General features: G+C 47.7%; 2 protein-coding genes across 7 annotated transcripts; both read right to left on the minus strand.

The window, feature by feature from the left end:
- Window positions 1-382: 382 nt before the first annotated feature.
- On the minus strand, window positions 383-18,932 carry IGSF22 (immunoglobulin superfamily member 22). Its single transcript, XM_088832109.1, is given in 31 exon segments — window positions 383-704; window positions 2,475-2,810; window positions 3,728-3,872; window positions 3,875-4,026; window positions 5,136-5,304; window positions 5,497-5,587; window positions 6,077-6,158; window positions 6,161-6,222; window positions 6,224-6,369; window positions 6,721-6,723; window positions 7,005-7,039; window positions 7,042-7,128; window positions 7,347-7,418; window positions 7,421-7,500; window positions 8,264-8,567; window positions 9,621-9,917; window positions 10,051-10,185; window positions 10,249-10,298; window positions 10,300-10,375; window positions 11,085-11,369; window positions 12,327-12,606; window positions 13,070-13,074; window positions 13,252-13,414; window positions 13,943-14,056; window positions 14,716-14,890; window positions 15,102-15,138; window positions 15,221-15,291; window positions 15,293-15,318; window positions 16,489-16,625; window positions 16,838-16,969; window positions 18,824-18,932. Coding segments are annotated over 31 exon segments (3,921 nt in total). The 3' UTR covers window positions 383-639.
- A 3,014-nt stretch (window positions 18,933-21,946) lies between these two features.
- PTPN5 (protein tyrosine phosphatase non-receptor type 5) lies at window positions 21,947-80,617 on the minus strand. Of its 6 annotated transcripts, none has more exons than XM_055416023.2 (16): window positions 80,297-80,616; window positions 65,390-65,540; window positions 56,087-56,161; window positions 36,359-36,493; window positions 36,010-36,203; window positions 35,334-35,441; window positions 35,024-35,101; window positions 34,292-34,533; window positions 32,959-33,148; window positions 30,137-30,221; window positions 27,231-27,310; window positions 26,909-27,046; window positions 26,262-26,372; window positions 23,793-23,953; window positions 23,597-23,710; window positions 21,947-23,115 (listed from the first exon to the last, which is right to left on the minus strand). In XM_055416023.2, exons 5-16 carry the CDS (start codon window positions 36,181-36,183, stop codon window positions 23,022-23,024), a joined length of 1,575 nt encoding a protein of 524 aa, XP_055271998.2. In that variant the 5' UTR covers window positions 36,184-36,203; window positions 36,359-36,493; window positions 56,087-56,161; window positions 65,390-65,540; window positions 80,297-80,616; the 3' UTR covers window positions 21,947-23,021. The 6 variants fall into 6 exon arrangements, with proteins under 6 accessions (XP_055271998.2, XP_088688336.1, XP_055271997.2 ...); XM_088832210.1 differs by lacking the exon at window positions 36,359-36,493 and adding an exon at window positions 47,699-47,830; XM_055416022.2 differs by lacking the exon at window positions 36,359-36,493.
- Window positions 80,618-143,484: the final 62,867 nt, after the last annotated feature.

Raw genomic sequence — 143,484 nt, forward strand, 5'->3', positions numbered from 1 at the left:
CATGCTCCGCCGTCCATGGGATTTTCCAGGCAAGAATACTGGAATCGGTTGCCATTTCCTTCTCCAGAGGATCTTCTTGACCCAGGGATCAAACCTGTGTCTCCTGCATTGGCAAGTGAATTCTTCACCACTCAGCCACCTGGGATGCCCAGATAGTAGGAACCCTGGACACTAAAAAGGCAAGGTCTTGATCCATTTAAATCCCAGAACTGAAGGCATACCTACCTGTTGTAAAGAAATGGGAAGGGCAGGCTGGGGAGGAAGTTGAAAACTTCCTTGCTAAGCCCTGAGGGGAGGGCAAGGTACAGTGCAGTTGTGGAGGAGGGGAAGGCAGGGCAAGGCCCAGCCAAGAGGGGACTGGTCACTCCCCATGTGGGTGGGTTTGGAGCAGGCTCTCAGGGGTTGGGCTTCTGAGGATCCCCATCCCACTCCCAAGTCCCATTTCCTTGGTCCCTGGTGCACTCCATGGTCAGGAATATACACAAAGGCACACTCAGTGTATTGTCCCATCCCTTCAGTGAACGTCTGTGTTGACAACACCATGGAGCATACAGGGCCTCCCTCACTGGGACCACACGGAGGACAGGCCAAGAAGCCCCACATCACACCATCCTCCTGATGCCTGGGCTGGGCTGGAGCTCACATAAGATACTTTGATTTCTTCTGCAGACTCTCAGTGACAGATGCTAGAACTGACTTGTCATCTTTGAAAGAGCAAAGAAAGTATTTGTCAGTGTGAATGACCCTCGGGATAAGGGAACCTCCAAACTCCTGGACTTTGAATCACTATGCAGAAACCAGGGGCTGGACCCTGCCTAGGATCCTCAGTCCTTCCCAGCTGCAATCTGCCAAGGTCAGCCGAGTGTGTGGGGCCAAGAGCTGCCAGTTATTCATTTAATGTATGCCACGCATTGTGCCAGGCACTTCTATGCACTATCTCATTTAATCCGCATAACATCCCTAAGAATTAGATGAGAAAACAAACTTAGAGTGGCTTGCCAAGGTCACATGGCTGATTAGTGTTAGAGCCAGGGCCGTGTGCCCATGTGCTTACAACCAGAATTAAGTTGTCAGGGATCTCTCTAGCTGTGGAATGAGAGCTGGATGTCTCCCATGGTGCCTTCCCTGGCCTAGTTCTGTTACACAGTTCAGCAGCCACTGTGGAGGCATCATCTCAGTGCCAGGCACTTAGCTGAGTACTTGAGAGACAGAGCAACAGGACATGGTCCTTTCCCCAGAGAAAGACATCTGTGACAGGATGGTTACAGTCTGTAACCATGGAGACTGTGGACACCAATACATGCCATGGAGACTTCAGAGAGTGGCAGAGGAGAAGGCTGGAGAGGTAGGTGGTTGGGGGTGAGTTTTATCTAAAGGATCATGACAAAGCTAGGAGGCTTAAAGCAAAGCGGGGAGAGCAAGGTAGGTCATCTTTGCATTTAGAGAGCTCATGCAATTAGCTGTCTAGCTGGGAAGACAGTAGACTGTATGGGAAGAAATAAAACATTTCCCCTACCTGTGCACCCATGAGCAGAAACATGGCACACCTGTGTGCAGAGGGAGGGCCTCCCTCCTATCATTTCTCCCTCGCGTTGCTTCAGTCATGTCTGACTTTGTGACGCCATGGACTGCAGGCTCCTCTGTCCATGGGGTTCTCCAAGCTAGAATACTGGAATGGGTTGCCATGCCCTCCTCCAGGGGATCTTCCCAAGCCAGGGATCGAACCCTCCTCTCTTGCAGTGGCAGACAGGTTCTTTACTACTAGCGCCACCTGGCGGGGGAAGCCTTTATTTCCTTCAGCGCCTCCTGTCTCTCCTTATCCTGGACCAATATAGTTTTGTCTTGGTTGCACATCAAAATATATTGAAAATTTTGTCAATATAAAGGATTCCTTTTAGAACCCTACCAGGGAGATTGTGCTTGTCAAGTCTGGTTTAGACCTGATTACTACTGTTTTTTTTCAAATGCACGATTAGGCCCAGCAAGGGTTGCAAACTACCCTTACACTGGGAAAGATTGAAGGCAGGAGGAGAAGGGAACGACAGAGTATGAGATGGTTGGATGGCATCACCGACCCGATGGACAGTGAATTTGTGCAAGCTCTGGGAGTTGGTGATGTACAGGGAAGCCTGGCATGTTGCAGTCCATGGGTTCGCAAAGAGTCAGACATAACTGAGCCACTGAACTGAACTGAAGGGTTGGTTGCAAACTACAGACTCTTGAGGGATTGCCAACTCCCAAGTCTGCAGGTGCTAGATAAAGAACAAATGACATGGAGAAGATGGCAGAGTGGTTCGAACTATGGTCAGAGAATATTTACACCACCCCATGGCAGATTAAATAAAAGGTTGTGTCAGCCATAGGAAAATAATCGATCAACCTCCCACAAGACTGCCATTTTGCGCCTCCACGCCAGGTAGGACTCAGCCCCGGGCGCCCACCACCTCCAGGCCTGCCGGAGGCGGGCTCGGCGCCCTCACCGTAGACGGTGAGCTTGCAGCTGTTGCCGTCCTTGCCCAGCTTGTTCTCCACCAGCACGCTGTACTCGCCGCTGTCCTTGAGCGTGCAGGTGGGCATGACGATGGTGCACACGCTGCTAGTGGAGCTGTACCATAACTTGGAGTTGGCTGTGATGTTGACGTGGCCCTCGTGGAGGGTGACGGTGGGCCGCGGGTTCCCCAGGAAGGCGCGGGTCACGGTGCAGCCCTGGCCGCGCAGCACGGTGTGCGGCTTGAGCGGGGTCAGGAAGCACGGCACGTGGCGCCAGTCCTTCTGCTGGTACGGCTTCAACTTGGCGCTCAGGTCCTCGACTGTGCGGGGGTCGGGTGGGGGTGCGGGTGGGGGACGTGGCGAGCGGTGAGCGCACCCCAAGGTCTCCGGCGCGCTCCCGCCTAGAGCTCGGAAGACGCCCCATAGACCTAGCGCACGAAACCCCATGACCTGGGTTAGATTCCCACGCACCGTCAGCTCTAGGGCCCCGACTTCATAGCGGTTCCTGAAGTTCTCCCTTGGTCACTCTCCCACCCCCATGCCACGCTGGTTCCAAGACCTAACCCAGGTCCGCCGGCTTTTGCGCTTTTCCAGACCTGGGCATCCTAGACTTCTTTCCGGTCTCCAGCTTCCGGACCGGGCTGTTGGCTGGCGCTTTTTTTTCCCCCTAATTAATTTATTTATTTTAATGGAGGCTGATTACGATATTGTGGTGGGTTTTTCCATACATTGACATGGATCAGCCACGGGCGTACATGTGTCTAATCACCGCCCCCGTCCCCCACACCGGTCCAAGCTTTCCCCAAGGCCATCCCAGGGTCCACCGTCTCTGCTCCCTCCAATTGAGATTCATATTTCAAGCTTCCTGCAGCTATCCCAATCCTTAGTCCCCTCCCTCCGGGGTTTCTGGATGTCATCCCCGCTTCTTGGGCCCTCCCTGAATGCTCAGTCAGGACATCAGTTAGCCCCTCCGCTGGAACAGCTGCTCAGCTCCACATCCCGTCGACCGCCATCCCCGCCCCCAGGGGGAACTCCCCACCTCCACGTTAGTCCCACCCTTCAGAGTCCCCCAAAGGAATCCCCTCCTTAGGCTTCCAGACCTCAGCTTTTCTCCCCAGGGTCCCCGACGTTAGCTCTTCCACCTCAGTGCTTCTCAGCATTGGGTAACCCTGGCAACCCTTATTTCATCCCCGCCATCAGGGATCACAGATCTGAACCCCTAAGTCCCCAGACTCACTCCTGTCCTTGTTGACGAGCCAAGCAGGTATCCTTGGAGTCACCGCTTCGTTCTGGGCCAGCACTCGGAAGTAGTACTTCCTGCCGGGGAGCCAGATGGTCACCGTGTACTTGCTGAAGACGCGGTCGACTGCTGTCAACCAGGTGTCAACCAGGTGGCGGTGCTGGCACCCCGCTCCATGGTGGTGTAGTGGGCCTCGCCGCCCTCCTGCAGGTCGGGGCTGTGGTTCCAGGTCAGAGTCACCGTGTTGGTGACCTCCTCAAACAGCTGTAGGTTTGTGGGTGGTCGCGGAAAATCTGGAAGGGTCCGAAAATCCATCAGCCTTCCTGGGGAAATATCATGCCCGAATATTGTGCTCCACATCCCCGCCCAAAACGTCGTGCTCCAATGCCAGCCACCTGCCAAGTCCTAAGGAGGATGGGATGGGGCACCTTCACCTTCTTAAGTCTCAGGCAGCCAGAGTCTTAGAATCAGAACTATTTATGAAGTGTAGCTCTAGCTTTGTCATTTACTAGTCCTGTGAACTTAGGCAAGTTACTATCAGAGACCCATTTCCTCACTTGCAAAAAAAAGGCTAGCAATAGCTATCATAACAATGTTTGGGTAAAGTGCCCATTTAATAAACGTTCACCCCTTCATCCCCTGGGGGCTTAGGGCTTTATTATAAAGCTTCCAGTTCTCTTTAAGAGGTCACCCCAATTTGGAGGGGCTGTTATGCTTTTAACAGAGGGAGGTACAAAATGCATCAGTGCAAAAGAATGTTTCGCATATTCTTTAGCATGGTGATTAATGTAAATTTAGGAATACACAGTGTGTTAAACCTCAAAACCTGCAGTTTCCTGCAACTTAAGATGATGAAAAGGCTCTTTCTTAGGTTTTACCCACCATCTTTATTATTAAATTCTAAATGGTATCTGGGGGGAAAGGAAGCTCATTTCAGCTGTGGTTCAGGAATTCTAATGAAGTGATATGGCAGTGACACTGTGGGACTGTGAAGTTTCCCCAAAAGGGCTTTCTAGGTGACCACATCACACGCTTTGAAAGTATCCCAATAACATACAGGCCAGTCACCCCAATTTTTAATGGACTCTGTCTCTCCTGCCTCTTACCTATTCCCGCCTCTTTCTGTGCTCACTGACCCTACTCTGCATATGCCCTGAAGCACTCCAGATATGATTGCAGAAACTGAAACAAGGGCTTAGTCCTAGTTCAATGCCTCTGGGGTTTCAAGACACTGAGAAAAAGTGGAAACAACTCGGCCCGTTAAGGCAAAAGCTAAGAGTCTTGGTCTGTGGTGCCAAAGGAGCCTGACTACCTGAAGGAATGCCGTTACAGTGGTAAGGCTCCAGCAGCAGAGGGGTGTGGAGGCAGGGATGTCGGCCCCGGCCTCTGCTCGTTGTCATAGCTGCCACATGCACGTGGAAGTTGTGGTGTACCTCTCCAGACACATGCTGGAGCTCAGTGTGGTGCACCCCTGAGTCAGGGCACTTGGTGCTGTTGAAGAGGAACTGGGAGTGGTTTTTGCCCTTGGTAGGGATGCCATCTTTCAGCCAGATCACATTGGGTGGTGGGGAGCGCTGAGTGGTGACAGGAGATGGCACCATGGGTCACCTGGGTGGTATTTGGGGGCAGGTCCCCTCCCATTATCCAGGAGTCTCCTATCAGGCTCTGGTGCCAGGGTGCTGGCTAGGGGCAGAGGCTATGGCAGCCATGGTAGCCATCTGGGTTTAGTGGTGGGCATCTGGGGGTCAGGGTCAGGAATGACTCACAGAGAAGGCGGTGTGGATGCAGAGGGCTGTCCCAGCGCAAACCACCATGTGACTCTTCAACCGGGCACTGAGGTCAAACTTGGAGCAGCTGAGATGGAAAAGACAAAGATGGGAGCAAGCAGCGCTCTATCCAGAAGACGCAAGTCTAAGCCTCCCTTCTGAAGCCTTTCCCAATCTCTTCCCCTTCATGCTGTCACTTCAGGCCAGACAGGCAGCTAGGAACCCTGCAGTGCTGCAAAGCATTTATTTTTTTCTCATCTGTCTCCCTCTATTATTATGTAAGACTCTTTAGGGCAGATCCTGTGTTGTTTTATTCCTCCTATATCCCTACCACCTCCTTTGACACACACTATCTGGCACACAATGAGTGAGATTTTTGTTTTTGGGGGTTTTTATTCTGTTTTGTTTTTCATGGGGAAGCCCCTGGCGTTACCCCAGCTCCATCCAGGCACGAGTATGGATGACTTTTTCTTGATCACAGCATTGCCCAATTGTCTCCTATGGGATGAGGTCCCAGAGAGGAAGCGGTGGAGCTAGGATGTTGGGCCCTAAATCCCAGTCCTCTCTGCATCTCTCACCTGGTGGTGGCATGGCACAGACCCCCTTGTCCAGCTCCACTGCCTCCCCAACCGCAGCCTCGTTCACCGCCAGGATTCGGAAGAGTACTTCTGCCTCTCGGTGAGGCGTCCCACTGTGTAGCAGGTGCCTGAGATGGGGATCTCTGTACTTGGTCCACTCCATGGTGTCTTCAGCCCACATCTCAAGGAGATAGCCAGAGGGTGGGTCTCCCTCTGCAGGCTCTCGCCAGGCCAGGGAGATGCTGGTATTGGAGGAATCAGACATGTGCAGGCCTTGCAGCAGGCCTGGGGTGTTCTGGGTGACACAGACAACTCATCAGCCCCCACACTCTTCCCACTCAACCCCAAGCCCAATTCCCACGCTCAATACCCCTGAAAACGTTCACCACCTCTACTTTGAATACTCACAGTTGACATGTTCAGCACCCAGCCTTGCACCCTCAACAACCTCCAAATTCAATTTTCTCACTGACGCAACACTTTCAGCCTTGAAGTCAGTACCCTCCAAATTCAATATGCACTATATACTCAAACCCTCTGCATTCAAAACTCCAGCCTTTAGCCCAACCATCTCTACCACATCCATTCATGTGCAGTGTCCCCATCTCACCACCTGAGCTCAGCACCTGTCCAACCATTTACCCACCACCTTGCTCAGTCCTCACACATTTCTCTACCAACTCACCTAACCAGACATACTCAACTTTTGATAAAAACTTTTTTTCCAGCTGCCTCCTCACTGTCCCTAACACTCAATCTTTATTTGCTGGCTTTCTCCTTTGTGTGAATCTTGTCCCTCTATCAGGCTGGCAGCTCCCAGAGAGTAGAGACTGTGTGACCCCCTTCCTGTTAGACTTTCCCAAGAAGAAACCCTCTTTCTACCTCAAATGGCTATTTCCACTATGTGCTGGCAGCCCTGCACTCACTCACTGGGTGCTTGGCTACCACTGAGTTGGATGACATCCTGGATGTCCAGGGCCTGACTTATTCACAGCTACAACTCGGAGTTCATATTCTGTGTCCTCCGGGAGGTCATCCACAGTGTACTTGGTGCCTGAAAGTGGAATTTGAGGGGTCATGAGGCTGGGGTGGTGGGCATCCATGTGGTAGGAGACCATAGAATGAGTGGGTGTGGATGAGGGTTCATCGGTTTGCTTTTAAAACCCGCAAAGGAATATGAGGAAGAATTATGTTCCAAGCAGCAGGGGTACATGGGTCCACCCAGCAAAATCTCCCTTGGTCCCTCCCGGGTCTTTGTCTCTAGGACCTCACCCTGGATGGGGTCCTTGCTGACTGCCACCCACAGGTTACTGCCTTTCTTCCTTTGCTCCACAACGTAGTGGACACTGGGGCTCCCCCATCTTGGGTGGTCAAGGCCTCATTGGTCACGTCAGTCACTTAAGCCTGGGAGGCAAGACCCGGGGTTCTGTGGGAGACAGAGGGGGAGAGGGAGGGTACAGGTTAGGAGGGGGAGTATGTAGACAGTTGTCCAACTCATGCTGAGCTCTGGTTCCCTCCTTAAAAACCTTAAGCCGATGATTCTTAACTAATTCTGGTTGTACATTAATGTCAAGTGGGCACTAAAAATACCCAAAACATCCCTCCAACAACTAGTGTCTGGGTCGTATCTCCTGATTTAATTGGCCTAGGGTGGAGTCCAGGCATCAGCATTGTTTTAGAGAACTTAAGTGATTCTAATGTGAAGCCAAGATAAAGAATTTTCCAACCTGTGTCGTCCCCAGTGGCACAATTTTTAATGTACTGTCTTGACACAAAGAAACATGGAGATCAGTTGGGAGGCCTGTAGCAAGTAATTAACTCACGATCATAATTAAAACGCCAATGTTGTCAAGAATTTTCTTTGGAAAAAGCAATTAGAATGGGTTCGAGATCATCCCTAAAGTAACATCACTCTCCCTTAGATGAGGGATGATTTCTGGAATGGAGGAAAAAGTGGAATTATTTTTCTGCCACTGTGCATAGTGCTGGATATATACACAGGAGTGTGTTGTACATGCGACCTCACTGGAAAACTTTGAGTATTTCTGTCCAACACGCTTTTGCTCTTACTCTAGAATCCATCTATCTCATAGGGCAGCTAGAGATGACCCTGTAGAATCCCCCTGTAGCATTTTTCACCAGCTGAAGGCCCCACAGTGGCCCCTGGGGTCCCCAGTGAGCTATCTCACTGACCAATAGCATTTCCTGCAAATACTTCCTCTGTCTCCAGCGGGTAGCTCACTCCTGAATTGACAGCCAGGATAGGAAACTGGTAGGCTTTCCCTGCTTCCACCTTCTTGGTGGAGAATTTGGTGACTTTGCTGCCCACCTTCCCGATCTTAATCCAGGACTTCTTGCTGACTGCCCTTGGTTCCACTATGAACTGTGTTATAAGCCACTGGCCGCTGTCCTTAGGGGCCTTCCACTTCATGCACACACAATTACCTGAGAGCTCCAGGAACTCCACCCGGCCTTGAGGAGGCCTGGGATGGTCTCAGGACAGAAGATAGCATCAGAATGGGGGTTTGGAACAAAGGCCCAGAAGGGCTTCATCCCACTGCTTGGAGTCCACCAGACTGGAACATAGCTAGATCCTGAGCTTTGCAGCTCTCTTGTCCTTCTCTGTGTCACTGTCCTCCTAAGACCTGCTCAAATAGCTGGATCCTCGCCCTCCAAAGATTCTCATCTGCCTAGGAAGGGTGAACTCGAGACCTGAGGGGCCCCTGCCTCAGCTGATTCCCACTTGTCCTCTTCTAAGGTCTCCCCTCGTCTCAGGTTCCAGAACTCCAGTATAACAGTTTATTTTGTAATTCCACATCTGCTGGGTGTTTTTTTCTGTATCCCTTTTAGGTTGGGGGACTGCTGGGGGTAATTCATCCCTGTGTCCGCAGCACTGAGAACACAGAGGAGGTGCTCAGTCATGCTGCCGAACTGAACTGTAACCCACTCCATCCCAGCCCACCGCCTGATGGAGATGCAGGTGGGGCAGGTGGTGATGGTATGTACGTGTTGCACATTGACTATGAGTTCACTAAGGCCAGTTCCGCATCTCTTTCCGTAACGTTATGTTCAGAATATCCCAAATCCCATTTCTACCTGCATTCCAGCTTTCTCTTCAATTTCACTTTATCCTCGACCCTATCTTACTCCTTTCCCTCCGTTTCACTTCCAGCTCCAAAATGCTTCCCAAGGAACCTCTCTTTCACTTCGTTTTCACCTTGCTTCATCTCCAAGTCAATTACAATACTTCAGTAACACGTGAAGGTCAATAACGTGCTGTGTACTCTTCTACAGTCTTTAAATTCACTCATAAAAAGGCACTTGAAACAACCACCCTATCACAGACGAGAAACTGAGGCTCAGGAAAGTTAACTGACTTGCTCAAGGCCACCGTTAAGGAACTAGGAAGCGGTCGTCTTCTGGCTGCAAAGCCAGCACTCAGTCCCATTCGCAAGCCAGACTCCAACTCTGTCCTCAGCCTGTTTGTTGCCCTGAGCCCAGGGCGGCGGGTGTCCCCAGCCGGCCGAGCCGGGACCCTGCACGCACCCAGCACGCTGAGGTGCAGAGTGGCTGTGGCGGAGCCATGGTCATTCTTGAGCCCGAGCAGGATCAGGCCGCTGTCCTCTCGCACGCACTTTGAAATGGTGAGCAGCGCCTGGTCGTTGCCACGCTTCATGGACACGCGTTCCTCTTCTGTCATCTCCCTGCCTTCCTTGGACCACGTCACTTTGGGCAGCGGCTTTGCCCGGAGGGGCACCTTGATGTTCCCGGTGCGGCCCACCCTCACGGTCACCGGCTGCGCGGCCAGTGCCTCCAGGACTGACCGGTGGACGTTCGGCGGATCTGCAAGGCGGGGCGGCCGGAAAGGCACGCCCAGCAGGGGTGGGGGAGGAGCCCACGGGGTGGGGGCGGGGCTGGGAGTAGGTGGGCGGGCCAGGCGTGGTCTCGCTTTGTGTACAGCGGGCAGCGACCTTACCTGCGATAAACACAGAGGCTTCCCTCCCTGCACCCCTGACCCTGAAGGTGTACTTGCCCTCGAGCTCGGGCCCCATACTGAGGAAGATGAGCTTGTGTACCGCACCCTGCTTCAGGATCCGCAAGCCAGGCAAACCTGCGGGGGCGAGTGTGTGCCTGGTCGGTCCCTTCGTCCTTCACTCTCTTCTCTGGCTCCTGCCTTGGACCTCCTTGCCATCCTCCAGACCCACGCCCTCCACCTTCTCATCGCACTAAGCATAGCTCAGCTGGGCTCCCGGTGGCTTCGTGCACGTCGGGCATTGCGCTCTTGATGGTGGCCAGGCGCTCTGGAGAGAATCGGGCGGGGCTGGGTTAGGGTATGCGGTGGAAGGGACTTAAGTTACCGGAAAAGGGCTGGTGGCATCTATCAACGTCATTTATGATGAGCAGGATGTTTAAAAATGGGCACGTGGGTAAGGGGTCAGTGGGGGTATTAGGGCCGGTAGGTGGGGTTTGGGGGAAAGTCAGTGGCATTGGGAAATGGTAACCAGGAATTCTGGGAGATGGCTAATGGGGGGCTAATCTTCAGAGCATATCAGTGGGAATTCAGGATGCTCAGGTGAAGAAGACTAGATGGTGGGATGCAGATGGTTAGTGGAGCTGGGCTGTTTAGCTGTGGTTATGCTGGTCGGTGGAATGCCCAGGGTTATTAGGAGTAGAGAGTGGCCAGGGTCAGTGAGAAATGGCCAGGGATAGTGAGTAGGGCCTGGTCAGAGTCAAGGGGTGTGGGATGATCAGATTTGCTGGGGGTGGTCAGAATCTCGAAGTAAAGGATGGACGAAGTCAAGAGATTTCAGATAGAGTTCAAAAGATGAAGGACGATCAGGGTCTAGGAGGTAGAAACGGTCAGAATTTGGGAGATGGGGGTGGTTAGCATGGGGAGGTAGAAATAGATCAAGACCCAGAGGAGGGCTGATGTCAGGGGGGGACTGGTGTTCAACCCACGGTAGGAAAGCGGAGGGTCAGTCAATGGGGACTGACAGGGTGGGTGTATACCTTCCATGGTGACCGTAGCAGTGCTGTAGTATTCAGTGAGGTCCCCATCCTGCATAGCCACCACAGTGTACTTGCCACCATCAGTGAGCTGTGCATCCTCAATGAACAGCCCTGCTCGCTTGCCCTCATGGTTCATGCTGTACTTGGAGCTTCGCGCCAGCAGCTGCCCATCCTTCTTCCAGTACAAGGTCACATCCTTGGATGTCAGCTCGCACTCAAGGCAGGCACGGCTCCTCTCTTTCACACGCACATTCTTGAGGATGCTAGCAAATTTTATAGGGATGCCTATGGACAGACAAACGAACGGTTTCTTCTGCTCCCAACCTCTTACAACCCTTTCCTGCAGCTAGATGCTGCCGTGGTCCTCTTTTTCACCCCAGAAACTACAGGGCCCTGTGACATGAAGTGTGTACCCAACTCACAGAAGTACCTGACAGGGAAATTCCCAGCTCTGCTTCTTATTTGCTAACTGACTCTATGCAGTGTATTCACTTCCTAAGTCTGTTTGTTTGCTCATCTGTAAAACAGGGCAACAGCTTTTACCTCCTCACAGCACTGCAGTCAATATCTCTAATGCCCCCTTGGCCCTCCAACCATAACTGCAGTCTCTCTGGTGTCTGGACCTTTATACATGCTGAAAATATTCTCTTCTCTTGCCCCTTCTCTGAAAACTGAATGCCTTTTCATTTTTCTTGGTAAAGCTTTGCCATCATCTTATCACATCCCTTCTGACCCTGCAAGGTGGTATCTCTTCTCTGGGTTCCCACAGCCTCTGTGTCTCTCTCCATCATAGCAATGATTATTCCATGTCACATGTGTCAAGAGTGGTTCACATGTGTGACTCACCGTCATGTGTAACTCTCCAAACTAGCTATAAGAATGTATGTAGTCAAGATGTAATATATGATATGTGCTGTAATATATGACATTAGAGCCATAAAGGCTAATAATTTCTTGGCCCGTGATCTCCCAGCTGATAGTAAGATCTTAGTGTGTCTCGATTCCTTGCTTAAGAACTTTTTTTCTAATTCCATTTCCACACCTACGTCTCCCACCAGACTAGGAGTTAGCAGAGAGGAGACCTCTCTATTTTTCTAGTATCCATCAAAAGACCTTGCAAGGAGGAGATGTGTAGATACAAGGATGGATGGATAGATGGATGGATGGATGGATGGATGAATGGAGGAATGAATGCCCACATGGAGGTTGCTGTGGCATGAAGCCCGCCACTCAAGCTCTGACCCAAGCACTCATGGTCAGTAGTGAGCTGGGTCTTCTGAACCAGGTCTCCTGCCTTGGCAGAGAACTCACCACCATGACTGAGTCTGGCATCCTGAATCTTATACGTGTGGGTCAGACCATCCTCAGACACTGTGATTTCATACTTTTCATCCCTCTTCAGCTCCTTTCCATTGAACTTCCACACAAAGTCGGGCACTTTCCTAGAGAGGCGGATCTCAAACACAGCTGTCCGGCACTCTGTCACCTTCACCGGCTTCATCTCTCCCAAGAACTTCAGTGGCTTAATTTGCAGCAGAGTAGGAAGGGCAGTCCTTGGGCTGATCCCTAGTCCCTCCTGAGGGGTAGGATGGTGAAGGGGGCATAAAGACTCAGGTGTCATTGGCCTCTTGTAGCCCACAGCTGGGGAAAACATACTCTCTTTTGTTCTGCTTGTGAATCATGGGAATCCCCTCCCATGACGTTCATATGGTCTCCTTCCCAATAACATTAACAGCAATTTTAGAAAGAATATGTATCTATGTGACTTTAGATATGTGCCAGGCACTATTAAGGCATCCAGTTCTCACACAGAAAGATCCTACTATTATCTCCCATTTTACAGATGGGAAAACTGAGGCAAAGAGAAGTTGAATCACTTGTCCTAAATATACAGCTCATAAGTGACAGAAGGTAGGATTTGAACTCCAATAGTTCAACTCCAGAGGCTGTACTCTTAACCACTGTGCTACATTGCCCCATGGCACTTCATCTCATAGTCCTATCCATGGACCTCATGTTTCTCTCCTCTGTTAACTCCCAACCCCATGCAATCTGTGCTAGCCCCACAGTCCTTCCTCCCATATCCCCGTGGACCCCATCCTTGGTTATTCCTTTGCCCTGACCCTGACCATGTCCTCCTTGTGGCCCCTGGTGCCCACACTCATGCCCAGCACCATGAGCTCTGCACTCATCCGCCTGTTGGCCACAGCCAGGCTGTAGGTGCCTGTATCACTCATGTTCACATTGGTAATGGGCAGCATGTACTCGGTGCCCATCTGCTTCACATCATACTTCCCCAGGAAGTACCGGATTCTCAGTGGCTCATTATCCTGCCTCATGGACTAGGTAGAAAAACTGATGAATGGATTTAAGAGGAGATTTCTATTCCATTCCATAAGGCCAGCCTGAGCTGAAAGGAGCCATATCTACCTTTCTAAGATTCTCAAACACAGTCAGAGGCCCCTAACATCTTTCTAGCCTCATTATCTGGCTTGGTGGGATCCAGGGTCCCTGCCTCCCCCCAAAGCCTGAACCCTTAATATGCATGAGTTCACTAGATGCTTTCTCATAGAGGTCCAGATCATCAGGAATCTTCAGGACTGTCTAATTCAGCCTTTTCAGATGGGTAGACTGAGGCATAGAGAAAGGAGAGTAATTGTCTCAAATCAAACAGCAAACCGGTGGAACACCTCAGAATAAAGCCCAGCTCCCAGCCCATTTCAGCCATGTCAGAGGGCATCCTTTTGACGGGCTGGAAGAGGACAGGGCTTATGGGTAATGGGAGGGTCTTGGAAGGAAAGGGGTGAAGAGAAAGAAACGATATTCCAATCATACCCCTCCCTGGGTGCTCTCCCCACCTTGACCCATGGCATTTTGACATTGGGGTCCTTCAGCTCCATGATGCAGTCAGAGAGCACTGTGGGGTCCACCTTGGCTGTTATGTCTTCCAGGGGTTTCAGAACGCAGATGGCCTGAGGGAGTGTGATAACAAAAAGGCAGGTGTCAGAGGCATCTTGAATCTGCCCAGTCTGTGTTCCCAGGCCTGGAGAAGCTTCTGGGGACAAAAGACTAGGCTGATTAATTAGATAGCTGCGTTCCCCTTCCTGCACATGGAACAACTTGAAGATCGAGGGGGAAACGGACTTGATAAGGGAAGAAAAAGGAACACCATTCGAGGAACAGTTACCGAGTACAGAGGTCCCATTGTGCATAGGTCCTCTAATTCCGGTGCAGATGTTTCACAATGACAATCTGATTGCATGAATGAGTGAGAACAACAATATAAAAACAAATGAAAAGGGCAAAAGTAATTTTCATTTTGCAGATGAAGAAACAGGTTTGGAGAGACACCCCCCGCCAAGTTCACTCAGTTAATAAGGCAGTAGAACTGGACTTTGAACCCAGGTCTGTCAGATTCCAAAGTCGATGCAAATATATCAGGGAGCAGTCAAGAGAAAAGAGGTGGTAGGAAGGTGACCTGAGTTCCCCACTGCCCTGGCAGTAGAGAATGCCCTGACTAGGCATGGGAAGGGTGGGGAGACCTTCCCTCCAAGAGTCCCAAAGACACTAGCACTTTTGGTAAGACCCAGCCCCCAGCCTGCAGCCTCCCTTGCCTCTGATGGCCACTGACCTCTACCTCCACTTTCTTCATCCCTTTGAGCTTCTTGAGCAGCCCCCGGAAGTTGGTGAAACCATACTCCATGCAGACCTTCTCAAAGTCCTTCTTGGGCACCTTGGAAAAAGTCTTCAGCATCTCTTTCTCATCTGTCACCTTCTTCTGCTTCTTCTTGGGAGCAGGGGGTCCACTGGAAGGAGGGAAGTGGGTGACAAGCCTGGATTTAGTGCCTTTCTCTGAAGACAGAGGGAGGCTCTCCCAACCTTGAGATGCCCCTCCCTACTCCATGGATTCTTGGAGCCTGGGCCGTTAACTCAGGGCCCTGTTGAAAAGCCTTCCAGAAGCTCAAGTCTGGAGGGTGGGGGGACCACACCCTGGAAAGAGGACCCCCCCGGTCTCACTTCTTCAGCATCTTTTTGAAATCCAATTTTTCTTGACCTGAGGACAGAGAAAGGGACAGGGTCAGACAGGGGGAGTTTGGTCCCCAAGAGGAAAGGCCAGGAGGGTTGGACTGGCTCACCCACAGTCACCAGCAAGGACACGGTGTAGATGGCATCTGCGTGGTCATTGCTTGCAATGCACTTGTAGTTGTGAGTCGTCCGAGGTCAGTGACTCCAGCTGGATCAGTCAGGCCATTAGCAGGGGGTGGGGTAGGGAACCACAGGGAGACAGCGTGTTTCAGGGGGAGGGGGAGGAGCCGAGTGCTGGATGTATGTGTGGAGGACTGAGCTGTCCTTATGATTGGAAGGTGCCAGGGAGCAGTCAGTGTGAGTGTGTCTGTTTGAAGCCTGATTCTACATTGGATTCTCCCTCTTGGTTGTGAGCTCCTGGAGGACAAGGACTTCCTCTGAGTTGCAACTTTATCTGCAGTTTCTGGCACTGGGCTGAGTGCTCCTTTATTTATCACAGACTTAATCCTCTGGGTCAGGAATTGGGTTGAGCCCTGAGGAAATGGGGGTGAACAAGGCTGTCTTGGCGCCTGTAGAAAGATGCTTAGGTACCAGTGGGTTTCCTGAAAGGGCTTGCTGACTGAATGAGCTTGTGTGAGGAGTGGCTGGCCAGTAGAGGGCTCTGGGGCAGCTTGTGTGTACTGTGGGTGGTGCTAGGGCCCAATGATGGGTCTCTGGGAGGGGAAAGAAGCAACTGGCGTGGATGGGGAGAAGGGAGGCTCTGTCCCTTTCACAGTGGGAAGTCAGGGCAGATCCAGGAACAGAGTAATTATAGGCCTAGGTCCCCCAGGGACCCATCCCGCCCTTTCCTCCAAGGGTCTGGACCCAGAGGCTGAAGAAGATGCTTAGACCTTAGGATGATCGGCCCTTGGCATTGCTCTTCTGGAATGTTCCCCTGAAGAGTCCAGGAATCCTCACCCTCACCTCCACTCTATGACTAGCCCTTCCCTGCATGCAGGTCCCACCTCACCTCAGCCTGACTGAGGTCCTTTGGCCTCATTCCCTTCTAGCCACGCGCATAGCTTTGGTCTCACGTTCCTTTGGGGCTCGTTCACCTGCTGGAACCTCTCTCTTTTCCATTTGGTCTTGCCCTCTCTTTGTTCTGGCATTGCCCTAGCTCTGTCTTGCCCCACCCCTAATTTTGGCCCCCTGATCACTCTGGCAAGGACGCCCTAGCTCCTGACTCAGCCTCTCTTATCTTGCCCCTTCTCTAGGGCATTGAGAGCCCCTTTTCTCATCTCCCAGCTCTTGGGTCTCCATTGTGGATCTCTCTGTGAGAGGACCTGGGGCCCATCCCAGGGTCTTGGCCTCTGGCCTTAGGGGTCACTGGCCCTGGCACTTTCAACATATGCTCCTTGTTCACGCTGCTGTAGATGATCTTGGCAGACTCCTTGACAGGCATGCCATTCTCTCTCTCCCAGGAGACGTTGGGTTTGGGGTTCCCCTGTGCCCGGACACAGAACACGGCTTTAAACCCTGCAGTGGGCACCTATTTTTATCCCATAGCCTGGAAGCTGCACCTCTACCTGCTCCCAGCTCTGGGCTGGGGAGAGACCCTTGGCCTGTCTCCGCCAGTGATTGTGTGTTGGGGGCATAATGGCAGGGGTGGCAGCAGCAGCCAGGGGCTGGGGCACTGGGATAGAAAGGGAAACACACGGGGCCTTGGGGAGACTCTTGGAGGGACGCACCCTCGGGTGAGGCGACTGGCTGAGGCTTCTCCATGAACTCCGGGACATTCTTGCCAGCAGAGATGTTTGGACTTTGGGTCACCAAGTTGAAGAACTCTGTGGAGCTAGAGAACTTCCTCCTCACCACTTCCTCTGTGCCGATAGGCGAGAGAGGTCAGAATGGGCTCCAGGCAGAGCTTAGCCTGGGACCTTTTCTCGAGGGGACGGTGGAGCATTTTAAGTCAGTGAGAACAGGAAATGCTTTGGCCAAGAAAGGAGGACCTTAGAGTCCGTGGGTCATTGTGTTATGGCAAATGCCAACCACTAGGGGAGCCAAAGCCTTATCCACCCCTCAGTGGTCAATCTTTACAATCTTTACTGGGTCAAGGTCCTCCTCCCCCCCGCCCTTTTTTTAGAAGGAGATTTCTTTTTTAGGTTTTATGGGTCTCTTTGGGTTCCTCTCCTGGAAGTTCCCCCAGTGACCAGAGGTCTACAGGCTGCAGCTGGTCTACTTTTTATTTGACCTTTCCAATGTTTAAATGGGCTTCCCTGGTGGTTCAGAGGGTAAAGCATCTGCCTGCAATGCGGGACACCCGGGTTCGAGACCTGGGTCGGGAAGATCCCCTGGCGAAGGAAATGGCAACCCACTCCAGTATTCTTGCTGGGAGAATCCCATGGACAGAGGAGCCTGGTAGGCTACAGTCCACAGGACGGTAAAGAGTCAGATACAACTGAGCAACTTCACTTTCCTTTCCTTTAATATTTAAACAAAAAGGAGCCCTACATCTAAAAATTGAGAGATTTCACATAAAAATTCTAATTTCTGGATCCTTAACACTGGATGCATATTCCTACATGGCCACAGTCATTGGGAGGGGAAGAGGGGCTGTCCCTTTCAATGGGCTACATTCTGGGCAATTCACCTCAAACTCTTTTTTTGCATTTATGTTCCCTGCTGGACGGTATCCGACAGTGGTTTTCAGCTCTGGCTGCAAATCAGGGTCCCTGGAGGTCTTAAAAACAGTATCAGATTTAACGGTCTGAGGTGAGACTCACATGTCACTGTTTTTTTTACTTCCTTCTCCTCCCACCTGTACACTAAGGTGGTTCTGGTGTGCCATCAGGGCTGAGAATCACAAATTATAGTCGCTTGAGTTTGCGGCTTCTGGTCTTGAGTCCTGGCTGTTCCACTTGCTATGCCTCACTTGGAGAAGGAAATGGCAACTCACTCCAGTACTCTTGCCTGGAGAATCCCGTGAACAGAGGAGCCTGGCTGGCCATGGTCCATGGGGTCGCAGAGAGTTGGACACGACTGAAGTGACTAAGCATGCACGCACGCATGCCTCACTTGGCCAGAGGGAGTTGCTGCTTATCTGGCCTTGACCTCTAGAGGACTGACTGAAGGAGGGATGACTGGGAGGACAGGTATGCGATATCCTGGTCCCTGGCCATCTTTGAATCACTCTCCTCTAGAGACATGGCTAAAACAATCTGTTCTGTTCTGAGACCATTTCTCAGCTTTCCCTTGGATCTGCCCTCCCTTAAGTCTGGTCCCCAAATCTGAACACCTGGAAGCTCAAGTCACTTGTTTATGTATTCATCCTCTCTCCACTGGCAGCACCAAGTCTTCTCTTTCTTAAGTGGAGCAGGGCCAGCATTATTCCCAAGTAGATAAGGCGGCTACCTCCCTAACTTCCTCCATGCCTGAAATTCTACCATCAGAAATTTGTGCATTTGCCTATGGCTTTGATCTCTAGCAATTAAGAGTTCAATCACTTACACATACCCATGTGATTGATTTTTCCTAAGCTGTTTTCCTGGAGATAGCATTTGTGGGCAAGCATCCTGCTGGCTTAGCTTTATCAAATCATGGATCAGAAGCACAGGTTGGGAGGGTTGGTGGTGGTATCTCGGGCTTTTGAAGGGCCCATTGGTCACAAAGATGGGAGGAAGAAAGACTGCCTCTACCTAATTCCGCCCCCTTACCAGCCATCCCACTCTGTTTGCCTCCCACGATCTTGGTTGTCTAGGAGAAGGTCTGTGTGTGGGTGGTAGAGCTGGAGAACTCCATGGACACGTGCTCCTGAAGCATCTGCTTGTGGTGAATGGTTGTCATGGTGACAAGGCGTGGGCATTCACCTGGGAGGACCAGGGAGAGGGGATGAGGCCGTGAAGGACAAGGAAGGGAGCAGGAGGGAGACTCAGAGATGTTTTTATGCGTGTGTGTGTGTGTGTATGCACAGGGGGTAGGGGAAGGGACAGAACAGGTGAACACAGAGAGATGACTGTTTACAGGGAGGGTGAGGAGAGGCGGGGTGGCAAGCCTCTTCCCTCTGGCCTCCCTTCTCTTCCCTTGGTATCTCCTTTTCCCTGGTTGGCTACAAGGACCATTGGGCCTGTTTCTCACTGAGTAACCCCAAACCATTCCAGATCCTTGGATGGGGAGGAGATAGGGTTTAGACTTACCCAGTGAACCCAGCAAGGCCCAGAGGGAGCTGAGGATACATTTTGATAGCTACATGGAACTGGAGGGGTGGGGCAGTGCTGGAGGCTTCATCAGGAGGGCATGAAATCAGACCTGAGAAGAAACTTCCTGACTAAGCCATACTGGAGCCAGCCTTGAAAGGAATCTTCTGGATCTTCTTGCTGGGCCCTGGAGAGCCCTGGCATTGGGGGAATGCTAAGACAAATGACAGCACATTCCTACAGCTCTGCTTTCCTTTCCAATATGATAAAGACTAAGGTTGAGTCTTTATTTCTTATAATTTTTGAGTTGGTCATTCAATCACATGGTTAAAAAACAATAGAAACATCTACAAAAAGAGGCTCCCTCCTGCTCCCAAGGCCCTCCATCTCCCAGCCTTCCGCAACAGGTAACCACTTGTGGTCTTTATGTTCCTTCTGGAGCTCTTTCATGCAAATTTGAATATGGTTTTGTCTTCATCCCCCTCTTTTTTTTTTCACATAAGGTAGCCTATTATACAAGTTATTCAGCCCTCTTTTCACTTTGTACATCTTGGAGATCTTTCCATGCCTGTTTATGAAGCTTTCCCGTTCTTGTTAACACCTACACAGTATTCCATCAAATAGATGTACATACCATCTTTTATTTAACCAGAGTGGCAGTTTTAATATTTACTTTTATTTATTTATCTGGCTGCACGGGGTCTCAGTTGCAGCACATGGCATCTTTGATTTTTGTCGTGGCACGTGGGAACCTTTAGGTACTACATAGCGTTTGTTGCTCAGTCATGTCCAGCTCTTTGCGACCCCATGGACTACAGCCCATCAGGCTCCTCTGTCCCTGGGATTCTCCACAAGAATACTGGAATGGGTTGCCATTTCCTTTGCCACAGAGTGGCAGTTTTTAAACCCCAATTTTTTGTATATGAGAAACTGACATCTGAGAAATAACCTGTCCAAGGTCAGGTTATTGTCCAGACTAGAATCCTGGCCCCTTGACTCCCAGTCCAGTGCCCCTCCAGAGGACCCCAAAGCCTTCTTCCAAGCCAGAAGGTTTGGGGCTAAACTTTGCCCCCTCATCCGATGACATCTCTCTACCTGCTCCCTCTGGGTTTGGAGACATCTCCTCAGCCCCAGCTCCTGCTGTCCCACTCTGGGCTCAGAAAGCAGACTCTGCCCCTTTCTTCAGGAAAGAGGAAGGCCTTACCTTTGTGTCACCAGTCCCTTCTAACCCTCAAAGGCTGTGTCCACCCACGGCTTTGGAGACTCAGCTGGTGCCTGGGCTGTAGACTGACCAGTCTCCTCTTTCTTTTGTCCCAGCAATGTGATCACCAGGAATCACTGGTTCCTTAAATGTCTGGCCCCCTGGGGATGATCCCTTACTCAGGCTCCACAGCTGCCCCAGCCAGCTGGCACACTGCTTTGGGGGGTAGCTGGGGCCAGGGCTGGAGGAAGTGCAGGGGTTTGGGCAGGCAGGTGGCCAAGCGTGGTGGTCCCGGGGTACTTTTTCTGTTCCTTTGTGGAGAGGTCTGGGTTCTCACTGCTGTTGGGTAGGACCTCTCTGAGCTGAGGGGCTCAGGGTAGTGTTGTGTCCAATAGGGCTTGGGGAACAAAGGAACAGGTCTGTGTTTTCCAGGGACCAGGAGTGGGTGACTGGGGGAGAGTCCAGGGAGCACTGTTCATGCCGTGCTCTGCACTTGGTGCCTACACAACCTGAGTGGCCTCACAGGGCCACCCCCAGGAGAGAAGGGGAAATGTTAGCTCTTCCTCCCCATCCCACTCTTGCTGCTCAACCCCGGATCTGGGCGGAGGGACAGGATGGCCCGTCCCGTTGTTGGAGAGTAGTTGGAGAGCAGATGCCCTTCTCTGAGACCTCTGTCTAAGCCACTCCCCTGTTCTTTCCTCATTGTCTGCAGTAAATCTGCAGCCCAGACCCTTGACCAGCCTACTCAAGGCTCTGCGACCTTGTAAGGACCTGTTTGTTGGTCAACAGTCCTGCCCTGGACTCCTTCTTGCCCCGGGGTGACCCATACCTGTCAGCAAGGGCAGGACAGCTACATTTGCTGCATCCCTGGGGGCTGGGGTAAGAATAGAGTGGGAGTGTCTGGAAGGCACAGGATCTTGGTCTAGGGGCAGATTCTCCAGGTTCCTTGGGCGGGACTACTCTCAGCCCAGGCCTTACAAGGCAAATTACAAGCTGCAGCTGGGCTGCAGCTGCTGTTGGTACCTGCAAGGCAAATAAGTGGGCTGGCCAACAGGGAGGGGCCTGTGTAGTCTGAAGGTCCCCCTACTCTGACTTTGGCATCTCTGGCCCCTCTGTCGAAGCTGGTGGCCTGCCAGCCACTTTTCCTTCTATGAAAGCCTCTGACATCCTTCCCTATAGCTCCGCAGGACCTCTGGCTCCTGGCTGGGTGTGAGGGTGCAGGTTTGTGAGAAGTCTGCTCAGCGGACTTTGGAATTTCAAATCTGGATTCATGCCATCTCCCAACCTCCACAAGGGGGCACTAGGGATCTCAAGGGCCAGGGTGTGTGCGGGGCGGGGGGTGGGGGGTGTGTGTGCGCGCGGGCTCACATCTGTACTAGTAGGAGGGGCAAGAAGACGGGGGTATAGGGAGGCAGGGAGTAGAGGGGAGAGGCAATCACACAGACCCACGAGGCTAGGTTTGCTCAAAATGCTCCATTTATTGCTCTATTCAATGACCATGAGCAAATTATAAAAAGACACCAAATGTCTGTCTGCCGTGGAATAAATATTTAAAGTCACCAATAAAAACACGTGGCTCCAAGATAACACATGTTGCCAAAGAGTCATGCACGCCCTGCTGACGGGCTCTCAACACACACATGAACACGGGACACACTCAGAGCTACACGTGGCGAGACTTCTGGGAGGGGTTTCCCACAGCGATACAGAAAAATGCTTCACACGGATCTGGGGCCGAGTTCCTACCCTACCCTCAGAGCTCCCCGTCTCCCACCATGGCCCAGGTCCCCTGGGTTCATTCTCCCCTATGTGTCCCCTTTCTCACCATTGCCCCACAGGCTAGTCACTGCCTGCTGAGGGAGTCTGATACCTGAGGGTCCCCCTGGATGCGATCCTCCTCCCCCACCCCCATCCAGAGACCTCTCCCCAGCTGTGATCTTTTTGCCAACCCCTCAGGACTTTCCTGTGCCTGACTTCCAGGGTCTTCAGTCCCTTCCTTTCCATCCTGGTTCCAGGAACTAGGGGCAAAGTGCAACCTGTCTGCTGGGAGAAGCGGGGCTGGGGGCCTGAGGCAGGCACCTGTGCCAGGGCCACTGGGGGGCTGGAGCTCACGACCCCTCTCCTGGGCTGAGGAGACACAGTGTTCGGTACAGACAGCAGAGATGATGGACGGACAGAACACGCTGCGGCGGGACACGTGGAGTTGCAGCAGGGAAACGTTTTGGATCAAGTAGCAGTGAAACCATCGTTAAAAACTGAGGCCCCAGGTCACGCGGTTGGGGTCAGGCCCTGGGGCCCCAGGCCTGGCATGGCAGCCCCTCCCCCACCCTCCCCACTCCCCAGTATGTACAGTAGGAAGAGCTATGTTTGGGGGGCAGGGGTCCGGCCGAGGCAGCTGGGGAGGGGGAGCAAACTGAAGAGAAGGAAGCAGGAGGGACGGGGAGCAGGCCGGGACCTAAGGCAGGGCCCTGGGTGTGGCTGCGAGGAGGGCCCCGACTCAGGCTGGGAAGTACCAGAGGACCTCGGGGAGCCGTGTGGTCACTCCGGGGACTGGCGGGACAGCTGCTTCTCGTAGAGGCTCATGACGTGGTGCACGAACTGGTACTGCTCGCACGTCTGGATCATACCGCCCCTACCCGGCAGATGAAGGGACCGGGTCACGCAAGAACGGCTGCGGAGCCGCCCCCAGACCCACAGAGTGCCATTCCTCTGGGAGGCACATCAGGACCTCTGTGCAGCTTAGAATGGTCAGCCCTGGCCAGCCAGCCACGTCCACCTGCCCTTCCTGTCCCTCCTGGCTCTGGCATAGACAGCGGGGACAGAGATGGCATGACCCTCCACTCTCAGCCTCTGCCCCTGTGTCCACCAGCTCTGTTCTTCTCTCCTCTGCATCCCAGCTACCAACTGCCTGGATCCTGCTTCTCCACCCATCTGTCCACAGGTCGGTCCCCGTGGGGTGTCCCCTATGCACAATAGGTTTCCTATGTTTTTCTACATTTGCTTCTTTTTGTCCCCTTTCTCTACAAGGATGGAGTTTAAAAAAATTAATGCACATTTCTCTGTTGCCCTCTCCCCGGCCCCCCAGCTCCCCACGGGCCCCACCCTCAGCTGACCTGTCCTGACGGAGCTGGCATGTGGTCTTCAGGATGTCCACCACACCCTCCTGCCGCAGCTGCTGGCAGCAGATGCTGGTGGCGATGAAGCAGCCGGTCCTCCCAATCCCTGCGCTGAGGGCCCAGGGCACGAGGGTGAGGGGCGGGGCCGCCCAGGAGCCCCACCCCGCCCCAGTGGGTGTCTGGGAGGACCCACCTGCAGTGCACCACGATGGGGGCGCAGCGGGGCCCCTCCTGCTGGGCCGCCTCCTCCACCTCCCGCACCAGGTGCAGGAGTGGGGGTGCGCGGTCTGGGGTCTTCTGATCGGGCCAGGAAGTGAACCAGTAATGCTTCAGGCCTCGCTCTTCGGCCCCGCTCTGTCCAGGAGACAGAGGCCCACCCCAGATACACGTAAACTCTCTGAGCCCAGAAACAAGCCCAGAGATGGAGATGGGACGGGAGAAGGAAACACAGGAGAGAGGCCACAGGGAGTGGGGCCTCGGACCTCTGCCATCTACACTGTACAGCCCAGTGGCACCAGTCAGAGACTCGAAGCCAGCTGGGTAGCGGGGACTGGTGAGCAGCGTCAGCACTGGTCTTTACATGGGTTTTGCCCAAGTGACTCCAGTATCTTCCAAGAGAGGAGAGGAGCCCCTTCTCCATTTCACTCCTGTCTCCTGGTTGCCCCTTCACAGTCAGACCAGTCACCCCCACAACAGCCCTGGGACCCTTCCTCTTGCCTCAGTATACTTTCCTGCCCACCACCACCCCTGGCCCCCCGCAACCAGTGTCCCAGTGCTATCCTCTCCACCAACACCACCTTCACTTTGTTCTTTACCGTCTCTTGACAGTGGTCCAAATGGTCTGTCTACAGCCCATGCTGTTCTACTGCTCAGTTCAGTTCAGTCGCTCAGTCGTGTCCGAGTCTCTGCGACCCCATGAATCACAGTATGCCAGGCCTCCCTGTCCATCACCAACTCCCAGAGTTCACTCAAACTCATGTCCATCGAGTCGGTGGTGCCATCCAGCCATCTCATTCTCTGTCATCCCCATCTCCTCCCACCCCCAATCCCTCCTAGCATCAGACTCTTTTCCAGTGAGTCAACTCGTCGCATGAGGTGGCCAAAGTATTGGAGTTTCTCAGAGCGCTTTGATAGCTCTTGTTGCTCTAAAACTAAAACCCACCCTCCCCACTCTTCAGTCCCGGCAGATAAGACACATCGTACAGACTCCACCTCTCCAGGCCCAAGTCCTCCTCCTGCGAACTTGTACTTGACGCTTCTGTACTCCAAATGGTTTGTAGATCAAACCTATGTTTCCCCCATTTCCTGTACATTTATACACAGAGCTGTTCTATCTTCTGTGCCCTTACTTTTAGTTTCCCTTTGTCTGGAATGCTCTCTCCACATGTCTGCTCCCCAGCCAACTCTTATCCTTTGGAACCCCATTCAGCACCACCACTTCCAGGAAGCCCTCCCTGAGCACCCTAGCTGACAACATGTCCTTCTTCTGTGCTTTTACTTATTACTAGGTCAGGACTTACCATTTTATAGGTGCTCCTTGAGGAGAGAGTCCAGGCTTTGGACAGCTCTGTGTTTTCCCAGTACCCAACCCAGAACCAGGCTCAGGGCAGGTGCTTGTAAAAGTTATGGACAAAAGTAAATGCCCAGTGGTCCCAGTTCTTGCCTGACCAGTCCCACAGCACTGAGAAGATGTGGCAGCCCCAGCCTCTCTTTCAGGGGAAAAAGGGAGCTGCTCCATGGGCTACCTGGCTGTTACAGCTACCACAGCCTCTGTCCTCCACCTCTGAAATGCCCTCAAGCAAGCCTATAGCCTGGGAATGATTACTGGGCACTGCCCTCGAGGGGCTGACTTCTCCTTGACACGCCGTCTTTCACCTTCTCCAGTGGGAGGGGGCAGCTCAGAGGAACAAGTCTCATGCCCTTGACACCCTATTCGGACCCTGTGGCTGCCAGCATCAGTGGGCCTCCCTGACTGTTTCTGAATAGGATGTCAGCTTCCTGGCACCTAGGTCACCTCTTGCAGACTTTGGGATAATTACGGTGGTGCCACTTTTCCCAAACAGGGGTCGTAAGATTTCTCAAAAGCAGAATGCACTGATTTTCTTGACGCCAAAAGAACAATCTCCTCTATTATGCTGAGCCTGGAAGAAGCGCAATCTTCAGGGCGGGAGGATACCTCCCCACACTCTTCTGGGCTGTTCTGTACTGCTCATAATTTTTATGTCCTCTTCTCTTTTTCCTGTAACCACAACCTCCCTGTGCTACCCAAACGCAGCAAAAAGCGCCTGTCGTCTAGTGGACAGATTCGGTACTACAGGTTGGAAGCCCAGCATCCCAGGTGAAGGGATGTTTCCAGGCGGAGTACGGAAGCTGCTGAAGCCCCCTCTTCCAGACAGTTCTGGCCTTGGGTACATTTGAAGCAGAGCTGGAAGACATTATGAATGACAGTGTGGATGGACAGACACCAGTGATATGAAATGCACTGAGAATTTGGTGCTGCCTCTGATCTGCAAGATCACTCACCGCTTTCCCCTCATCCCTGCTCATCAGTAAAGCCTGGAGTGACACATGCCTTCATTTCAGCTATTTTGGCCTCTGGGACCCTGTTGGCTGCGGAGCGGCCCCTCCTCCCAGCCCAGCCCAGCCCTGCCCCAGGCCTCACCCTGAGGGCAATGAGTCGGAGCCGGTAATCCTCAGTGTGGATGACTTTCCGCACGGTGATCTCCACGCCATCGTGCACCACCTGCTCCTCCGGCCAGTACTCGGTGCACTTCTGCAGGGGTCCAGATCAGGCTGAGATACTCCCAGAGCCCCAGCCACGCCCTCCCCCGTGCCTGTCCCGGGCCAGCGTGGAGACAGATAATAGGGCAAGAGGTTTGCAGCTAGAGAGCTCAAATCTCAGCTTCGTAACTTGTTAAGTTACTTCTCTTTTCTGAGTCTCAGTTTCCTCATCTGGGAAATGGAAGTAATACTCAGTTTGAAGGACCTTCATGGGACTTCAATTCAATGGGCTGTGATGAGTATGGAAGCAGCCAGCATCAGCCCTGGCAGGCTGGGCAGCAGTGGAGCAGCGTGTTTAAGATCCTGAGTCCTGGAGGTGGAGAGACCAGCTCCAGGCCCTGCCTCTGACCATTTGTGTGGCTCTGAGTAACTGACTTAACCTCTCTGAGCCTCACATTTCTTTCCCTGACAAGGCAGCAAGGTGAACATACCAACCTCCCAAGATTCCTGAAAGGGTTAACAAGGAAGCAAGATGCTTGGTGCAGGGCACCAAGCAGCAGACACCTGGTGAGGTCCAGCGGGGCCTACCTCATTCATCTCCTCGATGTTGGTGATCATGACGATGATGGGTGTGTGCTCCTGCCACACCATGCGCCAGAAGTCGCCGACCGTGCTGACGATGGGTCCCTGAGTGGCGATGTACACCTTCTCTTCCCCACCATAGCCCTATGACCAGCCAAGTCCAGGCCATCAGGGTCACTTGTTGTGCTCCCAGGGCCCATTCCCCCCACTTAGCCTCTTCCCTGGGGGCTGGAAGGAACCGGACGGACTGAGGGACAAGCCTAGTGGATGGACCCCATTGACTCGGGCCTCCCTTTTAGGGAGACGCTGTTGGGATGGGGTTACATACCCGAATGTAGTTGGCGTTGATGTAGGAACTCAGAGGGTCGTCAGGGTCTGGTGAGGTCAGACACACTCTGCTGTGAGGGTCTGAGGTAGTGGAGACAGGTGAGGCTGGGATTTGAATGTGCAATCCCTCCTGTGTGGGCCCACCTTCTCTGGTCCATGTCAGGGCACCTACATTTCTTTTGGGACCAGAAGTTCTTTCTTCCCTTGCCAGAAGCAAAACACTGACCCATCCCTGTGGCCCAGTCAGGAAGGTGAGGACCCAGGCTGAAGAGAATGGTACAGGGAGGCCTTGGCTCTCTCCCTCTGTAGGCTCCAGGCCACCCTTGCCTGCATCCCTTAAGCTGCCTAGTCCTCTCCGTGCTTCATGTTCTGGGGAGGAGACAGCTCAGACAGTAAGAAATCCCCTAGGGGATACATCCTAGACAGCAGGGCCAGCAAGAGTTTGAGTATACACTGTCCTCAACCTGCTGTGTAAGCTTGTAAAGCACATGGCCTTTTTAAGCCTCAGTTTTCCAATCTGTAATATGGGGGTAAAGATGCCTAGTTCCTCCGATTTTTGGGAAGACAAATGAGAAAACAGATGGAAAGTGCTATGTCAACTGTAAAGCACTTTATAGCTAAGATTTGGGTAGGATGCCAGGGGAGAGTATCACAATGAAAGGAGTAAAGCCTTCTGAGCCTGAGATGAGACAACACACAAGTCCATAAGGCTTCACCCCCACCCCAGTCTAGTCACCTGTCAAATCCCAGAGCGGCAGATTCTCGCTATGTCGTGCTCTGCCTCCTAGAGTAGAATTTATTCTGTTCCGCTAGAGCCTCCCTGTATTGATTTAGTCTGTTCTAGAAACTCACAGGGACTGGGACTGAGCCAGGAGGTAGTGGGGGGGCGGCTGGGGCCTGGGTTCTGGGGCTCTGTCTAGCTTTGTCACCAGCTCACGTTTCCTCCCTTCTCTGGCCCCCAGGGTCTTTCCTGTGGAAGAAGGGTTGGACTAAAGGCCCTGCCAGTGAGCCCTGTGCAGGGCCCTCAAAGGCTGCACAGAAGCGGTCAGGAGTCTACACCGCCCACCGGCGAGCCTGGGTTCAAGGCCTGGTGGTGTCAGTGCAGGCCATTTACTGAGTGCCCCGTGCCTTCTCCATAAACTGGGAACATTCCTTCCGTCACAACCTCACTCCTGTTAGAGTGTTCAAGAATGGCCGTTAATAATGAGTCCTCAGACCCATAACTGAGGCCAGCACACAGTCACTACAGACCAAGTTGGTGCTGTCACTGATATCATTGCAAGTATCAATTAAACCAACTTATAAACTAACAGGCCAAAAGGAGGATCCCAAACCTGGAATATGAAATGGAAAGGGACACCCACAAAACTCCCCCCTCCAGCCCTTCCATGCCCTGGCCCAAGTGCCTGAGGTTTGGGCAGGTGATTTGTGGAGGGGAGGGTGGGGGTGAGGCAGCCCTCGCGGTGAGGGGCGTGGAGGAGAGTCAGGTATGAGGAAGAGTGAGGGTGAACGGAAGGCGGTTCTGTGTGACCAGGGGAGAGGAACGGGCAGCCCTGCATGGGCCCCCTCCCTCCCCTCATGGTACCCAGATTAGGATCCAGAAGTAGCCTCTGAATGAATGAGAAAGCAAGCCTCGGGGTGTCCTTGATCCGAGAGGGGCCTCTACCACCCACCCCAGCCCAGTCTCTGAGGGCACAGGGTCAATTCTTGCTTGCTACAGAGAAGATTCTCTGTTGGGCTCGGGGGCTGCAGGCGTAGGGTATGGCTGGAGGCTGGATTCCTTTCAGGAATCCAGTGGGGACCAGATGGAGTGATGGCCTGGCTCTCATACTCCCCCAGTGGCTATTCTGAGTGGCCGGCAAAGCCCGAGACCGTGGGGTACCCGAAGTCTTCTCTCCAGGTAGGGCTGGGTGGGTGGAGGGGGGAGCAAGAGGAGGGAAGAGGTAAGCAGCCCCGAATCCTGGCCTTAAATGGTGCTTTGTTTAACTGGAACTACCTAGACACTGCGTAACCATAGCAACCACAAGTCGATACTTTAAAAGTTAAAAATAAGTCATGACATCTTACATGTTGTTGGAGATACTGATGGCAAAACTGCTTTTTTAAAGCCTCCTTACTTCATAGACTGAGTGGAGTAGGTTTGTGGGGATTTGCTTTCAATAAGTCACCCCCCCGCCCCAAGCTAGCCCGAGGGCCTTGGGCCAAAACTTGGCAGCGGTGACAGGCAGACAGGGGCCTGATGAAAGTTACCTGAAAATGACATCCCAGGCTAAAAGAGGACTATCAGGTTACCTGGTCTAACCACCCCTAAAGGGGGGAAATCCCTATCAAACCTTCCAGGAGGACCACTCATGCATTCTAGCTTGAATACCCTAGCCAATGGGGAGCTTCCTACCTGACAGGCAGCTCACTCCCTTGTGGGGTGGCTCTGCCTGTTAGAGGATTCATAATCTAGCTGAACTGAACTCCAGGTAGACAAAAGAGCTCAATTTTGAGGTTACAGAGGCCTAGTTTCAAACTTGGTTCTGTACGTCTTAGCTGTGTGATAGTAGATGAGCCACTTAACCTCTCTGAGCCTTAATGTCCTCTCTTTAAAACCTGTCCACTCTGAAGAGACCAGGGATGTGACCACAATTTTCAGCTACCATGCCCTGTCTAAGAGCTGCTGTTATTGTTCCTTTTTTTCTCGGGGTTCCCACAGAGTCCAGCACAATGCTTGTCCAGGGCAAAGATCTGGAGAGTCCCGTATGAAGGAACCAAGAGCCCTCTGCCCTCTAAAGGGGTGTTTCCCTTTGCCGGGCACCCCCACCTTCCATCCCTTTGCCTGGTGACCCTGGAGGCCCATGCTGGAGTTAAAGTCTCCCTCAGGGTTTAAGGGCACCCAGGAGAGGGGCAGCGAGTACTCACTGGGAAGGATGGTTTTATATCGGTTCTTCCGCACCAGACCAGGGATGTCATATTCTTTCGGATCCACAAAATTCATGGGGATTTCCTGTAGGAGGAAGACACAGGGTTCAGAGCAGCTGTGGGCTGGCTTAATGCATGCATTCATTCAACAAACATCGACTATTAAATGAGTGAGCGCACAGGAAAAGCATCTGGAACAGTCCTGGCGCATGCTGAGAGCATAATCAATGTTATCACCACCACTGTTTATGGAGGGCCAGCCTGGCACATAGTCAGCACTCAGTGAACGTTTGATGAACGGAGAAGTGACCCAGCCAATCATTGCCTTCTTCTGCACCCTGCACTGCAGCCATGTTGAGTGACTTTGCTGACTTGTGTTCCTGCCCCAGGTGGGTACCTGCCTCAGGACCGCAGGTCGTGCTGCTTTCTCGGTAGTAACATCCATCCCATCCTCATCTCATGTCTTCCTGTGCACCATAAATGCCACCTCCTCCAGGAAGCCTTCCCTGATTCTCCAGCAGGGACGCAGCCTCGTTCTGGGCCTCCCAGCGTTGTATTTGCACCTCTCAATCACTCTGCGTGTCAAAAGCGCCAAGTCTGAACTTTTCTGCCTGGAATGTGAGGTCTTCTCGGAGCTGGCCTTTCCTTACCACCACCACTGCTGCCGCTGCCGCTAAGTCGATTCAGTCGTGTCTGACTCTGTGCAACCCCATAGACGGCAGCCCACCAGGCTTTCCCGTCCCTGGGATTCTCCAGGCAAGAACACTGGAGTGGGTTGCCATTTCCTTCTCCATCCTTACCACCAGCTGCTCTCAAAAGCCCCACCCTCCAGTTGTGCCCATCTCGTCCCTGTGGCTAATTTGTCAGTGTCTGGCTAGCCTCCACGTCTGAGTTCGCGGCACTCCACTTGCGGGGAGCACTGGTCGCCTCCCTCTTCATCAACCCTAATCCTTCTCAGCCTTTAAGGTTCACTGCTACCCCTCCGCCCAGGTCCTTTGGGATGACTCCTCAGGGGCTGTCCTCTCTTCGCGCCCCTTCCCTCTGTCTACACACGTTAGCACCCTTGTCATCTCTCACTGTCACGGATCAGTGTTCACTGTGGACACACTAAGAATGCACTTTGTACAATGAGGATCACGATACTCACTTTCTAGGGTGGTTGTGAGGATCAGAAGAATAGAAAGCAGGTGCAGAAGTGCCCATGGGGTGGGTATGCGAGCACCCTCACTTCCTTCCTCTCTGGGTGAAACTGACAATGAACTACGAAACTGGAGATGACAAGCACATGCCACACACCCTCGAGGATGGCACTGAGGCTGGGGAGCCAAGGAAGGCATCTTAGGGGCCTCTGGGGTGAGGGATGGTGACTGCAAAGGCATGGGGGTGGGGGCGAGGGCCGAGTTTGAAGTGCACAGCCCTGCGGGGATGGGGCCCTGAGTCTGGAAACGGCGGCTGGGGCTGGCTCAACGCAGGTAAGGCAGGCTGGGCCACACGCTGGAGACTTTGGAGCCACAGGTCAGAGGTGATGGAGGGCTGCCCAGAGAGGAGAGCCATCTGGTTCTGCGAGGGAGCAGGTGGCCTGGGGCAAGGGGAGCTGCGAGGGAGGCATGCAGGTTCCCCATCCCTCAGGCTTCTCCCAGGAGCGACTCTCTCCAAATGCTCCTGGCTTTTGCCCAATCCTGCCCACAAGGTGGGTGAGTTACCGGATGAGGTGCTTGATTGAGAAACTTGGCTTTGGGGCACTAGCCCCTTCCTTCCTCCTCCTCCTCCCCAGACCCTCCTGCTAAGAATTACAGGGCACCCCCATGGGGTGAGGCTGGCAATGTGCCTGCACTGCCTGGGGTGGTGGGAAAGTTGCTTCATTCTGGCAGTTGGTATTAGGAAGCTCACTACTGCTACATACATAATTCTTGTGTTAAACCTAGCCTTGGGACTTCGCTGCTGGTCCAGTGATAAAGAATCTGCCTTCCAATGCAGGGAACATGGGTTCGATTGCAGCTCAGGGAACTAAGATCCTACATGCCTCCGGGCAACTAAGCCTGCATGCCACAACTAGAGAAAGAAGCCTGTAGTCTGCAGCAAAGACTCAGAGCAGTCAAAATGGAAAAACAAAAAACAAACAAGAACAAAAACTATCTAGCCTTTATCAGCAAAAAGGTGGTTTTGTGATCTTCTCTATCTCAGCTCTTAACTGGTTAAGTGCTTGGACAGGAAAAACAGGGGGTCATTTATAAGCCCCTCAAAGTCCAACAGGAGGCAGTTGGAGGCTGCTATTAAGAGCCTGGAGGGGGAGGTAATCAGGACCACCCTAAGCTGGAGCCACAGAACTGAGAGATTTCAAAGGAGGATGAACATTGTTTGGTGATGCCAGGCAAAAGGATAGTGGGAAAACGGGAAAGTCAGAACAGAAGGCTTTCGGGAATTGTCTGGTGGGCCAGTGGTTAGGACTCAGCACTTTCACTGCTGGGCCCCAGGTTTAATCCCTGGTGCCACGTAGTGTAGCACCCCACATCTCCAAATAAAGAAGAGAAGGCTTTCTAAGGCTTTCGGAGGACAGTCCTAGGTGATGGTGACTTCAGAATGCCTCAAACACCAATCACCTGATGGGCACTTTGCACACATTCTGCATCTTTCCAATCCTTGCAACACCCCTGTTATCTTTATCCCCATTTTCTGGATGAGAAACTGAGGCCCAGAGAGGAAGCAGCTTGCCCAAGACAGTAGGAGCAGTGGAATGAAATGATGTTCATCAGATGCTGAGTTTGGGGAACCCTGTTCCATAGCCTGGCTCGGGGGACCAACGCTGGCTCAGGGGGACTCACAAAGAATTCTGCCTGCAGCAGGAAGGGGTCCAGGGCCTTCTCGTGAAGCTCTTCAGCCTGGAGCACGCGGGAGGCACTGAGCAGGTACTCTCGGGCTGACTCCTCGCGGGGGGACATGAGATAGCCGAAGCCCTCCTCGTTGCAGCCCGGCGTGCACATGTCCAGGGTCAGGGAGACATTGGAGCCCCTCCTGGAAGGACCAGGAAGGGGGGGCGGTGAGTATCAGGAGCAGGGAGGGCCATTAGCTGCGGGCCTTGGAGGAGGAGGATGAGGGAGCGGGAGATGGGGTAGGAACCCGATGGTTCCCAGGGAGAAGAGTGGGCGCGACGTCACCCCAACACAGACAGCGTGAGGCTCAGCCTCAAGGCTTAAGCCTGCCACCTGCTCCTGCCTCACGCAGCAGAGTAGCTAACTGAGTGTGGGCTTGGGCCCCAGTCCCAAAGTTGCCATGTGAGGCCCCTCAATACAGTCCTTCCCCGCACTCTCCTGTGCTCCTGCCAGAGGCAGCTCCCAGAGCCAGGGGAAGCTCACCGAGAGGGCACATGCCTGGGGCAGAGAAGCAGGGCTCCACCCTCGGTACCCCAGCCCCCAGGGCCACAGCCTCCAAGGACATCTCATCCAGGAGAAGCTCGGGAAAGACGGGATCCCAGGGGTAGCACAGCGGAGCAAGGATGAGTGGACCGAGCAGACCCTGGCTGTGTTCAGAGTCTAGTGGTCCATTACCCTCATTACCTAGAAAGGGAAACTGAAAGCCACAGAGGGGATAAGAATTGCCCAAGCACATACAGTAAGGGGGTGGCAGAGCTGAAACAAAAACCTAGGTTTTCTGACTCCTCCTCTAGTGCTCTTTCCATGACATCATGCGGACAACACACCCTGGTGGGATCTAGCTAACCCAGCCAGGCTCTGCAAAGAGGGCTCTGACACCTCCCAACATGTGCATTGTGGAACTCTACGAGACACTATGAAAGCAGGGTTCTGTGGTCAGATGACTTTGAGGAAGGCTACACACAACCCCTTGTCAATCTACAATGACTACAAGCATGTTAAAGGCTCCCAACAAGTCCTACAGTAAAGAAACCTATCCGGGCAAGAGTTGCATGTGTGAGTGTGCACGTGTGTACACCTGTGCAGGCCTGCATGTCTGAGCGCAGTAACAACGCTTCCTAGTGTTCACTTTGGGGCATTCAGATCTATATGAATCAGACCTGAAGAGCACGTCTGCACTGATGGGGCTATGAGCTCAGCTCTGCCCTGGGCCCTGGCAGTCAGAGTCAGGCATCTGCCCTTTCGACAGGGAGCTAAAAACTCCATGCGCCTCTGCCGCACCCACCTCTCCTGCAGACCCATGGCTTTGACAGTCAGGGAGGTGGGGTCGGCCTCCAGCTTGATGTCCATCACGCAGTCAAACACAGGGGTCTCGGGGACGGGGTCCAGATCCAGGAAGTCATCCTCGACCTTCTCCTCCATCCACTCTGAGTAGGTGAAGGAAGGCTGACGGCTTACCGACTGGCGCCTGTCCTCGGGGGGCAGCGGGCTGGGTGGTTCTGGGGGAGTCCTCAGGAGGAGCCACACCTAGTTGGGGGCATAACTGGCATCATGGACCATGCTGGCAGCAGCCCCCGGATGACGGCGTGCCCAGGGGCTTGAGCTCCCTGCCCCTCCATGTGTCTGGAGCAGGCTTGTTCTCCTGGGAACTGTCTGCAGAGCACCACTGCTCACCTGGATGGGAGGGTACCCCCAACCATGTCCTCCCGGCTCCCTCCTTCCCCAACCCTCAGGTTCTTATGCTTTGAAGCTTTCTTAGTGGGGTGGGGTGTTCCTACTCCAGTTTTCACACTGCCTCAGCTCCTTTCCCCAGCCAAGAACACTGCAAACCAATTTTGGGAAAGAAGGTGCCTCTCCCCACCCCCACCCCAGCCTGGGCACATGGGTGGGAGAAGACAGGTGCATCTCCTCAGCCCCACCCACAGAGTCTAGTCCGTAGGTCAAAGGGGACAAGGTAGGGACTGGGTCTTGGGGTCATGGGAGGGGAGCAACGAGGTCAGGTCAGGAGGAGCCTTACCAGGGTGGTGACGAGGATCACACACGGAGAGATCAGCAGCAGACTGGGGACGTCCCACGTCTCAGTGCCCAGCCAGGCCTGGGGAACATCAGACAAACAGCTCAGGGTGAGGAGGGTGGGGGGTGGGGGTGCCTTCTCATCTATTTCAGCACCGGTAAGGTTGAGGCTCTGAGCACTCTGTACCTGGTTCTGGGGAGGGGACAGGAAGAAGCATTTCAGGGTCATCGTCTGAAGCCCCAGGCAGGGGCTGGTGGGACTGGAGGCCCCCAAGCGCTCCCTCCTACCCTGGGGCTCCCTGGAGCTTACTCACCGAGGGTCCCAGCCGCTCCAGGAACGTGAGCGCGGAGGAGACGATGTCTGTGGTGTTCTGCGTCCAGATGGGGCCAAAGCCGCTGAGCCAGAGCATCCCACAGGCGAGCTGGGGTGGCCGGTGCCAGCGCACTGAGTTCGGAGTCTGGCCTCCTTGCCCCCATATCTCCCCGTCCCCCCACCCTCAAGAGTTCACCTGGAGCCTCAACCTACTGCCTATCTCCCACCCCCACCCCACCCCCCGACCCCCCACCACGGTCCGGACTGTGCAACAGAGGCAAGGGCCTAGGACTTTGCCTGGAGAAAAATCTGACTTAAGGGAGCCTTGGCAGAGGGGAGCCCGCCACCCCACCAGGTATACACATCACAGGGAGAGTCTCCTAGCCGTGCCTTCAGAGACAGGAAGTCCTCAGAAGGACGCCTGCAGGGCCATGGGGGGCTGGGGGCCGGGCCTGCATTCCTGCTTCTGAGCTCAGAGCATGAGGGGCTCAGCCCTCAAGGCTGTGGCTTGGAACTCCAGGCTTCTCCTCACACCAGCCGGAGGGCCGCAGTCACGAGGGACACTGGGAAGGCCCCTCACTCCTCTGTGTCCCCAGGCGGCCATCTTGGGGAGGAAGTGGAGGCCGTCCTTCAACCCGCCCTCCCTCCAGGCCCGGCGAGGCCTGTGATGTCCTTACCAGGAACTGGGAGGCAGCCAACAGGCACAGGCTGCTTCTGGCAGTGAGGGAGTGGCTCCCGGCGCCTCGAGGTGGCGGCTTCTGAGCTGGCTCTGAGGGCGGTGAAGCAGGTGGGGGCGGTGCCATCTCTCTCTGTGAGGCCGCGGGCCCCTCGGCCTGGTCCAGCGCCTCCATCCCTACCGGCTGGGGGACACCTGCAGAAGGTGACAACGTGGCCGGTGACCCGGGCCCTGCCGACCCCGCGGGCCGCTCCTTCTGGGGTTGCCGTGGCTTCCTCTCAATCCAAGATCAGTCAGCCTGGCTCCACTTCCAGCAGTCACCCTCGATTAGCAAAGCAATATTCACCTACCTTCGTCAGAAGGAGCTAAGTGTGGGTGGACAAATTATTTCTCTTTTATTTCTCCAGTAACAGAGTTAAAATGGCAGGAGGTTTTTCAGGGCGTTAACATCGTGGTGTTTACGCAGCTTCATTCTGTTCCCATTTCTTAAGGAAACAAAAAACAACCACCTCAAACTCAATTAAAAGAGAGAGAGATGGAAAAAAAAAAAAGGCACGGCCTAACCAGGCCGCGACCCTGAACAGCTCACCCACGCCTGCCCTCCAGGTTTTTGTCTCTCATGCTCTGTACCCGGACTTGACAAGGTCACAGCCGCATGCCCCTGCCCCACCTTGAGACACCACACTGAGGGGAGTGGGGGTGGTCAGGTGGCAGTGGAGCAAAACCTTGGGGTAGCAGAACTGATGTCAAATGTCTGGGATCCAGTTCTGCGTCTGTCCCCGGTTGTGTGACCTTGGAAGAGTTGCCCCCTCCTCTCTGGACCTCAGTTTCCACACCTCAAAACCTGGGGCAAAGTTCCTCCCTTGGCTTTCCAACTGTGTTTCAAAAAGTCCTGGCATTTTTCTCGGGAACCCCAGCTATGATCAGGTGCTCTGAGTCCCCATACCCAAGCCTCAGCCATGGAAGCTGTTCGATGGCATTCCACATACTGGGTAGCCTCTAAGATCATTTCAACACAAGGTGCCACCACTAAACAAGTCTGAACAGCACTGGGCTAGAGCTGAGGCCCCAGTGGAGTGGGGGATTCCAGCAGCACCACCTTACTGAACTCCCCATCCAAACTGACACTATCCAATCTACTGCCAAGAAGAGAGGGACCATGGGACTTCCCTGGCAGTGGTCCAGTGGTTAAGACTGGTTCCAGTGCAGGGAGTGTGGGTTCAATCCCTGGTCGTGGAACTAAGAGCCCACGTGCCATGTGGTGGTTTGGCCAAAAAAAAGAAAGAGAGAGAGAGGGACCAACAAAACAGATGTGTATGGCTTGACAGTGAGAGGTTGGGGCAGTTCACATATTATGTATATGGGACAATGGACTCCTTTTCTGGATGGGGGACTTGGAATAGTCATAGCCAAGACACCATGTCTGCATGCTCGATTGCTTATGTGACAAATATTTACTGAGCCTCTCCCACTGCCTGGATCAACAGTGTGGAGCAGAGAGCTGGGTCCTGGAGACACCTGTACTTCTATGCCAGTATTTTCCTCTCTCCCCAGGCCTGACCCTGTATGGCTCCCCACCTGCTGTGGTCCAGCCACACTTCTTGGCAGTTCTCAGGTGAGCCCACACCCTGTGTTCTGTGTATCTTGTCCCCTCTGCCAGGAACATTCCTCCAACATCCTGCTCCCCTCACCTGCCTCCAAAACACTCTGCAAAGTTAACTCCTACTCATCCTGTAGAACTCCATCATTTGTCTCCTAAAGCAGGTCCTCCCCGTCATACACACCTGGCAACCCCCATCTCTCCTTCATACGGCCAGCAGAAATAATACACTTGGAGCATAGCCCTGCTCTGAGTGCTTTGCGCATGTTAATCTATTCACTCTTCATGGTACCCTATGAAGTTGGCACTCCTGTTATCCTCATTTTACAGAAGAGGAAGATGAGGTTCAGAGAGGCTAATAAGTGGTGGGTTTGAACTAAGCCACCTAGACAGGGATTTGATTTAGGTCATACCTAAATGGTCCAGTGGGTTTCCCTACTTTCTTCAATTTAAGTCTGAATTTGGCAATAAGGAGTTCATGATCTGAGCCACAGTCAGCTCCTGGTCTTGTTTTTGCTGACTGTACAGAGCTTCTCCATCTTTGGCTGCAAAGAATATAATCAATTTGATTACGGTATTGACCATCTGGTGATGTCCATGCGTAGAATCATCTCTTGTGTTGTTGGAAGAGGGTGTTTGCTATGACCAGTGCATTCTCTTGGCAAAACTCTGTTGGCCTTTGCCCTGTTTCATTTTGCACTCCAAGGGAACTCTTGACTTCTTACTTTTGCATTCCAGTCCCCTATGATGAAAACGACATCCTGAAGTGACTTAGCAGCAGCAGCAGCAGTTCTAGAAGGTCTTGTAGGTCTTCACAGAAATGCTCAAACTTTAGCTTCTTCCGTGTTACTGGTTGGGGCATAGAGTAGGATTGCTGTGATATTGAATGTTTTGCCTTAGAAACGAACAGAGATCATTCTGTCATTTTTGAGATTGCATTTCAGACTCTTTTGTTGACTATGAGTTTCCATTTCTTCTAAGGGATTCTTGGCCACAGTGGTAGATATAATGGTCATCTGAATTAAATTTGCCCATTCTGGTCCATTTTAGTTCACTGATTCCTAAAATGTTGATGTTCACTCTTGCCATCTCCTGTTTGACCACTTCTAATTTTCCTTGATTCATGGACCTAACATTCCAGGTTCCTATGCAATACTGTTTTTTACAGCATCACATTTTACTTCCATCACCAGTCATATCCACAATTGGGTGATGCTTTTGCTTTGGTTCTGTCTCTTCATTCTTTCTGGAGTTATTTCTCCACTCTTCTCCAGTAGCATATTAGGCACCTACAAACCTGGGGAGTTCATCATCATATATTTTTGCCTTTCCATACTGTTTATGAGGTTCTCAAGGCAAGAATACTGAAATGGTTTGCCATTCCCTTCTCCAGTGCAATAATACATAATGGTTTTTATGTGTTCAAATTTATAATGTTAGTATAGTACCTAGCATAGAACATAATAGGTTTCTAATAACTATTGATTGATTGTAGTTAAGAAGAATTAGCTACAGTATGTGAACTGTGAAATTCCAGATGTTCAATCTGGATTTAGAAAAGACAGAGGAACAAGAGATTAAATTGTCAACATCTGTTGGACCATCAAAAAAGCAAGAGAATTCTAGAAAAACATCTACTTCTGCTTTATTGATTACTCCAAAGTCTTCGACTGTGTAGATCACAACAAACTGTGGAAAATTCTCCAAAAGATGGGAATACCAGATCTTCCCTTACCTGCCTCCTGAGAAATCTGTATGCAGGTCAAGAAGTAACAGTTAGACCCAGGGAACAACAGACTGGTTCCAAATTGGGAAAGGAGTATGTCAAGGCTGTATATTGTCACCCTGCTTATTTGACTTATATGCAGAGTACATCATGTGAAATGCCAGGCTGGATGAAGCACAAGCTGGAACCAAGATTGCAGGAAGAAATAACAATAACCTCATATACACAGATGATACCACCCTTATGGCAGAAATCAAAGCACTAAAGAGCCTCTTGATGAAAGTGAAAGAGGAGAGTGAAAAAGCTGGCTTAAAACTCAATAGTCAAAAAACTAAGATCATGGCAACTGGTTCCATCACTTCATGTCAAATACATGGGGGAAACAATGGAAACAGTGAGATAATTTATTTTGGGGGGCTCCAAAATCACTGCAGATGGTGACAGCAGCCATGAAATTAAAAGATGCTTGCTCCTTGGAAGAAAAACTATGCCCAATCTAGACAGCATATTAAAAAGCAAAGATGTTACTTTGCCAACAAAGGCCCGTCTTGTAAAGGTTATGGTTTCTCCAGAAGTCATGTACGGATGTGAGAGCTGGACTATAAAAAAAGCTGAATGCTGAAGAATTGATGCTTTGAACTGTGGTGTTGGAGAAGACTCTTGAGAGTCTCTTGGACTGCAAGAAGATCCAACCAGTCAATCCTAAAGGAAATCAGCCCTGAATATTCATTGGAAGGACTGATGCTGAAGCTGAAACTCCAATACTTTGGGCACCTGATGCAAAGAACTGACTCATTGGAAAAGACCCTGATACTGGGAAAGATTGAAGGTGGGAGGAGAAGGAGACGACAGAGGATGAGATGGTTGGCTGGCATCACCGACTCGATGGACATGAATTTGAGAAAGCTCCAGGAGTTGGTGATGGGAGGCCTGGCGGGCTGCAGTCCATGAGATTGCAAAGAGTCGGACACAACTGAGCGACTGAACTGAACCTGGACAGGCCCTTGAACTACATTACACTCCCTACAGTGTGTCCAAATTATTTGTTGAATGTTATCTTTCCCAGTCTTCTGTAAGTTCCACGATGGGAAGAGAAGTTTTGGTCATCATGATTGTCCACAGCATACAGCATCAGTCCTAGCGTGTAGGTCTATAATAAATATTTCCATGGTGAGTGAACGAGGATGGACAAGTGATAGACAAGGATGATGATACATTTGAAAAGTTGTGATGGGAACTTCCCTGGTGGTTCAATGGTTGAGAGTCTGCCTTGCAATGCAGGGGATGTGGGTTCAATCCCTGGTACAGGAACTAAGAGCCCACATGCCTTGAAGCTCACATGCTGCAACTAGCAAGTCTGTACACCACAACTGGAGAGCCAATGCACCACAACTAGAACCCGACACAACCAAATAAATGAATAAATAAATAAATTTAAAGAAAAGAAAAACTGTGATGACAACAGTAGATCCTATAGATGAAACATCCAACTTGGCACCTGGCATCCATGTTGGCACTAAGTGTTCAAGACACATCAGATAATAATGACCAAACGTAACTCCTGTCTTCAAAGGCTCAAGTCAGCTGGGTCAAACAGACCAGTGGATCTGTATTTACCATACAGCGCATTAAGTGAAAAAGCTAAGTGCTGGTGGAGCCTAGGGGCCTCTGCCTTTGCCCTGGGAGGCAACTGTTACTAACCACGTGAGCAGACACCTCAGATCCTCGCCAGCAAGGTGACAAAGGAAAAGCCGCTGTTTAAGAGATGGATCACACAGAAGTCGAAAGTTTCCACGACTGATAAGCAGAAGGTCAGTTACTCAAGCCACAAGTTTTCCACCCACGCCTTCAAAAACAGTGGTTGAAACTGATTGTAAATACGGATGGGTGGGACACGTACAGCTCAGAGGCTACCGGGCTTGACTTGTGACACACACACTGGACCCTGGGCAATCCGTTCTCCTTCCTGGGTCTCAGTTCCCTTAATTGTAAGAAGAGGGAGAGCTCAGAGCTTCTCAGATGTTTCTCCCATCTTTAGAGTGGAGGGGACATGGGTCTTTGGGGGAAAAACTGCAAGTCACACGATCTGGCCTTTGCTGCTTTGTTTTAAAATTCATGGGCCTTCTTTATTCTATTCTGTGGCATATCTGCACTTGTTTTGATCTTACTGTTTTTCCCCCTCCCAAAGCTTGGAATCAAATTTATGCTTCAGGAAAATGTTCTACATTTATCCTGTGGCTTTGCCCTCAGGGGTACATGCACCCCAGTCTGAGAAGCCTGGAACCTGCCTGCAATAAAACATCATCATGCTGCCATTAAAAATGACTCTGTAGATGAATATTTAATAACAGGGGAAGAAATTTCAATGGTGTGGAGTAAGAAAGGCAAAGAGGCAAAGTTACAAAACAGCCTTCTCTGCTTGGCCTCAAAAATGAAGAAAGTATAAACAGGCATATAAAAAGGTGGAGAATCCCCGATGAATGAAGAGAGGTTGGGGACTTCCCTCGTGGTTCAATGGTGGAGAATCTGCCTTCCAATGCAGGGGACGAGGCTTCGATCCCTGGTTGGGGAACTAAGATCTCATATGCTTCGGGGAAACTAAGCCCGTGTGCCACAACTGGAGAAGTTCATGCAATGAAGACCTATTGCCGGTAAAATTAAGCAACAACAAGAAAAAGCTGATGGACTAACTCAAGTGGTGCTCAGAGAGCAAGAAGCACAGTGGACGCTGGGCACACAGTAAGCGCTCAATGAACCTCATACACGGTGCATGGGAAGAACAGAAGTAGGGCAGTAACCATAGATTTTGGAGGATGGTGAGAATACAGTGATATTTTTCATTGTTACTTATTCTAAATTATATACATATATATTTATCAATATTTGTAATGAGGAAAAATATTGTAAAAAGCAGGGTACGGTTCAGAGTTCAGATATTACAAGGCCTGGTTAGTATTCCTGGGTCCAGGGCCCTGACGCTCACCTGTCTCATCTAAATGCAAGTGGGGGTGCTGGAGAGATGGAGAGGAAGTGCAAGGCTCTGTGAGACCCAGCCAACAGGAGCGCAGCCACTCGGAACACTGGCCCCCTGACATGCTCCATCATCACTTTTGCATATGAAAGATGGCAGGTTAACTGCCTGGTACCTTATAGGGGTGGAAGAAAAGCTGTAGGTTTGAAGGGTCCTGTATGTACTTTTCAGAGACAAGGGTGGAGGCTGGTCTTTTTTTTTTTCTTTTTTTAACTCACAGAGTACCTGGCAGTCCTGGAGTCCAGGTGAATCCAACTGAGCACTGTACCTTTCAGGGCCAGGCTTATCTAAAACCTTTCCTGGACAGAAATCGAACATATCTTCACTCAGGAAGATGTCTACACACACACACAGACACACACACACAGACACACACACACACACACACACACTCAGTTCTGTATATAGTTCTGGAAGGGATCCATGGACCTCAGGTTAAGAACCTCAGATCTCAGGGGTGGGGAGTGAAGGTTTGTGATCAGGTGGCAGAAGTGGGGAGGTAGAGACCTGGGCTGATTTTAGTCTTTGCTCATTCATGTGTGAGTTCAACACACGTTGAGCACCAATCACATGCTGTGCCAAGCACCGGACTAGGTTTTGTGGATACATACAGAGCAGTGAACGGGCTTCCCTGGTGGCTCAGATGGTAAAGAATCCGCCTGCAATGTGTGAGACCTGGGTTTGATCCCTGTGTTGGGAAGATCCCCTGGAGGAGGGTTTGGCCACCCACCCCAGTATTCTTGCCTGGAGAATCCCCATGGAGAGAGGTGCCTGGCAGGCTACAGTCCATGGGGTTGCAAAGAGTCAGACACGACTGAGCAGGTAAGCACAGCACATACAGCAGTGAACAACACAGTGCCTGCCCACATGAACCGCTGAGGTCTTGGGCCACTTTGTTCTTTGGGTTCTGCTCCTAGAGATCAGATGGGCCCTTCTCACTGTGTCCATCCTTCCTCACTGTCCTGCTCTGGAATGAGCTCGCCAGCTCTCTGGGCAGGCCCCATGCAGCTCCTGGAGCGCCTGTGTGCACGCAGCTCCTTTCGCTTCTCTCGGCAGCCCCCTGTGAGGTAGGCATTAGCATCATGGACCCCGTTCTGCCGTTGAGAGGCGGGTGCTTGTGTCAAGGACTGGCTCTCCCTAGTTCACAGCGAGGCAGCTCCTCTGTCACGCACGGGCCCTGACTCAGAGGCAGCTTGCTGGCAGCGACAGAACACCCGGCTCCTCACCAGCTTGCCTCCTGCATGGGGTGAAGCGGATTTTTCAGGCATGGAAATCGGGCTGAGTGAGCTGAAGTGGCTTGCCCAAGTACAGGCAGACCCAAGAGGCAAACCCTGGCCTTCCTGATACCCAGTGATCTTTCTGCTTTCCCAAACTGCTTCTCAGGAAAGGGCCACTATGGCAAAGGCGGGGAGACGGTGAGAGACTGGGAGAGAAGGAAGTCCCTGTGTCCGGGGGATCCTTGAACCCTAACCAGCAGCAAGGGGGTGGTGGTGCGGCTTTTGTGCCTGATCCTGGCTGATGGCTCCTCAAAGCCTGCACCATATGAAAGGGAGGCACACGGGAAGGCAGGGGCTCTGCACCCTGGGCCAAAGCTCCAGGGGCTCTGGGTAGAGCACGCAGGCAAAGGGCCTTGAGAGTTTACTTGGCAAGTGGAAATACTGCGACCCCTCTCCTGTCACCTGGCACCCAAGTCCCACCACCAAACTCTGCAGCCAGGGTGTGCCCTGGGGCTGGCAACACCCGAGCCCAAGAACCCACGGCTGTTCCTGCTGGTGACTCATCCTTGGAGCTGCCAGCTGCCATTCACCAGGACTGGAGCCGGAGGCTGGCTCAGCCTGTTCCTGTTGACATGAGGGAGCTTCTGACCCATTCAGCTTTTCTTCCCTTCCCAAACATGGCCAGGAGGGAGCTCCCCACAATGCCCACACAGTCACAGGGCTGCTGACCAGCAGAACACCACGCTTAGCCCTGCCAGGGCTTCTAGAACCACTGATGGGCAGAGTCTGACTGGCCCTGAGGGGCACCTGGTCTAGTCTGCTGCTTTCTTAAATGGGGAAACTGAGGCTGAGAGGGAAGTGGCTTGCTGTAGGTCAGCAGCCAGCTGCAGGCAGAGCCAGAACCACTGAGGGCTAATGCCTACCGAGTGCTCACCACATGTGGGCACTGCTCTGAGTGCTTCATGTATGTTAACCCATTTAATCTTCAACAGTCCTAGGAGGTACTGCTCTCATTCCCATTTTACAGATGAGGAAACTGAGGCACATGGGCGCTAAGTCACTTGGCCGAGGTCAGCTAATAATGGACAGAAGCTAAGACCAGAAACCAGGCAGCTTGCAGCCAGCGCCCACACCACGAACCAACCCACCAGATGAGACTAGCTCTGGTGATCTCTTCTCCTTACCAGGGCATTCTTAAGAACGCATGCTGGACCCTCCATGCGTTTGCAAGTATGGCCTCATCCCTATGGGAAATGCTGCTTGGCGCCACAGCCCATCACTGTGTCTGAAACCCCACCCTAGGACGTGGACACTTGTTTACAGGATTGCTGCTCCTACCTCACTGTGGGGAGAAAGGGAGTAGAGGCTAGAGGGGCAGGAGGCTGAGTGCTGTTTGCAGACCCCCGAGGAGGCTGTGCTAGGGGAAGGGGGCCTGTTAAGAGATGAGAACAGGACCAACGTGTGGCTGCTCTGGGGAAGTAGATTTCCAAGTACCTCAGAGACACTATGGGTTCAGTTCCAGGCCACTGCAATAAAGCAAACAGCGCAATAAAGCAAGTCACACTAATTATTTGGTTTCCCAATGCATACAAAGTTAGGTTTATACTCTGTTAAAGTCTATTAAGTGTGCAGTAGCATTATATATATAAAAAAACCACAAAAACAACGTACAACTTTAAAAAATAATGCCACTGTAAAAATGGCACTGACAGACTTGCTTGATGCAGGGTTGCCACAAACCTTTAATTAGTGAAAAATGCAGAGTCTGTGAAGCAAAGTACAGTAAAGGGCAGTACCTGTAACAAGAACCAGCTCTCGGACCTGGCCCCACCCAGTCAGGACTGCAGCCCCTGCAGTCTCTAAAAGAGGCTTGTTTCTGGACAGGAAGCTCGTTTTGTGGGGACATCCAACAAAAGCTCTGAAATCAACCAGACTTGTTTGAAGCCCGATGGTGCCCCTGACAACCTGTGTGGCCCTGGGGAAGCAACTCAATCTCTCCTCTGACAACAGATCTACTAAGTCTTGCTAACTGGGGTCTGAGGATACCATCAGGTAAAAAAAATGCCCAGTGCTTCGCCTGGTCCCTGGCACATGGTGAACACTCAGTAAACAGCAGCAGAATTTAGAGAGGAAGGGGAAGACGGCAGGGGAGCACGAGGGGCAGGCAGCAGGACTTTTCTTTCATCTGCCAGGTGAGCCCCTCAGGAGGACAGTGGGGGCCCTGCACCCTACGTGGGCAGGGGCTTTGAGGCTGCTGGCAGGCACCTGGGTCAGTGGATGGAGTGGGCATGGGCTGGAGGTGGCGGAAGTGGGCCAGCTTTGTCTGTCAGTTAATTAAATCTGAAATGCTAACAAGCTTCCAAAACAAAAGGCAACTCAAGTACTCTTTGGATGGCATATAATAAAATGGTTCTATCTGAAATTGCAAACAGCTTTGTTGCTGCAAACAAAGGCTCGGTTCTTTGCGCCTCTCTGGAGCGGAGGCCCAGAAGTACAAGGGTGAAAAGGGTCAATGAAACTCCGAGGGTGCAGTGCCTTCCTCCCTCGAGCCCATGGTGAGAACTAAAACAACAGATGGAGAGGCCCTGGGAGGTGGGTACCAGAGGTTCCCAGTGCCTGAGATGAAAGCACCAATATGGAGCCAGGGGGGACAGACTCGGGAAAGCCTCTTGCTCCATGCTCCCACTTCACAGATGAAGAAACTGAGGTTTAGAGAGTTAACAGGCAGAACCAGGATTGGTGTGCAAGTCTTTAACCCTCTGTTTCGGTTCTCACTCATTGAGCCTGCAAGGGATGTTTCATAGGGCCGTCTGTGGTTGTCTGTGGCCTCCCTCCCTGGAAGCAGGAGGCTGGGTCCTGACTTGGGGTTCCTTGGTGGGTTCTGGTAAGTGCCCTCAGAGGTCTTAGAAAGTCCAGGGGATAGGGGGTGAGCAAGGTCGACCCAAGATCCCGCCTCCCCCGTCCAGGGACTGATATGCTGACAAATCCCAGCCCAGCAGGGGCTGCTGCCTTCAGATAGCCCTCGGCAACCAGGGAGGCTCACAACAGTGGCCAAGTGTCGGGGGGCCTGGGTGGCAGTTCTGGCTCTGTTAACTAGTGGGCTGTGTGACCCTGGGCATCTCATGGCCTCTGTGGGCCTCAGAGGCCTACTGTAAATTCAGAGTGTGCCTAGAGGTCTCTAAGGGTCCTTCCAGCACTAAAGATTCTTTTAAAAAAAAAAGCAAACAAATCTGAGCCCTTGCTGTAGTTTTGTTCAATGGCTTCCCCTTTTTCTTGGGATAAGGACCCAGATCCCTGCCATGGCCATCAATAATGGCCCAGCATGCTCCTGTGTATCTCCCCAGCCTCCACCCACACCACTTCCTCCTGGTTTTCTGTGTTCCAGTTTCTTTCAGATTCTCTGCTGGAACCAATCTGGGAAGTAGAAAACTCTGGAAATGAGTGCTTCCGCTCAAAAAAAAAATCCTTACACAGTCCTAGGAAACACACGAGCTGAAGTTCCCTCCTGTGCTACCTGTGGTGGGGTGGGAGGAGTGGGGCACTTACATGCCCATCACTTGGGGGAGCTGGTAGGCCATGTGCAGATCCAGAGACACACTGGGGAATACACTGCAGGCCTCGGGAGCAAAGGGTCAGAGGACACATGGCACTGTGGAAGGATCTCAGAAACAGGACTGCTGACGAAAACAATGTGATTGAATGCAACAGACACAAATTTAAAATAGGCACACATGCACAAAATATTGTCCCCTGTTCTACAAGAGCACACAGAAATAAACAAACAAAATACACATGAAACATTAGAGCACATTAACTATGAGAAGGGGCATGGCAGTGGGAGACAAGAGAAAAATAAATGAAACCAGAGAGGGGCCTTGTGAGGACCTCTGAAGATAACCAGGCCGCACACAGGGGAGTACACCTGACAGTACTCTAAAGCTACCGACCATCATTACCCTCTCCTCTCCCAGGTCTAGACAAAACCAGTTGAGCTGGAAGTGGCGCCAAGGGCCAGTGTGGAAAGAATGAACGAAAGCAGAGGACCCTTCAAGCTGTCCGTGTCCTGGAACTGGGAGAGTTGTTGAGAGAGGACTCCGCCATGATTCACAGACTTACTGAAACAGAGCTGACTGCCAAGGACCCCTGAGTTTCTCTTTGTCTGAACGGGTTCACCAACATGCCGTAAGTAATTTCATTGGCTTTCTGGAGGCAGATTCCACGCCTCGGTGACTGTCTCCATAGACGCCCCTGCAGGATTAACCAACTCCTGTTAAGATCCCTGGGGTTGGGGCTTCCCTGGTGGTCCAATGGTAAAGAATTCGCCTACCAATGCAGGAGACATGGGTTTGATCCCTGATTCAGGAAGATCCCACGTGCCACAGAGCCACTAAGCCTGTGCCCCACAACTACTGAGTCTGCCCTCGAGAGCCCGGGAGCTGCAACTACTGAGCCCACGTGCCACAGCTACTGAAGCCCGAGCGCCCTAGAGCCCGTGCACCACTGCAAGGGAAGCCACTGCACCCCAACTAGAGAGTAGCTGCAACCAGAGAAAAGACCACACAGCGATGAAGACCCAACACAGCTAAAAAAAAAAAAAAATCCCTGGGGTTGGGTCAGCCCCAGACTGCCAGGCCAAGCAGGGCCCTGAACTCCCTCCCTTCTGGCCAGACCATTCCCTAGGAGACGAGAGGTCCACTGGGCCCAGGATATATGCCCATGCTTCTCTTCTCAGGCCATGCTCTGGGGGTGAGGATTCCAGGACCCTCTGTCCAAATGGCCTGAAGCCTTCAGGAAGGCAGGAACACCCTTCTGAGGGGAGACATGGCCTTCCACAAGGGTATCTTTAGGTCTGAGGGGTGACCGACGGTCAGCTAGCAGGGTGGAGTGTGGACCATGCTTGCACGCCCAGACTGACGTGCCCCTAAGCATGCACACAAGAGCCCTCACCATGCAGGACTGGGCAGGGGGTGACGTCCCACCTGCAGTCTGACCTTGGTCCCTGCCAACGTCAGGAACAGGCCTACCCATGAAGCTGCCTGCTGGAGGTGCTGCAAACAACACACGGTGACATCATGCCATCATCAGCACCTACTCTTGTCTTTTTTAAAAAATAATTTTATCTTTGTTTATTTTTCGCTGTGTTGGGTTTCTGTTGCTGCGTGGGTTTTTCTCTAGCTGTGTTAAGAAGGGACTACCCTCCAGTGGCGGTGTGTGGGCTTCTCACTGCAGCGGCTTCTCTTGTTGCAGAGCACGGGCTCTAGGGTGCTTGGACTCAGTAGCTGCAGCTACCCAGGTCTAGTGCTCAGGCTTAATGGTTGTGGAGTATGGGCTTAGCTGCTCTGCAGCATGTGGGCTCCTCTGGGATCAGGGATCAAACCCCTGTCTCCTGCATCGGCAGGTGGATCCTTTACCACTGAGCCACCAGGGAAGCCAGGGAAGCCTCTACTGTTGTCTTATTCACCTCCTTCCTCTGCCCCACACCCCTGAGGAAGCTGCTGGTCCCAGGTCAGGCCTGCACTGGTGCTGTTCGGCAGGAGCCAAGGCCCCAGCATCAGCAGGCTTGCCTCATTCCTCGCAAATGTGAACACCTACACACAGAAGGGGGGTTGGGGAGTGTGAGTGTGCATGTATAAATGTGTTTGGGTGACTGTGAGCAAGTAAATGAGCAAGGAAGTGAGCAAGCGAGGGGGAAGTACAAGAGAAGGGTGAGCGTGTGGAAAAGAGTGTGTGCACGCTGGAACAAAACCTATGTGTGCATGTGCACACGGGGGAGTGTGTGCACGCCCTTGTCCACCACAGCACCTAGGAACTGCATGCAGTCAGGGCTGGCGACAGGGTGAAGAAGCAGAGGGAAGGAACAAGTCTGCTCATCTGCACGTGCAGAAGGGGGCGTGGCTTCAGGAAGGAAAGCGACCTAAAGAGGAAACAGTGAACAAGCCAGTGTGTCCGCCTCTAAGCATCATCTCTAGCGGAAAGGGCTGGATGGCAGGGCGATGGAGCTGAGAGGTCTTGGGTGTGCAAGAGGAAGAAGACGCGCAGCTGTGGGAGTGTGGGTATGACGTGCACGTGAATGCAGGAGCATGAGGCTGTGACGAGAGAGCAAACACGAGCACGTGTGCGCCTGCTTGGAACGCCTCCGGGCATGCGCGCGAGCGTGCCTGTCCCGGGGGCAGCTGTGGGCTGCCTGCAGGTGTTGGCGATGCCTGGTGATGTTTTCACCCAGAAATCTCAGTCTGGGAGGGCTGGATGACCTGCTTGGCGCCAGCTCAGGTCTAGATGACCGTGGCCCCAGGAATGTTGGCTGTGTCGCCCTTGCCTGGCAGTGCATGTAGGAATGAGTGAGTCATCCAGGCATGTCTGGTCCTCACTCTGTCTTGCCTCTTAGTCTTGCCCAGTGGGGAAGACAGCTGGGAGGGGAGAGATTACTCAAGGGCTGTATTTTCACACCATCATTATGCAAGTGCTTGCCATGCCGATGGGCTCATTCTAAAGGCCCAACGTCCCAATGTCCCTGGGCCTGTATATCTCCATCTCCTTTTAGGTCCAAGTGGAAGCTTAGGTCAGTGGTTTTGGCTGATGAAAACTGTGGAAGTCTACTCCTTATCACGTTTCAGGGCTGCCCTATTTATAATGCCAAGCCCCATCCCAGCCCACCCCCCGAGTCCCAGTCCTTTCCAACCCCTCCTTTCTTGGCTTTAATTTCTCCACAGCACTACCACCCTCTGCCCTACTATATCTTTTCCTTATTTATTGTCTATCTTTTCCTTAATGCCTATGTATTTTTTTAAAAAACATTTATTTATTTGGTTGTGCCAGGTCTTAGCTGCAGCACAAAGGATCTTCAATTTTACCTGCAACACGTGGAATCTTTTTTAGTTTCAGCATGTGGGATGTAGTTCCCTGACTAGGGATCGAACCCGGACCCCTGCATTGAGAGCCTGGACTCTTAGCCACTGGATCACCAGGGAAGTCCCACAAATGTTTACGTAATACTCGCTACATTCCAGGCACTGTTTTGAGTTCTATTCATCCTCCAACAATTCCACATAGGAGTGAATGTTATTCTTGCTGTTTTTGGAAATGGGAGGCAGAGAGATTAAGTAGCCTGCCCACAATCACCCCAGTGGTGGAGCCGCGTTTGGGTTCAGAATGCCTGCTCTTAGTTAGTTCACGATCCTGTCCCGTGAGGGGGGAAATTTTCTCAGGTTGGCTCACTGTTGAATCTCTAGTACTTATGGAGGGCCTGGCACATGGAGGTGGTCAGTGAAGGGAGAGTAAACGGATGAAGAGATGAGTGAATAAATGCTGCCACGGAGGATGGAAGAGAGAGGCAGTTGCCTTCGAAGAGCTCACGGCCCCATGGAGGAAACAGACACAGTTATTTCAGTATCAGTCAAGATGTCCAGAGGGGCACATAACTTGCCTGGGCCCTGGCAGGCAGCCTTCCCAGAGGAAGAGCACAGATGGAGACAGACATAGTGACGTCACCCAATTCCTCCTAACTCCTCCCTTGAGACATACACACCTTAGTTATTTCTGCCTCAGTCCACAAGGTGCCAGGAGAAGATGATGGCTTACTGGTGACAAGGAGACAGAATGGGGCAGTGGCTCCCGGGCTCTGGAAAGAAACTGCCTGGAATGAAGCCTCCCTCTACCAAACACTAGCTAAACGAACCTGGACAGACTCTCTAACTTCTCTGGGCCCTGTCCTTTCTTCTATGAGAAAAGTGAAAGTGTTAGTAGCTCAGCTGTGTCTGACTCTTTGCGACCCCATGGACTGTAGCCCACCAAGCTTCTCTGTCCATGAAATTGTCCAGGCAAGGATAATGGAGTGAGTAGCCATTCTGTTCTCCAGGGGATCTTTTGGACCCAGGGATTGAACTCAGGTATCCTGCATTGCAGGTAGATTCTTTATCATCTTAGCCACCAGGAAAGCCCCTTCTATGAGATGGGGGATAGCAAATAATATCTCATTTCTTAGGGCAATCATTGTATTTCCTAGGGAAAGAATACCTAATTTCCCAGGGCAATCATTGTTTCCTAGGGAAACAATGGAAACAGTGATAGACTTTATTTTCTTGGGCTCCAAAATCACTGCAGATAGTGACTGCAGCCATTAAATTAAAAGACGCTTTCTCCTTGGAAGAAAAGCTATGACCAACCTAGAAAGCATATTAAAAAGCAGAGACATTACTTTGCCAACAAAGTTCTGTCTAGTCAAAGCTATGGTTTTTTCCAGTAGTTGTGTATGGATGTGAGAGTTGGACTATAAAGAAAGCTGAGTGCTGAAGAACTGATACTTTTGAACTGGTGTGGGAGAAGACTCTTGAGAGTCCCTTGGACTGCAAGGAGACCAAACCAGTCAATCCTCAAGGAGATCAGTCATTGGAAGGACTGATGCTGAAGCTCCAATACTTTGGCCACCTGACTAAGAACTGACTCATTGGAAAAGACCCTGATGCTGGAAAAGATTGAAGGCAGGAGGAGAAGGGGACGACAGAGGATGAGATGGTTGGATGGTATCACCGACTCAATGGACGTGAGTTTGAGCAAGCTTCGGGAGTTGATGATGGACAGGGAATCCTGGCATGCTGCAGTCCATGGGGTGGCAGAGAGTTGAACATGACTGAGCCACTGAACTGAACTGAACTTCCTAGGGCAGCAGAGAGGATTGAGTGAGATATATTATGTTGTTATGATTCATAAGAAATTTATAATTGGTCATTCAGATGACCAAAATATATATTTCTTATATATACTTGGCCTTTATCCACAGTTCCTAACTCACATCTCCCAAAACCTTTGGAATTTCTTGAGCTAGAAGAGCAATGGGATAACATTTGGTCACATCTTTGGTTCCTGAAAATGCTTCAGGGAAGGTGACTTTTGGATCCCACCTAAGGGTGGGGGCTGGTAGCCAGGAGAACCACGTGATTAGTGCACTGGAACTTTCCAGTCCCAGGCCCGACCTCAAGAGAGAGAGGCTGGGGATGGAATCATTCACCAATGGCCAATGATTGAATCAATCGTGTTTATGTAATACAGCCTCGGGAAACATCCAAAAGGACAGGACCTGGAGAGCTTCCGGGCCAGTGAATACATGGATGTGGGGAGAGTGGTGCTGGGAGAGGATGGGGCCTCCGAGCAGGGAAACCAACACTGCCCGACGCATTGTCTTCGGTCTGGGCAGTCATCTTCTGCATCCTTTAATATCCTCTTATAATAAACTGGGGATCTAAAAATGTTTCTCTGAGTTCTGAGAGCCATTCTAGCAAACCTGAGGGGGGTATTGTGGGAACCTCTGATATATAGCCAATCACAGATCAGAAGTACAGGTGACCTTCAGGACTTACAGCTGGCATCCTGAGTTGGAGGGGGTTGTTGGAACCTCCATTTGGTAGCAGCTCACCAAAAAGCACAGGTAACAACCTGGACTTGTGACTGGCATCTGAAGTGGAGGGTGGACTTGTGGGTTCGAGCCCTTTACCTGTGGAATCTGATGCTCTCTCCCAGTAGATAGCGTTAGGAATGAGCTGACTCCTCACATACCCTGCTGGTGTCCCCGCCCCTTGGCGTACATGTAAAAGCATTTAGGACAGTGCCTGGCACCAGGTGGGCAATGTGCTGGCCCTGTGGAAGTGATCACTACTCCCCTTCCATTCTCTGCTGGTTGTTGGCTTTTGGGGAGGAATGGGAAAGAGGGCTGGAACATATCACGCTTATTACTGCAGCCTCTCTGCAGTGGCTTCTTGCTATTTTACAGAAGCAGCTCAAAGCAGGGCAAGGACTATGTTTGTTATTCCTAGCATAATCCAGTATATTCCTAGCATAGCATCTGACACACAGTAGGTGCTGAACAAGAATCTGTGGAATGACTGCTCACGTGATTACATTTATTTCATCCTGGTGAGGATAAATGAACATATTGTTGTCTCCATTCACAAAGGATTAGAGGATCAGCAAGGTTAAGTGACTTGTCCATAAACACACAGCTTGTATACAGAACAGCCGGATTCTAAGGCTGCTCTTTCCTCCACACTGTGCTCCTTTGGATTCCTATACACTATGTCCTATTTTCTGTAGATTTTTTTCTAGCCAGTGGGGCCATCCCTGGTTGTAGAATCATCTCTGAATTCTATGACTCATATCTGAATCACAGAACTGTTTAATAGTTGAAAGGACTGTGATGTCATCTCGACCTCCCACCCTTTGTGGAAATTTCCAATGTCTATCCAGACAATACTTGAATGCCTCGAGTGATGGAACACTCATTTTGTCTTGAATTATCAAGTTCCAGGACCAGATTTGTTTTAGAGTCAAAAAGAAAGTTCTGTATTCTGTGGACCAACAAGGCCTCTTTTTAAAATTTCTATGTATTGGATTTATGCCCTCTTCCTGAGACATACAGAATGGATATGCTGTCCCCTTCACAAGACAGCCTTTCAGATGTTTGTAGACAGCTCTCAAAGCCCTTTGGAGAATTCTTGTCCTCAAGATAGCTGTTTTGGGTTCCCACAAGGACTCTGGTGAGATGGCATCCATCCTAGCCCATATTAACAGGCCATCAAAAGTGTTTTGAGCAATGGCACCCCCTACTGGAGAAGGTATGAATTACGTCAAAGGGCCAAATGCTCATTAGGAGGCTGGAGGAGCTTCATCAGTTGCTGGGGCCCCAGCTCCTGGTGTGAATAAACAACTGCTTAAATAGTCATCGCTATTCTCTCAGATAGCATTGAAACATGTATATTATCATATATGAAACACATCGCCAGTCCAGGTTCGATGCATGAGACAGGATGCTCAGGGCTGGTGCACTGGGATGAACCAGAGGGATGGGATGGGGAGGGAGGTGGGAGGGGGGTTCAGGATGGGGAACATATGTAAACCCATGGCTGATTCGTATCAATGTATGGCAAAACCACTACAATATTGTAAAGTAATTAGCCTCCAACTAAAATTTTTTTAAAAAGTCATCTCTTTAGAGTCACACCTAGTTATTTTCTGTGTCTTTCTTAAAGAGGGTCACTGAAGACTCGATACTCTAAGTTTCCTTGCCAATCATGAGGTTTCTGACAATCTACAGGTCTGAGCTGAGCACCGAAGAATTGATGCTTTTGAACTGTGGTGTTGGAGAAGTCCCTTGGACTGCAAGGAGATCCAATCAGTCCATCCTAAAGGAGATCAGTCCTGGCTGTTCACTGGAAGGACTGATGCTGAAGCTGAAACTCCAATACTTTGCTCACTTGATACAAAGAACTGACTCACTGGAAAAGACCCTGATGCTGGGAAAGACTGACGGCAAGAGGAGAAGGGGACGACAGGGGATGAGATGATTGGATGACTTGATGGACATGAGTTTGAGTAAACTCTGAGAGTTGGTGATAGACAGGGAGGCCTGGCGTGCTGCAGCCTGGGGTCGAAAAGAGTTGGACACAACTGAGCTGAACTGAACAGGTCTGAGACTTCAAAATTAGAATTCAAAAGCTGTTGATTTTTCCATAACAGAGAGGTTTGGCAAGGGAGGGGCTTTCCTGGTGGCTCAGGTGGTGAATAATTTACCTGCAATGCAGGGACCTGGGTTCGATCTGTGGGGAAGGTCTGCTGAAGGAGGAAATGGCAATCCGTTCCAGTCCTCTTGCCTGGAAAAATCCCATGGGCAGAGGGGCCTGGTGGGTTAGTCCATGGGGTTGCAGAGTCAGATATGATTGAGTAATTAACACTAACACTTTTGGAAAAGGAGATATGAAAATGTATGTGGTGTGATAGGATTATGGTGATTTTTCTTTTCCTTTTTTTTTCTACTTGTCTTTATTTTCTAATATTTCTACAATGGATATTTGTTATTAGGAGGAAAACAATCAATAAAAACTTTCATAAAAGGAAAAAGCACACAAAAAACTTCCCCCACCCTCCTTCCTTCCTTCCAAGGTGGTTTATCACGACTTGGGTATCTGGTCTCTAACTGGGATGGGCTGCCACCTTAAGGGCGGGAGTGCCTTGGTAATGTCTCTGCGGTGACAGCAGTGGCCATGGTTCACACTCCACGCAAGAGCGGGTAATGGGACTCAGGCAGTATAATTGGACATTCACAGCCAGGCTTCTCCCCAGCCCTGTCAAGGAGTTTATCCACTTCGTCCCCTCTACCCTGATTCATGCCACAGTAAGGCTGCGTTTCCTCATCTTACCTTTCGAAGTCTGCCCAGTGGTAATGTCCCAGTCAAGTCTGGACTCCCTAGCTCTTCACCCATCTCTCTGCCCTTCCCACATACCTTCAGCTGCCTGCTCTTCCCTCCAGCTGAGCCTGGAGCAGCTCCAAATGGTATCAGAGAGACATTAGGGATTCGAAAAACAAATCTTCACTGAAACGAAGACCTCCGGACCAGCCAAGTCACTCCTCTCGAGCTGATTCACAGCCACCCCGGTTCTCCTCCAGCCCCAGGGTCCTCGGGGGCTCTCTGCCTCCATTCAGCGCTCTGGGAGCACCCGGGTGCTGGGAAGACTCACCGGGCAGCCTCTCGCTGCAGCACATGTCCAGGGCCCCTCCCTCGGAGTCATCAGCAGTGTGGTTCTCTCTCTCTCCTGCAGCAGGACGAAAAATGGGGGGTGAGGCTGTTGATGAGCAGGATCAAGACCAAACCCTGAGCAAAGAGAAAAAGCCTTCCTTTTTTGCGCTGTGTCCTTTGGAATAACCCTGTCCCACTAGGGGGACCTGAGGAAAAGACCAGCCTACGGAGGGATCTAGCTGGAGAGGCAGGGGTAGGGTTTTGGAGGTGTCTTCCACATGCAATAACCAGCAGCAGCATCACGAAAACCACCATTAGCACCATATCTCCACCATAGAAGGAGGGCTTACTTCACGCAAAGCCCTTTACAAACTTTATCACACTGAGTCTTCATCAGGACCCCATGAATTAGCGATCATTCCACTTGGCTCAGAGAAATTAAGTAACCTGCCTCAGGTCACACAGCACCTTCGGGTAGAGCGGGGTATGAAATTACAGTCTAGGACTCCAGGCTCACATTTGCACTGCTGTGCCATTCTGCCTCCTAGTTTCTGTGGATTTGAACCATGGGTGATCAAGAGGGATCTGGGTGACATACAGTCCGTGTCCAGCCCTCCCCCACGTCTTGCACATTCCCTGCGGCTCAGGCAGTACAAAGTGGCATGCAAAACTCTTCTCTAGAACTAGCTAGAAAAAGTAGCTGTCTGTGTATTTGCATATTCTAAATGTTCTATTTCCTTCTGAAATCAGAAAACCTTCTTTATCAGGGTACCTTTCAGGACTAGGCTGGGGTCTAGAATTTCTCCTTTACCCAGAAAGCTGGAAAAAGTTTGCTGGAGATTAGCCAGACCCCAGGGAGTTTCTGTGGACTTCCCTGGTGACTCAGATGGTAAAGAAGATACCGTCTGGGTATCTTCTGGGTTAGGAAGATGCCCCAGAGAAGAGAATGGCGACCCACTCTAGTATTCTTGCCTGGAGAATCCCATGGACAGAGTTACCTGGTGGGCTACAGTTCGTGGAGTCACAAAGAGCTGGACACAACTTTCCCTTTTCCCTTTCATTTTTCAGGAAGTTTCTATAGTCTGACATATCCTGAGGTAACTGCTCTGCTCTCAGGGCTTTCCCTGTTTTGGGAATGGCCTGCTGTGCAGCATGGGCTCCAGTGGCTCTGCCGGCCCTTTGTGTCTGACCCCTAGCAGTAGTTGACTGATCCACGGCTGGATAAGCCCACCAGCCTGGGAAAATCAGAACCTCTCCCCTACACTTTTCAAATGTATTCTGGGGGCTGAACCACGGTAGCCACAGTGCCCTGGAGAGAAGGTCCAGAAACATCTGTTGCTGAGGGCCTTGGAGCTGGTTCATTCCTGCCCATCCTGAACCTTGATTGAGCAACATGCCTGTTAAGACCATCAGATGCCCCAGGATCCTTCCAATTGTTGTTCAGTCACTCAGTCGTGTCTGACTCTTTGCGACCCCATGGACAGCAGCACACCAGGCTTTCCTGTCCTTTTCCATCTCCCAGAGCTTGCTCAAACTCATGTCCTTTGAGTCAGTGATGCTGTCCAACCAACTCATCCTCTGCTGCCCCCTTCTCCTCCTGCCTTCTATTTTCCCAGCATCAGGGTCTTTTCCAATGAGTCAGCTCTTCTCATCAGGTGGCCAAAAGTATTGGAGTTTCAGCTTTGGCATCAGTCCTTCCAATGAATATTCAGGGTTGATTTCCTTTAGGATTGACTGGCTGGATCTCCTCGCAGTCCAAGGACTCTCAAGAGTCTTCTCTAGTACCACAGTTTGAAAGCTTCAATTCTTCAGCCCTCGGCCTTCTTTATGGTTCAGCTCTCACATCCATACATGACTACTGGAAAAACCATAGCTTTGACTAGACAGACCTTTGTTGGAAAAGTAATGTCTCTGCTTTTTAATACGCTGTTTAGGTTTGTCATAGCTATTCTTTCAAGGAGCATCTTTTAATTTCATGGCTGCAGTTACTGTCTATAGTGATTTTGATCCTTCCAATAAATTCCAATATTTTAGCTTTAGATGGTGGGATTTGATTTCTGAAACTGGCAGCCAGAAGAAACTTTAATATACCCTTGCTAGCATAGTACTTCCAAAAAGTTCAAGAGGTCAGCTGCCCCTCCACCCACTAGCCCTGCAATCCTGCCTCTTGGACTGATCCTGAGGCCGACTTCAGGCCCAACTGCAACCCTGAAATAGTGAAGGGCACAGAGGTTGGGGTAAGGATGTCCATTTTGATTCTGACATCTGCTTGCAACTGGCAACTGTTTTACTCTTTCCTCACTCCAGTTGGCACGATCTCTGAGAATCCCAAACCCCAGGGCCCAGCTCTCTTGCAGAGAGACGAGTGCTATCTTCAAGGCCCTTTAAATGTCTCTGGAGTCTCTCCACTCGTCCCCCCTGCTCCCCCCGCCCTGCCACCTACATCTTGGTCCATGGCAGCATCTCTTGTCTAGATTCCTGAGGCGGTCTTTTAACTGGTCTCTGGCATCCACTCAGGCTGGCCTCCAAAACATTCTTGGTATAGTTCTAATATATATGGCTTCGTAGCTTGTGCAGTTTACAGCCTGCACAAGTGGACAGGGCAGGCCTGAGCTAGAATCAACTCTCTCACACTTACCATATAACTTGCTTCTTTTAAAAGATACTTGAATGGCATCCTATTACACTCAAAACAAAGGCAATAATCCTTAGATATGGTTTACCAGATCTTGAATGTTCTGTCCTCCATTCATCCCTCCAGCCTTATTTCACGCCCCTTTCCTTTTTAACCTCTGCACTCTAACTACATCAGGGCAGGCTTTTTTCTACACAGTGCCTTTGCACATGCTTTTCTCCCTGCCTGGAGAGCTCCCCACCCCCCGCCCCCAAGGTCTACTTCTCAGTAGTTTTTATGCAGAGCCTTTGACAAAATTTGAAATTTAATTTTACCTTGTGCCATTATTTGACTAACATTGGATTATAAGTGACATGAGGGCAGGGACCACCATTTGGGTTTCATGTATCACTGTAGCTTCAAAGTCTTGCTTGGTGCCTGCTTCATAGCGGGTGTTCAATACATAAACACTCAGTGAATAAGTGAACGTTGCCCTGACCTTCTTGAAAAAAACCTCAGGCCCCTCAAACATGGCCATTATCTGAGCTGCCTTGTGAAGGCAGATCTTCGTGAAGGCCCTTGGAACCCTTCTCCCCTGCTGCAGTCCACAATCACAGAGCTGGAAGCCCTTTCATTTAGCAGAGGAGGAAACGGAGGCACAGAAGGGAGGTCTGCCTGGCCCCAGGTTATATGCTGAGTGGGCAGCCAGCGGATGGGGATGGGGAACACCTACCCTCTACCTCCTGATCCAGAGCTTTTGCTTTCTTTACCTTGAGGAGCACCCTGGCTGGAGGGTAGCCCTAAAGGTCTGACCCCTGGCTCAGTGAAAAAAGGTAACCCAGGTATATCCAGATACCTCTGCAATGGGACCCACGAGTGACTCACAGCTGCTTTCACACCTCAAGCCTCCCAGGCCCCAAGTCGTGTTCAGAATAGCTCAGCCCTGCATGTGTGCAGCGGACTCTATAAATAAGCTTCCTAGAAAATGACTAATTTCATCATCAGGAAAGCAGAAAGAGTAGCACCTCTCATCTGGAGAGGACAATGAAGCAAGAGCCTGCTCTGGCCCCTGCAGTCGAAGGACTCCAGGCAACCTTGCCAAAACCTACATGTTGGGGCTGTTCAGAGGAGGGTCTGAATTAGATTTCCAAAGGGAAGAGCTGGTACATTCAGGCTGACTCGAGAAGCCCAGTCTCTGGGCACTGTCCCCCTTCCTTCCAGCCAAAAGCAGAAATAGCTGCTTGCTGTGGATTACTGCAGGCTCCGTCTCTCCCCTTATCCACTTCAACCAGCTGGGGGCACAGGAGAAGAAAACCGGCCTGTGACCACAGGCTGCCACTTGCTGGACTGGCCCCTTACTGCTACTCTTAGAAACCAGAGAACCCCCGAGATAAAGGGACTAGGCGATCGCCCGGCCTGTCCCTCTCTCACCGATGGAGAATGTCTGGGAGGGGAAAGAATCTTTCCAAAGCCACTGCCCCATTCAACGAGCGTTCACTGAGCAGCTTCGGGGAGCAAGGCAGCAGAACTAGGAACACGCCAGGCCCTTCCCCCCGCAACTCCCGGTCTTCTTGGGGAGAAACACAGGCAAACACGATTGCTCCCACACCAGCTTTAATAGGCTGCATGCACATGATACCCTGGGGAGCTCAGCTTGTGGTGAGGGGGTGGAGGGGATGTCTTCGGCAAGGGGAAGATAGGAGCCAGTTCTTAAAGGATGTTTCTAGGTAGATGAGGGGTCACAAAGAAAAGAACTTCTTTCATGGTGCAAACAGAAACAGGAGAGCATCCCAGAGGCTCAAGATGGATAGAGTATTTGGCATTAACTTGGTCAACAGGCTGGGGAAGTGATGTAGGCCAGGACACAGCAGAGGCACCTAAGCAGAAATCCTGCCACCCGGGTGGGGCTTCCCTTGAACCAAGAGGTGCCACAGGCTCCCCTGTCCCTGGGCTGAGGAGGTCTGTTGTAGGAAGGGTGATTAGTGGCACAGGTTTAAGGAACAGACATTAGACCCAGCTGGAGGTTACCTGATCTGGTCCCAAACTACATTTGGAGTAAAATTCACATAACGTAAAATTCACCATTTAAACCATTTTAAATCATGAGAAATGCTGGGCTGGAGGAAGCACAAGCTAGAATCAAGATTGCCAGGAGAAATATCAATAACCTCAGATATGCAGATGACACCACCTTTATGGCAGAAAGTGAAGAAGAACTAAAGAGCCTCTTGATGAAAGTGAAAGAGGAGAGTGAAAAAGTTGGCTTAAAGCTCAACATTCACAAAACTAAGATCATGGCATCCGGTCCCATCACTTCATGGCAAATAGATGGGGAAACAGTGGAAACAGTGGCTGACTTTATTTTTCTGGGCTCCAAGATTGCTGCAGATGGTGACTGCAGCCATGAAATTAAAAGACACTCCTTGGAAGGAAATTTATGACCAACCTAGATAGCATATTAAAAAGCAGAGACATTACTTTGCCAACAAAGGTCCGTCTAGTCAAGGCTATGGTTTTTCCAGTGGTCACGTATAGATGTGAGAGTTGGACTGTGAAGAAAGCTGAGTGCCAAAGAATTGATGTTTTTGAACTGTGGTGTTGGAGAAGACTCTTGGGAGTCCCTTGGACTGCAAGGAGATCCAATCAGTCCATCCTAAAGGAGATTAGTCCCGGGTGTTCATTGAAAGGATTGATGTTGAAGCTGAAACTCCAATATTTTGGCCACCTGATGTGAAGAGCTGATTCATTTGAAAAAACCATGATGCTGGGAAAGATTGAAGGCAGGAGAAGGGGACGACAGAGAATGAGGTGGTTGGATGGCATCACCGACTCTATGGACGTGGGTTTGGGTGGACTCCGGGAGTTGGTGATGGACAGGGAGGCCTGGCGTGCTGTGATTCATGGGGTCGCAAAGAGTCGGACACGACTGAGCGACTGAACTGAACTGAAAACATACAGTTCCAGGGTACTTATTACATCCATAATGTTGTGAAACCACCACCAGAAGAGTTTCATCACCCCTAAAAGAAAAGCCTGTACCCCTTAAGAAGTCCCTTCCATCCTCCCCTCCCTCAGCCTCTGGCAACCACTAATCCTCTTCCTGTCTCTCACAGATTTGCCTGTTCTGTGTATTTCAACTAAATGGAATCTTACAATATTGTAGCCTTTTGTGTCTGGATCTTTTCACTCAGCGTAACATTTTCTAGGTTCATTCCTGCTGTAGCATGTGTACGTACTTAATTTCTTTTAATGGCTGGATAATATCTGACTCCATGGGCAAATTACATTTCACCCATTCATCATCTGATGGACTTCTGAATTGCTTCCACCTTTTGGGTGTTTGTGAATAGTGCTGCTATGATCCAAACTTACCTTTTAAACTCCGCTCCCCACTTGCTTATGACTTTGGGCAATCCTCTTTCACTCTGGACCCCTGAGGCTTCTATAAAATAAGGTGGTTTAGATCCTAGGCTCCTGGAACCTTCAATGTCATCAGTGTCATTCGTCCATTAATGTTTGAAGGTATTGGTACACCTGGTGGGGTGCTGGAGGCTCAGCCTGGGCCACGCACCTTATCTTCCAGGAGCTCATGGCTGATGGGGGAGACAGATCAGGTAACACTGGGGGCTGGGTGAAGAGTGCCAGCAGAGGCCTGCCTGGGATGGACTGTGGGCACATCACCTCTGCCTGGAGGGTGGGACGGCGGATGCGTGGGTGCTCTTAGGAGACATCCTAGAGTGCATATCAGCTTTGCCCAGGATGCATGCAGAGAAATAGCTGACAGGTTTGGGGAGGGAGGCAGAGGAGTCTGCACTCTTCTTCCAGGTGGGTGAGGAGGAGCTGGGATGCTGAAGCTAGCATCTCTGGGTGGGAGGCTGAGCCCCTAGGAACCTCCTGACCCAACCCCAGGGGCAGATATGCCCTCTACCTTGGGTTTCCTGCTCCTGGGAATCCCACGGCTCGCTAGAGCAGGGGTCTCCAACATTTGGGATCTAATGCCTGATGATCTGAGGTGAAGCGGATGTAATAAAGAATACCAAAAAAAAAAATACATAGAAATAAAGAATAAATAGAAATAAAGTACACAATAAACGTAATGTGCTTGAATCATCCCAACACCATTCCCCACCCCCATCCGTGGAGAAACTGTCTTCCATGAAACTGATCCCTGGTGCCAAGAAGGTTGAGGACAATGGCTCTAGGCTCTAGACACCCCAACGTGTCCACACGGAGCCTCTACCACCTCCCAAAGCTTGAATCCCACTACACGGCCATGTCCTCAGGACCAAACCTGTCCACTCCTACTTCCAGGCCTCTGTTCATGCTGTTACCTTAGCCTGATGTTTCTTTTCCCCCTCCTGTCAAATTTTAATTCTCCCCATCACCTCTTCCATGAAGTACCTCCTGATCTCCAGGGAAGAATTAAGCTCTCCCATCTCCACTCCCACCCCACACTGGCTCTTACTCCTCTCTGCCTCTGACTTTGTTCTGCTGCTGTAGTTAGCTGTTTGTGTACCTGCCTCCCCGAGCAGTGACTTGAGAACACATTCACCCCATCAGCCACCCCTGCATCCCAGGTGTTCAGGGCCCAAGCCTGTTGATGTACATGTTAAAGGTCAGATGGAGGGCAGTGGCAGGGTCTTAGGGGTAGTGGTTTTGAGGGTTCTGGGTGGGCAGAACCTGGTCAGAAGCTTCCCAACCTGGAGATGGGCAGCCAGGTCATTGCCAGAAAGGGACCCAGAATGCCACTCAAGTTCTCATTGGCACTTGAATGTGCAGGGGCAGAGGACATGCTTGCTTCATGGAGAACCAGGCTGACCACCTCCTGCAAATGAGCCACGTGCTTTAGAGTCAGCAGGTGGAGTGACCTCGCCCTCCTTCCCAGGGTGGTGGCAGGGAAGCACATGGGTGCTCAGTCACCTCCTCGTCACCATCCCCTAATGTCCGGATGGGGAGAGGTGCCATCTGCGGCCAGGGCAGAAAGATTTCTCTGGACAAAGCACATGAGATGTGAATGGAGGAGAGGGGCCGGCTTTAGGATATCCCCAAAGGGAAACTGAGGCAAAGGACATTCAGTACTTGCCTCAGGTCACAGAGAGTGTGAACAACTGTTTTCAGGTGGTTGGGAATCCTGATTCCCTTTTGGGAGTTGCCTCTCTTCCCCAGGTGCTCTGCCAGTCCCCTGCCACAGGGAGGGCCCAAGACCAGAGGGCAGTTACCTGCCATCCTGTGTCACACCCCAAAGCCTTCTAACAAGCAGCTTTCTGGCGTAAGTTTGTCAGCTTCTGTTGCTGGCAACCACAGTGCTCAGACTGATGCGTGCGGCAAACTCAGGGAACAGATAGGCTCTAAGCCCAGGACTCCCGATGCTTAGTTCACTGCTGTTTCCATCCTGCCAAGCTGCCTACCCTCCCTGCCCAGCTGTCCACTGTCCAGCCATCTGTCCCCACGTCTGAGCAGACTGCAAACTCAGAGCGCTCTGGATCCCAAACACAGGGTCTGTGAGTCCTCTGCTTGGGACGTGCCCTGATGAATGATGACGCCTTCTCTACCTTGCTCTGCTGGTGGGAGACAGTGGCATGGGCGTGGCAGGCAGCCAAGGGAAGGGGAGACGAAGGGGTGCTGGAGAGGCCCAGGCTGCAAAGGGGTGGGGGCTGGGCAAGATGGAAAGAGTTTTCCATCTTTCATACAAGTCTGATTCAGGGTCTGGAACACTCCTGCGTTTCACTAGTGATGATCAAACACTGCTGCTGCTAAGTTGCTTCAGTCGTGTCCGACTCTGTGCGACCCCATAGACGGCAGCCCACCAGGCTCCCCTATCTCTGGGATTCTCCAGGCAAGAACACTGGAGTGGGTTGCCATTTCCTTCTCCAATGCATGAAAGTAAAAAGTGAAAGTGAAGTTGCTCAGTCGTGTCCCACTCTTAGCGACCCCATGGACTGCAGCCCATCAGGCTCCCCCGTCCCTGGGATTCTCCAGGCAAGAACACTGGAGTGGGTTGCCATTTCCTTCTCCAATGCATGAAAGTGAAAAGTGAAAGTGAAGTCGCTCAGTCGTGTCCCACTCTTAGCAATCCCATGGACTGCAGCCTACCAGGCTCCTCCATCCATGGGATTTTCCAGGCAAGGAGTGGGGTGCCATTGCCTTCTCCATGACCAAACACTAGTGCTTACCAAACACCTACTATGTGTGGGCCGCAGGGTGAGGCCCTGGGGATACAGCGAAGTACAGGCTCTCAGAGCACAGAGGGGGAATACAGGGAAGCAAAAGGCAATGGAACACAGGGGGCCTGTTTGATGGGAGAAGTGCAGGGTGTGGGGGCTGCTGGTGAGGCCCCGACACAGGCAGGAGAGTCAGGGAAGGTTCCCAGGAAGGAACCGATGAGGAGATATGAAGGAGAGGTGGGGGTCAGGGCTTGTGGAGTGACAGAGGAGCAGTTGGGGTGTTCCAGGCAGAAGGAGGCCCATGAAGGGGCCTGGAGTTGAGAGGAAGCAGGGCACACTCAAACGACTGGAAAGAAATTCAGTCTGACAAGGGCACGTGGGAAGGGAGTGCAGACAGGGACATCTTCCGAGGTGCTCATGCGTCCTGTTCTTCCTTTATGTTTTCCTCCTCCCTCCCCTTCTTTCCAGAGACATGAGGCAGACCTTAATCTTCACAACAGCCCCAGAAGGAACACACGATCATTACCTCGTAGTTTCTAGATGAGGAAATGGAGATTCAGAACAGTCCAGTGACCTGCCCAAGGGCACACGGCTAGTAATAACAGGTCTGCCTCTTGCTGCCCATAGTCCTCAGCTCTCTTCTCTTCTGGCTTTTGGTCTTTGTTGAAAATAGCACTCTGAAAACAGGAAGAGAGTGAACATGAACGAAACGGCAGACGACAGCTGTTACCTTGTGCGTGTTCTTTGAAACAGTCCTCACCTAGGTCTCTGGGGGCAGCACTCCCATTTTACAGATGAAGAAACTGAGGTTCAGGGGGTGAAGTGACTCGGCTAGATTCATACAGCAGGTGACTTAGTGAAGGAGCCCGAGGGGGAGACTCCTGTCCCCAGGGATCCAAAGGAGTTCACAGCTGCAGGGCCATTAGCTCGTATGTCCTCCCCAGGGACAGAAGGAAGCCCTGCCTTGGACCCTGGCCTCAGGTTGCTCCACCTGAAGCAGCAGCCCAGAGAGTCTGCCCTGGGAGACCGGCTGGAGTGGACAGTGCGGGTGATAGTAGCAGCCGCGCTCCATTACTGGAGGAACACATTCACTCCATGGCCAAGGGCACAGCAGCCCTGGGCTGTGTAGTCCAGCGTGTGACCCTGGGCCAGTCATGTCCTCTAATCCAAGTCACAACACCCACAAATGAAAATTTAAAAAAAAAGAGTTTAATGACATTTAAGGGCCTTTCCTCAAGGTCTCAAGTTTTGATTCTGGGGGTATCAAGGTTTGATGAGGCAGGGCTGGTGAAGCAGCAGGGAACCAGCAGAGGGCGCTCCTAGCAGCAGGGAAACAGGCTTTGGTCCAACGTCGGGCTGGGGGGCAGTGGGGAGTTGGGGGTAGAGGGTGGAAAACGGGAGATTCCCCACCCCAGTCAGTGACTGACACAGGCCCAGCTCCCCTGCGTGGGTCAGCATCTACTGCGGACAGTTGTATCTGTGTGGTGGACAGGAGACCAGAGGATGTTCAATCGGAGAGTGGGATTTCAGGGCTGAAAGGTCATCTGGTCTAATCCTCTGCTCTCCAAGATTCTGAAAGCGCCCCACTTCTGCCCCACCTTTCTCCACTCAAGGTATACAGTTTAACTTACAAGGAGGAAACAGACAATTACAAATGTGAAGGCGTGATCACATCTCTTGGGAGGGGAGTGTTTTTATGTTTCCATTCTGTTAGATGCTGGCTCCTACTCGCGATGCCTTGGGATGCACTTCGCCCTTCAGGGAAAAACCCCCATTTCCCTCCTCTGCTTGGAAAACTCTTTAAGACCCTTTCAAGACCCTGTTCAAATGTGGCCTCAGCAGCACCATCCCTGACTCCCTTAGAAAGAACTGGGTACCCTCTCGGTTCTCAGGGTCTATTCAGTGATTATTTTTTAATTTAATTATTTTATATATATTTTTGGCCATGCGATGTGGCATGCAGGATCTTAGTTCCCCAACCAGGGACTGAACCCGTGTCCCCTGCAATGGAGGAATCTTAACCACCAGGGAAGTCCCGCAGTGATTATCTCCTGATGGCTGTATCCTCACCTCACATGGAGCTACCCAGACACAAACCTGTGGACTGCAATCACGGCAGCTTCGGCAGCTTCCTTTTATCGAGTGCTTAGGGAGTGCTGGATGCCCTGCCAATACTGTCCATGTGTTACATCACTCATCTCTAACCATAGCCCTATGAGCTAAACACAGTTGTCAGCCCCCTCCTACACATGTGGAGATGAGAACTTGGAGAGACTGAGTCACTTGCTCAAGGTCATCCAGTTGGTAAGTGGCAGAAGCACGCTTCAAACTCAGTTTGCCTCCACCCCAGACCCAGGCTTTATTGAAACCACCAGGTGCATGGCCTCTGATGTGGATGTTCCTATTTTCTCACTTAATACTCTGTCTGGCACCAGGAAGATATTCAAGATCTAGTCTTGAAAAAATAAATGAAAATAGGGCTAGGTTGTGCGTGTGTATAAATGGCTCATCAAAAACGACACAAATCACAGGCTTTGGGATTGGGCGGCCAAGTCTGAGTCAGTGCTCCCTCACTGACTGCCTGATCTTAGATAAGACACTTGACTTCTCTGCAGCTCAGCTTCCTCATCTGTGAAATAGGGAAAGCAGTGTCTACACTTCAGAGGGTCTCAGGGAGACTGAATTAATGCTGATCCTTACACGAAGTTTTTACATGAGATGCATGTAAAATGCTTAGATAGGGTCCAGTGAGCTCTTAAAAAGGCTGTCATCATCTAGCGTGTCAGGTGTTGCCTGCTTTTCAGTTAATACAAGCCTTCTCACCCATAGGTGAGGTTCATGGAGGCTCTGGAATGAGCCTGAAGTGAAGTGAAAGTCGCTCAGTTGTGTCTGACTCTTTGTGACCCCATGGACTGTAGCCGGCCAGGCTCCTCTCTCCATGGATTTCTCCACGCAAGAATACTGGAGTGGGTAGCTGTACCCTTCTCCACGGGAATCTTCCCAACTCAGGGATTGAACCCAGGTGTCGCATTGCAGGTGGATTCTTTACCCTCTGAGCCTAGTGGTATGCTACCAAACTGGTTCCCAGAAAAAAAAAAAAAAGTAAAAAATTAAAAAGCTGTAATTTGTGGCATTTGCCAATTTCCCTAGTGTAAATGCTCCCACCATGGCTGATGTCAAGCTATGAATATGAGGGGCCATGCTGCCAGTCTTGGAAGAGATCAGAAGTTTGACTCAAACGCTTGGTGCCTCAGTTTCCTCATCTGTAAAATGGACCAGTATCACAGATTGCACTACATGAGTGCTGCTGTTGCTGTTTAGTCACTAAGTTGTGTCCAACCCTTTTGCGACCCGATGGACTGCAGCCTGCCAGGCTCCTCTGTCCATGGGATTTCCCAGGCAAGAATATTAGAGTGGGTTGTCATTTCCTTCTCCAGGGGATCTTCCTGACCCAGGGAGCAAACCCGCATCTCCTGCATTGGCATGCAGATTCTTTATCACTGAGCTACCAAGGAAGCTTGTTTAAGTATTAACTAATACTATTATTTTCACAACATTCAGTCTCACTCTTGCTCGTCCGGCTCTGACACTGGCCCCATCCCAGCACCTGGCCTTCCACCTGATGCCCTGGCAGGCAGAATCTCTGTCTCGGTCATCTTCCTTAGGACTGAGGCCTTGTCCACTCTTGCAGTTCTGCCCCCTCCAAACGGAACTAGAATCCTGACCTAGCCAGTGCTGGTGACATGCACACCCTGATCACAAATGATTCTGGGCTTCTGATCTCTACCTGCATCTCGTTTTAGCCCTAGATGTCCCTGATGCCAACCTGGGGCCTGAATGCCAGGGCTGCCTGTGCATTGCTCTGGATTGTCCACGAAGATCCTGCCTGGCATCTGCTCTGCTCTCCATCACCTACAGAACCACCTCTCATAGGGCTCGTACGCACTTGGAAAGGAAGGGGCTGGGGTACAGAGCTAGCTCTGTTCCCACCTGCGGCTAAGGAGAACTCTGGCTCCTGCCACACCTCACTGTGGGGTCTAGTCCTCCATCAGGGCCCCCACCCTCAGCCTCTCAGGTAACCCTTCTGTGCTCAGGTTGGGAAGATGCTGGCACTTCAGGGTTAGGTAAAAGAATCAGGCAAAACCGAGACAGAGTCAGAGCCTGGGGGGGACGCAAGATGGAAACTCTTTGGATATGTGAGCTGGGTCTGAGGCACCTCTGCTAGGAGAGAGGATACTGTGTGAGCCAGGAAGGTGAATGGAATAGGAAAGAGAAAAACAGAAGCCAGAATTCAAGGCTGAAAAGGGTCTAGAGACCTAGGGCCGGGGGAGGGCTGTGACCGAGTCATCAGTCGCTGGGAGAATCCCTCAAAACACAGCAGACTGGACATTCTGAGGTCACACACCTTAAGGCAGCCAGGGTCCTCTGCAAAAAAAGGATGGATTTGGAGGCCGAGAGACCTGGCTGAAACGCTGTGCTCTGCCACCTTGTTCCCACGGGGCCCTGGACCTGTATCCTAGCTTCTCTGAGCCTTGGTTTCTTCCTCTGGGCCGCGGAAGCAATAGGAGCTGCCGGTCACGGCGGAAGAGACTGAGGCAGAGAAAGTACGAGGCCACCCGGGGCTGACAGCCCCCCTGCACCCGGGGCCCCCCTGCACCCGCTGACCTGCTTCAAAGCTGCCTCTCCCAGGGCCCTCCAAGTCAGCCCTCACAGGGGCCGCTCCTGCTCTCCACACCAGGCGGTGCCATCAGCTGCAAAGCTCCGTTTCCTTTGTCCTTAGGCTCTGCCAGGTGTCCTGGAGCTAAGGAGAGCCACGCTGAAGAGGCTACCCTGAGCATGAACGGGGCCCTCTGGCAGAACTGCTCTTTCCCCTTTGGAGAGCCCTGGGCGGTTTCGGGGTCCCCTGGGTCAGACAGAGGGTCTGGAGGAAGGTGAGGCACAAAAAGCTGAAAACCCAGCTTCGTGGGGCTCCCCAGATCCTCTTCCATCGTGAACACTGCCCCATCCCCAGCCATGCTCACGGCTGCTTCTCTGCCCGTGTCTCCCTAGTCCTCCTTCCTGGACAGACCCCCCTGCACCTCTCCCCTGAGCTGTGGCCAGGGCCGGCCGAAGCTCACGCCACCTCCGGGAAGCCTCCCCAGGGAATCCAGCGCACACTGACCTCTCTTCCAGCTGAATTCTTTCCCTAGTGTTTTGATCTGTAACTCGGCACCTGGCAATGGACCACACTCCAGCCTGGGCCACTCCCTGGCTCTCTTGCCCAGAACCTTGACTGTAATGAGCTGCCCAGGCTGGGGGTATGAGGGACAGGGGATGGGCCTCCTTCTATCTCCTCTAAGACGGGGAGTCCAGTACACCGAGGATGGGATGGAAGGCCAAGCAATGTACATCCAGCTCCTTCTGCACATTCAAGTTTGCAAAGAAGATGTGAAGGAGATTAAATAGGAGAAAAGAGGGAAGGAAGAAGTGAATGAAAAGGAGTGAAAGGTGAGGGAAGGGGACCTACGTGAGACTCAGGACCACAGTCACAAGAAGACAGATCAGACCATGATTCAGGCTACCTTGGCTCATGCTTTAAGGCTTTCTATAGATTACCCTTGATTATGTAACTCTGGCTCAACAGACTCCTCTCTTTGAAAAACCTTTGGAACTCACCTCCTCCAGGCAGCCTTCCTTGATTGGCTCTACTCTTTTGCCCATCCCCTTGACTCCCTGACCTGTATTACTTTGCGCTTATTAATGCCCATGGATTTCCCATGAATCCAGATCCTCTAGGCAAGGGCTGGAGGTCTCTGCCTCACTGTAGTGAGTTTAATGCTACATTTATCATTTGTGGTCAGAGATCACACTTTTTTTTCCATCACCATTTTTTGATCAATTTCAGAGGGTGGTTTGGGGATATATTTTGCACAGCTGTTTTAGACCCACTTTGCCTCTAAGTAATCTTGAGACAGGATCTGCTATAATCTTAAATCTGTTTCTTTACTATCAGGCTCTGTGTTGGACCTGCGAGGATATACAGATGACTAAGCCCCAGTCCTGCCCTCAACCAGCTTGCAGTCCTGTGAGCAGAGTCGAATAGGTGCTAAATGTTGATGGAGGCTGTGGGACACGGGTGCCTGGGAGGGCACAGCGGGAAAATCCAGGAAGCTGCACAGGGAATTGATGTCTGAGCATCCCAAGAACCAAAGGACCAAGAGAGTTCACCAGACTGCAGAGGGTGTTCCAGGCAGAGAGCACTGCGTCGGCAAAGGCCAGAAGTGAAAGGGCAAGGCGAGCTGGGAGAAGGCCCCTCAGTGTGGTTGGACGGTGGGCAGGAGGGGGCCTCATTTCTCACGGCTGAGGGCTTCGTGCATCCTGGGAACACACACAGACTTTAACTCACAGCCCACTTTCCCTCGGTAGGATAAAGGCGAGGACTGCCATTCTAGTTGGCATTTAGAGATTTGCATGTCGGGGAGAGTGGGGGTGTAACAATACAGATGGATTTAAAAAACTACTTAGGACACAAAGACCACACACTACCTGAGTGCGTTTATACTAAGATCAAGAACAGACAAAAGTCATCTCCAGTGACAGAAATGGCGAGGCCGGTTCCCTCTGAGGGCGGGTACTGACTGACGGAGAAAGAAGGAACTCTGAGAGGTGATGGAAACGTCCCACATCCCAATCCCAGTGATGGCTATTCCACTTCAAAGAGACACCGAAACTCGCTAAATGCAACGCTGAAGGTCTATACATCTTCCTGCTCATAAAACAGACCTTCAAATGTGTGTGAGCATTCTCAGTTGTCATGATGACTGAAGGGTGCTCCTGGGAAATATTCAGGGGAGTGGCCAGGGATGCTGTCATAATAAAGAACTCCCCACCTACAGACCAACAGGGTCCTTGTTGAGAAACAGTGCTGTAGGCCACAGGGAGCTACAAGGGGTTCAAAGAGCAGAGAGAACTGGCGACTTCTGGGTTCTGGGAAGGCAGGGCTTTGAGGTGATGGGAGCCCACAGGTGCAGGTACCTTGGGTGTGAAGTGACGCAGAAGTGGATATGTGACTTCCACTGTCACTCCTGGGCCTTGAATTTGGCCAACTCCAGCCCACTGGCCCAGCGCTGCCCAGACCTGGGAGGCACCCTGGGCTGTCCCTCTAAGGCATCCTAGAAGGGGTTGGAAGGAGGGCAGCTAAGGGAGTCAGAGGCAGCAAATGTCAGAGGGAAAAGGACAGGCCCCACGCTGGCCTCCCTGCCTCGATAAGCACTGGGGATGCTGATTCTGAGCGTCTTCCTCTGAAATGTAGTCTCAATGGAGCTGAAGCAGGGTGCGGGGGGGCGGTGTGTGGGGTGTGGGGGCGCCCTGGGAGACCAGAGTTACAGGAAGCAGAGCTGGATGCTGCCACTGCTCCTACCAAAAACCATGTTCTGAAATCATGAGCCACAGAAGAACACAGCCAACTTCCACCAAAATGTTCACCTGACCCCTTCCTTCAGGAAGCCTTCTCTGACCTCCACACTGAGCAGGTGCCCCTCCTGGGTCCCCACAGCCCTCAGCTCATCACCAGAGCACAGTTACATACCTAGGTGTGAATTCCTGCTTTGCCACTTACTTGCTGTGTGTTTCTGGCAAGTTACTTAAGCTCTTTGAGTCTTTATCAATACACTGAGGACAATAAAAACTTTTCTGCAATGAACTGTGATAAAAGATCAGTGAGATAACATAGTAAGCACTCAGAAATGTTAGTGCTTATGACTACCATAGTGAGTATCTGTACAGACCACTGTTGTCCAGATACTCGCTGGTGACCCGAACAGACACACAACAAGCTCCTGTGGGCAGGGTCCCCACGGCATGTTGATTTCCTGGCGCAGTAAATACCTGTATGTGTGAATGAATCCCAACTCCGAAAGATCTCTCCTGAGAACTTTCTTTTTCCACCCACGATGTCTCTAAATCACCATAATTCTTCAGAAATGGAGGGTGGATTCATCTGTATTCTGTTCCCTTTTCTCTCTTCCCTCCAACGCCATGGAGAAACCTACACAACATTTACTTGGAAAAGTTAATGGTTTCTTCCTGGACCCTCCACTCCTAAGACTTCATTTAGTGGTCTTTTTCAATGAGTACACAAAAATCCTTAATAAAAACCACCCTGTGGTTCCTCAAAAAGTTAAATACAGACATATCATTTGATCTAGCAATTCCACTTCTAGGCATGTACCCCAAATAATTGGGCTCAAGTAGGTATCTGTATGTCAAAGTTCACAACAGCATTATTCACAATAACCAAAAGGTAGAAGCAACCCCAGTGTCCATCAACAGATGAATGGGTGAACAAATGTGGCATATACATACAATGGACTATTCAGTCTTAGAAAGGAAGGAAATTCTGACACATGTTACAACATGGTGAACCTTGAAAATATGCTAAGTGAAATAAGCTAGCCACAAAAGGACAAATGGCATACGATTCCACTTATACAAGGTACCTAGAATATATGAATTTATAGACAGAAAGTAGAAAGAGGTTATCAGAGACTGGGGTAGGGGGAATGAGGAGTCATTGTTTAATGGGTACCGAGTTTCAGATTTGCAATGTGAAGAGTTCTATGGATAGATGGTGATGATGGTTGTACAACAATATGAATGTACTTAAAGCTACTAAACTATACACTTAGAATGGTTACAATAGTACATTTTATGTATTGCTTCCTAATTTAAGAAAGGCACCCCAAACCAAATCATCAAAATGCTGGAGGGACTCCATCTGAAATCTGACACCCCTCTATCAAACCCTCAATGCCTGAGACTCTGGCCTCCTGGCCCATAATCTCCCTCTCCAGCCTCTCCTTGGCTCCAGCTCTGGTATCCACTGTTCTCTTTCCACCTTAGGGTCCAGGGCCATGTCATCAGCTTCCATGAAATCAACCTGCATCCGTCCACGGTCGACATGTTCTTTAACCTCGAGCTCCTCTTCCCCCGTCCCCAGCACCCCTGTCCTGTCCACCCTCTTGGGGATGGTTAAATCAGAAGCCTTGAGGATCTGAGATGGAAGAGTTGTGTTTGTAAAGATGTTCACTACTGAGCATGTTCACCAAATAAGAAATGGCTAAGTAAAGTATGGTAAAACCACTGAGGATGGAAGAAGGTCATGCATGAATACAAAAGTTATGAGAAAATGTTAAGGAAAAAATGCTGGGTGCAAAACTAGATGTGGACTGATTTCAACTATGAAAAGATACAGATCTATAGGAGAAACAGAATGGGACGGATAAAATCATGGCTCATCTGACATTGCATTCTACAGTATGGTTCTGTTATTTTTATGGTATAACTTATTTTTTAAAGACTGGGCCACTCTTTTAGGCAGATGATGAAATCTTTGGGTCCACTCCAGACAGCCACATGCTGCCCTCCACTGAAGTCCACTGAATCCCTCCTGAGTGGCTTCCAGAGAACTCGGGGGAGAGAATGAACATTTCCACTCTTAAGAAAGACATCTTAAAGCTTGGTACAGTATGTCTCTCTAGGTCTCTCAGCCAATCATCTCATCACATGAAGGTCTGTATGTTGCCATTACAGTAACCAGACATAGTCAAGAACAGTCGATGTCCTTCATTAGGCCAAAGTCAGGAATTCTTACTAAGACACTGCTCGTTTACAAATTGTGGATCCCCTGTGTCCAGCTTGAGGGGATCCCTTCCCAACTCAATGTGCTGCACCCCAGCTATAGAAACTTAAGTCTAGACTGTGTCAAGGGGGTACACAGGAAGGAAGATGGCTTTGATTCTAAGCGCCACAGTTGAGCAGAGAAGGCAATGGCACCCCACTCCAGTACTCTTGCCTGGAAAATCCGATGGACAAAGGAGCTTGGTAGGCTGCAGTCCATGGGGTCGCTAAGAGTCGCACATGACTGAGCGACTTCACTTTCACTTTTCACTTTTATGCACTGGAGAAGGACATGGCAACCCACTCCAGTGTTCTTGCCTGGAGAATCCCAGGGACAGGGGAGCCTGGTGGGCTGCCGTCTATGGGGTCGCACAGGGTCAGACACGACTGAAGCAACTTAGCAGCAGTAGCAGCAGCAGCCACAGTTGAGTGGGAAAAGCTTTCTTCTAAGAGTCTGGGATTTCTGGAGCTTTGCCAGACATTGCTGGCCAAGGTACTCATCCCATATCTCAACAGATGCAAAAAAGATGGAGATAATATTAAAGAATGGGGGAAGAATGGGGAAACTTATTTTCCACAATGCCACGGTTGATGGTAAGGAAGAGCTTTTTGTGCAAAAATTAAAAGGGTTAAGTGTTTTTTTCCTTCAGCTGACTTGAGTTTCCAGTTCCTAGAAGTGACAAGACACGCAGAAATCAGATGGAATTTGGACCAGGGCACCTAGAGACAGTCTATGCTTCTTAGATTTGGATTACCTGTCAACTTGCCCCCTCAGAAGGTCCGGTCTAGTATCCGGTTCTGTCTGCTTGGTGGAAGCATCCCATCTCCTCTGTGACGGGACCATCTGTCTGCCTCCCATATATCACATCATCTGAGTGTCACAGGGAGCCATACCCCCACGCTGCGACACTGGTCACTGTCCTCCAGGAAGATAACAGAGTGGGCCTACAGATACCGCAGACCACGGTGCTGAGTCCACGAGGGCCCTAGAAACCCAAGCCTTACCTCCTAGAGACAGGGAAACAGTTTGGGAGAAGGGAAGGACTCTGTCCCAGCTCCCTTAACTACAAGTAAGCTTTGGCCTGAACAGATATATACCACAGAGAGCTATGCTGATCCTCCCTGGTAAGAACGTCTTTCCTGGTCTGTGGGTTAAATTTTCGGTAAAAGGTGCCATATATTTTGAAATGTTCACACATATCCTGTGTTCAACTTAATGCAGACAAAAAGCTTTAAACGATTAACCATCTCATAGAGATTTTCCATTCCTACTTGTAGATCCATTTAAACAATTAATTAGTTGCTTGAAGAATTTATACTTCTATAAATAGTTTCTCTCTCCCCACTGCCCTCTCTGCTTTCTTTGAAATCTGCCAATTTATTGAAGAAGATGATAATTCCTTGTCCGGCTAATATGGGCCTTTGTGCTTCAGGTGAGTTTCCTTAAAATCTCTATAAGGGAAATGGCTGAGGGCATGAGTTGTACAAGGGAAAAATCTGAAATGAAACCAAAAGGCTGTATATTTGCACTGGAAAGGGGATGAGGGAAGACCATAAAAGGTTACCATTTTAACTGTATTACAATTGTTTCAGGAATGTTTCACTATTTCATCTTAGTCAACAGTCACACTGAATATGCAGACATGACTCAAACTTTCCTACTTGAATGATATCACAGGTATTCAGATCATCTGAGCTTTATCATTTTGATCATACACAGCTTACTATGCCCTTACCTTACTGTGCTACAATATCTTTAGTCCAAGATATGAGGCTTTAAGAGAAAGAGAAGGTTAGACAGCATCATCAACTCAATGGACATGAATTTGAGCAAACTCCGGGAGACAGTGGAGGACAGAGGAGCCTGGAGTGCTGCAGTCTATGAGGTCGCAAAGATTCGGACACATCTGAGCAACTGACCACCACCACCACCAAAAAGTTGCATACATAAACGGTGGTTTCCTACTTGTTAGACAACTATTTAGTGAGCCACTGCTGAGTGTTGGGCTTGGGTCTCTGGGCATGAATCACACATGGAGAATGGGACTTTAATTCTCTTGGACCCATTAACATCACGCGATTTCTTATTACTCAGGCTTGTGTGATTTGGGCCTGCCCCTCTCTCCTCCATTTTTCCTTCCCACCCTCCCTCTTGACCTATGTTTTATAGCCACACTTGCTGTTCCCTGAAAACACCAAGCTATTCTTATCCAGGGGCCTTTGCACTTGTGGTCTCCTCTGCCTAGAATCCTCTTCCCCAAGGTCTCCTCTTCATTCCATTCAGGACTTTCAAATATCACTTCCTTGAAGATGATTCTATTTAAGGGTAAATCTCTTCCCCCCAGTCACCTCTCACTGGGTTTTATCTGTCTCCAGAGTATTGCTCACCTGAAATGTTATACTTTGCTTATGTTTTCTTTTCTGTCTCCCTTGGTAGAGGTAGTTCATCTTTTTTAGCAATGCATCTCTACAGAGTCTAGAACAACCTCACGCAACAGATGTTTCTATGTGAAGAATGAATGAAGCAACGGGTTCTGGACAGTTTGGGGTGCTCGGTGAGCCAGCTTTGCAGGATTTGTTCTGGTGCCCTGGCAGATCACGGCCCCCCACTCCTGGGCCTCCCCCTCCCCCTCCTGTTGGACTCTGTCTGTGAATGGATGCTCAGCCACTCAGTTCCAAGCCTTGCCACCATTTCTCATTCTTCTCTTCTCTCCTGCCATATCCAGTCCCCTGCTGATTCTGGTGACACTGTGGCCTCGGCATCAAACCCTCTTTCTCCTCATTCTTACAAACCTCCTCCGATCCCCGCCCTGCCCAGGCCCTGCTTATCTCTTACCTATAGGACTGTCACTGTTTCCTACCTGAGCTCCCTGCCAGCAGGCTCTCTCCTCCAATCTGTTCTGTGCAGCCAGAGTGAGTGTCCTAATGGCCACGTCTGATCACGTCTCACCCCTACTCAGAAACTAAAGGCCGAGTCCTTGGCTTGACACTCCTGCCCCAGCCACTGCCTCCACGTTCCTACCCAGCCTTCCTTCTCACAGCTCCTCTTTTATCCCTTTTGCTCCAGTGGGAATGAGCCACTCTCCAGTTTCGACACTTGTCCTGGAAGCCCCTACCACCAGCTCTCTGCTCTTGCTGCTTTCACTACTTGAAATATTTTCCTCCTTCCTTCCACCATACAAGTCATGCAGACCCAGCTCCAATGCTACTGAGCTTCTCTAAGAAGCCACTTCTCATCTTCCAGAAGAACAAAGCCTTCCTTCTCAACTCTGTCCAAGGGGTCAGCTATCTCTTTCAGGGCAGGTTTCAGGAAAGGATAGGCAAAGTGACACAGAAGAAAGAGTTCAGGTTAAACTGAGTTTTAACTTCCCCACCTATAAAGTGGGAATAATAACACTATTGATATCATAAGATCAAATATGTAAGTGACAGCCTGTAAGAAAAACTTTGACTGAATATAAATGATCAAATTCAATCACCCTTAGGCGTGAAATAACTGATAAACAAAAGTGCGACTTCTCCTAGGAAGCTTCATGGATGTCCTATGCTGGCTGAGCCCTAAGTCCAGGAATAGATCAGTGGAGGAGGGATTTTTTGAGAGACAGGGCCTTTCAGGATCTAAAATCTCATGTCCTTGAGCAATCTTTAAGAAGAGAAGAAGTGGAGGGTATATCCATAAGGCCAGGACCTAAATGGTACTAATAGCTACCTATTCGGAGTTTTTTCTATGCCCCAGGCACTGTGCTAAGTACCCTACATAAATGATCTCATCATAGAGTAATAGAAGAGGAAAACCAGGCCCACAGCAGTTATATAAATAAGTGCTTCCTCCCTCCCCCCACCACACTAACAATTTAGACCTGAAAGCTATCCTGAAAATCTCCAATCCAATGATTTTATTTTTTGGATGGAGAAATTGAGACCCAGAGAGGTTATAAGCATTCACTGAAATTGTCCAGACAGGAAGGAGACCTGGAACCCAGATCTCTTCACTCTGAGGGTGAGAGACACCGCATTGCAATTGCAACTCAGGGGCCACCGCTCATTATGAAGTCTATGCAAATAGTGCTTCTGGAGCACTCTGCCATTTACATACCCAACAATATGAGTGGTGGCTCCTGGAGAGATGCCAGCTGGTCACCCTGTCTCTGCTCCTTGCCAGGCTGCTTCCTCAAGAAGGAAGCTCTTGAGACAAGAGCCTCAGGCCCCTAGAGACTGAATACTGTCCTCCTTGCCAACTCCCCCATCCAACAGAGTCTTTTCAAAGGTGACTGACTTTATCCATTCTCCACCCACCTTGCACTGACTCCATCAACAAACCTCTCAGGACACCTCTCTGCACAGGGCACTGGGTTCAGCTCTGGGGACACCCAGCTGCCCTTGAGGGAGCCTCGCCCTGAGCCACCACCCGAGCCTGAGGGGGCTGTAACTCAAGCCTTCCCAGCAGCTCCATCAGCAGTACCAAGAGGATGCATGCAACAAACAGCAAGGAGGGAGAGATGGCCGGACAGGAAGGCCTTGGAGACCTCTGCAAAGGGATGATGAAGGGAGCTCGGGTGGATCAGAAGGCTGAGGCCCTTAAGGTGCAGTGGAGAGTGAGGGGGAAGGCATCTCATCAGGTCAAAGTTGCGGGGGGGTGATGGCTCCTTAATCACGACATCACCTGGTCCAACTGAGGACCCTGTTTCAGTGATTTCTGGGGAACAGGACTGACACCCTGGAATCTGATCTCCCGTTCAGGTCTGCTTCATTCTCCCAAACTAAATCTCAAACCTGGAGTACCTGCTTAAGAGAGATCTCCTGTGAGGCTGAAAGACGCAAATTGAAGGCAGCCTTTTTTTTTTTTTCTTTTTAAACAGTAAATATGGTAGCCAATGAATGGCACCTGCCGCTCCAAGGCGGGTGGGGGGCAGGGCTGGAATTACAAAGACTTTCCTGATATACTGGGGTAAATTTTTATGTTCTAGGGTTTGGGTGAGTATAAGGATGGAATTGTATAGGAGAGGAAGAAAGTCTGAAAGCCAGGGACGCTAGATTCTAATGCAGGCTTTGCCTTGAACCCTCCTGTGACCTTGGTCAAGCCACCTCACTGGGCCTCAGTTTCCCCATCTGTAGAATGAGGGGGCTAAATGAATTCCCAAGGTTCACCTGGTCTTGACCCTACAAAGCCACACAATCCCTGGTAAGGTAAGCCCCTCAGAGCTCTGACCCGAGCAATCTCCAGGTTTTGCAGGAGTCTGGGCCTCAGCCGGCAGAAGGGGCACGCTGGGGGAGGGGAACGCGCTGGGCTTTTATTTTGGGGGTGGGTGGGGGAACTGGTGGTTTAAGCTACACGGTCGGGGGAGGCGAAGCGAAGGCTGGGAGCCACGGTTAACAGGCTAGCAGGCTAGCGGCGATCTCCAACCTCCCCGCCGGAGCTTCGGACCCTGGAGAGGTAATGCAGCCAGGAGCCGCGCACCCGCCACAGCAGCAGAGGCTCGGACCCGGGACCGCCATCGCGATCCCTCCCCTCTCGGGAGCCGCGCACGAGCTTCGTGGGGAGTGGCTGCTGCTCCCTCCCCTCTACCCAGCGCCGGGTCCCCTCCCGGGCGCGGAGGACCCTTCCCCCAGTACGGGGGCGTCGGGAGCCCCATGGGGGCGTGGCGGGGGCGGGCGCCGGCTTCTCCGCCCGGGGGTCTGGAGGAGATCTCAGTTGCCGGGCCTCCCTGGGAGGGACCCTGCGCCCTCCACCTCCCAGCTCCCCACACAAAGGCGCCGACTGAGGCGCCGCACTTACCGGCCGGAGGGCTCCGGGCGCCGGCGAGCGGGCGGGCAGGCTGGCGGGAGGATGTGCGCGCGCGAGCGTGTGTGTGTCCCTGTGTGTGTCAGCGCGAGTGTGTGAATGTGTGTATGTGACGGGGACCTCGCCGAGCTCTGCGCGTCTGCGTGTGCGGGGGCGTCCGTCCGTCCGTGGGTCCGTCTGCCCTGCGCTCCGTCCCGTGCTCCGTGCGCGCTCCCTCGCCCGGCCGCCTCGGCTGCAGAGTCTCGGGCGCAGCCGCCGGGTCGGCTCGGCACCCTCGGCCCCGGCTCCGCCCCGCCCCCGGGCGGGCTCGCGCCGCTCCCCGGGAATTGCGCAGGGCCCGCGGGGCTGGGGGGCGGGGAGATCCCGCGGCGTCCGAGGCCCGAGTGGGGCGGGATCAGACCCTTCCTCCCTGCCTGACCCTGATCTCGGGCGCCCGCACCCCGCAACTCCGCTTGGAGTCCCCGCAGACACTGCGCCCGCGCCGGGGTTGCTTGGACAGGGAGGGCGGGGGAGCGGGAGCAGCATCCATTTCATTCATGATTTTCTCCTCTCGGGAGCCCCGAGGCCCTGGCCGCGCCGCTACGGCGGCCATCAGCGGGACCCCGGCAGGGCCGTGGGCACCGAACCCGGCGCAGGAGGGACAGGCAGACAGCTGGGGGTAGGGGAAAGCGAGACAAAGGGGTCATAGCCGGGGGTGGGGGGAATTGTATGGAGGGGGTGCTGTGGCGCTCCCTGCATGACGCCCGCGAGATGTCATTGCCACACCTGCACAAGCAGCGTGGTTGCAAACCCGGGGCGCACGCAGTGCGGGGTGCCCAGGACCTGCTCCCGTACTGTCGGTGGAGGCACTCGCCGTGCCACCCTTCCCTGTTCAGTCGCTGAGGAGTAAAACCTTCCTCCGCCGGATCTCACCCTCCTGATGCGCGTCATGGGGCGTGCATCTGTCTAGGCTTTATGGGCTGGGGGGAGCACCGGGGGGCCGGAAGTTCAAGGAGCTGCCCACGCACCCCACAGTCCCACGTTCCTCCGGCTGGCGCCCCATTCTGTCCCGACTGTTTGAGATATTGGGAGACACACAGGGCGAGGATCCAAAGCTTCGTTTTACAGGGGGATACCAAGGTGCACCATCATAGAGCGACCACCCTGATTCCAGCTACCGCCCTCTTTCGCCTGGATTTCTACAATAGCCTCCTTCCTGGTCTCCCCGCTGCCACCCTTGGCCCCCTGCAGTCCATTATCTACTGTCAGAGCTAACCTTTGAAAACGTAAGTTAGATGGCGTTGCTCCTTTACTGGAAATCCTTCAATGGCTCTCCACTCATTCAAAGGAAAGCTACAGACCCTGTAATGGCCTGCAAGGCCTCTCATGAGCTGGCTTCCTTTTGTTTAACTCCGTGACTTCACTTCCTACCGCTTCAGTCACAGGGGCCTTCTTAGTGCATCACCAACATGGTAGCCACCCTGTGGCCTCAGGGCCTTTGCACTGCTATTTTCTCTGCCTGGAAACTTCCCCCAGATAGTCACATGGCTTGCTCCTTTATCTCTTAAAAGTGTTGCCTCAAACAGGCTTCTGTGACGCTCTATTTTAAATGCACACCCACTCCCCCCATTTTCTCCATGGTAGTCATGACCTTTGTTTTGTGTACCCTGCCCGTAAGGTTCCCTGGCCCTTCACTTCCAGCTCTCACCTTAGTCCTCTGGCATCCTAGTTCTCCAGCCTTACCACACTCTTCTCTAAACAGACTGCACTTTCCCATTTCTAGCCTTTGTTCAGGCTGTGCTTTCAGCCTGGAATTTCTCTGTCCTTTGGCGTAAGGCTAATTTTCCCCAAACAGTGTCAGCAAAACATTAGCAGCTACCATAATTGAGTGTGTTGTGTGTGCTGGGCACTGTTTTGTATGGAATACCGCCCCCTCCATGTCTTACCTAATTTTAAGTTCCAGTTCAAACACCTCCTTCTCCATGGAGGCTTCTCTCCTATTTCCAAGTATTCAGCCCTCATCCCTCTGCTCCACTAACGGTTCCTTGTCTTTTTTTTCCTAGGAGGGGCACAGAGCCCAGCTGGGTCTTATTATCCTCAAGTAGTTTCTGGTGGGACAAGGGGAAGGATTAAATGTCAGATCAGCAGGCCACGATGCTTGGTCTGTCTGAAAGCATGGGTACATGTGTCAGCCAGTACTCAAGGACCCTCTTTCTCTCCCAGAAAGCATCATCTCCGTCATTCAGCGTAAGGCTGACTTTCCCCAGACAGTGTGGTGGAGCCTTAGCAGCGCCCATAACTGAGTATTTAGTATGTGCTGGGCACTGTTTTGTATGCTTCCAGTGCTCTTCATGGCGACTTCGTGAGGCAGGCATTTTGATATCACCGTTTTCAGGAGAGGAACCGGAAAGAGATGACTTCCTTACAGTCCCACAGTTGTCATATGAGGGGTGTGTGTTTCAAATTAAGATCTAGTTGATTCCAAAGCCCAAGCTCATAGAGCAGAGACCCTGGTGGCTGATGCGTGAGGGAGCCTCAGTAAGGTCACCATGGCCCAGGTTTTTGCTGAAACCGGCTCGGGAATCACAAGGGTGTGGCTCTGGGGGTGAGAGGACACCTTGCTGTCTGTGGTACCTGGGATGTCCTATGGTGGAGGCTAGTTGTTGCCCTTCATAAAGTCAACTTTGGAAGGCCACAGCTGCCTCCTAAGCATTCCTACCTGTGTGCCCTGGGTTCATAGCCCAGCCCCAGCTGTCTGGTGAGGCTAATAATGCCCGTGTCAAGGGGTTATGGCGAGGAAGGAGCATGATGACATACTTACAGGATAGGAGAGGATCAAAAATGGCCTTTCTCCTCTGCTGCTTGTAGGGAGTTTCTGTCACTTACAGATATACCCAAACTTGTCTTCTCACCCCATTTCTCTCCTGTGCATCCTTTATTTAAATTTTCCAGATTCCTGTAGTCCATTGAGCGTTGCCCTGGGGGACAGGTAAGGAAAGAAAGCAACATTTATTGAGGGCTAGCCATGTTACTTGTGCGCACTCTCCTTTCTTCTTCGCAAACCCTTGAAAAGGGAGGTCCTGTTGTTACCAGTGAGGACACTGAGGCACAGGGAGCTCAGAGGACTTCCCTATGGCTACAGCCCTCACTAATTAATAGCGGGAAGGAGATTCTAACCTGCTTCGGATGCTGCACTTAGCCACCACCTGTCCTCCTCAATCTCATCACCATGAAAAACAACTCCATCGATTTCCTTTCTCGTCTCTGATGGGGAAGAAGGAGTGTTTTCTGAGGTCCCCAGCGATGAAGTGGTTGGGAGGATTTAGGCTTCCTGAGTCATTTTGTGTGACTCACTCACCCTCTCTTGATGGAGAGAGGGAGAGGGGTTTGGGAGAGAGAAAGATGGGCTGAGTAGCCAGAGAGTGTCTTGCTGGTGGTTTCTGATGGACTGTTGAGTCAATATTTCTTGCTTTTGACTTCTCTTCCAATTCACTCTTATCAGTAATGAAATGTTTTGCTTTGGTGAAAAAGTTCCCCTATCCAGATTTTTATTTATTTACTTACTTATTTATAACCCGCCCCAATCCTCAAAGGATTTGAGGTTGCTTACCACTGGAGTAGAAACCATAAAACAATGTTAAAATATCAATAGAGACAGAGAAGCAGGACCAGGGAAGATGTAAATAAACTGTGAGAGACAAGACCAAGGCTTAATCATTACAGCTGATGTTTATTGAGTTCTTCCAGTCTGCAGAGGAACTTGTGTACATTATTTCCAAAGAGTCCTACAAGGTGGGTGCTCTTATTATCTTTATTTGGGGATATAGGGAACCAAGGCTCAGAGATTAAATATGATGACCGAAGTCATGTAGCTAGTCAGTCATAGAAAAAGTGAAAGTTTAGTCACTCAGTTGTGTCCGACTCTTTGCGACCCCGTGGACTGTAGCCTACCAGACTCCTCCGTCCATGGGATTTTCCAGGCAAGAGTACTGGAGTGGGTTGCCATTTCCTTTTCCAGAGGATCTTCGAACCTGGGTCTCCCACATTGTAGGCAGATGCTCTACCATCTGAGCCACCAGAGAAGTCATAGAGCCAGTATTTAGTTTGGCTTTAGAATTCATATCCTTAACCACTGTCCTGTCCTGGCTCTCCAAGGGACAATAGACTACAGGTTTGCTAACCACTCTGGATTCCTCTAGTGTACTGGATTTGAGTCTCATATTTGGTTCTGATTTTCTTGGATGTCAAAAAGGAAGGGAAACAGCAAGTTAAATAGCACTAATACCCTCACAGCCTTCAAGTCTTTGTTCAATGTCACTTTCTCAGTGAGATCTACCCTGACTCCTCGTCCTAATTCATACTGCAGCCTGCCTCTTCCTGCTCCCTTCAGCAATCCCAATCTCCTTTTGTCTTTACTTTTATGATGGCACATTTTATCTTCTAACATATTGGATGCTTTATTAACTATATTATATATTTCAAATATTACATACTTTTTGCAGCGCACAGGAGGTTCTACAGTATAGTCTATAGTAATAAATTCATTTATGAATTGCAAATTAGATACTTCATCTGTTTAATATGTTCATTGTTTAATTGTCTGTCTTCTTCCACTAGAATACCATGGGGAGCATCGTTTTCTGTTTGGATTACTGTTGGATCCCAAGTGTCATGGACCATGCCCGATATATAGCAGATACTCAATAACAGTTTTGTCGAACACTTAAATGATAATTTCAGAGAGGAAGGACAGAACCATATATCTGAAATGGCAAAGTAGGTCATTTTTTTACCAGCTCATATTTTCTTTCTCTTTCTTTCTTTTCTAATTTTCTTGCTTTTTCTCTATTTGTTTCCATGATGAACTCGAGGTCGCTCTAGCACTTAACTCTCAGAACAAGTCTTCAGGAGGGTTTTCTGACTGTAGATCCTGACCTTACTGTCATTGTTATAGCAAATGCATCAAGGGGTTTTCATGATGCTGATTTTGATGGAATCTTTCAATGAAAGATGGACATTTTCCTGACATCTAAATCTGCAAAGGCAATCCTTTTAGGGGTCTAAGAATAGTGTCTAAGTACCATTCCCAATGATTTGGGTTTTATAGCAGATCCTGTAGGGTTGGAGATTGGAAAATAAAAAGTGGAGTTGTGTGAAACAATTGATTTAAAGGGAGGACATCCTTTGTGTTCCTAGGAGCTCACCTCTGGAGTCGTATTTCCTGGCTGCAAGCCTGAAGGGGGAAAAGCCAAGGTCGTTAGTGAGGTTTATGAGAGGAGAACCTGCTGCTGCTGCTAAGTCACTTCAGTCGTGTCCGACTCTGTGTGACCCCATAGATGGAAGCCCACCAGGCTCCCCCGTCCCTGGGATTCTCCAGGCAAGAACACTGGAGTGGGTTGCCATTTCCTTCTCCAATGTGTGGAAGTGAAAAGTGAAAGTGAAGTCGCTCAGTCATATCCGACCCTTAGCGACCCCACGGACTGCAGCCTCCCAGGCTCCTCCATCCATGGGATTTTCTAGGCAAGAGTACTGGAGTGGCTTGCCATTGCCTTCTCCGAGGAGAACCTGAGCTGAGACCAATTGCTGAGGTGTGTGCGGGTGAGGGTGTGATGTGAGCTTCCGCAGGAGCTGGCCACAGATCTCAGCCAAGCCTCCGGGAGCCACAAACACTGGTGTCATCTCAAGGTGATGGCCAAGGGCACCTGGCTGCCAGCCCCAGGAAGAAACATCGGAAACACTTGTGTCAGGAGGAGTGAGAGTCGGAACTTTGACCCTCCCATGGTCCCTGCTCTGGGCACCTGCAAAGCAGATTTATTCAACAAATATTTTCAGGAGTGCCTCCTCTGAGTTAGCCTTTGTTTCAGAAGCTTGGGTACATGTTAGAGAACAGGACAGTCAGCTTCTCACGGAATTTACATTCTGGTGGGGACACACTGCCAGGGAACTGGGTGAAAACAATGAATGAAAGGCTAACTTCAGACAGTGGTAAGTGCAGTGAAGAGAAAGAAAAGAGAGTTGGGGTGATGGAGAGTGCAGGTGGAGAGGGGACAGACTTTGGACTTTGGGGGTTCAGGGAAGGGCTCTCAGAGTAATCCTTGAACAGGGACTTGAGTTATCAGAAGGTGCCTGCTGAGCAGGGAAGGAGAGGACCTACCCGGGCAGGACTTTCTCCTCTGGGCACAGCAGGAAGGCCAGACTGAGAGATGAGGTGCGGGGAGAGCTGGGCTGCAGGGGGCCTTGAAGGCTGCCAGGACTCTGGGCTTTACTGTGATGTGCTGAGAAGCTACTGGCAGTTTCTAAGTGGGGAGAGTGATGAGATCTGGACTCGGATCGTGTATGTCTGGGACAGTAGACGCAATGAGACTCCCGGCCCTTCTATTCTCAGAGGGCCCTCCAGAGGCTGTGGACTCTGAACTCGCTGTGTCCCAGAATCGTTTGGGGGAACTGGTAAAAAAAAATACGGATTCTCAGGCCTTTCCATGGAAAATCTGGTTCAGTAGGATGGAGGAGAGGGTCAGCCTTAAGGAAGTTCCCCCAAAAGCTTCTGGCTGATGGGCCAGGGTTGGGGACCACCCTTCTGGTCAAGGCTCCCACATTAGGAGGAGGGTACTGAGGTTCAGAGAGAAGAAATGCCTCTCTAGGGCACACGGTGAGTTCAGGGCTGACCAGTGTCCTGACTGCAGAGCAGTGCGTGGATGGGGTCTCTGGAAATAAGTCGTAGAAGTGTCCCTCTTGGCAAAGAGGGATTAGTTGGAAGGTCGTGGGGAAGTTCGTGGATGGAAGGGAAGGCTGAAGAAGCATGCTTGGGAAGGGAGGGTGGTCAGGAGGCTCTGGAAGTTTGCAGGGTTGGGAGCCTCCCCACAGTGACATTGAGGTGGTTCCAACAAGGATGCAGGAACTGCCTTTCCTACCTCTCAGAGTCCTGGGACAGTGACAGGTGGATTGGCTGAGTTCTGGCTGTGGGCTCACCCCACTGGCTAGTGGGAGGGCACACCTTGATTGACAGCCCCATCCGAACTTTACCGAGATTTCATCCAAAAGGAAGTCAGAAGGCTGTTACCAAAAAGCAACCAAAAATGTCCTCTACCTCTGGCACCTCAGAGAGTTGGAATGACCAGTCGTCATTGCCATCATTGCTGGGATCATAGTAATACTTACTCATTTAATAATTATAGTGTGCCAGGTAGTATTCAAAGCATGCTATCTTTATTAACTCATTCAACTCATACTCTAAGGCTGTGGGACAGGTACTGAGCTGGGAAACTGGAGCAGAGAACGTATGTAGCAACTAATGCCTAGATCCCGCTTTTATAGGTTCCGAAGCCCATTTATAACTGATGTCTAATTTGCTCTTCACGACAGCCTGTAAGGATAGGGAATTTCACCGATGGAGAGTGTGTGCGCATGCTCGAGAGTCACACAGCTAGTTAGTAGCGGAATCTTTGGAGTCATAGCCATTCATTCACTCATTCATCAAATAGCAAGTGAAGTGGCTGTCGGGTCAGGACTGGATTGAGTTCTGGGAGCTCACTGGTGAACAGCTGCAGTGTCTTCTCTCCATGAGTTTGCCAACTCCAGGGGCAGAGGCAGGAGAAAAGGCCAGAGCATGGGTGAGGGTCAGGAACCAAACCAAACCAAACACCTTATCTTAAGGAGGCAACCACGGAAGGATTTTAAAGCTGGGAACTTGTGTTTTATGAAGACAATTCTGACTGCAGTATGAAGACTGGCCTGGAAGGGGGTAAGAATAAGGGAAGGGAGATAGTTAGGGGGCTGATACGGTGTGATTGACAGGACTTGCTGATTGGATGAGGGGAGGGGGAGGGAGGGATTTACGGTGAGGGCAAGGTTTTTGACTTGGGCCACCCGGTGAAGAGTGGTGTTGTATATTGCGGTTAAAGCCAGTTGAGGCGCCATTTGGGTGGGGGAAACGATTCGCTCCATTTTGGACAAGTGATGTTGGCATTTCCAGGGGAACAGGGATGTGGAGAGAGACAGGAGTCTGTGGGCCTTTTGCCTCCAGATCACGCTCTACCCGCAATCCCTTGCTAACTTAGACTCTCCGTCTGTAAAGAACGCTGGAAAACTGCAGACTGTCAGATCAAAGTTCAGAGACTGCCTTCACATTTCAGAGGAGAAAACAGAGGCCAAAGAAAAGCTGTTTCTGGAAGACCACAAAGTGAGTTAGATGGCTGAGCTGAAGGCCTTCTCCTCCCTGCCGCTCACAGCGCCCTGGTCCAGATGTGTGCACTGGAAACCTGCAGCTCAATGCAGACTCCAGAAGGGCTCTGTTTGGCCTGTCACTAATTCAGATTAGTTGTCATCATGAAAAAAAATGAGGATGCTGCAAGTACAAATCCATATTTAAAAAAACCCAACAAAACAGATCTGAGAACTTCAGGCTCATATGCCCACATGACACTGACCAGTGAATGGCGTAGCACTGAGCCCTAAGGCAGGCCGTGTCCAGTTTGCCGTGGTCTCCACTCTTACCCTGTTTCCTAAGGGCCTGTATTTGCCATTTGTCAGGAAGCTTGCTCTGTTGCTTTTCTTAAAGGGGAAAGTCGCATATTTCCTGGAACCTATCTAAGGGATCTCTTATCTGACCCCAGCTTGCTCCCTGTTTGCCTGGTGTCTGTGAGTATTTGCATTATGACCCTTCCCCTCTGTGAACCACAGATTCCTCCTGTGTAAAGTGAGGCATTTGAATATGATGATTCCAAGGTCCTTTCCAGTTCTGGCTGGCAAGGCTCTCCAAGTCTGCACTTCAGAAATGAGTTGTGCTATTGACAATGCTTAATTGTTCTGCAGATGGTTTTTGAGGGATTGCTCACCCTTGACTCTTTTGTCCTTGAATTATGATTTATCTAAGCCCTTAGAAGAAAAATGCCTTTTGTTTTGGGAGTTTATCCTTCATCTTTTGATTTGGGGAAAAAATTGAGTACTTCAAACAATGCAGCATAGCTGCAGTTGCTAGGAAGGGCGAGCAGCCACAGAGGCTGCCTGGAGACAAGGCCATCAGAAAACTCCACTCTCCCTGCCTTACTTCCCTTCTCCCTCCCTCCCTCTTTCATTCTCTTGCTCTCTTTTTATCTTTTGAGCAAAGATATCAAAATCAATTTGTTGTTGTTTAGTCACTAAGTCATGTCTGACTCTTTGGCTACCCCATGGAATATAGCCTGCTAGGCTACTCTGTCCATGGAATTTTCCAGGCAAGAATACTGGAGTGGGTTGCCATTTCTTTCTACAGGGGATCTTCCTGACCCAGGGATCAAACCTGGGTCTCTTATGTCTCCTGAGTTGGCAGATGGATTCTTTACCACTAAGCCACCAGGGAAACCCTGTCAAAATCAATAATCCCTTCTAAAAAGACCAGTCTTAATCGCTAGTAGAGTTTAGGTTGCCCTGAAACCAAAAGGTAATTTCTAAAGATCATTTCCCACCAGCAATATTGAATACTCAGTGAAATGACCTTCAGGGTTTTAATTCTGATTCTACCACTCGATTGTCATCTGGGCTTGGGTAAGTAATTAATTTTTCTCTGGGCCCCAGTTTCCTCCTCTGTAAAAGAGGTTGGAAGAAATGCCTGGACACTCTTGTATTTCCATGCGAGCCCTAATATTTTAGGAGCCTGCCAGAGATTCAGAGAATAAGATAGTACCATCAGGTAATGTCTCTATGAGTCTCCTTCCAGGTTAGTAAGGCTCTGGCACCCTTCACCTTGAAACCATAATATTCAGCTTTAGGTCTTTGGCTTTCTCTCCTCTGGTTATTTAATCAGTGGTAAAGGAAGAATTTCTATCCACCCTTCTCAGTAGATGTGATGTGCCCCAGGCATCTGCCTTTTAGCATGTTACATTTACCAGCATTCCTTTATTATATAAAAGGACAGTGACAGAATCTAAATGTCTCTGGTTAATTATTTTTCAAGTCCAGTATCGCGCTTCAGACTCTGCAGGTCTCCAGCGTTCAGACGATTGACGATTTAAGTAACAAGTTCGCCCCCTGGTGACCTTTGTGAAAATTGCAAAAAGACAGCCATTCAACAAATACTGAACTGAAATCCTGCCTCTCCCTAGCCTTCGAGGGAGGATTTAAAAAGTGGATATATCATGTCCTGTAAAGTAATACATAGTTTAAAAATGAGAAGGTTATATATGTGAAGCTTGTATTTCTACTTTCAGAACCAGCTTTTGCCCATTTGGCACTTCCACACTTTTGCCTTTCAGTTCTTGACTTTGCAGTTGGGGTAGAGGATGTATTGAATCTGACGTGGCCATCCTTCAGTTACACCTGTCTCTCCCTGCAACAGTGGAATTGGTTACTCCAGGAGGTGATCAGCTTTCTGTTGTTGGAGATGCAGAAGCAGATGTTGTGGGCGTGCTTCTTGTCCTTCTGGCAGTTGTTAGCAAAGGGTATGGATGAGGTTAGATCCACTGACCTAAATGAGCAAATATTTGTTGAGTAGCTACCATATCCCAGACAATTCCTAAAATACAGGATGTACAGGTTGTGAACAAAACAAAGTTCTTGTTTTACAAATTTACATTTTATTGGGGAAAATAGCCCACAGTGTTATTTTCTAATCAGAAGTTTTAAGATTCATAATTCCAAGGAATAGTAGTCTGGTTTGGCAAACGTTGGAAACAGATTTTGGCAAGGGACTCAGGGCCCTAAGGAAATTTTGTGTATCAGAGTGAGAGCAATTAAGGCCTCTGGACATCATGCTGACAGACAGGAGCCCTACCACTTGGAGCTATTCTGGGTCCTGAAAGTGGAGAAGCTGGTTCAAGGTTTTCATTCTCTAAGGTGCAGTTAATCCTGGATGCAACCTGTAGATGGGAGGAGAGGAAAGAGGAACTTGTAGAGACATCAGGAGTTGCATATATTTACAGTTCTTTAGAGCTGGAAACATGTTTGAGATGATCTCTTCTAACATCCTCATTTTTTTAGTTTTTTAAGTTGAAATATAGTTGATTTACAGTGTTGTGTTAATTGCTTCTATAAAGGATTCATACACACACATACATACATACCTATATGGGCTTCCCAGGTGGCTCAGTGGTAAAGTACCTGACTGCCAATGCGAGAGATGTGGGTTCAGTCCCTGGGTCAGGACGATCCCCTGGAGGAGGGTATGGCAACTGACTCAAGAATTCTTGCCTGGAGGATCCCATGGACAGAGGAGCCTGGAGAGCTACAGCCATAGGGTCGCACAGAGTTGGACACGACTGAAGCGACTTAGCACACACACAGCACATGAACATATATATGTATACATTCTTTTAAAACTATTCTCTCCCATTATTGTTTATTATAGGATATTGAATATAGTTCTCTGTGCAATATAGTAAAACTTTGTTGTTTATCCATTCTATATATAAAAACTTACATCTGCTAACCCCAACCTTCTACTCCATTTGTCCCCCAGCCCCCTCACCCTTGGCAACCACCGCTCTGTTTTGTGTGTGATTCTTCTCTGTTTCATAGATAGGTTCATTTGTGTCATATTTTAGATTCCACATACAAGTTATTATCATAGTATTTGTAATTCTCTTTCTGACTTAACGTCGCTTAGTATGATAACCTCTGGTTGCATCCATGTTGCTGCAGATGGCATTATTTTGTTCTTTTTAATGGCTAAGTAATATTGCATTATATATATAAATATATATGCACCACATCTTTTTTTCCATATGTCTGTTGATGCACAGTTAGGTTGCTTCCATGTCTTGGCTATTGTGAATAGTGCTACTGCGAACATAGGGGTGTGTATATCTTTTTGAATTGTAGTTTATTCTGGATATACGCTCAGGAGTAGGGTTGCTAGATCATATGGTAATTCTATTTTTAGTTTTCTGAGGAATCTCCATACTGTTTTCCATAGTGGCTGTACCAAGCTACATTCCCACCAACAGTGCAGGAGGGTTCCTTTTTCTCCACATCCTCTCCAGCATTTGTTATTTGTAGACTTCTTAATCATGTGGTGTGAGGTAGTACCTCATTGTAGTTTTGCTTTGCATTTCTCTAAAAATTAATGGTAACATCCTCATTTTAGAGATGGAGTAACTCAACCCCAGAGAGAAATACCTTTCCTGAAATCATAATCCATGATCATTAGCAAGTGGGAATTAAAAATTGAATCTGTATGTATTGTCAGGAGAACAAACATATTACAAATTAGTGTGAATAGCATGGTTCTAATTTTGACTAAAAATCATATGTGATTATTTTTTGGAGGTGAGATTGCAAGGGTATTAAATTTTCTTTGTATGCAGTGGTATATTTTAAAAATATTCTCTAGTGAGGATGGGAATTGTAAAAAGTAAAAAAAAAATCATTATTCAAAAGAACTTGTATTTTCAGTGACTCAAAGGAAATAAATCAAAACCCAAAACCCAATAGAACACACACACACACAGAATTTTTTCTTTTTTCCATTTTCATGAATTTTCCACATTCTAAAAGCAAGTGTTGTAGAAACTGCTAGTATTCCCACTATTGAGTTCTTCTCTCCTCTGGCCGTATAACAGGATTCAGTTCAGTTCAGTCGCTCAGTCGTGTCCGACTCTTTGCGACCCCATGAATCACAGCACGCCAGGCCTCCCTGTCCATCACCAGCTCCCGGAGTTCACTCAAACTCATGTCCACAGAGTCAGTGATGCCATCCAGCCATCTCATTCTCGGTCGTCCCCTTCTCCTCCCGCCCCCAACCTTTCCCAGCATCAGAGTCTTTTCCAGTGAGTCAACTCGTCGCATGAGGTGGCCAAACTATTGCAGTTTCAGCTTTAGCATCAGTCCTTCCAATGAACACCCAGGATTGATCTCCTTTAGAATGGACTGGTTGGATCTCCTTGCAGTCCAAGGGACTCTCAAGAGTCTTCTCCAACACCACAGTTCAAAAGTATAACAGGATTACTCTTCCTTATAGTAGGATTACCCTACTCTTCCTTGGCTCTCGCACTTATTGTAGGATCATATGACTAATTTTGGCCAATAAGTAGGGGCCCATGTGATCAGAATAGTCAGGATTGCCTCAGGGCCACCGCATTTAATTTCCAGCATGAGTCTTTCTAGCACCAGGGAACTCCAGGTCTTGTGCTGAGGTTGAAGTGCCTTAAGATGGGAAGCTTCCTACACTGCTGAGGAGTAGGTCAGGACAGCTGCACTGAAGAGGTGCCCACACATGCTGTGGGCTTTGATGAAAAGGAAATTAACTTTTACTGGGTTCTGGCACTGAGGTTTTGGTGGTGTTTGTTGCCCCAGCCTTGGTGGTTTAGTCGCTAAGTCGTATCTAACTCTTGTGACCCCATGGACTGTAGCCCACCAGGCTCCTCTGTCCAAGGGACTCTTCCAGGCAAGAATACTGGAGTGGGTTGCCATTTCCTTCTCCAGGAGATCTTCCCAACCCAGGAATTGAACCCAGGTCTCCAGAATTGCAGGCAGATTCTTTGCTGACTGAGCTACAAGGGAAGTTAGTCTGTTTTGACTAATGCAGTAGCATGCATCACTCATATACTGTATATAAGTTATGTACTAAAAATAATTATTACCATTCCACAAAATGCAATCAAACAGACCATAATCAGAAATGTTTATGTCCAATTTTATATTGAATTAAAGTTTTAATGGGCTTCCCTTGTGGCTCAGCTGGTAAAGCATCCACATGCAATATGGGAGACCTGGGTTTGATCCCTGGGTTGGGAAGATTGCCTGGAGAAGGGAAAGGCTACCCACTCCAGTATTCTTGCCTGGGGAATTCCATGGACTGTATAGTTCATGGGGTTGCAAAGAGTCAGACACGATGGAGTGACTTTCACTTTCGTATAGTTTTAATGAAAAATCATACTAAGATTGATTTAAAATCAAGATCACTGATATATTTTTTTTTTTTTGGCTGCTGCTTGGCATGTGGGATCTTAGTTCCCTGACCAAGGATTGAACCTGTGGACCCTGCAATAGAAGCATGTAGTCTTAACCACTGGACCTCCAGGGAGTTTGCACTTTTTTTTTTCAATTAAGGGATCTTGGTTTGTAATGAAAAGTTAGATGAATCATAGACATGTAGTATTGGGAGGGACCTAAAAATTCAATCTTGCACATTCTACAAGTATAGAGAGAGGTATATAGCAACCTTCCAAAACAAGTTAGTTGTCTAAGCCAGTGGCGTCTAAAACCTTGTTGTTGTTGTTGTTCAGTTGCTAAGCAATGTCCTACTCTTTGCGACCCATGGACTGCAGCACACCAGGCTTTTCTGTCCTTCACCATCTCCCAGAGTTTGCTCAAACTCATGTCCATTGAATCGGTGATGCCATCCAACCATCTCATCCTCTGTCATCCCCTACTTCTCCTGCCTTCAGTCTTTCCCAGCATCAAGATCTTTTCCAGTGAGTCAGCTCTTTGCATCAGGTGGCCAAAATATAGGAGCTTCAGCATTAGTCCTTCCAATGAATATTCAGGGTTGATTTCCTTTAGGATTGACTGGTTTGATCTCCTTGCTCTCCAAGAGACTCTCAAGAGTCTTCTCCAGCACCACAATTCGAAAGCATCAATTCTTTGGCGGTCAGCCTTCTTCATGGTCCAACTCTCACATTCGTACATGACTACTACAAAAACCATAGCTTTGACTATACATATCTTTGTTGGCAAAGTGATGTCTGTTTTTTAATATGCTGTCTAGGATTGTCACAGCTTTTCTTCCAAGGAGCAAGCATCTTTTAATTTCACGGCTGCAGTCACCACCCGCAGTGATTTTGAAGCCCAAGAAAATAAAGGGTGTCACTGTTTCTATTTTTTTCCCATCTATTTCCCATCTTTCCAAAACCTCAATGAGCTGAAATATTGTATTGTGCTCATGCTCAGTTGCCTCAGTTGTGTCTGACTCTTTGTGACCCTATGGACTGCAGTCTGCCAGGCTCCTCTGTCTATGGATTCTCCAGGCAAGAATACTGGAGTGGGTTGCCATGCTCTTCTCCAGGGGATCTTTTCAACCCAGGGATCGAACATGTATCTCTTACGTCTTGTGCATTGGCAAGTGGGTTCTTTACCACTAGCACCACCTGGGAAGCCCAAAATGTTGTGTTGGGAAAACTGTAAAAAAATTGAGACTCCTAAGTCACACTTGTGGAATTTTGGTTAAGGAGGTCTAGGATAGGACCTAGACATGTCATTTTCAGAACTTTGCCGTGTGATTTCAGTCACAAACTTGGGAATTGCTGGTCTCGAGGATGACTTCCAAATTGCATTTGCCATTACTTCAAACTGAGCTTTATTTAAATTCTGTATTCACATTAAAACTAAAATCACTTTTGTAAATGCAGGTCAGATTCTTCAGAAGCAGACTCCAAGATGGGGATTCATGGGCACGTAATTTATTAAGGCGTGCTCTCAGGAGAAGCCTGTGCAGGAATGGGGAAAGCCAGGCAGGGGAGGAGAAGAAGCTGAGCAAGACTATATTTCAGCAAAGTCGAGCTTCAGCCGAATCTCGCAGAGAGCTTGGATGTGCAAATTGTACTACAGAGCTTGCCTAACCTTGAGGCAGGGAAGCTGGGCTTCAGCTCACTGTCCCTACCCTGACTCTGGCTGGAGGCCATTGACTGGGTTGGGGGTCACGTAAATCGTGAGGTGACTGCAGACACCGAAAGACAACTTTTGGGTGGAGTTTGGTGATCTCTTAGCAGGAGTTCAGTTGATAGTTGGGGAATGTGTGTACTAGACTGGAAAAGGGGATCTTGGGGGCACCAGTAACTTCTACTGTCATCTACCTCCCCCACTACTCAGATCCCCTTGTGTCTCAGGTTGAATTTACTTTGTTTTGTCCCAGCTCCTCCAGCAGTCTGGAGCCACAGTTTGTGGTGAAAGTTACAAGAAGGGGATGGGATGAGTTACAGCACCCCCATTCTGTGGCTGGCCCCCAGACTGCCATTGACACTTATCATATCCCTTCTTGCCCACCCGTTAGAGAGTCTCTTCACCTCTCTCTAGCATTTCTGCTGGTCTGGGTGGCTTGACTGGACCCTTAGGGGGTCTGAATGGCTTATCAGCATGTCCTTGTCAGGCCTTGACTGCTCTCTTTTGCTCATTTACAGCTAAACTTGACAGGAGAGTAAGAAGAGACACCCCAGTGGCAAACGTTCCTCCCTGCCTCCACCTTCTCATGGTGGTAAGTGTCAGTCACTCCTGGAAGTCAGGTGAGGCCTTGCTTGGACTGCTGGTGTATTTGCACAAGGAGCAGAAAGTGTCCAGGAGGCAGCCGTAGCATTAGGTTCAGTGAAGCTCTTATTTTGTCCCCTGGTATAAGCTCTGGAGACGAGGGCCTCTAGACTCCCAGAGTCCAGAGTTGCAGGTATGGGAAGCGCAAATTCCCTAAGTGGGTCACAGGGAATAAAGGTGAGCAGAGACTCTCTTATTTCTATCTCCTGGTTCCCGAATAGAATATTCTGCCCATGGAGGATATTTCATCTATAATAGCCATTGGTTTAAGGATGCCTGGCACCTTGCCTGCGTCTTTAAGAGGTGATTTAACCAATATTAGATTAGCCTCTTTTGCATGATGTGGTGTGTGATAAGATCAGTGGATTCCGTGTGTCCGTTGCCTTCTTCTTTGGTCATTGATAGGGTTCCTTGGTCCAAGGTAATACTGTCCATGGTTTCTTGCTGGTAAACCAGATACTCTGTGCAGTAATGGGACAAGAGTGACAAAGGTGAGTTGTCTAAAGTGCAAACCTAAAGATGATAGTCACTCCTTTTTTAAAAAATATCTGAGTCTTTTATTTATTTATTTAAGCATGTATTTATTTGGCTGCACTGGGTCTTAGCTGTGGCCTTCAGGATCTTTAGTTTGGCATGTGGGATCTAGTTCCCTGACCAGGGATTGAACTCAGACCCTGTGCATTGGGAGCATGGAGCCTTAGCCGCTGAACCACCGGGGAAGTCTTGTACTGCCTCACCTTGGTGCTGGCCCTGACTCTGTGAGCCTTAAAATAAGGCTGCTACTGAAGACACTCCAGGCAGGAAAGGCAAACGATATACCCAGAATATGTGCCAGTCCTAGAGGGATGAATTACTGCCATTTCCTGGATGGAAGGTTCCACTTGTAGCCCGAATGGCAGTAGGTGGCTGGTTGGCCTCCTTGAAGGATGGTACCGTATTGGGGGCCTAAGCGTGGGTCTTTGTTGCTGACATGTTGGACATCAGCAGCAGCAGTAGCCAGATCCTAGAGAGTTCCTCTCAAAACTGGCATCCTTCCTATTTATTTCACTCAATAAATAGTTCACAGCAGTGTGATATACGCTGCTTCCAGAACCCTGAGAGGCTTAGCAATGCTCTTGGTTGCAGTAGGTATAAGGTACAGTATCATGTATTTTACTTTGAAGGGAATGTCCTGGCAAACCACTGAATCCCTAAACTTCATCAATGGGAGAGGCAGACCCCTGAATTTTTGTAATATTTGCCTCCTGGATATCCAGAGTAGTTGCCACTTCATGGTCACCAGGTCAAATTAATATGCTGTCATCAATATAGTGGAACAGTACAATACTTTCTGGAATGTCCAGATGGCCCAGGACCCCTCAGAATATTTTGTGACAGAGAGTGTAATAGTTATCTACTCTTGCCCATCCCTCCTGAAGCAAACTCCTTCCAGTTCTCCTTCCTTATTGGTATTAAAAATAATGCCAGATCCAAAGCAGCTCCATGTCCTGGACACCTCGTTACTGTGTTCTAGTAAAGATGCTAAATGTAGAGCAGCAGCTGCCCTTGGTGTGACTTCTTGGTAGATATGAATAGTCCATTGTCATCTACCGTATTCATTTGCTTCTTGCAAGGGCCAGACTTGTGAACCAAATGAATCTATGGTTGAGATAATGACCTCTGCATCATTTAAATCTTTGAGGGTAGTACCAATCTCTGCTGTTCCCCCTGGAATGCAGTGTTTTTATTATTATTATTATTTTGTTGAGAAGAGGGTATAGTTTTAGGGACTTCTACTTGATCTTTCATACATAGTAACTTTTACTCCATGGGGCAAGGAACCAATATGGGCTTTTGCTAACTGCTAAGTAAGACCATTCCAACTATATATTTAAGAGCTGGAGAAATAGCTCCAGTTAGCCTGTGGACATGGTGGATTCACTGTGAGATGGATTTGGTCCAGGACTGTGTTTATTACTTGATCTTCATCTTACGGCTCTCTAATGGGACAGGAATGGGTCCCTGGGCTTCTGTGTCAGCTCAGATGCTGTAAATAACAGTCCTCAAAGATCTAGGTATTTCTTTTTATCCAAACATTGGCACTACAGTTATCTGAATACTTTGAGAAAGGACTGGAGGAATTACTACTATACACACACATGATCCCTGGGTCGGGAAGATCCCCTGGAGGAGGGCATGGCAACCCACTCTAGTATTCTTTTTTTTTTTTCTTTCTTTTTAACATTAATTAATTAATTTTTTAGTTTATTTATTTTTTGATTGAAGGATGATCGCTTTACAGAATTTTGTTGTTTTCTGTCAAACCTCACCATGAATCAGAATCACATGGACAAAGGAGCCTGGTGGGCTACAACTCCATGAGGTCACAAAGAGTCGGACACAACTGGACTGAGTAGGTACGCACCGTGCACCTGGTATTTCAGGGTACTTCCCCCAAGAGAACTCAGCCTTTCTTTCTTTTAAAGAAAAAATACAGGTTTTTGTTTGTTTTTTTAAAAGGTTTTATTTTGAAGCAATTTCAAACTTATAGAAAAGTTTCAAGACTAGTACACAGGAATTTTACATACTCTCTCACAAAAGCCCCATTCATGTTTCATCAAGAACGTTCTTTACGGCATCTTGTCCAGGATTACGTGACCCATTCACATTTCAGGTTTTTGTGGTCTCCTCCAGCCTGTAGTAGCTTCCCCATCTTCCCTTAATGTTCATGACTTTTACATCTTTTCTGAAGAGCACAGGCCAGCATTTTTGTCAAAGGCCCCTCAAAATGATTTTGTTTAATAGTTACATATGACTAGACCTGGGCTATCCATTTGGGCCAAAATACCACAGAAGTGATGCTGTGTTTTTTTGATTGCAACCCTACCTGGTGTGGATTTGTCCTGTCACTGGTGGTATTAATTTGATCACTTGATCAAGATAGTGTCTGCTGTGTTTCTCCACTGTAGCTACTTTTCTCCCTTTTGTAAATAGTAAGAATTTTGCTGGGAAATACTTTGAAGCGATCATAAACTCCATTCGTCATCCCGTTTTAGCACACTTGTTTTAGCATCCTTTGCTATTTCTTGCCTTAATTATTACTTCAGTGGTTGCCAAATGTTGATTTTCTAATTCCATCAATTTTCACTTGGCATTCGACTGTCAGGAAACACTTTTTCTTCTCCCCATTTATTTCACTCACTCATCTATTTGTGTGCTTGTGGACTCATTGGTGTTTATCATTCACAAGTTATAATCTGGTACTATCAATTATTTATTTTGGTGATTTCAAATTGTACAGGGTATTTCCAGTGAGAGTTCCATTGAGCTGGCTTCTGTGTTCATTTTACACGTCTCCATCATTCTTTGAACATTTTCTTACTCTCTAGAATAGTAAGACGTTTCCAGGGTCACTTTGTTCTTTTCCTGTTTTAGTCCTGAAATCAGCCACCTTTTCCCCCAAGCAGTCTTATGTTCTTTAAATGGACAGTGGTATTTAGAAATATCTATTAGAGTATTACTGCTTCCAGGCCCCCTCAGTTGTCAGAACTGGACATGTACCTGCATTTGTTGTTGGTCAGTCGCTTAGTCATGTCCTACTCTTTGCGATCCCATGGACTGCAGCACACCAGGCCTCCCTGTCCTTCACCATCTCCTGGAGCTTGTGCAAACTCATGCCCATTAAGTCAGTGATGCCATCCAACCATTTTGTCCTCTGTTGTCCCCTTTTCCTGCCTTCAATCTTTCCCAGCATCAGCGCCTTTTCTAATGAGTCAGCTCTTCAGGTGGCCGAAGTATTGGAACTTCAGCTTCAACATCAGTCTTTCCAATGAATATTCAGGACTGATTTCCCGTAGGATTGATTGGTTTGATATCCTGGCAGTCCGAGGGACTCTCAAGAGTCTTCTCCAACACCACAGTACAAAAGCATCAATTATTTGGTGCTCAGTCTTCTTTATGGTCCAACTCTCGTATCTGTACGTGCCTACTGGAAAAACCATAGCTTTGACTAGACAGACCTTTGTCAGCAAAGTGATGTCTCTTGCTTTTTAATATGCTGGCTAGGTTTGTCATAGCTTTTCTTCCAAGGAGCAAGCATCTTTTAATTTCATGGCTGCAGTCACCATGAAATTATGTACCTGCATACATGCATGCATATATATGTGTGTGTGTGTATGTCTATATATACATCTGTGTGTATGTGCATTTGTGTGTGTATACATATACACACAGATAAATGTGAATATTTCCACTTGTATATATTGAAAACCATTAGTTTATATCTATAACTCCAATTCCAATCCAGCACCAGTCCAACAGCATTCATAGCTGGCTCTCATTATGCTTAATATATTTACTTATTTGCTAAACCTCTGGAAAAGACTCTGATGCTGGGAAAGGTTGGGGGCGGGAGGAGAAGGGACGACAGAGAATGAGATGGCTGGATGGCATCACTGACTCTGTGGACATGAGTTTGAGTGAACTCTGGGAGTTGGTGATGGACAGGGAGGCCTGGCGTGCTGTGATTCATGGGGTCGCAAAGAGCTGGACACGACTGAGCGACTGAACTGAACTGAACTGAAACCTCTGGAATATAACCCATAACCTGACCCTACTGGGCCAGCTCTCTGCCTGGACACCCTCCTCATGGAGCCCTGATCCTGCTGCTCTGCCTCATCCCCTGCTCTGATGTCACCCTTGCATGAGCTTATCAGCCTCCCTTCCAGTTGATGGGCTCTGGGTCTGAGACTGAGCTCATAGTCTGAAAACAAGGTGAGGTATCATGACCCTCTATTGAGGTGATTGACCTCTGCCTTCTACTCATTCATTCTTGATTTCTTTTGGTTATGTACAGTAAGTGATATCTTTGATGCCTGAAGATTTTTATTGCCCCAGGGAATACTGTGCCCTAGAGTCCTTCAGGTCAGGCTGATCTCCATAGAGTCCTCCAGCTTAGGTCGCCTGGCTGCTGTGCTGGCGTTGCTCATTGTGGTTAATTAAGGTTCTCTTGCCTCTAATGATTAATGCTGCTGTTTGGTCTCTACTACTCTAGAATCCTACTGTCCTTGTTGAAACCAGGGAACCCAGTTCTGTGACAGCATCTCCCATTGCCAACTCTGGTCTCCAGAGGACAGCCTCCATGGAGCTTCTCAGCTAGCCGATGTCCTTCTGCTCTTTCACTCCTTCTCAGTTTGGTAGAGGTAGCATCCGATGCGCTGTTCTGAGGAGCAGAGCCTGAAATGGGGATTCCTGGGATTCATTAGTGGAGTGTTCTCAGGAGTAATCTGTAAGAGCAAGGGAAGTGAATAGGGAAGGGGCAGAGCTAAATATGGCAATGGTTTCAGGTAAAGTCAAATCTGATCTTGACCTTGAGTATAAGCTATTATGTGGAGTCTGTCCCATCTTGAGGCAAGAAAGGTCTTTAACTTCCCCGTTAGCCAGGCATCTCCTGGTGAGGTGGCCCCAGTCACCCAAGGACAAACCTTTGGAGAAGATTGCAGGTGTGAGCTACTAGCAGTGGCTACTGCACTGCTGGTGGATGGACAAATGAAACCAAGACCACAAAAGGAGTTTCAGGGATCTGGACAGGTCACCACCCATGTCTGCTCTACCTGGAAAAGTAGACCGGCACATTTTTATAAGGATAAACACATACTTTCTGTTTGGCCTTACAATCCCACTCCTAGGTATTTACCCAAGAGAGATGAAACTGTATGTATGTTTGAATATATATGTTCATATATATACATATTCAATATATGTATATTCATGAATGTTCAAAGCTGCTTTCTTCATAATTTCCAAAGATTTGAACATTTCCAAATATTTCCAAATATTCAACAGCAAGTGAAAGTGTTAGTCGCTTAGTCGTGTCTGACTCTTTGCGACCCCATGGACTGTAGCCCATCAGGTTTCTCTGTCCATGGAATTCTCCAAACAAGAATACTGGACTGGGTTTCCATTTCCTTCTCCACAGGATCTTCCTGACCCAGGGATTGAACGCCAGTCTGCTGCATTGTGGGCAGATTCTTTACCATCTGAGCCACAAGGGAAGCCCAATAGCAAGTAAATTTACACACAAATTTTGGTACATACAATGGAGTACAACTTAGGAATAAAAAGAATGAAGTATAGATGCACTCAACAAAGAAGACTTAGAAGATTATACAACATAATCAGTTTGGTTTGGTTGTGCAGTCGTGTCTGCCTCCCCATGAACCGCAGCATACCAGGCTTCCCTGTCCATCACCAACTCCCAGAGCTTGCTCAAATTCATGTCCATCAAGTCAGTGATGCTATCCAACCATCTCATTCTCATCTCCTCCTGCCTTCAGTCTTTCCCAGCATCAGGGTCTTTTCTAAGGAGTCAGCTCTTCACATCAGGTGGTCAAAGTACTGGAGCTTCAGCTTCTGCATCAGCCCTTCCGATGAATATTCAGGACCGATTTCCTTTAGGATTGAGTGGTGTGATCTTCTTGCAGTTCACGGGACTCTCAAGAGTCTTCTCTGATACCACACAATGTAATTGTCCTTTCTAAATCAGGAAAAATTATTCTTTAGTAACAGAATACAGATCCAATGGTTGTCTGGGGCAATGGATGGGGTTGGAAGATTGATTACAACAATGCATGAGGGAACTTTTTGGAGTAATAGAAAAGTTCTGTGTCTTGACTGGTGGTGGTGATACATGTCAAAGTTCATTTAAACGATACATATATACATAAATGGGTGCATTTTTGATATATAAATTTTAGTCTAATAATGTTGATTAGAAAAAGATGGAAAGGACAAACTAAGGGTAAAAGCTGACCTTTAAATGGGCTAAATACAGTTTTATTGAATAACAAAAAAATAATATCACAGATTATAACTCATTCATTTTATACTAGCTCAGAATGTTGTTAGGGAATTAAATGTCTTCATCTATATGGTGATACTAGTGACACTGTATAACGCTACTAGTGATACACAGATGTTCGCTGTGTTTGTTATCACCATCATAACCATCATGCTCAGCATCACATTACTGATACATCTTAGCTCTTTGCTACCTGAAGAATAATGGGACAAATCCCCAGAGGCACCGGGACTAAAGTTTGTTACACTAACCAAAATTTTGTAATAGCTTATTACACATGTGAGTTGGTGTGTGAAAGCCAGAGGAAAAAGATTGAAAGCACGCGCTCACAGGACAACGTAATCATGAGAACAAAAGCCCAGTGTGACTCAGAAATTGAACCTACAGTAAAAGAGGCAGAACACCACTTGATCGATATACAGGGCTCTTGCATCTTCAGAAAGGTCCCCTGTACTATCCTTGTAGTCACAACTCTCACCTTCACGTCACCTTACCTTGTTCTTGGTATCCACAGATCTATTATCCACCTCTATAATTTTGTCATTTCAAGAGCATTATATAGATGGCATCATAAACAGCCTTCTGAGATTGGCTTTAAAAATTTTATAACTAAAGAACAGTTGATGTCCAATATTATATGTTACAGGTATACAATATAGTGATTCACAAGTTTTAAAGGTTGTACTCCATTTATAGTTGTTCTAGAATATTGGCTGTGTTCCCTGTGTTTCACAGTATACCTCCCCCTTCCCTCTCCCTACTGATAACCACAGTTTGTTCTTTATGAGTCTGCTTCTTTTTTTGCTGTATTCATTAGTTTGTCATATTTTTTAGATTCCACGCATAAGTGACTTCATATAATATTTGTCTTTCTCTGTCTGACTTATTTCACTTATCATAATACCATCCAATACAATCCATGTTGCTGCAGTTAGCAAAATTTCTTTCTTTTATATGGATGAGTAATAGTCCATGATATATCACATCTTTATCCAGTCATCTCTTGATGGGCAGTTAGGTTGCTTCTCTATCTTGGCAGTTATAATTAATTCTGCTAGGAACTTTGGGGTCAATGCATCTTTTCGAATTGTTGTTTTTGTTTTTTTCTGATATATACCCATGAGTGGAATTACTGAGTCTTAAGGATAGTACTATTTTTAGTTTTTTGAGAAACCTTCATACTGGTTTTCACAGTGGCTGCACCCGTTTATATTCCCACCAACAGTGTCCAAGGGTTCCCTTTGTTGTACATCCTTGCCAACATTTGTTATGTACGCTCTTTTGAAGATGGCCATTCTGCTAGGTGTGAAATGATATCTCATTGTGGTTCTGATTTGCAGTTCCCTGATAATTAGTGATGCTGAGCATCTTTTCTTGTGCCTGTTGACCATCTACTTTTCTTCTTTGGAAAAATGTCTATTCAGTTCTGCCCAATTTTTAATGCAGGTGTGTGTTGTTGTGTTTTTTTTTATGTTGAGTTGTATGAGCTGTTTATATATGTTGGCTATTAACCCTTTATTAGTCACATCATCTGCAAGTATTTTTTTCCCATTCAGTCGGTTGTTTTTTCATTTTTGATGGTTTCCTTTGCTGTGCAAAAGCTTTTGAGTTTACTTAGGTCCCATTTGTTTATGTTTGCTTTTATTTCCTTTGCTTTAGTGGACAGGTCCCCCCCCCCCAAAAAAAAAATTGCTGTGATTTTTGTCAGAGTGTTCTGCCTATGTTTTCGTCTAGGAGTTTTATTCAATCCCTTTCAAAATATCAATGAAACTTTTCACAGAACTAGAACAAATAATTTAGAATTTTGTGTGGAAACACAGAAGATCCTGAATAGCCAAAACAATCTTGAGGAAAAAGAATAAAGCTGGAGGAATCACATTCCCTGCCTTCAGACTATAGTACAAGCTGCAGTAATCCAAACAGTATGGTTCTGACACACAAAAGCTCCACATAGATCAGTGGAACAGAATAGAGAGCCCAGAAATAAATCTAGTCACTGATGGTCAATTAATCTATGACAGAGGAGGCAAGAATGTACAATGAAGAAAAGACAGTCTCTGTGATAAGTGGTGCTGGGAAAACTGGACAGCTACATATAAAAGAATGAAATTAGGACATTCTCTTAACACTGTATACAAAAGTAAGCTCAAAATAGATTAAAGACTTAAATGTAAGACGATACCATAAAACTGCTTGAGATTGGCTTTTTCCCCCCCAGTACAGTTCAGTTCAGTTCAGTCGCTCAGTCATATCCGACTCTCCGCGACCCCATGAATCACAGCACACCAGGCCTCCCTGTCCATCACCAACTCCCGGAGTTCACTCAAACTCATGTCCATCGAGTCAGTGATGCCATCTAGCCATCTCATTCTCTGTCGTCCCCGTCTCCTCCTACCCCCAATCCTTCCTAGCATCAGACTCTTTTCCAGTGAGTCAACTCGTCACATGAGGTGGCCAAAATATTGGAGTTTCAGCTTTAGCATCAGTCCTTCCAATGAACACCCAGGACTGATCTCCTTTAGAATGGACTGGTTGGATCTCCTTGCAGTCCAAGGGACTCTCAAGAGTCTTCTCCAGCACCACAGTTCAAAAGCATCAATTCTCTGGTGATCAGCTTTCTTCACAGTCCAACTCTCACATCCATACATGACCACGGGAAAAACCATAGCCTTGACTAGACGGACCTTTGTTGGCAAAGTAATGTCTCTGCCTTTTAATACACTATCTAGGTTGGTCATAACTTTCCTTCCAAGGAGTAAGCGTCTTTTAATTTCATGGCTGCAATCAGCATCTGCAGTGATTTTGGAGTCCAAAAAAATAAAGTCTGACACTGTTTCCATTGTTTTTCCATCTAGTTCCCATGAAGTGATGGGACCAGATGCCATGATCTTTGTTTTCTGAATGTTGAGCTTCAAGCCAAGCTTTTCACTCTCCTCTTTCACTTTCATCACGAGGCTTTTGAGTTCCTCTTCATTTTCTGCCATAAGGGTGGTGTCATCTGCATATCTGAGGTTATTGATATTTCTCCCGGCAATCTTGATTCCAGCTGTGCTTCTTCCAGCCCAGCGTTCCTCATGATGTACTGTGCATATAAGTTAAATAAGCAGGGTGACAATATACAGCCTTGACGTATTCCTTTTCCTATTTGGAACCAGTCTGTTGTTCCATGTCCAGTTCTAACTGTTGCTTCCTGACCTGCATACAGGTTTCTCGAGAGGCAGGTCAGGTGGTCTGGGATTCCCATCTCTTTCAGAATGTTCCACAGTTTATTGTGATCCACACAGTCAAAGGCTTTGGCATAGTCAATGAAGCAGAAATAGATGTTTTTCTGGAACTCTCTTGCTTTCTCCATGATCCAGCGGATGTTGGCAATTTGATCTCTGGTGCCTCTACCTTTTCTAAAACCTGCTTGAACATCTGGAAATTCACAGTTCACATACTGCTGAAGCCTGGCTTGGAGAATTTTGAGCATGACTTTACTAGCGTGTGAGATGAGTGCAATTGTGCGGTAGTTTGAGCATTCTTTGGCATTCCCTTTCTTTGGGATTGGAATGAAAACTGACTTTTTCCAGTCCTGTGGCCACTGCTGAGTTTTCCAAATTTGCTGGCATATTGAGTGCAGCACTTTCACAGCATCATCTTTCAAGATTTGAAATAGCTCAATTGGAATTCCATCACCTCCACTAGCTTTGTTCGTAGTGATGCTCTCTCTAAGGCCCACTTGACTTCACATTCCAAGATGTCTGGCTCCAGGTGAGTGATCACGCCATCATGATTATCTTCATCGTGAAGATCTTTTTTGTACAGTTCTTCTGTGTATTCTTGCCACCTCTTCTTAATATCTTCTGCTTCTGTTAGGTCCTTATCATTTCTGTCCTTTATCGAGCCCATCTTTGCATGAAATGTTCCCTTGATATTTCTAATTTTCTTGAAAAGATCTCTTGTCTTTCCTATTCTGTTGTTTTCCTCTATTTCTTTGCATTGATCGCTGAGGAAGGCTTTCTTATCTCTCCTTGCTATTCTTTGGAACTCTGCATTCAGATGCTTATGTCTTTCCTTTTCTCCTTTGCTTTTCGCGTCTCTTCTTTTCACAGCTATTTGTAAGGCCTCCTCAGACAGTCATTTTGCTTTTTTGCATTTCTTTTCCATGGGGATGGTCTTGGTCCCTGTCTCCTGTACAATGTCACGAACCTCCGTCCAGAGTTCATCAGGCACTCTATCTATCAGATCTAGACCCTTAAATCTATTTCTTACTTCCACTGTATAATCATAAGGGATTTGATTTAGGTCATATCTGAATGGTCTAGTGGTTTTCCCTACTTTCTTCAATTTCAGTCTGAATTTGGCAATAAGGAGTTCATGATCTGAGCCACAGTCAGCTCCTGGTCTTGTTTTTGCTAACTGTATAGAGCTTCTCCATCTTTGGCTGCAAAGAATATAATCAGTCTGATTTCGGTGTTGACCATCTGGTGATGTCCATGTGTAGAGTCTTCTCTTGTGTTGTTGGAAGAGGGTGTTTGCTATGACCAGTGTGTTCTCTTGACAAAACTCTATTAGCCTTTGCCCTGCTTCATTCCGTGCTCCAAGGCCAAATTTGCCTGTTACTCCAGGTGTTTCTTGACTTCCTACTTTTGCATTCCAGTCCCCTATAATGAAAAGGACATCTTTTCTGGGTGTTAGTTCTAAAAGGTCTTGTAGGTCTTCATAGAACCGTTCAACTTCAGCTTCCTCAGCATTACTGGTTGGGGCATAGACTTGAATTACTGTAATATTGAATGGTTTGCCTTGGAAACGAACAGAAATCATTCTGTCATTTTTAAGATTGCATCCAAGTACTGCATTTCGGACTCTTTTAATCAGATTAAAATGATGGCTATTCCATTTCTTCTAAGGGATTCCTGCCCACAGTAGTAGATATAATGGTCATCTGAGTTAAATTTACCCATTCCAGTCCATTTTAGTTCACTGATTCCTAGAATGTCGACATTCACTCTTGTCATCTCCTGCTTGACCACCTTCAATTTGCCTTGATTCATGGACCTAACATTCCAGGTTCCTATGCAATATTGCTCTTTATAGCATCGGACCTTGCTTCTATCACCGGTCACATCCACAACTGGGTATTTGTTTTGCTTTGGCTCCATCCCTTCATTCTTTCTGGAGTTATTTCTCCACTGATCTCCAGTAGCATACTGGGCACCTACCGACCTGGGGAATTCCTCATTCACTATCCTATCATTTTGCCTTTTGATACTGTTCATGGATCGCCGAAGAATTGATGCTTTTTTTTAAAAATAATTAATTTATTTTTTATTGGAGGCAAATTATTTTACAATATTATATTGGTTGGTTTTGCCATACATTGACATGAATTCGCCCCAGGTTTACATAAGTTCCCCCTCCTGAACCCCCCTCCCACCTCCCTCCTCCCTTTATCCTCCCTCTGGGTCATCCTCGCACGCCAGCCCCGAGCATCCTATAACATGCATCAACCCTGAACTAGTGACTCATTTCACATATGACAATATACGTGTTTCAATGCCATTCTCCAAATCATCCCACCCTCACCCACAGAGTTCCAAAGACTATATATCTATGTCTCTTTTGCTGTCTCGTATACAGGGTTATCATTTGCATCTTTCTAAATTCCATATATATGCGTTAGTATACTGTATTGCTGTTTTTCTTTCTGGCTTACTTCACTCTGTATAATAGGCTCCAGTTTCATCCACCTCATTAGAACTGATTCGAACTGTGGTGCTGGAGAAGACTCTTGAGAGTCCCTTGGTCTGCAAGGAGATCCAACCAGTCCATTCTAAAGATCAGTCCTGGGTGTTCATTGGAAGGACTGATGCTGAAGCTGAAACTCCAATACTTTGGCCACCTCATGCGACGAGTTGACTCACTGGAAAAGACTGATGCTGGAAGGGATTGGGGGCGGGAGGAGACGGGGACGACAGAGAATGAGATGGCTGGATGGCATCACCGACTCGATGGACATGAGTTTGAGTGAACTCCGGGAGTTGGTGATGGACAGGGAGGCCTGGCATGCTGTGGTTCATGAGGTCACAAAGAGTCGGACACGACTGAGTGACTGAACTGAACTGAACTGATGGGGTTCTCAAGGCAATTTTACTGAAGTGGTTTGCCATTCCCTTCTCCAGTGGACCACATTCCCCCCCAGTACAATCACATTGAAATCCATTCAAATTGTTGTGTATATCAGTAGTTTATTCTTTTTACTTCAGAATATGGATATACTATAGTTTGTCTAACTGTTCACCCACTGAAAGACATTTGGGTTGTTCCCAGATTTTGGCTTTTATAAATATGTTGTATACATGTTTTTGTATGGTCAGAGTTTTAATTTTTGTAGGATAAATCCCCAAATGTGAAATTGCTGCATTATGTGATAAAAGTATGCTTAGTTTATTAAGAAACTACAACACTTTTCCCCCTGAGTGTGAAAGTATGAGAGAATGGCATTGTATTTTAATTTCATATTCCAGATGTTTGTTGATAGAATATAGAAACTCAGTTGACTTTTTTTCTCTTTGACCATATAGCATGTTATTTTACAAACTCATTTATCTTACTAATTCTGGCAGCTTGTTGGAGCTTTCTTCGGAATTTCTACCTAAATAGTCACATGTAATAAAGATAACTTTGCTTCTTCCTTTACATTTGTATGCTATTCACTTATTTTTTCCCCCTTTCACTGGCTAGGATCTCCATAAGATTGTTAAATTAAAGTCACAAGAGTGGATATTCTTGTTCCTTAAATTAGAAGTAGAAATTCATTCAGTCTGTCTCCACAAAGTATAGTGTCAGCTGTAGACTTTGTGTAAATGCCCTTTATCAGCTGTATGTATTTAGTCATTTATTTATTTACGGCTGTGCTGTGTCTTTGTCGCTGTGTGGGCTTTCTCTAGTTGTGATGCGTGGGCTTCTTATTGAAGGGACTTCTCTTACTGTGGAGCAGGGGCGCTAGACTCAGTAGTTGCAGTAGACAGGCTTAGTTGCTCCAAGGCATGCGGGATCTTCCTGGACCAGGGATCAAACCCATGTCCCCTGAATTGTAAGGCAGATTCTTTAATCACTGGACCGCCAGGGAAACCCCCTTTATCAGATTTAGATGTTTTATTCCATTACTGTTTTTGTATGCTTAAAAATAAGTACACAATTATTATTATCATGCTGCTGCTATTGCTGCTAAGTCACTTCAGTCGTGTCCGACTCTGTGTGACCCCATAGACGAAAGCCCACCAGGCTCCCCTGTCCCTGGGATTCTCCAGGCAAGAACACTGGAGTGGGTTGCCATTTCCTTCTCCAATGTGTGAAAGTGAAAAGTGAAAGTGAGAGGGCGTTAACTTTTGCTCTTTCTGTATTAAGATGTTTATGTGATCTTTCTCCTTTAATTTGTTGATTTGATAATTATATGGATTAATTGAAAAGTGATTAAAATTTTAAAGACATCTTTTATATTTACCCTGCCATTTCTAATACCCTTCATCTCTCTAGATCAAAATTTCCATTTAGTGTCATAGGACTTTTATATGGACTCTGGCTGTTGACAATGAATCATCTCAGCTTTCAATTGTTTGAAAAAAAATCTTTATGTTATCTTCTTTCTTGAAAGCTGTTGTCAAAGGATGTAGAATTCACAGTTGGCATTAAAAAGAAATTCAGTCCTTTAAAAGTGTCACTCCATTGTGTCCTGGTCTTCATAGTTTCTGAGAAGTCTTATAAATTTACCTTTTGTTTTGTTTCTCTCTCTCTAATCTTTGTGTATCCCCTGGATGTCTTGAAGATTTTCTCTTTGTCTTTGATGTTCAACATAGTAGGTATTGGGGCTTCCCAGGTGGCTCAAGCAGTAAAGAATCTGCTTGCCAATGCAGGAGACGCAGGTTGGGAAGATCCCCTGGAGAAGGAAATGAAAACCCACTCCAGAATTCGTGCATGGAAAATCCCATAGCCAGAGAAGCCTGGGTGGCCTATCGTCCATGGGACCGCAAAGAGTCAGACATGACTGAGCACACAGGCAAACAAAAAATAGTAGGTATGATGAATTGACTTGTGTCCCCCAAATCCATAAGTTGATGTCCTAACTTCCAAGGTGACTATATTTGGAGATAGGGCTTTTTGGAGGCATGTCAGGTTAAGAGGTAATGGGGTCATGAGAGGTGAGGGGTCTTAATCTTAAGCCTCTGGGTTCTGCCATTCTGAAAAAGTTCTTCCCTATCAGCATGGTCTGCTCACCGTCTCTGGTGAAAAGAATAGAGGATATATAAGAATTTGCTTAAGAGTGATCTTATTTTCAAAGCCAGTGATAGCTTTTGCAATTAGTCCACATCTTTATGGCTCCAGCTTGGGGTGCGGTACATGGGGGATCATGGTGCACCTCAGGAAGAGACAGGGAACAGGAAGCTTCTCCTCAAAAGCTTTGGGTGCTTGCAACCTTGTAACCTTGACTGGCATCACTGTCTTGATGGACATGAGTTTGAGTAAACTCTGGGATTTGGTGATGGACAGGGAGGCCTGGCATGCTGCAGTCCATGGGGTCGCAAAGAGTCGGACATGACTGAGTGACTGAACTGAACCTTGACTGTGGGCAATTTGATCAGGGTTGACAGTACCTTTCTCGATTCTGGTCCCCTCTTCTATATGGTTTCGTTCTCCCCCAAGCATTCACATCTGTAAAATGGGAACAGTGATAGACAATATTTCATACAGCAGATAACCAACCATTTTTTTTAATTTTACAATATTATATTGGTTGGTTTTGCATACATTGACATGAATCCACCCCGGGTGTACATGAGTTCCCCTTCCTGAACCCCCCTCCCACCTCCCTCCTCCCCTTATCCTCCCTCTGGGTCATCCCTGCACACCAGCCCCGAGCATCCTGTAACATGCATCGACCCTGAATTGGCGATTCGTTTCACATATGATAATATACATGTTTCAATGCCATTCTCCCAAACCATCCCACCCTCACCCCTCCCACAGAGTCCCAAAGACTGTTCTATACATATGTGTCTCTTTTGCTGTCTCGTATACAGGGTTATCATTTGCATCTTTCTAAATTCCATATATACGCGTTAGTATCCTGTATTGGTGTTTTTCTTTCTGGCTTACTTCACTCTGTATAATAGGCTCTAGTTTCATCCACCTCATTAGAACTGATTCAAACGCCAACTATTATTTGTTCTCATGGGGACATCAGAGTATTTCTGAGCATGTGTACAATTCTCTCAGGCTGGCTGACTGAATTCACACGGTAGAATGTAGGTGAGCAGGGCAGGCCTCTAAGAAGTGAGCTTGTCTCACCAAGAGAGCTCATAAAGTGCCCTTCACTGTCTCTGCCAACTGTTGGCCCTCAAGCTCTGTGATGTTCTTTTCACCCAAGGCTTCCTTCCTATGACAGTCTTTTGTTGATTGCCTTCATGGCTGCATTTCTAGAGAGATGAGAGTCCTGGACACTGTTTTCTTTTCCCGATCACTTGCATTCACCTATTTCTCTATTTCTAGCTCAAGACTTTATTGAGACAGCAAAAGAGACACAGATGTATAGAACAGTCTTTGGGACTCTGTGGGAGAGAGTGAGGGTGGGATGATTTGGGAGAATGGCATTGAAACATATATATTATCATATGTGAAACAATTCACCAGTTCAGGGTCAATGCATGTTACAGGATGCTCAGGGCTGGTGTGCAGGGATGACCCAGAGGGAGGATAAGGGGAGGAGGGAGGTGGGAGTGGAGTTCAGGAAGGGGAACACATGTACACCCGGGGCGGATTCACGTCAATGTATGGCAAAACCAACCAATATAATATTGTAAAATAATTAGCCTCCAATAAAAAATAAAAAAACAAACATACAAGTTGAAAAAAGACAAAAAAAAAGACTTTATTGGCCATTCTTCTGAGGTGCATCTGAAATTTACCTTTTGGTAGATTCAACACACCCCCTCCACTCTCTTACCCTCCCCCACGTGCTTACATACTCACACACAGACCCTCATAAACACTCAAATACATACGCACCATGTAACTTTTGGCTGTCTATTTTATTTTATTGTGGACTAGAAATGATAACTTTTTCCCCTTTATGTGTAGCCTAGCTGAAGGGTTGTTGGGGAAGCAAGGGAGATTCATGCTGACCATCAGGGATTCTGAAGATCGGCTGTTTGGAAATAAATCTGGGGTCTGAATGTAGAGTAGATATTTTTAAAAATAATTATTTTTGGGTCTTCATTGCTGTGCACGGGCTTTCTCTAGTTATGATGAGCAGGGGCTACTCTCTAGTTGCAGTGAGTTGCGGGCTTGTCATTGGGGTGGCTTCTTTCGTTTCAGAGCACAGGCTCTAGGTATGCGGGCTTAGTTGCTCTGTAGTTTGCGGGATCTTAGTTCCCAGACCAGAGATTGAACCCATGTCCCCTGTATTGGCAGGTGGATTCTTAAGCACTGAACCACCAGGGAAGTCCCTGGGTTCTGAATTTAAAGCTTTAGGACCTCAGTTAATGCTTTGTGCCTTCATTCTTTGTCTAGAAAGGGAAGATAGTGTTAGAAACCACCTCTTAGGATAACTGAAATGAGAACAATGTACCTAGTACCCGGCACACATTGGATGCACAGCCATTGTTATCTATTATTTTCAGCTGTGCCTTTGCCCTCTGGCTCTTGGATCTCCCTGTATTCATGATTTTCACTCATACCAAGCTGGCAGTAGAGCTCAAGGCCTCTTCTAGTCCCCATCACTTATTTATCTGGGTGATGATGAGGATGAAATGAGATGACACATAGGATTCAGCTAAGTGGTAACTGGTGCCATTATTTCCCCTCAAACAGATGTGTGTTCCACAATCCTTGGAGAACCTGCTTCACTAAAGCTGCTACTACTAAGTCACTTCAGTTGTGTCCGACTCTGTGTGATCCCATAGAAGGAAGTCCACCAGGCTCCCCCATCCCTGGAATTCTCCAGGCAAGAACACTGGAGTGGGTTGCCATTTCCTTCTCCAATGTGTGAAAGTGAAAAGTGAAAGTGAAGTCGCTCAGTCGTGTCCAACCCTTAGCGACCCCATGGACTGCAGCCTACCAGGCTGCTCCATCCATGGGATTTTCTAGGCAAGAGGACTGGAGTGGCTTGCCATTGCCTTCTCTTTCACTAAAGCAGAGGTTGGCAAATGACAGCCTGGAGTCCAGATCCAGCCCACAAACGGTATTTGTAAATAAAGTTTTATCGGAACACAGCCCCATCCCCTTTGCTTAGGTGTTGTCTATAGCTGCTTTCATGCTGTAGTGGCAGAGTTGAGTTATTTCAACAAAGATCCTGTGTCCCACAAAGCCTAAGCCATTTTCTATCTGACTGTCTACAGAAAATGTTGATTCCTGCACTAGAATAAAGGATGAAGACAGATTAAATTTAGTTTGAGGTAGAGGTGAGGGCAGAAGATTAGCTATTACAGGTCACACCTGGCTGAGCTGAGTCTAGGATGCAGTGACTGCAGGCTGTGATCATCTGGGAAGTTAAGGTCGGGGAAGCTGGGGAGACCAGGCAAAGGAGCCTTTCAGTGGCATTCTGAGTGTTCTTTATTTGCAGTCCAGCTTGACCTTGCAGATAAAACCTAGAACCAGGGGGAACCACCCAGAAAGAAAATTATGCTCAACAACAAGACAAGTGAGTGAAGTGTGTGTTCAAGAAGGGGGCTGACTTGAGTGGAGAGCAATAAGAGGAAATCTGACTTCTTGTGAGGCAGGAAGTAGTTGCCCCCTCTCCCCGGGTAAAGTAATGGGAGATTCGTGCCTTGTGGACTCTGAGATGAGACTAGTGGGACAATTAAGCGAGGAGGCCGGGCCTGGTCCAGACCGTGTATTTCTCATTCTTGAAGTCAGGAGCCCTGCCAACCACACGTGTGTAGAAAGGCTCCCAGCAGGTTAAAGACGAGCAATGTCAAGGGATGCTCTACCCATATGCCTCTTCAGTAGGATCCACCTTGGCTAAGAGATGTATGGGCACACATGGGAGGATCCAGGTATACCAAATGTGGACTGTGAGCCAGGCAAATCTAAACGATTGGCTAGGAAACCTGGAAGAAATGCCCCATACAGGTAATTCAAACTGCCCTGACGGTGTGACTCGGTGACCCTCTCTCTCTGAGTCTGCCCGTGTGGCTATCCACACGTTTTATACTCTTTCTTAGTAAATACTTTATTTGTTTCACTGCTTTCTGTCTCTGTGGAAATTCTTTTCTGCAAAGCCGAAGGGCCAGGGCCCTTATCACTGACCACTGGTGTAGTGGTCAGGATTTGGTGTTCTTACTGCTGGGAACCCAAGCCCTGCTTCAAGCCGTTGCAGGCCAAGAACACTTGGATGATAGGCATAGGGACAGAAGGCCTAAGCTGTCAACATAAACTAAGATCTGGCTCACAGCACAGAAAGCACAGAGCCATTTAATCCCTGAATGGAAGATATGTGGAGGCTCTATGGTCCAAACCCCTCCTTCTATGGAAGGTGATGCTGATGCCAAAGAGAGAAGGGGTGAACCCAAGTTTACACAAAGAGTACAGGGGCCAATATGTGATCTTTTTTCCTTTAATTGAATTATGGTAGAATTAATGTACAGTATGCTGCTGTTGCTGCTAAGTTGCTTTAGTCGTGTCTGACTCTATTGGACCCCATAGACGGCAGCCCACCAGGCTCCCCCGTCCCTGGGATTCTCCAGGCAAGAACACTGGAGTGGGTTGCCATTTCCTTCTCCAATGCATGAAAGTGAAAAATGAAAGTGAAGTCGCTGTCATGTCCGACTCTTAGCAACCCCATGGACTGCATCCCACCAGGCTCCTTTGTCCATGGGATTTTCCAGGCAAGAGTACTGGAGTGGGGTGCCATTGCAATGTACAATATAGTGATTCATAATTTTTACAGGTTTGCTCCATTTATTATAAAATATTGGCTATATCTCCCAGGTTTTACAAGATATCCTTGTAGCTTATTTTATATGTAAAAGAGTTTATTCCTCTTAATCCCCTACCCTTATAGCCAATATTTGATCTTAGTGCGTTTTCACTGAGCTAACCTTGAATCCTGCTTCTACTTTACTTTTGAGATGCTATTCTGGGGCTGGGCTGAGATCTTCTCCCCAGAATTTAGAGAGAGAGGCTTTCAGTTGTTCCAGCATAAACAGACAGCTGCAGTTCTCCATTGAGAATGTTGTTGTTTTTTTTTTTCTGATTTGTACTTTGATCTGGTCCTAGTAGTCTAGATTGAGAGTTGTTGTTAGAAGTAACCAGTCAGTCAGTGAAAGTCGCTCAGTCGTGTCTGACTCTTTGTGACCCCATAGACTATACAGTCCGTGGAATTCTCCAGGCCAGAATACTAGAGTGAGTAGCTGTTCCCTTCTCCAGGGGATCTTCCCAATCCAGGGATCGAACCCAGGTATCCCTCATTGCAGGCGGATTCCTTAGCAGCTGAGCCACCAGGGAAGCCCAAGAATACTGGGGTTGGTAGCCTATCCCTTTTCCAGGGGAACTTCCCAACCCAGGAATAGAACTGGGGTCTCCTGCACTGCAGGTGAATTCTTTACCAGCTGAGCTTTCACAGAAGCCCCAAGTAACCAGGGAGAGGTGTAAAAAAGAATCTGACTGGCCTTTGCCTCTGGTTCCTGGGAGGCAGCATTTAATGGCTTGGAATTTCCAGTGTGATGAGAGTGAATTTACTATTTATGGTGGGTCTTTCAGACTAAACTTGATAGTTTATGGTAATGAGGTGATTCAAAGTGAGCCCTGGATAATTTATGCTAATTTGATGACTCAGGATGGAGCTGGCCTAGCTGGAAAGACCAATCATGTTGTTAAAGGGTTGGGGTTTTGAGTCCTGTGGAGTGGGAGGAGTCTGGGGATTGAGTTCCACCACATGGCCAATGAGTCAATTGTTGTTGTTTAGTCCCTAAGTCCTTTCCGACTCTGCAATCACAAGGACTGCAGCACACCAGACTTCCCCATCCTTCATGATTTCCTGGAGTTTGCTCAAACTCATGTCCATTGAGTTGGTGATGCCATTTAAGCATCTCATCCTCTGCCACCCCCTTCTCCTCTTGCTCTCAGTCTTTCCCAGCATCAGGGACTTTCCCAGTAAGTTTGCTCTTCGCATCAGGTGGCCAAAGTATTGGAGCTTCAGCTTCTGCATCAGTCCTTCCAGTGAATATTCAAAGTTGATTTCCTTTAGGATGGAGTGGTTTGATTTCCTTGTTGTCCTAGGGACTCTCAAGAGTTTTTTCCAGCACCACAGTTCAAAAGCATCAGTTCTTCAGTGCTCAGTTTTCTTTATGGTCCAACTCTCACATCCGTACATGACTACTAGGTTGACTATTCGGACCTTTGTCGGTAAAGTAATGTCTCTGCTTTTTATTATGCTGTCTAGGTTTGTCATAGCTTTTCTTCCAAGGAGAAAGCATCTTTTAATTTCATGCCTGCTGTAGTGACAGGCATGCTCCACAGTGGTTTTGGAGCCCAAGAAAATAAAATTAATCCTGCCTACATAATGTAGCTCCAGTTAACAACTCTGCATACTGGAGCTCATGTGAGTTTCCCTAGTGGGCAACAGTCTGCATATTACCACCCATTGGTGTGCCAGGATGGTGACGCATTCTTGAGGGTGATGGAAGCTTCATGTTTGAAACTGTCCCAAATGTCCTGCTTCGTGCTTCTCCTTTTGGCTGATTCTGATTTGTTTCCTTTTGCTATAAAAAATGTAGTCATAAACATAGTACTTTCCTGAGTTTTGTGAATTATTCCAGAGAATTATCGAAGCTGAAGGGATAGTCAAACCACTGAATTTCTAGCCAGCTGCCCAGAAGTTAGACTGGCCAGGGGTCCCCTGAACTTGTGGCTGGTGTCAGAAGTGAGGGCAGTCTTGTGAGGATTGTGCCCTTCACCTGTGGGGTCTAGCCTAACTCCAGATGGTTGGTGTCAGAAGTCATTGCAGAAGTTCATGTGTGTGTCTTTTGTCAAGATGTGGTTGAGAATGATCAGTTAGGAGAGTGTCCTTGGGGCTGAGTACATCTGATCTTGGTACTAAGTACAATTGCACTTCCCCTGGGATGATGACCTATATTGTATCATGAATGTGTGACTGACAAGACTTTGGTCCTGTGGGATTGGCCCCAGGGGATTTGCATGATTGGCACTTCAGCCTCATTTCTGGCGTCACTTTGTTCCCAACTCTGAATGTCTTTTTTTCCCCACATATTTCATTCATACTTCCATGGATGAACCAGATATCATCTTGGGTCTTTAAAACCTCTGTTTCCAGATCTGGTTTATAGCTGATCTCTTTTTTCTCTAGTGTGTCTTCTTAGAGGGAGGTTCATTTAACTTGATTTACACACACACACATACACACACACAATTCCCCTCTTCACCTACAACCCTACCCACATTTATATTTGTAAGTGTGGTATAGACATCATTGAAGATTTGAGGTCATGGAAAGAGGCCATATGTTATTAATATATCACATAAACAAATCATCTATGTGTAAATATTAAAGTATCCTTTTTAGCCCTCCACACTAGAGGTTTCTCACTGGTGTTTTATGCTTCCAGGTACCCAGCCAGGCATCTGCCATCATTGTAGCTCTCCTCACCTTTCTTTTCTTTTTATTTCCTTCTTTCTCATAAGCGAAAATAAATTCTTCACATTTTCTCAGTTGCCTGATGTGTAGGAGTCCCTCAACTCACCTCTGAATTTCTCTCAGAGGGAACAGATCCTCTGGGGCAGGAGCCAAGGTCAGGGGCCTCCCATCTAGCCATTTTACTCTCAGTTGTATTTCTGTATTCTAGCAGTGAACAATCAGAAATGTGGAATTAAAAAATGGCATATGTAATGGCATCAGGAATGTAAACTACTAATTTGACAAAAGGTATGTAAGACTTGTATGGTAGGAAGTACAAAAAGTTGGTGAGAAAAATGAAGAAAGATGTATCGGTAAACCTTGTTTATGAATTTGCATAATATATACCATGTTTATGAATTCAATGACTCTTTATTCTAAGATATCATTTACATCCAAATTAATTAATAGATTAAACACAATCAAAATCCCATCAGGATTTTTATAGCAATTGAGAAGTTTATTCTAAAATTTATATCCTAATGCAAGGGCTAAAATAACCATCCCCCAACTTAGAGGACATACATTACCTGATATTAAGACTTACTGCAAAGCTACAGTCATCACAACAGTGGATGCTGGTTTAAAAATAGACCAGAGATCAGCAAATTTGTTTTGGAAAGGACTAGATAGTAAATATTTTAGTCTTGAAGCTGTATAGTCTCTGTTACAATTATTCAACCTTGCTGTTTTAGCACAAAAGCAGCCACAGGAAATATGTAAATGAATAGGCATAGTTATGTTCCAATGAAACTTTATTTACAAGAAACAGAACTCAGTTGGGTTTGGCACATAGGCTGTAGTTTGCTGACTGCTGGAATAGGCTAATAGAATAGATCAGAACACCCAGAGATAGACCCATGCTTATAGTTTTTGACAGAGGGGCTAAATAATTAAATGGGGAGGGAGGAAGGTCATTTCAACAAACAAGTTAGAACACCCAGATAACTGATAGGGAAAAATGAACCTTGACCCCTTCCTCAAACTCTGCACAGAAATTAATATATGGAAGAGCGAAAATTATAATATTGTTAGAAGAAAACAGAGTATGTGAATACTTTTGTTTCCTTCAGAGTTTAAACAATATTTATTTAAACAATAAATAGGCAAGTCCCAGACTGAGGAAAAACATTTGTGAGACATAAATTCAACAAAGAAGTTTATTTAGAATATGTGAAGAACTTGAGCAAATCAATATAAAGAGCTAAACAGCCTAATAAAAATGGATAGAAAAGATACTTTGAAAGAGAAGAGAAATAAATGATTGACAGTCCATGAAAAGATGTATCCTTTTTTGGAGAAAAAGAGTATATTTCAAGTATTACGGGATAAGTCTGTCATGTTAAGGGGAAGCTTGGTTTTGCTTTATTGTCTTTATTTGGAGTTAACTACAGCTTACAGAGGTGGTTATGGGTGCCACATTGACAGCAGGTGGACCGTGATGGGTTTGAAATTGAAGTGTCAGCTTGGCTAGGCTGAACTACATTTCCCAGAACTGCCTTCCCTTTATGCTTCTGCTTAAAGTGGGCATCAAGAGCCAGTTTGCACAAGATGTGGTAGTTGGAAAGGAAGCAGCAGTCCTACTGTTTCTATGTGTGGAAGGTCGGTGCTGGGGGACCAGGACGTTCATGCGTGTGTGGCTTCTCTCTTGGTTCATCTCATTGGCACAAGGCAGCAGGTGGGCCTACAGCTGCTCCACCTTCCCCTAACACTCCTGCAGCTTCTCTGACTCCTGGACCAGGTGTGTTTTTGGCTCCATAGGAAGGGAGCCAACTTCTGCAGACTTCAGCAAAACCACAGGTGGTGAGAGAGACTGACACAAGTTCTGGTTGGTTCTCATAGGCCTGAGTTCCAGCTTGTTCTGTGGGCTTCAAGCTGTAGCATCAGACAAACAGGCAACAGCCTTACAGAGACAGTCTAACTAGAACCTACAGCTGTGTAGGGTCAAATATATGTACATGTGCTCAGTCACTCCATTGTGTCTGACGCTTTACGACCCCATGGACTGTAGTCCACCAGGTTCCTCTGTCCATGGGATTTCCCAGTCAGGAATACTGGAGTGGGTTGCCATTTCTTCTTCCAGGGGATATTCCCCACCCAGGGTCAAACCCACGTCTCCTGGGTCCTCCTGCAATGGCAGGTGGATTCTTTACCCCAAATATATATACGTATATATATTTACACAATGATATAGAGAATCTTCTGTAAGTACTACTTCTCTGACTGAACCCTGGTTAATACAGAATCACTACATGAAACTCCTGACACCTCCCTGGTTTCCTGAGGAAGGCTTCTTCCACTTTTCTTCGCCTCATCTGTGTCGTCCAAAACCCTCAGAAGAGCCAACTTGAGGGCCAGCTGCCCCTGCCTCTGATGCTTAAAGGAGCCAACAAAAAAGTCAATAATGGGGTTGGCACTGCTCTATAGGACCATCCCCATCCTAAAACAAGGACATACTGAAATCCTCCTGAAGCCAGTACAGCAGAAACCTGTGGATGCCTGAGGGGAGGCTGCCGAGGAGGAAGGTCAGGACCATGAGCAGAATGCAGAGCCTGGTCAGCCACCCCTGCTGGGGCTCCCAGAGGATCCTGGCCAGCAGGGCCAGACTGGAGCTAGCAAGAACCACCAGTAAGAACATCCGTCACCCAGTGGTGATGAAACCAAACATCCAACACCAAACACGGTCAAAATCTCTGAAAGGAAGCCACAGGAACTCCCTGCCAGGATCCTCAGCAGCAGGGACAGGGCCCAGAGCAGGGTACCCTGACAACTGACATGTGTTTGGGGCAGTGGCAGCAGTGCCAAATGGGGGTTACAGGGCAGACAAGTTGCACTTGGTGCTAATGGCACTGAGAAAGTTCCTCTGTGTGTGTGTGTGTTAGTTGCTCTGTCGTGTCCAACTCTTTGCGACCCCATGGACTGTAGCCTGCCAGGCTCCTCTGTCCATGGGATTCTCCAGGCAAGAATACTGGAGTAGGTTGCCATTTCCTTCTCCAGAAAGCTCCTGAGAGATAGGCAAAGATAGGCACAAAGTTGAGAACAATGGGGTTGTGGCTGTGGCAGGAAGTGATGAGTGTCTCCAGGGGTCTTGTAATTTGGCAGCAGAGGAAGAGAAAGTTGGCTTTCCACCAGGTTTAAGATGTAGATGGTGAAGGTCTATCATTGCGCACGTGGAAGCCCAGGAGCCAGAGCACAACCGTGTTTCCTGGCAGGCCTCCCATGGCAGAGAGGATATTCAGCAAGAGCACGGTCAGGGTCAGTTTGTCACATTCAGAAAGGGTCTTGTCACTCACGAGTATGAGTTCAGTTTCCCTGGCTGGGGTGGTCGGATCCAAGCTCAGAAACCCTCCTGCTGGTGCTCCTGGGCACACAAACAAAACGTGAGCACCTGCTGTGTGACCATCCATTCTCACAGCCACCCTGCTAGGTGGGAGTTACTGTCCCCATGTTACAGAGGAGGGAGGGAGGCTTGCAGAGATTAAGATACTTACCGGGGTAAGATATGGCTCAGTATCTGCCTGTAATGCCGGAGGCTCAGGTTCGATCCCTGTGTTAGGAAGATGCCTTGGAGAAGGGAATGGCCACCCACTCCAGTATTCTTACCTGGAAATCCCATGGACAGAGGACCCTGGTGGGCTACAGTCTGTGGGGTCCCAAAGAGTCAGACATGACTAAGCGATGAAGTGCGTGCACGTGCATGCATGCACACACACACACACACAAACACAAACACAAATACATCTTCTAAAAAGAAGAGTACAGAGGGCGATTGAAACATCATATTAATACAAAACTTGAATGAGGACAACATTGTAGTACTGATCCATACATAGAACAGCTTACAGTGGAAAAGTCTCAGAATTGGACACAAATGCATGTGGAAATTTACTGTATGACAAAGGGTGTATGTTAAAGTAGTGGGTAAAACAGATACTATTCAATGAATGGGATTGAGGCAACTGATAATCATCTAAAATAAAATAAAGTTGAAAACATACTTTGCATACCATGTTAGGATAAATCCAAGTATACTAAATACTTAAATAAAATATAAAAACAATAGAATGGGAAAGACTAGAGATCGCTTCAAGAAAATGAGAGATACCAAGGGAACTTTTCATGCAAAGATGGGCACAATAAGGACAGAAATGGTATGGACCTAACAGAAACAGAAGATATTAAGAAGAGGTGGCAAGAATACACAGAAGAACTGTACAAAAAAGATCTTCACGACCCAGATAATCAAGATGGTATGATCACTCACTTAGAGCCAGACATCCTGGAATGGGAAGTCAAGTGGGCCTTAGGAAGGATCACTATGAACAAAGCTAGTGGAAGAGGTGATGGAATTCCGTTGAGCTATTTCAAATCCAAAAAGATGATGCTGTGAAAGTGCTGCACTCAATATGCCAGCAAATTTGGAAAACTCAGCAGTGGCCATAGGACTAGAAGAGGTCAGTTTTCATTCCAATCCCAAAGAAAGGCAATGCCAAAAAACGCTCAAATTACTGCACAATTGCACTCATCTCACACACTAGCATAGTAATGCTCAAAGTTCTGCAAGCCAGGCTTCAACAGTACGTGAACTGAGAGCTTTCAGATGTTCAAGCTGAATTTAGAAAAGACAGAGGAACCAGAGATCAAATTAGCAACAACTGATGGATCATCGAAAAAGCAGAAGAGTACCAGAAAAACATCTAGTTTTGATTTATTATTGACTATGCCAAAGCCTTTGACTGTGTGGATCATAACAAACTGTGGAAAATTCTTCAAGAGATGGGAATACCAGACCACCTGACCTGCCTCCTGAGAAATCTGTATGCAGGTCAAGAAGCAACAGTTAGAACTGGACATGGAACAACAGACTGGTTCCAAATCAGGAAAGGAGTACGTCAAGGCTGTATATTGTCACCCTGCTTATTGAACTCATATGCAGAATACATCATGAGAAATGCTGGATTGTATGAAGCACAAGCTGGAATCAAGACTGCTGGGAGAAATATCAATAACCTCAGATAGGCAGATGACATCACCCTTATGGCATAAAGCGAAGAGGAACTAAAGGGCCTCTTGATGAAAGTGAAAAAGGAGAGAGAAAAAGCTGGCTTAAAACTAAGCATTCAGAAGCCTAAGATCATGGCATCCAGTCCCTTCACTTCTTGGCAAATAGATGGGGAAAAGTGGAAGCAGTGACAGACTTAATTTTCTTGGGCTCCAAAATCACTGCAGATGGTGACTTCAGCCATGAAATTAAAAGATGCTTGCTCTTTGGAAGAAAAGTTATGACCAACCTAGACAGCATATTAAAAAGCAGAGATATTACTTTGCCAACAAAGGTCTGTCTAGTCAAAGCTATGATTTTTCCAGTGGTCATGTATGGATGTGAGAGTTGGATTATAAAGAAAGCTAAGCGCTGAAGAATTGATGCTTTTGAACTGAGGTGTAGGAAAAGACTCTTGAGAGTCCCTTGGACAGTAAGGATATCCAACCAGTCCATCCTAAGGGAAATTGGTCCTGAATATTCATTGGAAAGACTGATGCTGAAGCCGAAACTCCAATTCTTTGGCCACCTGATGCAAATAACTGACTCATTTGAAAAGACCCTGATGCTGGGAAAGATTGAAGGGAGGAGGAGAAGGGGATGACAGGGGATGAGATGGTTCGATGGCATCACCAACTCAGTGGACATGAGTTTCAGTAAACTCTAGGGGTTGGTGATGGACAGGGAGGCCTGTCTTGCTGCAGTTCATGGGGTCATGGAGAGTCAGACACAGCTGAGCAACTGAACTGAACAGTATCTGGATAAACTCTAGGAAGATTCCTTTTAACTCAAAGTGGAGAAGATTTTCAAAGTATGGCACAAAATTCAGAAGATATTAAAGAAAAGATTAATGAAGACAACATAATGAAAAATTTTGGCATGGCATGAACCATCATAATCAAGAGGTAAGTAATAAGTTGAGAAAATATTAGTTACCCATATCAAAGATGAAGAACTAATTTCTCCTAATTGCAAAAGTTTCCATAAAATTATAATTCTAGGTCTAATAATCCATTAATAAAATGACTATGGGTCACAAATTCACAATTTCTAGAAAATGAAAATGGCTCTTAAACATACAGAAGAATGAGAAGCCAAACATATAATGAAACATGCAAATTAAAATTACACAGTTATATTTTACTCATTGAAATATGAAAGACCCCACAGTTCGGTAGTGTGCTGTGTGGGAGACAGCGTGGGGACAAGGCAGTCTCACCTGCTTCTGGTGGGAGTGAAGGCTGATAGAGTCCCCAGGAAGGGCAACTTGCAACATAGACCAACATGCATAAAGTGTCAAAGTTTTTCTACCTGTAATTGCTCATCTAGCAACTTATCCTAGAGATACTTGTCTCTTGCACATGTACAAATATAAGCTCATAAATGTAGAACTATTTGCAATAAAAAAGATTGGCAACAGCCAAAATGGCCATCAATACTGTGTAAATTAGTGGTTATTAGTCCATCCATACAATGGAATACTGTGTGACTATATAAAGAGGACCACAAACCTGATATGGAAGGACCTCCAAGATATATCAAGTTAAAAAAAAAAGACATTGTGCAGAACAATATGTATATGTATGAAAAGGAATACATACACATATAGGTACATATAATACATGTATTATATATAGTATTCCTTCTCATAAAAATATATCTGTATACACTTGTTTTAACATTAAATATCTCTGAAAAGATTTAAAAAACCAATAACCATAATAACTGTATTCGTCTTTGTGGAGAAGGCACAGATGCCTGAAGGCCTGGAATGGAATGACCGTTTTCAATGAATGCTTTACAATTTTTTTAAGCTACAAATGTATTGCTATTTCAAAAATAAAATTTTTGAACAAGGAGTGTAAATTTAATGATGTAGCCAAGAGGGTGAGACAGATGTGAAGGAGGAGGTGAGGGAAGAAGAGGAACTGGAGGAGGAGAGAGATTGAGAAATAGATTGAGAAAAGAGACTCACCCTGAAGGCAAGCAGAGAGAGCAGGCTGTGGACGGAGAGGGAATGGAGACCTGGTGGTCTTTAAGTTAGGAGATGGAAGACCATGTTTGTGGTTGCGGAGCTGATCCAGTAGAGAAAGATCATTGCAGAGGCAGGTGGAGAGGTAATCACTGCCTACACTGTTTCTGTGTAGGAGAGGGGTGGGAGCTGGCACGCAGGTAGAAAAGATGGCTTCATATAGGAGTGTGTCAAACTATTCCCTGGCATGGCAGGAAAGGCAGAGAAATGAGCTCAGAGGCAGACTGACTGGTAGATTTGGTGTGAGGAGATGGAGACGTTTTCAGCAGAGCATCATCTGTGAGTGTTAGAAGAGTGAAGAGGAGGTTTCAGGGGAGAGATGGTGTGAAATGTTTCCCCTGGAGAAGGGTAATTATGGAAACGTTACATAATCACTCAGCAGAGCCAAGTGGATACCTGAGGTGTGTGGACCTACATTGAAAGTGAAACCTCTGGGTGTGGTTGGATGTTATTCTTCAAACCCATACTCGGCTCCCTGGCAACAGGCATGGCATTAGGGAGTCAGATTCAACCAGGGCAAAAGAATTGGCACATCATATGGAAGGCAGGTAAACACATGAAAAGATGTCCAGCATTCCTCACCCTTAGGAAATGCAAATTAAAACCATGATGCCACCACACACTACACACTTCTTAGAATGGCTAAGATAAAAAAAATACTGATAGTTTCAGATATTGATAAAGATTTGAGAAACTCAATCTTTCATATCATATGTTGCTGATGGGAACGTAAAATGATACAGCCTCACTGGAAAACTCTTTTGCGTTTTCTTAAAACATACACTTAACCATATAACCCAGCAATCTATTCCTGGCATTTATCCTAGAAAATGGAAAACTTATGTTCACATAGAAACCTATATACAAATGCTCATGACAGGTTTATTTATAATAGGAAACTGAAAGCAAACTAGATATCCTTCCACTTGTGAATACTGAAACCAAATGTAGTTCATCCATATCATGGAATACTATTCAAAAATGAAAAAAACAGCAACATCAAACTGTTGAAACATATAGCCACTTGGGTTGAGGACATATGCTCAGTGAAAAAACCCCAAGTCAAATGGTTTGACATTGTACAATTCCATTTATACAACATTTCTGAAATGACAGAACTATCGAGATGGGGAACGGATCAGTGGTTGCTGGTTGCTAGGGGTTTGAGAAGGGGGATGGAGTGGGTTTGACTATAAATACAGAGCTGAAGGGAGTTTTTTGGTGGTGAAGACTTTCATATCATGAAAATGTTGGTGGTTATACAATAGAAGATGTGATAAAATGCCCTAGAATTATATATAATGGCGTGAAAAATGAGTGCATGTAAAAGTACTTGAAATCGAAGTGAGATCTGTAATGTTGATAGTTGCATCATACTATGATCAATTTCTTGGTTTTGATAATGTACTTAATGAGGCTGTCACTGTTGGCAGAGGCTTGGTGATGGATAAAAAGGACTCTCTGTACTGTTTTTTGCAACTCATTAGTTGATAATTAATTCTGAAAAGTGAAAAAACTAAAAGGTTAGTTTGTTGGATTGACTCCCTAGGTGGATACTGAAGACACAGTGAGGATAGGGTTATGCTCCAGAGAAGTCTATAAACCAAGTGTACAGCTAGAAGATAATGTAATAAGCATTCACATACCCACTGTTAAAATTAAGCATATATTTAAAATTTTGTCATATTTTTTCCAATCTCTCCTTAAAAATGAATAAAACGTTACAGATACAACTAGAGGTTCAAACCTGTATCTCTTCTTTCATTGATCTCTTCAGAACTTCTGAAGATGACATATGTTATTCTTTCATGTGTGTAACAGGATATTAAAACAGAAGTTTTCCTCTAAATATCAAGATGCTATGTTGTTGTTCAGTCACCCAGTCGTGTCCGACTCTTTGAGACCCCATGGACTGCAGCACGCCAGGCCTCCCTGTTCCTCACCATCTCCTGGAGTTTGCCCAAGTTCTTGTCTGTTGCATTGGTGATGCCATCCAGTCATCTCATCCTCTGATGCCCTCTTCTCCTTCTGCCCTCAGTCTTTCCTGGCATCAGGGTCTTTTCCAATGAGTTGGCTGTTCATAACAGGTGGCCAGAATACTGAAGCTTCAGATTCAGCATCAATCTTCCCAGTGAGTATGCAGGGTTGATTTCCCATAAGATTGTCTGGTTTGATCTCCTTGCAGTCCAAGGGACTCTCAGGAGTCTTCTCCAACACCACAGTTTGAAGGAATCAATTCTTTGATGCTCTGCCTTCTTTGCCGTCCAGCTCTCACAACCATACATGACCCCTGGGAAGACCATAGCGTTGACTATACAGACCTTTGTTGACAGAGTAACGTCTCTGCTTTTCAACACACTGTCTAGGTTTGTCATAGCTTTCCTGCCAAAAAGCAATCATCTTCCGATTTCATAGTGTAATCACCATCCACAGTGATTTTAGAGCCCAAGAAGAGGAAGTCCCTTCACAGATCACTGCCTTGTTGTGGTGAAGGGGCTGAGTAACTCAATGAAGCTGTGAGCCATGCTGTGTAGGGCCCCCCAAGACAAGTCATAGTGGAGAGTTCTGGCAAAGCACGATCCACTGGAGGAGGGAATGGCAATACTTGCTGTGAGAACCTCATGAACTGTATAAAAAGACAAGATACTATAGATAACTACATTTTGAAAAATGTACAGGATGATATGCAGAATTTAGGTAGAAAATTTCTGATAATTGCTTATCGAATCTTACATCATCATCCATGTCAAAGTTTTTAAAATTTTTATGTGAGGAATAAAACATCAAATTCAGTTTAAAGATGAACCCTCTCCCCAGCTCCCAGTTTGACTCTTGCAGGTGAAAAGACTGCAGCAGAGAAACGGGTGCTCTCTGTTGCTTCTCTCTTTCCCTCCCCCACTTTCTCCTTGTTCTCCCTTCCTACTGTTTCTAGTTGTGATTTCTGACCCTGGAGGGTTGGGCATATTCCAGGGAGGAAGATCAGGAGAGGAGGACTTGCTTTTTATGGTTTATCCTGTTGGGGTGACTTTGTTGGCTCTCTCTGAATTTTACAATATTATAGAGTTGACTCCAACTGATTGTGAAAAACTTATGCCAACCTTTATCCCTGCAGGATCGTGAGAAGCTCTGCTTATTGCTCATAGCATTCCAGTCTTAAGAGGGATCTAGCAACCAAGACCAAATACTTGGGGTGTCATGGGGAATAAAACTTGTTTGCCTACTGATCACCATTCTCTAAACAATCTCTGTTCTTTTATTAGCAATGCCACTATGAACTGCTTTTTCTCCCATTTTTGTTTGTCCAGATCCTATTGATCTTTCCTTCCCTACCTTAAAAGATTAATGTGGTTGGCAGAAGTGACACAGGTTACTTGCTTGGTAAATTGTAGAATCATCAGCTGTAACTCCAAGTATTTTAGGAGGCCTCCCCTGATCCACTTACCACCATGTACATCCACGTTAATGAGATCATATCCCTCTCTGTGTTCGTATCCTAGAAGAATCAGAGCCAGTCATAGCAGTATGTTAAGTATGTATAAGAGCCCTTCTTCCACATTCTATTATAAGCTCCTGGAGAACAAGAATCAAATCTCATCTATTTGTATAGCTAGCATTGGTAAACAGTGACAATATTGGTGTCTAATACATACCCTACCATCATACAGAAAGGGCATCAAGCAACCTTCCTGAATTCCAAATAGTGAAATCGCTCAGTCATATTCGACTCTGTGACCCCATGGACTGCAGCCCACCAGGCACGTCTGTCCATGGGATTTTCCAGGCAAGAGTACTGGAGTGGGTTGCATTTCCTTCTCCAGGGGATCTTCCCAACCCAGGGATCAAATCCAGGTCTCCCTCATTGCAGGCAGGCAGATGCTTTACTGTCTGGGCCACCCGGGAAGCCCACCGGGTATCTGCCAAATGCAGCTTCAGATGAGAATGTATGTGCTCATGATTACAGTCAGAGTATAGAGACGTGAACTTCTGAGGCTGCCTGACTTGTAACTGAAGTTACCTTCCTGTCTATGGTGAAGTCCAACCCTACTGCCTTATTCTGAAGACAGGCGCCCAACAACAAATGGCATAAAACTCAGACTGGTGCAATCCTGTTACCTCACTATCTGCTTGAGTTGCCTTGTGACCCAAGTTGCTCATAAGAATCTGGATTCCCTGGCTCCAGGTCCAGCACTCTTCCCAGCCTAGCACTTGCAGGTTCTGTGTTCCTGCATTTTCTTTGTTGTTTAGTCGCTAAGTCGTGTCTGACTCTTTTGCAATCCCATGGACTGTAGTCTGCCAGGCTTCTCTCCATAGATTTCCCAGGCAAGAGTACTGGAGTGGGTTGCCATTTCCTTCTCCGGGGGTCTTCCCGACCCAAGGATGGAGTCCATTGGCAGGAGGATTCTTTACTACTGAAGCCCATATTCCTGTGTATCCCAGGATGTTTGAATGCTGAGGTGGGCTTGGCTGGAGGCCAGGACTTCCTCTGCTGGAATATAGGGTAATGACAATAAGTAGAGGTGCAATGCCTATTGCCTTAGCACCTGCAGGGACCCTTCTTAAAAATGCTTTCTTGAATTGTGCCTGGATGTGATGTCAGAGTGTGGACTAAAGACTGCTAGAAGATTCAGCATAGTGAGTCTAGTGATTTAATCAATTGTAGACCTTTTCCTGAGGATGTTGTCCATCATGGGAGCCACCTGGATTCATATTGCCATGCTTTACGCCTGGATTCATATTGCCGTGCTTTACCTGCATGGTTGGGTATGACATTCTTCTTCAGGATTGAAGCAATTTCTACTGTTTTGTTACTGTATTTGCATTGTATATTTTGAAGTTAGGAAGTGTGTTGCCTCCAGATTTGTTCTACTTTCTAAATATTGCTTTGGCTATTCAGAGTCCTTTTGGACCTACACGGATTTAAGAAGGTTGTTTTCCTATTTCTGCAAAAAAAAAAATGCTATTTGTATTTTGATGGAGAGTGAATTGAATTTATAGATCTCCTTGAATACCATGGACATTTTAACAATATTAACTTTCCTGAGCATAAAATGTCTTTCCTTTTATTTGGGTACTTTAAAATTTCTTCATCAATGCTTTGTAGTTTCAAGTGTACACATCTTTTACTGTCTTGATTAAGTTCATTCCTAAGTCTTTTATTATTTTTGATAATAAATTGTGAATGAGAAAAAATGGAATTTTTAAATGATCCTTTCTCTGGGGACCCTTGACTCCCAAACAACTCTGTGATCACATGGGTCACATTGTGTGGCAGTCTGTCCCACACTAGGCTCCTTCCTTCCACAGACGGTGAGTTCCTTGACGATGAATATGTTGTCTTTGAACCTCTAGTGCCTGGCACAGGGACTGGAACATTGAAGATGTTCAGTTATTATTTATGGAAAGAACAGAAGAATACTGAGTGACTCTGCTATGAGAAGCCTGTTTAGTGATATCGCTAAGAGTAGTAGAAGTAGATAGGTTAACTGCAACAGTCTGTTAAAGGGCAGTTATAAAAAAGGATATATTTGTAATAGAAATATTTTATTTTAACCCAGAATTCATTCACCAAAATAAAGAAGCATGAAGGACTTTTCTTTGACTATGGTCATAAAATAAAGTTCTAGTCTTTCTTGCAGAGAGCACATCCATTCAAGCTTGTCTGTGGTTTGCAGTTGTATTTATTAGAGATCTTAACATCATGTGTATAGCATTCTGCTTGATGATGTTTTTCAATATTGCTAAATTTTTTTCAGTTTTGTATAGTTGTCAGGCTCATTCCTAACTAAATTACAATAATCTTGAGACGAGCTTTTATTGCCCTTTTAAGCACTTGTTAATTTTCATCAAAAATTCTCTTTCTATATTCATATTTCATGTATTTATAATGTGTTTTGATAAACTTGATAAATCAGGTAATTACATGAACAAGTCTAACTGGCATAAGAAAGGTTTGAAATAGGCCCAATTGTTTCCTGCGAGCCAGCTAACTCAGTGCTGTAGTGTCCAGGTGAACTAGATAGTCAATGAATGGTCCTGAGGACTCAGTGTTTACTGGATGTCAGTCAATATATTTTCTTAGTGGAATGGACAGGCTTTGTTAAACAGATAAGAGTCTATTAACCAGAGTTTACATAAAAAGTGTTTGCTTCATAAAGAAATAGCATAATGCTTTATCAAGTAGGTTTAGATAACATTTGTCAAATTCGTGCATGAATAATAAACAGTCATAGGTGACAGCTCCTTAAAGGTGCCATGAGGGACTTTCACATCTTTTTTCTCTTCCTAAAGAAAACTTCTGAATATCAAGCATGATCCACCCTGAGGTGAAGAAGGCAACTCATGAGCAAACCCTTTCCTTTTCTTCCATTCTTCTCCCCAGAGGCAGCAAGCAAACCTGCAGTGAAAGGGAAGCACCATCTTCAGCTCCAGGGGACACTCTCTGTCCTCTTGAGTGGGAGGTGCCTGAAGGATACCTGGTGACTGAGCTAGTCTCTTTAAGATGCTGGACAGCCATGAGTTTCAGATGGGGAGCTATTAATAACTGAGAATAGTCATTGGTCCAGTCCTATACATTATGGATTCAAAGGCACACTTTTTTTCCTTGAAGATCTCACAGTGTGATGAAGAAGGGACACATGTCAATGAATCATTACAGTATAGTATTACAAGTGCTATAATAGAGGAATTTTGGAACTGAGTGAATTCTGTGAGTTCAGGGCTGCAGGGACTGAGCTTAAACATCCATCTCTAAGTTATCTTGCAGCCAACATGAAGCAGAAAGCCAGTGACTTCAAAATAACCAGTTGCCCACATGAAACCCAACAGTCTTTGGTTTAAACACTACACGACATTTCTCTACAGGATTCCTCATAATGGACATTTTCAGCCAAAACTGTACATTTGATGAAATCACAGCTCACAGTTCACAGAGTTAGGAAATCTAACTCTCCTAAGAAACCTCTGTCTAAATTTGTCTCATCACATCAAATCACCCTGCTTGGTGCTGCTTCCATCACCCTGCATCCTAGCTTGATTAAGACCTCACATACAGTCTAACCCTACTACAGCATTTGGATATCAAGGGGCTCATCTCGGATATAGAATCAGCAGAGTGCTGGATTGGTAGGCCACTGGATCTGGAGTTAGGGTACCCAAGTTCTGAGTACTGAACTGTAAAAGATGAATCTATAAGTAAACTTGGGGAGAACTGACATCTTAATATTAAGTCATGAACAGGGACCATCTCTCCATTTATTTAGTTCTTTGATTTCTTTCATCAGAGTTTTATAGTTATTCTTATATAGATCTTGTATAGATTTTATAAAATCTTATATAGGTTTTATAGATAAAACAATAAAGCGTATTTTATTAGATTTATACTTAGATATTTCATTTTGAGGGATGCTAATATAAATGTGTGTAGTCGCTCAGTCGTGTCCAATTCTTTGCAACCCCATGGACTGTAGCCCACCAGGATCCTCTGTCCATGGGGATTCTCCAGGCAAGAATACTGGAGTGGATTGCTATACCCTCCTCCAGGGGATTTTCCCAACCCAGGGATCAAACCCAGGTCTCCTGCATTGCAGGCAGATTCTTTACCATCTGAGCCACCAGGGAATATAAATAGATACTGTGTTTTTAATTTTAAGTTCCACTTGTTCATTGTTCAGTTCAGTCACTCAGTCGTGTCCAACTCTTTGCGACCCCTGAATCACAGCACACCAGGCCTCCCTGTCCATCACCAACTCCCGGAGTTCACTCAAACTCATGTCCATCGAGTCAGTGATGCCATCCAGCCATCTTATTCTCTGTCGTCCCCTTCTCCTCCCGCCCCCAATCCCTCCCAGCATCAGAGTCTTTTCCAGTGAGTCAACTCGTCGCATGAGGTGGCCAAAGTATTGCAGTTTCAGCTCCAGCATCAGGCCTTCCAATGAACACCCAGGATTGATCTCCTTTAGAATGGACTGGTTGGATCTCCTTGTAGTCCAAGGGACTCTCAAGAGTCTTCTCCAGCACCACAGTTCAAAAGCATCAATTCTTCGGCGATCAGCTTTCTTCACAGTCCAACTCTCACATCCATACATGACCACGGGAAAAACCATAGCCTTGACTAGACGGACCTTTGTTGGCAAAGAAATGTCTCTGCTTTTTAATATACTATCTAGGTTGGTCATAACTTTCCTTCCAAGGAGTAAGCGTCTTTTAATTTCATGGCTGCAATCTGCATCTGCAGTGATTTTGGAGCCCCCAAAAATAAAGTCTGATACTGTTTCCACTGTTTTTACATCTAGTTCCCATGAAGTGATGGGACCAGATGCCATGATCTTTGTTTTCTGAAAGTTGAGCTTCAAGCCAACCTTTCACTCTCCTCTTTCACTTTCATCAAGAGGCTTTTGAGTTCCTCTTCACTTTCTGCCATAAGGGTGGTGTCATCTACATATCTGAGGTTACTGATATTTCTCCCAGCAATCTTGATTCCAGCTTGTGCTTCCTTCAGCCCAGTATTTCTCATGAAGTACTCTGCATATAAGTTAAATAAGCAAGGTGACAATATACAGCCTTGACGTACTCCTTTTCCTATTTGGAACCAGTCTGTTGTTCCATGTACAGTTCTGACTGTTGCTTCCTGACCTGTATACAGGTTTCTCAAGAGGCAGGTCAGGTGGTCTGGTATTCCCATCTCTTTCAGAATGTTCCACAGTTTATTGTGATCCACACAGTCAAAGGCTTTGGCATAGTCAATGAAGCAGAAATAGATGTTTTTCTGGAACTCTCTTGCTTTCTCCATGATCCAGCGGATGTTGACAATTTGATCTCTGGTGCCTCTGCCTTTTCTAAAACCTGCTTGAACATCTGGGAGTTCACGGTTCACATATTGCTGAAGCCTGGCTTGGAGAATTTTGAGCATGACTTTACTAGCATGTGAGATGAGTACAATTGTGCGGTAGTTTGAGCATTCTTTGGCATTGCCTTTCTTTGGGATTGGAATGAAAACTGACCTTTTCCAGTCCTGTGGCCACTGCTGAGTTTTCCAAATTTTCTGGCATATTGAGTGCAGCACTTTCACAGCATCATCTTTCAGGATTTGAAATAGCTCAACTGGAATTCCATCACCTCTACTAGCTTTGTTCGTAGTGATGCTTTCTAAGGCCCACTTGACTTCACATTCCAGGATGTCTGGCTCTAGGTCAGTGATCACGTTATTGTGACTATCTTGGTCGTGAAGATCTTTTTTGTACAGTTCTTCTGTGTATTCTTGCCACTTCTTCTTAATATATTCTGCTTCTGTTAGGTCCATACCATTTCTGTCCTTTATCGAGCCCATCTTTGCATGAAATGTTCCCTTGGAATCTAATTTTCTTGAAGAGATCTCTTGTTTTTCCTATTCTGTTGTTTTCCTCTATTTCTTTGCATTGATCACTGAGGAAGCCTTTCTTATCTCTCCTTGCTATTCTTTGGAACTCTGCATTCAGATGCTTATATCTTTCCTTTTCTCCTTTGCTTTTCGCTTCTCTTCTTTTCACAGCTTTCTTCTTTTCTCTCTCCTCAGAGAGCCATTTTGCTTTTTTGCATTTCTTTTCCATGGGGATGGTCTTGGTCCCTGTCTCCTGTACAATGTCACGAACCTCCGTCCAGAGTTCATCAGGCACTCTATCTATCAGATCTAGTCCCTTAAATCTATTTCTCACTTCCACTGTATAATCATAAGGGATTTGATTTAGGTCATATCTGAAAGGTCTAGTGGTTTTCCCTACTTTCTTCAATTTAAGTCTGAATTTGGCAATAAGGAGTTCATGATCTGAGCCACAGTCAGCTCCTGGTCTTGTTTTTGCTAACTGTACAGAGCTCCATCTTTGGCTGCAAAGATTACAATCAATCTGATTTACAATATTGTTATTTTCTGCTGTACAGCAAAGTGATTTAGTTACACATGTATGTATTCATTTTCATGTTCTTTTCCATTTTGGTTTATTGCAGGGTATTGAACACAGTTCCCTGTGCTACACAGTAGGACCTTGTTGCTTATTCATTCTCTATATGATAGTTTGCATCTGCAATGGCATCACCAACTCTGTGGACATGAGTTTGAGTGAACTCCGGGAGTTGGTGATGGACAGGGAGGCCTGGCGTGCTGTGATTCATGGGGTCGCGGAGAGTCGGACATGACTGAGTGACTGAACTGAACTGAACTGAATCCCACGCTCCCGGTCCATCCCTCCCCCTTCCCCCCCTAAACCTGGCAACCGTAAGTTTGTTCTCTATGTCTGTGAGTCTGAGAAATAGCGTTGGCTTCATTTATTTTCTCTACTGATTCTCTATTTTCAACTTCATTGATGTATGCTTTAATTTTTATTACTCCTTTTCTTCTGCTTACTTTATTTTGCTTTTTTTTTCTTTTCTAATGTATGCATTCAGCATTTTAAGTTTCCCTTTAAGCACTGCTCTTACTGAATCCTGCCCATTTTGGTAAACTGTGTTTTCATTTTAATTTTAACTGAAACTATTTCAGAATCGATCTTGAGTTCTCTTCTTTGACCCATGTGTTATTTAGAAGAGTATTATTTAATCTCTGTGTGTTTTGGAATTTTCCAGTTATCTTTCAGTTAATTGATTTCTAGCTGAATGCCACTGTGGTCTGAGAACAGACACTGAAAGACTTCTCTTCTTTTACATTTGTTAAGGTGTGTTTCATGGACCAGTATGTGACCTGTCTTGATGAATATTCCATGTGAGCATCAAAAGAAGGTGTTTTCTGTTACTGTTGGATGAAGTAGTCTATAGATGCCCATGATAGCAAGTTGATTTATGATGTTGTTGAGTTCATCTATGTCTTTACTGATTTTCTGCCCAGTGAGTCTTTCCATTTCTGATAGAGGGGTGTGAAAGTATCCAACTGTAATAATGGATTCTGCTATTTATCCTTGAAGTTTTATCAGTTTTTGCTTCATGGTCCCATCACTTCATGGCAAATAGATGGGGAAACAGTGGAAACAATGGCTGACTTTATTTTTCTGGGCTCCAAAAGCACTGCAGATGGTGATTGCAGTCATGAAATTAAAGACACTTACTCCTTGGAAGGAAAGTTATGACCAACCTAGACAGCATATTAAAAAGCAGAGACATTACTTTGCCAACAAAGGTCTGTCTAGTCAAGGCTATGGTTTTTCCCGTGGTCATGTATGGATGTGAGAGTTGGACTGTGAAGAAAGCTGAGCGCCGAAGAATCGATGCTTTTGAACTGTGGTGTTGGAGAAGACTCTTGAGAGTCCCTTGGACTGCAAGGAGATCCAACCAGTCCATCCTAAAGGAGATCAGTCCTGGGTGTTCATTGGAAGGACTGATGTTGAAGCTGAAACTCCAATACTTTGGCCACCTGATATGAAGAGCTGACTCATTTGAAAAGACCGTGATGCTGGGAAAGATTGAGGGCAGGAGGAGAAGGGGACGACAGAAGATAAGGTGGTTGGATGGCATCACTGACTCGATGGACATGTGTTTGGGTGGACTCTGGGAGTTGCTGATGGACAGGGAGGCCTGGCGTGCTGCGGTTCATGGGGTCGCAGAGAGACACGACTGAGCGCCTGAACTGAACTGAACTGAGTTTGATGCTGTTTTTAGGCATATAGATATTAAGAATTTTTATGTCTTCTTGGAGAATTCACCCCTTTATAATAATTATGTAATGCCCTTCTTTATCTCTGAAACTTTCCTTGCTTTAAAGTCTGCTTGATCTGAAATTAATATAGCTACTCCTGCTTTTAAAAATTTGTGTTAGCATGGCATATTTTTCTCCATTTCTTTACTTTGAATCTGCATGTGTCTGCATTTAAAGTGGATTTCTTATGGACAACAGATAGTTGGGTCCTGTTTTTGCTACAATATGAAAATCTCTTTTACTTGTGCATTTGGATCGTTGACATTCATGGTGATGATTGATGTAGTTGGATTAATATCTACCATATTTGTTACTGTTTTCTATTTGTTGCCTTTATTTTTCGTTCCTATTTTTGTTAACTACCTTTTCAACCTCTTGTGGTTTCAGTCGAGCATTTATGTGATTCTGATTTCTTAGCATGTCAGTTAGCATGCCTTTCTTAGCATTTTCTCTCCTTTCTTAGCATAGCAGTGATACTTTTTCCTTTCCTTTTTTAAAAAACCTTTTTAGCGGTTGCTACAGAGTTTGCAATACACAATCCCAAGTAATCCAAGTCCACTTTATAAAAACACTATACCATTTCAAAGCTAGTTTGAATAGCTTATAATAACAAAATAATTTCAGTTCTTTAGTCCTGTCCCTTGTATCATTGCTGCCATTCACTTCACTTATTTATAAGCATATATAAACATGTATGCACGATGACATATACTTATGCATACAAAATTGAACATAATGTTGTATTATTGTTTTGAATAAACTGTGATGTGTTAGAGCAATCCAGAAAAAAAAGTAAAAGATTTTATTTTGCCTTCACCTACACCTCTTAAGTGCTGTCCCTTTCTCTATGAAGATCCAAGTTTCTGACCTGTATTGTTTTTCTTCTCTCCCAATAATTTCTTTTATCAAGTAAGGTTTACAGGTAAGAAATTTACTCAGTCTCTGTCTGAGAAAGTCTATTTCTCCTTCACTTTAAAAAGATAGTTTCACAGGATACAGAGTTCTAAGCTCGTGGTTTTTGAGAAGTCAGATGTGATTCTTATCCTTGTTCCTCTGCAGTAAAGTTCTTTATTCCTCTAGCTTCTGTCAAAATATTTATCTTTGCCTTTGATTTTTCTACAGCTTGGAAATAATATTCCTACATGTACGTTTTTGGGGCATTTGGCCTGCTTGGTGTTCTCTGATCTTCCTGGATCTGTATTTTGGTGTCTGACGCTAATTTGGGGGAAATTTTCATTATTGTTTCAACGATTTCTTCTGTTCACTTCCTTCTTCAACTTCTGGTATTCCCATTATGTGTATGTTCCACTTTTGTAGTTGTCCCAAAGTCTTTGGATATTCGCTGTGTGTGTGTTTTGTCTTATTTCTCTTTGCTTTTCAGTTTTGGAGGTTTCCATTGCTATATCAAGGGAACCCTTCATGTAGGGATAGGCATGTTCAAGGACAGAAAGAATAAGCACCTAACAGAACCAGAAGACATTAAGAAGAGGTGGCAAGAATATACAGAAGAACTATACGAAAAAGATCTTAATGACCTGGATAACCATGATGATGTGGTCACTCACCTAGAGTCAGACATCCTGGAATGCAAAGTCAAGTGAGCCTTAGGAAGCATCACTATGAACAAAGTTAGTGGAGGTGATGGAATTCCAGCTGAGCTGTTTCAAATCCTAAAAGATGATGCTGTTAAAGTGGTGTACTCAATATGTCAGGAAACTTGGAAAGCTCAGCATGGCCACAGGACTGGAAGAGGGCACTTTTCGTTCTAATCCCAAAGAAAGGCAAAGCCAAAGAATGTTCAGACTACCGTACAGCTGTGCTCATTTCACATGTTAGTAAGTTTATGCTCAAAATCCTTCAAGCTAGGTTTAAGCAGTGTGTCAATTGAGAACTTCCAAATGTACAAGCTGGGTTTAGAAAAGGCAGAGACATCTGTTGGATCATAGAGAAAGCAAGGGAATGCCAGAAAAACATCTGCTTCTGCTTCATTGACTATGCTAAAGCCTGTGACTGAGGATCACAACAAACTGCAGAAAATTCTTAAAGAGGTGGGAATACCAGACCACCTTACCTGCCTCCTGAAAAACCTGTATGCAGGTCAAGAAGCAACAGTTAGAACTGGACATGGAAAAGGTGACTGGTTCAAATGGGGAAAGGAGTATGACATCTTGTCATCTTGCTTATTTAACTTCTATGCAGAGTACATCATGTGAAATGCTGGGCTGGATGAAGCACAAGCTGGAATCAAGTTTGCTGGGAGAAATATCAACAACTTCAGATATGCAAATGATATCACTCTAATGGGGAAAAGTGAAGAGGAACTAAAGAGTCTCTTGATGAGGGTGAAAGAGGAGAGTGAGAAAGTTGGCTTAAAACTCAACATTTGAAAAACTAAGATCATGACATCTGATCCCATGATTTCATGGCAAACAGAAAGGGAAAAAGTGGAAGCAGTGACAGATTTTCTTTTCTCAGTTTCCAAAATCACTGTGGATGGTGACTGCAGCCATGAAATTGAAAGACGCTTGCTTCTTGGAAGGAAAGCTATGACAAACCTAGAGAGCATAATGAAAAGCAGAGGTATCACTTTGCTGACAAAGGTCAAAGCTATGGTTTCTCTAGTAGTCGTGTATGTATGTGATAACTGGGCCATAAAGAAGGCTGAGTGCCGAAGAGTTGATGCTTTCAAATTGTGGTGTTGGAGAAGACTCTTGAGGGTCCTTTGGACTGCAAGGAGGGAGATCACACCAGTTAATCCTAAAGGAAATAAACCCTGAATATTCATTGGAAGGATTGATGCTGAAGTTCCAATACTTTGGCCACCTGATGCGAAGAGCCAACTCATTGGAAAAGACCCCGATGCTGGGAAAGATTGAAGGCAAAAGGAGAAGAGGGTGACAGTGGATGAGATGGTTAGATATGATACCATCCCTGACTCAATAAACATGAATTCAAGCAAACTTCAGGAGATAGTGAAGGACAGGGAAGCCTGGTATGTTTCAGTCCATCAGGTTGCAAAGAGTCAGACATGACTTAGTGACTGAGCAACAAGAACAAATTGAAATATTCTCAAGAATCAGAGAATTTTTCTCCCTCAACCATGTTCAGTGTACTAATAAACTTCATTTCTGTCACAGTGTTTTCGATCTCTAGCATTTCTTTTTAGTTCCTTCTTAGAACTTTTACCTCTCTGCTTACATTGTGCATCTGTTCTTATATACTGTCTACTTTATCCATTAGAGCCCTTAGCATATTAATCATTGTTGTTTTAAATGCTCAATTTGATAATGCCAACATCCCTGCCATGTCTGGTTCTGATGCTTGCTTTGTCTTTTCAATTGTGTTGCTTTTTTTTTTTTTCCTTTTAGTATGCATTATAACTCATTTACTTTTTGGTTGCCAGACATGTTGTGCTGTAGTTCAGATTTTTCTGCCTTGGCACTGGATCTTGTGGTGTTTTTCACCCATTATTCTCTGCTCCAGTAATTCGTGACTCCCTGTATGTGCCTGTCTGTCTCTCTAACCTTGGGGGGTGACTCTTTGCCCCGTGTCTTCCTCCGTCTTACTGATCAAAACGGTTGTTGATTTTTCAATTTGTTCAATGTTTACTTGTTTTTAGGATGGAGTGGTGACTCCCAAGCTCCTTATAGCCCAAACTGGAAAGTGTATCTTATTTCATCCTTTTACTTTCAACCTATTTGTGTCTTTTGATCTAAAATGAGTTTCTTATAGAAAGTGTAAAGTTGGATAATAGCTTTTTAAAATTCCACTGTGCCAATCTCTGTCTTTTGATTGGACAGTTTAATTCATTTAAATTTCATATAGTTACTGCTAAGGAAGGGCTTATTTCTGTCATTTTGCATCTCTTGCCAGCTGGAATGCAGATGTGGCGATAAAGATTGAGGCCATTAAGGACAGTTAAGATGAGAGAACATCTTGAGGGATGGAGGAGCAGCAAATTGGAAGGAGCCCTCATGTCTAAAACCACCATTTATAGACTATTTCAGGGCAAGTAAACTTTGCTCTTTTCACTGTTTTAATGAGTTTCTGTTAAAGCAGCCAAAATAAAAAATTAGCTCATAAGCCAAAAAATACCTAGAAGGGCATATATCTCTTTTCTTAATGGTTCATTTTTAAAGGTGTGTATATTGATAGTGTGATCATTTCAATAAAATTATACTAAAGAGAGAAGGTGCAAAGAGATATAAATAAGACACTCAGGAGATAAAACTAGAGGCTGAACACTGAGATAGAGAAGGTCCCAGGAAATACAGGCTGTGTGTTGGGTGTAAGAAGGTGGTGGATGTTCTCCACTTGCCATCAAGGTCTACTTTCCATCCTTCTCTACCCTAATTTGTACTCCAGCAGGATACATCTCTGGAGAAGACAATGGCAACCCACTCCAGGACTCTTGCCTGGAAAATCCCATGGACAGAGGAGCCTGGTGGGCTGCAGTCCATGGGGTCGCGAAGAGTCGGACACGACTGAGCGACTTCACTTTCACTTTTCACTTTCATGCATTGGAGAAGGAAATGGCAACCCACTCCAGTGTTCTTGCCTGGAGAATCCCAGGGACGGGGGAGCCTGGTGGGCTGCCGTCTATGGGGTCGCACAGAGTCGGACATGACTGAAGCGACTTAGCAGCAGCAGGATACATCTCTGTTCCTTAACAATGAGCGCCTTTTCCTGTGGCTCCTTGTAGAAATCAGTCAAAGGTCAACACTGACAAGAAACTGGAGAAGAGCCTTTGAGGGATAAGGGGGTTTTTAATCTACCCCAGCTCTCTGCCTGCTAGGCTGTGAGTTGCCAATAGCAGTGCCGCTCTACTTAAGGACATAGTCCGTCTGGAGGCCCATTCCTACAGTCACAGCTGCAACTAGTTATTAATATAATTACAGCCCTCTCTGAGTTATGGTAACTCATCCTTCCCCTTGTCCTTTCAGCCTAGGGTTAGTAAAAGCTCCTTTTAGTTGATCACTTTTGGAGGTCTCATCATTCCTTTTAAACTTCCCTTAATTTACCCATCCTCATAAATAGTTCTTTAATTAAGCTCTCCTCATTTCTTCCATCTAGTTGGGCCATTTATTTTCTGCAAGGACACTGCCAGATACACAAAGGGGCAAACTTTTGAAAAGCAAAGAAATGAGTGAAATCTGGATTGTTAACAGCACTTTAGCATTGAGATGCATAAACATTCCCTATATTGCTCCTTAAATTAAGGAGAGCAAGAGATTCCTCACTATGATAGCAAATGTGAATGGTTGGGATGGAGAGAACAGGGAGAGGGCCCAGGAAGGGGGAACAGCCTTGTTTTCCCAATACAGATCTTTCCCAGTGGAGGCTGCCAGGATTCAAATTTGCCAGGAGGGATCTTATATCTTTTTCCCATTTCTTCTTGCTGGAGCCCTTATGGTTCCCTGAATACCCCACCACTAGGTGGCGCTGCATGAATGGATACAAAGAGAAAAACTCAACAGTGGCTTTGGAAATAAATACTTGACAAATGTACGTTTCCTCCATTCTTCTTGCTGGAATTGACAAACTGATCTGTGATGAAGGGAAGAGCTTCCTGGGGTTGATGGTCAAATGGCAACCCACTCCAGTGTTCTTGCCTGGAGAATCCCAGGGACAGGGGAGCCTGGTGGGCTGCTGTCTTTGGGGTCGCACAGAGTCGGACACGACTGAAGCGACTTTGCAGCAGCAGCAGCAGAGGGCACTTCTCTGTACCAGCAGGAGGAGGGGTGAAGCCTG

Source organism: Moschus berezovskii, chromosome 25, assembly GCF_049115385.1.
Source record: "Moschus berezovskii isolate FMDL1 chromosome 25, NW_MosBer_1.0, whole genome shotgun sequence".
NCBI lineage: Eukaryota > Metazoa > Chordata > Mammalia > Artiodactyla > Moschidae > Moschus > Moschus berezovskii.

What these genes read in the sequence shown, in the direction of transcription:
- PTPN5 (XM_055416022.2), bottom strand. Translation starts at nt 56,111, where the DNA reads ATGTGCTGCAGCGAGAGGCTGCCCG. An exon ending in CTGCAGCGAGAGGCTGCCCG is followed by an intron (nt 36,204 to 56,086) that starts GTGAGTCTTCCC and finishes CACCTTCTGCAG; the next exon opens with GTGTCCCCCAGCCGGTAGGG. An exon ending in ATATAAAACCATCCTTCCCA is followed by an intron (nt 27,311 to 30,136) that starts GTGAGTACTCGC and finishes CCACTACCTCAG; the next exon opens with ACCCTCACAGCAGAGTGTGT.